At 40.5% G+C, this 121,896-nt stretch overlaps 15 protein-coding genes and 2 long non-coding RNA genes across 17 annotated transcripts; 10 read left to right on the forward strand and 7 right to left on the reverse strand.

The window, feature by feature from the left end:
* Positions 1–10,133: 10,133 nt before the first annotated feature.
* On the reverse strand, positions 10,134–12,983 carry LOC108021382 (ribosomal L1 domain-containing protein CG13096). The gene is made up of 2 exons (XM_017090080.4): positions 11,459–12,983; positions 10,134–11,038 (listed from the first exon to the last, which is right to left on the reverse strand). Exons 1-2 carry the CDS (start codon positions 12,881–12,883, stop codon positions 10,262–10,264), a joined length of 2,202 nt encoding a protein of 733 aa, XP_016945569.3. The 5' UTR covers positions 12,884–12,983; the 3' UTR covers positions 10,134–10,261.
* A 327-nt stretch (positions 12,984–13,310) lies between these two features.
* On the reverse strand, positions 13,311–16,045 carry LOC108005258 (U3 small nucleolar ribonucleoprotein protein MPP10). Its single transcript, XM_017068451.4, has 3 exons — positions 15,887–16,045; positions 14,078–15,818; positions 13,311–13,897 (listed from the first exon to the last, which is right to left on the reverse strand). The coding sequence occupies exons 1-3, from the start codon at positions 15,979–15,981 to the stop codon at positions 13,751–13,753; spliced, it is 1,983 nt and encodes a 660-aa protein (XP_016923940.3). The 5' UTR covers positions 15,982–16,045; the 3' UTR covers positions 13,311–13,750.
* A 680-nt stretch (positions 16,046–16,725) lies between these two features.
* On the forward strand, positions 16,726–18,415 carry PIG-U (phosphatidylinositol glycan anchor biosynthesis class U). The gene is made up of 4 exons (XM_017068872.4): positions 16,726–16,943; positions 17,009–17,633; positions 17,700–17,971; positions 18,035–18,415. Exons 1-4 carry the CDS (start codon positions 16,814–16,816, stop codon positions 18,286–18,288), a joined length of 1,281 nt encoding a protein of 426 aa, XP_016924361.3. The 5' UTR covers positions 16,726–16,813; the 3' UTR covers positions 18,289–18,415.
* Positions 18,382–19,034, reverse strand: mRpL51 (mitochondrial ribosomal protein L51). The gene has a single exon (XM_017068883.4). It carries the CDS (start codon positions 18,943–18,945, stop codon positions 18,421–18,423), a length of 525 nt encoding a protein of 174 aa, XP_016924372.3. The 5' UTR covers positions 18,946–19,034; the 3' UTR covers positions 18,382–18,420.
* Positions 19,035–20,933: 1,899 nt separating this feature from the next.
* dsf (nuclear receptor dissatisfaction) lies at positions 20,934–39,170 on the reverse strand. The gene is made up of 5 exons (XM_036822766.3): positions 39,161–39,170; positions 35,754–35,837; positions 35,535–35,696; positions 22,839–24,193; positions 20,934–21,914 (listed from the first exon to the last, which is right to left on the reverse strand). Exons 1-5 carry the CDS (start codon positions 39,168–39,170, stop codon positions 21,432–21,434), a joined length of 2,094 nt encoding a protein of 697 aa, XP_036678661.3. The 3' UTR covers positions 20,934–21,431.
* Positions 39,171–42,189: 3,019 nt separating this feature from the next.
* LOC108011006 (keratin-associated protein 17-1) lies at positions 42,190–42,909 on the forward strand. The gene is made up of 2 exons (XM_017076035.4): positions 42,190–42,336; positions 42,392–42,909. The coding sequence occupies exon 2, from the start codon at positions 42,397–42,399 to the stop codon at positions 42,652–42,654; it is 258 nt and encodes an 85-aa protein (XP_016931524.3). The 5' UTR covers positions 42,190–42,336; positions 42,392–42,396; the 3' UTR covers positions 42,655–42,909.
* Positions 42,910–43,658: 749 nt separating this feature from the next.
* LOC108012462 (leech-derived tryptase inhibitor C-like) lies at positions 43,659–43,986 on the forward strand. The gene has a single exon (XM_017077856.4). The coding sequence runs from the start codon at positions 43,698–43,700 to the stop codon at positions 43,887–43,889; it is 192 nt and encodes a 63-aa protein (XP_016933345.3). The 5' UTR covers positions 43,659–43,697; the 3' UTR covers positions 43,890–43,986.
* Positions 43,987–49,552: 5,566 nt separating this feature from the next.
* bchs (WD repeat and FYVE domain containing 3 bchs) lies at positions 49,553–66,198 on the reverse strand. Its single transcript, XM_017085842.4, has 18 exons — positions 66,040–66,198; positions 64,282–64,586; positions 63,982–64,227; positions 61,860–62,214; positions 61,582–61,768; positions 60,203–61,528; positions 59,105–60,120; positions 58,394–58,973; positions 57,135–58,327; positions 53,708–57,060; positions 53,552–53,655; positions 52,565–53,477; positions 52,333–52,507; positions 52,061–52,261; positions 51,905–52,006; positions 51,645–51,779; positions 51,459–51,573; positions 49,553–51,241 (listed from the first exon to the last, which is right to left on the reverse strand). Exons 2-18 carry the CDS (start codon positions 64,552–64,554, stop codon positions 51,076–51,078), a joined length of 10,440 nt encoding a protein of 3,479 aa, XP_016941331.3. The 5' UTR covers positions 64,555–64,586; positions 66,040–66,198; the 3' UTR covers positions 49,553–51,075.
* Positions 62,563–63,928, forward strand: LOC108018311 (uncharacterized). Its single transcript, XM_017085854.4, has one exon. The coding sequence runs from the start codon at positions 62,612–62,614 to the stop codon at positions 63,872–63,874; it is 1,263 nt and encodes a 420-aa protein (XP_016941343.3). The 5' UTR covers positions 62,563–62,611; the 3' UTR covers positions 63,875–63,928.
* A 3,316-nt stretch (positions 66,199–69,514) lies between the features above and the next one.
* LOC108012172 (uncharacterized) lies at positions 69,515–71,070 on the forward strand. Its single transcript, XM_017077469.4, has 2 exons — positions 69,515–69,597; positions 70,095–71,070. Exons 1-2 carry the CDS (start codon positions 69,517–69,519, stop codon positions 70,971–70,973), a joined length of 960 nt encoding a protein of 319 aa, XP_016932958.3. The 5' UTR covers positions 69,515–69,516; the 3' UTR covers positions 70,974–71,070.
* A 10,221-nt stretch (positions 71,071–81,291) lies between these two features.
* LOC108012341 (uncharacterized) lies at positions 81,292–82,043 on the forward strand. Its single transcript, XR_010655428.2, has 2 exons — positions 81,292–81,344; positions 81,411–82,043. It is a non-coding gene; the product is annotated as an uncharacterized lncRNA (long non-coding RNA).
* Positions 82,044–82,138: 95 nt separating this feature from the next.
* On the forward strand, positions 82,139–83,738 carry Acp26Aa (Accessory gland protein 26Aa). The gene is made up of 2 exons (XM_017072441.4): positions 82,139–82,247; positions 82,301–83,738. Exons 1-2 carry the CDS (start codon positions 82,214–82,216, stop codon positions 83,668–83,670), a joined length of 1,404 nt encoding a protein of 467 aa, XP_016927930.3. The 5' UTR covers positions 82,139–82,213; the 3' UTR covers positions 83,671–83,738.
* Positions 83,739–83,770: 32 nt separating this feature from the next.
* Acp26Ab (Accessory gland protein 26Ab) lies at positions 83,771–84,391 on the forward strand. Its single transcript, XM_017072453.4, has 2 exons — positions 83,771–83,902; positions 83,962–84,391. The coding sequence occupies exons 1-2, from the start codon at positions 83,872–83,874 to the stop codon at positions 84,210–84,212; spliced, it is 282 nt and encodes a 93-aa protein (XP_016927942.3). The 5' UTR covers positions 83,771–83,871; the 3' UTR covers positions 84,213–84,391.
* A 7,012-nt stretch (positions 84,392–91,403) lies between these two features.
* Positions 91,404–92,103, reverse strand: LOC108011320 (serine/threonine-protein kinase C). Its single transcript, XM_017076432.4, has 2 exons — positions 91,954–92,103; positions 91,404–91,888 (listed from the first exon to the last, which is right to left on the reverse strand). The coding sequence occupies exons 1-2, from the start codon at positions 91,985–91,987 to the stop codon at positions 91,575–91,577; spliced, it is 348 nt and encodes a 115-aa protein (XP_016931921.3). The 5' UTR covers positions 91,988–92,103; the 3' UTR covers positions 91,404–91,574.
* An 846-nt stretch (positions 92,104–92,949) lies between these two features.
* On the reverse strand, positions 92,950–93,540 carry LOC136117852 (uncharacterized). Its single transcript, XR_010655429.2, has 2 exons — positions 93,194–93,540; positions 92,950–93,128 (listed from the first exon to the last, which is right to left on the reverse strand). It is a non-coding gene; the product is annotated as an uncharacterized lncRNA (long non-coding RNA).
* A 162-nt stretch (positions 93,541–93,702) lies between these two features.
* Sfp26Ac (Seminal fluid protein 26Ac) lies at positions 93,703–94,269 on the forward strand. The gene is made up of 3 exons (XM_017069908.3): positions 93,703–93,821; positions 93,882–94,049; positions 94,117–94,269. Exons 1-3 carry the CDS (start codon positions 93,800–93,802, stop codon positions 94,176–94,178), a joined length of 252 nt encoding a protein of 83 aa, XP_016925397.1. The 5' UTR covers positions 93,703–93,799; the 3' UTR covers positions 94,179–94,269.
* A 5,914-nt stretch (positions 94,270–100,183) lies between these two features.
* On the forward strand, positions 100,184–121,197 carry rau (RA domain-containing protein rau). Its single transcript, XM_017069897.4, has 4 exons — positions 100,184–100,724; positions 119,333–119,515; positions 119,586–119,695; positions 119,766–121,197. The coding sequence occupies exons 2-4, from the start codon at positions 119,333–119,335 to the stop codon at positions 120,775–120,777; spliced, it is 1,305 nt and encodes a 434-aa protein (XP_016925386.3). The 5' UTR covers positions 100,184–100,724; the 3' UTR covers positions 120,778–121,197.
* The last annotated feature ends 699 nt before the right edge of the window (positions 121,198–121,896 follow it).

Raw genomic sequence — 121,896 nt, forward strand, 5'->3', positions numbered from 1 at the left:
TTAGATATTTTAAAATATTAAAAAAAATAACTAATAGTGGTTCTTAAGAAAAATGCTAAAGAAAAGCATTACAAAATATTTATAATTATTTTATGGGCCCTAATTCTATAATTTATACCCTTTCGACCACAGCAAATGCTATTAATCTTTAAACGATTAGATTGTTAAGCTGTTTATGACCACACTTATTAACAATTAAAATCTCAACAATAACTCTTCACAAATATTTTATTTATTGTTATTTATAGAGCAGTTTTCTCATTTTAAAATAATTAAAAACGAAATATAGTTGCTTCACAATGAAAATGCTGAGGCAAGCATTACAAAATATTGTGATATTTTTTCAGGGCTAAGTACCATGAGTTATACTCTTTTTCGACAGCAAAGGCACTAATCTATAACTGATTAGATTATTAAACTGGTTATGGCCACACTTAGTACCACTTAAAATCTCAACAATCACTCTTTAATAAGTTATATATGCTTTGTTATTTAAAAAGGCTTTTAGTTATTAAAAATTTTTTATTAGTGGTTATAAAGGAACTAAATCTCTAGGAGAAAGTATTAAATAATATTTGTATTTTTTCGGGCATCAAAGTGACTTATCCCTCGCCAATATTTCCCTAAAAGGTCACGTCAGAAACGACTAGTAATTATAATTGTATAAGCTATAATGGTTATGTACCATAAAAAAAAATCGAGCGAAGAAAACTTTCTCCAGTTCCTCATGGGAGACGAAGTTTCTGCGAAAGTTTTCCCTCTGCCTGTTTAAGGGACATGGAGCAGAGACAACCTCGGATAACCGAGCATTTCTCGGATGCCGAAAACAATGTAAAAATTGTTGACCCAACAAGGAGCTGGGGGAATTGGGAGAGCCTCCTCCTTTGCCACACATAAAGACAATGAGGTGGAAAAGGCGCTCGAAAGGTGGGAAAGCCCAAAGGTGAGGGGGCGGAGCATTTAACTTGCGGAGGCTAAAAGCATTGCCCACAACAACCGACAGGATAACATCCTCCTGGGAGTTGCCACGCGAGCTCCTCCTTGGGTTTCCTTCAAGACCGAGGTGGATGTGGATGTGGATGAGGCGGAATCTCTACCTTTGGGCCCGGCACTCTTTACATTTACTTAAAAATTCATTGCGGCCCAAGGAATTCTTTTATTTTTCTTCGTCCCAGCCCTGAATCTTTAAAGTTGATGAAAAATTATGCCGAAAATGTCGGCAACAGATTAAAATAATTGCACTCAACTAGAGTGAAGTTTCGAAGGGGTCTTGAGCTTTTTGGCTGGTCGGGTTGAATTTTGCGGTTGGCTAACACCGAACAGGCCGCAAATTATGCCGGCAACAGGTTTATGCCAAATGGGAATTTGGTGTTAGGCAAATGTTTTTATTCTTTTCTGTATTTCTGTATGCAAACTGTGGGAATTTGTGAATTAGCCTCCGGTGATTCGGAATTCTCGGTTTTGTTTCTCTTTGGTTTATGCTCGCCACAATTCAATACATTCTTTTATTCCTTGATGAGTTTTCGTTGTTTGGGTCAGCCATTGTTTTTAAATGCAGGATAAAATAAAGGAAGTCCCCGAGGCTTGAAGAGACCACTATTTCAAATGTTTTATGTTTGTCTCCCTGTCTCCCTAAAAAACATAAATTGTATAGGATAGGTCAACTGAAAAAAAGTGTAAATCTGATATCTATTATATATCTTCTCTGTTGTTCCAAATATTAGTCATTTTAAAATACAAATAAAATAAAAATTAAATAAAAAGTTTACTGAAACTTACTTGTAGCAGATTACATTTTAATTAGAACTAATTTTCTTGGAAATTACAAACTTTAGACAGTTTAAATTTAATCATTACATTGCATTTAAAAAATGTATGCACCTGCCTACAAAATGTATTAATCTCAGTAATTTATTAAATTATTTGTGCCTGTTATTTTAATAACAAATTTACTGCTCACTAAAAAACTATACACTTACTTAAAATAATAATAAAGATATGCTATCAGAGTAAAAAATATGCTTGCCTACTTTTAAGGGCAGTGAGCATAAACTTTTTATGGTGTTTTATTGGCAGCAAAAGGGGCAAAGAATGGCATGTAAATATATCTTAAAAAAGAGATGAACCCAGAGAAAAAGGGAAGTTGGAAAATACTTTTCGCACTTTGAAAAGTTACAGCATCTGAGGGCCACGCAGCTCATATGAGAAAAGAGCCAAAAGCCAAGTGCGTCACTAGAGTGGCAAAATATTCAAATGAAAACGAAGACCACCAACTATGCCGAGGGGAATCACCACAAAAAAAAACGTAAAATAAAATGCGGAATTGTGTGCTGAAAAAGGAAAACTTGTGGCAAAGTTTGGCTAAATACTTTGGCAGAGCCAGTTTGTTGTGCCAACACCAGTCGACCATCTCCACCATCTCACCAAAATCCAAATCCCCGGTGCCGTCATCATATGTGCACCAGTTTTCGACGACGACGACGACATATCGATGTCAGTGGCGTTGTTCCCGCTGCTCTGTCACTTTCGCTTGATTGCATTGTCAGGTCGGTAAGCCCCCTCTAAGACCCCCTTCATAAAGCCACTCCCCCATGTGTGGGTTATGCAACCCACAGCAGCCCACCCACTCCATTTGCTGCCTGATAAACTGCCAGTCGCAATGACGTTTGTTTGTTGGTCTGTTTGTTTATGTTTTATGAGCATTGTTGCCACAACTTTTGCTCAACACAAACAGAAACAGAAGGCCCCTTTCGCCCTTTTGAACCCCACTCGATTGCTCTTATTTTGCATTGAATTTCTGTTTGCCAGTTGCAAAATGTAAATGTTTCTTCTCGATAATACAGAGCTTACTTTGAGCCCGCCCTCCACACAATTTGGTATTTACCCTGGCAGTTCGCTCGGAGCTCAAGTGCCTTTAATTGCCTTTCGAATCGCACGATTGAACCTTTTGCTTCGTTTGAGAAATTTAAGTTTCATACTTGGCCCTTTGAACCGGAAAAGTAAACAACAGAATGCAGTAGTGGGGCATTGTTTTCATTGGGCTTATAAGTATTTTATACATTTCCTTATTAAAAAGAATATTTTTTTTTTTTACATTTTCAAGCCTGTTATAACGAAAACCATTAGTATAATGAACTTTATATCTTTCGCCGAGTCAAAGGTAAATTCCCACATATTTGTATCCGCAGAAAAGACATTTCCTTGGACCTCCTCGTTTAATGTTCGGCTTTTCTTTTTTTTTCTCACAGCCAGCTGAGCCGGCGAAGAGTATTTAATTTAAATGCCGACCATAAATGTTCAAATATTTTTTTAAAGCGAATTTATTACAAAATGCTAACTTTGTCATACAAACAATTCAGAGGAAGTCAGGGTAGTTCGAGGGGGAATGTCAACACTCTTCCAGGGAAGAAGCCCTCATAAAAACCAGCTTGTTTGAGGACAGAGTAGGAGATGGATGGGGTTTTTCAGGGGGGTTCGAATGCATGTCTTATCACCGAGGTATGGTATTTGGACTCAGGAGCCCGGAGAATGCTTATAGGAAAATGCAACATAAAATACTTTTTAAATGTGAATAAATATTTGGAAGCTGGCTGTTGGAATACCATCAAAGTGTGGCTCCAGGAGCAAGGACTGGGATTGGGATGGTGAAATTTATGGCGATGCAAATGGAAAAGAGGAGTGAAAATTTATATGTTAAGAGGTTAACATTTTGAATGAACAAATTTATCTCACATGAGGGAGAAAGCACCAATGATGAAGCAAATGGAGTGAAAAATCACCTGCAGCATTGAAACTCCAATATTGGTTGGTAAGTCGAAGATTAAATAGCTCAATCGACAAGCGAACAGTTAAATAAATTTATTAGATTAATGATACCTCAAGGTGCGTTAAACATTGTGGCATTTGAAGAGTTTGCAATACTCAAAGTTTAATAATTGGGCTAAACCCATTCATTTCATCCTGCTTTTTACTCAACTATGTACTCCCCTTTCAAAATACTCTGTAAAATTATAAAACAAACCAAATATGATACGAAAAATACTCTAAAATTAATAAGAACCACCTTCTCTAATAACTAACAACTTGATACGTTCAGCAGACCACAAAAACTCGGGAAAATAAAATACTTTATGCCCATTTTAAAACAAACTTTTTACAAATTGCTAAGTGTTTATTTGCTCTTGCACACTCAATCCCCACTCACTTTTACAGCCGTGGTATTTTGAGAGTTTATGAATTCATAAACTCGCCTAATTAGAGGCGTAAACATTTTCGGACTGAGAATCGTGTCCAATTAAATTCGTACCGAGTTTGTTTGGGGAAATATAAAACTGAAAAATTATGAACAAAGTGCTCCCCATAATAAGAATGCAATAAGTGGGGGAAATGGAGTCTGAATATAATCCTAATCTTTGAGTTTTACCAGTGAGCAAACAGGACATCCGAATTGTCCACAGTTTGTTTGCTTTGTCATTGCCAAGGGACGTGTTAATTTTCGAAGGGGATTCCCCGGACCTTCGGTGATTATCACATGCACATGTGAGACGGAGGGCCAATTCTCGAAAGTTTCCAGTAAACACTGGCTCAACAATTTAATTAATAAAAATATGCAAATTTAATTAGAGAACGAAGCTTGTTAAGAAACTTTTTGGACCAAAAGTACCCAAAGCTTCTCGTCTAGATTTAAGCCCATTTTTCGCCATGCTCAAGTGAATTTTTAAAGCCCTCGCTTAAGCATTTTTTAATTGAAGCCCAGTTGAGGTAAACTCCTTTATTTTTGTATGAATTAATAAAGTACACAAAGTTTTCGCATCAGAGTATTTTTACAGACCCAAGGATAAAGGAAAATGAGCGGCCACGGGAAGAAAATCCCAAGACCCAAATCATCGTCCCTCTTAAAGTGTGAGTTTCTTGTGTCTTTTTTGTGGCGTGTTATTCCCTTTTGGAAATTCAAAGAAAACAACAATTGTCCACAAATCGACACAGTCGAAAGCATTTCATAAACAACCCAGGGGCAGGGCATGGAAATAAGTAGTTTTCAACGCCTTCCATTTCATTCTAAGCACCTGAGCGAGAGAATTGAATTTCCCAGACATGGAGTTTTCCGCAAGAAAGTAGGCAACATAAAATGATCGAAAGGTCACAGAAGGTGTGGAAGGGACACTGTGGGTTGTAACATTACTTATAGCATTCCAATTATTACATTTGAAAAATTAAACTATATCAGAATATCATGTCATATAATATCATATTATATAAAATCATATCATAAAACATTATATCATATAATATCATATCATATAATATCATGTCATATAATATCTTAACATTTAGGTTTTTTTCCTAATCAAAGTTCATTTTGGAAAACTTGGAGCAACAGGGTTTGTTTTTCGACTGCTGTCGTTTATCTTAAGCATCTACTTCAATTAAGATTTTCCCATCTCTTACAAAGATCTTACTTCTTTGACCCATTTATTAACCAATAATATCAAATAAAACCCATAAAAACAAGCAGTTTTTATCTGTTTTAAATACAAAATCATAAGAAGTATAATATAACATTGAATGATAAATTTTAATCCAATTAAGCCCTTCAATAAACATTCTGGATTTTATTCTATAGCTCAGCCTACTTGAATATATCATTTTAAGCCTCCATAGAAAATATATCCACCCAAGCTTACTCTTAAAGCCCTAAGGTATAAATCTGTTAAAAAGCTGACCAAGCTTACTATAAGCAAGTAAATAAATAAATCCACCTGAATTCAAATAAATTCAAGCCAATTAAAAGTGTTAATAAAAATAAAAGCTCGTAGGAGATCACAAATGAAATTGTAATACAGCATAATCCGCTTTTTCACAATTTCTTTCGCAAAACTGAATATGCAATTTGAGCATTCTGGTAAAATGCATGTAAAAAGCATGTAAAAAGCAAAAGGATTAGAGCATTTAGCGTTGGACACTGTGCGAAAGCATCTCACGTCTAGTTTTACCGCGGCTAAGCGGCTTTTGCGATGCACCGCACTTAAATACATTTTTAATTGCATCATTTTTCAATTATTGTGTTATTTTATCTACCCGGTAAAATAGTCATCAACTTGATGTGAACATAATTTAAATTTAATTGCTCATTTATTATTCATTGCAATGAAAGTTATGTTCCCCTGAAGTTTTTAGGGGCATCAAGTCACTCGAATAACTGAGCATTTTCTGGGAAATCGAAATACCAACTGTTGTTGTTAATACAGCAAAATTAATTTCCATTGCCAAACTTTAAGATCTGAAGTTGGTTCTCAAACTCGCGCTAAAGTTTCAGCAATTTAAGTTAGGAACAGCTAAAAGCGAGTAGAGCCCTCCTCAAAATCATAAAACTATAAGGGTGCTCTAATATGGGAGCCAAGTAAAGCTTAAAATGATTGCGATAATCCAAAGGACTTACTTGGCCCGGGCCAAGAGGTAATAAAGCCAAGGGGCCAACTTCAATTTTGCAGCAAGAATATAAAGATTTTTCCCAGATACAAGGGGGCAAAAAGGTCGCCTAGGCTAAAAACCAAAGGCAGGACAAAGGGGAAGCAACAAATGTCCTGGGCTCAACACACATCATCGGTGGACCACTGGTCCTGGTCCTGTGCTCCTTGTTGACTTTATGGCTTAGGCCAGCTAAGAAGCAATTTCGAAAAGGCCGGGGCACTTGCTGAATTATAAACATATGAAATTTAGAGCCATAAAAGCATAATTAAGTGGACGTCGAAATGAAATGTTAAACACGAGCTTATGCAGGGACATTCCACTTTCTTTATATATCTTTGGTTTTCATTTTGCTTCCTCTAAATTTGTGCAACTGGGAAATAAAATTAAATACTTCCTTACAAACTGAATGATCAATTGTATAGATTAAGTTAGGAAATAAGTTGTTTAAGCAAAGCTTTATGCTACATTATTCTCTGCACGTTTCCATTCTTCCAAGAAATATATTTAAATATTACGATATACGAATCATTTCCTAAAGAATCTTTTGGAGTCTTGAAACTAATTTCGCCGTCGGCAAAAATCAAAAGTTGTCTGACTTTTTTGAACTTGAATAAAACTGAAATACTTAAGATGAAGTTTTTTTATTTTATTTATAAGGCCATGTAATATTTTAATATAAGATATAATTTCCAAAATGTTTAGCAGCCAAGAGCTGCTGTGAGAAATTTATTGGATAATATGGATAATAGTTAATAGGAATACTTGAGCTTTAACATATTCGGATATCATAAATTATTATTTTAATTGTTTATCGACTTTAAGATTTTAATTTTAAATTTAATTTTTATGTTTAGAACTGAAGCTTTTATTGATTTCCAGAAATATTTTTAAGGGGTTGCATTAAAAAAAACTAACTTATTGATATAACATTTAAAAATTTGCGTTTTTTTTTAGGTAAAGTAGAATTTTGTTTTTAATATCTAAATATCTGTTCTATTATTTGAAATCTGATTAAACTTGATGTAACCTTATTCTTTTTTTAAAACCCGATTCATATTAGTAAGTAAAATACACTTTTATAAAAAATTAAAAGAAAAAAATTGCTCACCTTTATTCACGAATGCACACAACACTATAAATTTCAATCAGATCAAAGTTCGAATACTTCCGATCGATACCACTGGAAAACACAAAATCAAAGTTCAAAAACGTTGTGAAGACTTTTTAGAGAATTTTGAAAACTTCTTGAATCGGGACTGGATATTAACCGTTACTGCTGCTGACTGCACCGCTTTGAGACTGAAACGCAAGTGAAATCGGGAGCCAAGGAGACCGCGATTTATACGAGGCGAGGATACGAAAGATTTCAACGCGTTCAGGTGGGAGCCGAGTGGAGAGTCCTAAGTTCGGGAAATCCGAAGTTGGCCGCCCACAATATCATGGTTGGTGCTTCTGGCCGATTTTGGGTGGGGATTGTGCGCACTCATGGGCCGTCGGTGGGTGCTGGCCAACTGGTCGTATACGCAACACGTGGCAAAGGGCAACCAGTGGGACTTGCTCTGTATCATTTTATTAATCATCTATTACGCACCATTATCGAAGCGTTTATCGAGCCATTGTCCATCGATCATGCTATATCAGCATCTGATTGTTTTCAATTAGTGGGCTAGCTAGGGCAGCCATCAGCCGTCAAATCCAATATAAATCCACCCAATATTTCAGATTATTAATAATTCTACGGGCATTATCTCATAATTGGCATTACATCACTTATCTAACATTTCTAGCGAACCGCTCTGACTAATAACCGAGATTACCATTCCAAATAATTCGGCTATTTTCGCATATTCACAATTAGTCGACCATAAATGGTGTATGGTAATTATGAAACTCCGAAATTGATAAGGAAGTTTTATGGTGGGATATAACGCTTATGACTGATGTAATTAAAAGGGTAGTGATGATATTTAAGTTATACTAGTAGCTTCTTTTTTTATTTCTTATAAGAAGTTAAGAAAAGGTCGAAGGATATTATGTTTTCTAGCATATTTTAATGAAAAGATCATTATAAAGAAAAATATATGTTGGTTCTTAAAATTATGTAATTATGAAATTCTGAAATTGATAAAGAAGTCATATTATGGGATATAACGCTTGTGACTGATGTAGTTCAAAGGGTACTGGTGATATTAAAATTATGTTTCCTTTCTTATTTCTTATCAAAATTTAAGAAAAGGTTAAAGGATTAAATGTTTTTTAGCATGTTTTAAAGAAAAGATCATTATAAAGAAAAATATATGTTGGATCTTAAAATGTATATCTTTTTTATATAATCTATATCTTTAAAATTATATTAAAATCAAAGACGACCATAGATTTACTTAGATTTTGGGTTTATAAAATGTAAACTACTATATCCAACAACTTCCAATAGAGTTTTCATACTTTAAAATCGTTCATATTCCGCCAATCCTTAGTTGACCCACATTTTTTCAATCCCTGACTGACGCAAAATTATGTATAATAAAATAATGGCCAACGGAAATGGGGAAATGTCAAATGCGTATGTAGGGAATCCTAAATGCCCATATCCACATGGAAGTATACATGTTTGTCTGCACATATACATATATGGATTTTATGGCAGCCGCAGAAAACGCGGCTAATGATGATTTGGACTGATAAAAGCTTTACAATGTTTTTGTTGCTCCCGACGACGTGTCCGGCTTGGTTTTTGGTTACTGTTTGTGCTTTATTTATTCGGCGGTTAGCCTGAACGTGATTCTAATCTCCAGAGCCGCGACCTTGCCCACATAAAAAAGCTCAATGGATCTCAAATGGAATTGTAATTGACAGCTGTGAACTTGAACATACAACTGTCAAAGTTCCAGGGAGCCAGGAGCAATCCATAAGCCTAATTAAGAGGAATTATGCAGGCGGAGGTCCACTTTTGGTCAACCCCAAAAAAACCCAACCCCTCTTCTATACATACATAATTCGTCGGGGACATCAAAGAAATTGCATTTTGCTGTACTCCCACCGGATAGTTTTGGGATCATACGAAAACATATAGAAAAGAACGCATGCATATAAATAAGTTCTTAAGAAAATTGAAATTGACTTTGTTGTGTACACGTTGCAGCTTCCCGCTGGGCAGAAAGTCCGGGGACATAATGCATATTTGGATTTTATGACCTCAAAGGATGCCACGAAGGGTTGTTGGCATCCACTTTGAGCTGCTATATATCAACAGGAATCTGAACCATTTTCCGCGAACAAGCAATCTGCAAAGGGCATTCAAAATCGCCGACCATAAGTTCATGCCTGATTTGAGGATATGCAGATATCGGTTTATTGTGAATATTCATTGCCATTACGCGCAAACCATTGGGCTTGCAATCATACATGATTTTTAAAACGTTATTGCTTTACAGATTTGCATACCACCGACAGGTACAGAAATGGGATTGCATTCAATTAATTTTGTGCAAGTTAATGGTTATTTTCAGGGTTATTTACAAATTTTAATAATGTAAAGTAACATATGCACTTTAATTCCTGAGACCAAACATATTTTACAGTAAGCCAATTTGGCATATGGATCAAGCGTTTTCTCACTGCCCTGTGCACATAGATTTTGTTGAATAAAAAGGTCAGTAATATTTCCATACTTAAAACATTCGTTTATTACTTAAAACTGTTGTAAAAATTGCAAACGGAATTATAGCAAAATGTGTTTGCATATATAGAAATAAACCTACAACTAACGAAGAGCAATGAGACTGGCTTTTTACTCATCATCGTCTTCATCATCATCATCCTCCTCGTCGTCATCTTCCTCATCGTCATCCTCGTCGTCGTCATCATCATCGTCATTTTCATCATCATCATCTCCATCAGTATCGTCGCCATCCTCGTCGCTTTCACCGGCGCTGTCCTCCGCCTCCTCGACCTCCTCATCCTCATCAGATTCTGCCTCGGCCTTGGCGCCCTCGCTGGACGAGTCCTTACGGGCCTTCTTTGTGGGCACAGCAGTGTCCTCGCCATCGTTGTCCTTGGGGGCAGCAGCAGCATCAGCGACCAGCAAAGCCGCCTTTTCTTCGCGCAGCTCCGCCTTGCGCTTGACCTGATCCCTGGTTAGCTTTATGAAGTCAGCATCCTTGGTCATGGCAAACTTGGACAGCACCTCGTTGGCCTGCTTCTTCAGCTTAAGCATGCGCTGCTCCCGTGGACCCACCACATAGGGCGTATCAGCCGGTGGTGCACACATGCTGACATACAGCGGTAGCGCCGAAGTGCCAGTAATGTCGATCCTGAGGTACATCGACCGGATGTTGGCCAGGCCACCGGGATAGACCTGCTGGAGCTGCTTGCTCACCAGCAGGATGTTTTCGGCCAGCTGCTCGGGGCTGTGCTCGTGGTTGCCCACCGGAATGGCCGACAGATCGCCCTTGGACAGCTGCCTGAATGCGGTGCGGGAAAGAGCACGAGTCACCTCCTGCGCCAGCTTGTCGTTGTCCTTGCTCAGACGGACGGGATGCAGCACGTTTCTGGGCTTCTGGGTTTTCTGCAAATGGAGGGAAAATAAGATATATGTGAATTTTTTATATTATATAGCTAATTTTCAACAGATGATTTTATACATCGTATCCTTAAAGTATAGACAGATATATAATTTTATTTTTTATTTTGATGGACGTTGATGCACTAAGTAATCATTATAGAAGAAAAGATAAGAGGTAATACTTAAAGTATGTCTTATATACGATTTTAGTCTAACAAAAATTATTTTGAGTAGGTCGTATTTGCAATCGCTCACTCTTTCCTGTTTTAAACCCGGATTGGGATAAATAATCCGAAGTGCATGAGTTTCTTTTTTGCTAAAAACCTTCTACGTGATCTACGTGACCCTCTGTTGGGATTATTTTATGACAGAAGATGATACTTGGGTTCCTGGAACACACTCATTAGCAGGCAGATCTCTTACCTTTCCCAAAAAGGCGGTGGCCTGACCCGAGAGGCGACCGTCGCACAGCAGGTAGTCGTAGCTGTTGAGGAACTTGCGCTTGGCCTCGAAGGAGCCCATCTCGTTGCGCAGCTGATTGAAAGGGACGATGGTGAAGCGCTGCTTCACGCCGGCCTCGCGCAGCAGATCCTCGTAATGCTGCTTGGTGGGGTCGGAGTCGAACTTGGCACCACGCTGCAGATCGGTGACAATGAGAGCCACATCGTCGTCGCTACCCACCAGCGAATGCTTCAGGTTCAACTTGACCATACGCTTGGGACAGCTGGGAATCTTGTAGCTGCACACTTGCAGAACGTAGCGGTAGTCGGTGAAGATCGAGGTAGTCTTCTTCTTGGCCACCTCTCCGGACACCAAAGTCTTTAGGGCCTGGCAGACTTTAGTCACATTATTCTCGCTGACAATCTCCTGGTACCTCTTCTCATCAAAGGACTTCAGTTCAAAGGTGAGTTCGACGGGCTTCTTTGCCTTGACGGGCTCTTTCTTGATGGCCTTGCTTTTGGCCTGACCGGGTTTTGACTTGTTGAATGGCTTCTTGGATTTGGGCGCCTTGGCCGGCTTGGAGAGCTTTTGCACTGGCTTAGTCTTCTTTTGGAGCTGGGCAGCGGGCTGAGCCTTGGCGGGCTTGTCTTGCGGTGCCTCCTTGGCTGGTTTTTGGCTCTTTTTTGGTGCTTCAGCAGCGGCCTTCTGGGATTTCTTGGCGGGAGCAGCAGCTGGAACTGATTTCTTGGCTGCAGGAGCAGCAGGAACCGATTTTTTGGCCGGAACAGCTGCCTGTGCTGCCTTTTTAGCTGGAGCAGCTGCCTCTACTGACTTCTTAGCTGGAGCAGCAGCCTGGGCTGACTTCTTAGCCGGAGCAGCAGCCTGGGCAGCCTTCTTAGCTGGAGCAGCAGCCTGTGCTGACTTCTTAACTGGCGCAGGCTCCTGGACAGGCTTCTTAGCTGGAGCGGATTCCTTCTTGCCTGCTACGGGAGCAGCCTTGGCTTTCTTCTCTTGTTTTTTGGGTGCCACTGGCGACTCGGGAGGCGCCAGGATCAAGGGCTTCTTCGCTGCACTCTTTTTGTCCACTGCAGCCGGCTTTCCCTTCGACTTTTTTTCCGCTGGAGGAGGGGCAGCCGGCGATTCCGGAGGAGCCAGAATCAGGGGCCTCTTAGCCGCCTTTGTTTTTGTCTGCTTCTCAGCCTCCTTTTTGGCCGCCTTTGGCTCTTTTTTGGCGGCATCTGGTTTTTTCACCACCGCGTTTTTCGTCTTTTTGCCGCTGGCCAAATCCAAAGTGGCTTCCACGGGCAGTTTTTTTGCCTTCTCCTGCTTTCCCTTCTTCTTGACCACGCCCTCGATGCTGTTGCTCTTGTTCAGCGACTTGGGCTGCGGTTTCTGTACTTTAACCATTTTAACTAGGCGTCTGATGCGTATTATCCCGGGCAAAAATATTTTTTAAATTAAAACAAAACTACACGTGCTATGCTGAAGTGTGGCCGCGGAGTTGTCTGTCAATTATACCGCACATATTTTTTTTTGTAATATTCCAAACGGTCACTCTGAAACTAATTCGGTGAAGGACTTTGATAGAAATGAACAAGTTCACCACTTGGTTTGAGTCCCAACTCAACCGGTAAGCTGTAACGGAAAACCAATTTTAAAAATCATTTTTTAAAGTTTTGAGCTGTGTTTCCAAGACGTGGTTTCGAGAAAAACGCGATTGAAATGCATAGCGTTAGGCTAAACGAGCTAAAGACTTAACTTATAACTCCTAGGACTCCTTTAGATATATTGTAATGGCTCAAACCACACAAAAATAATTCCAATCCAAGAAAAATACGAAAACATTTGAAGAAACCACTTTGCAGCTTCCTTTAATTAGGGTTCTATTTACATAGCAAACAGTTTATTTTAAGTAAATTCTAAAAATAATCATATTCCGCACACTACACGCGTGCCTAATCGCCACACCAGGCCACCGAATGTCCTTGACTCGCACACAGCCACACGCAAATCGCCCACACATCACATACGCATACGCAGGACACTCGCACATGGAACATTAAAAGTACAAGCGCATGGCAGCTCCCATGGAGCCCCAAATTGAGGACTCCCCAGACTCACAGGACACGCCAAAAGTTATTCTTGCAACCAGGAATCCTTTGTGGACATACATTTGTGTGTGTGCTTGTGCCCATTTTCTGGCACGTGACTGGAGACGAAGGAACTTGGCTGGCTGAGGGCAATTACCAGTTGGAGGAGTCTTAAAGTGTACATTTAAAGCTTCAGCTTTTTGGCATTCGCCTTGGAGGGATCCTTTTTCGGTCGCTTGTTGGATGCTGTGGCCGCCGTGGTGTCCTGCAGTTTGCTGAAGAACGCCTTGGAGGACTTCAGGGCACCCTGGTCGTTGCTGCTCGCGTTGATCTGCAAGAAAAATGTCGTATTTATTATCTATTACGTTTGGTATAGGCTTAAATTATAAATTGAGCAAACCATTGTGCGGAACCTATGTTCGTCACCTACTTAAAATACTTTTAAGCCAATGAATATGAAGATGTAGCCTATGAAAACAATGATACACTCAGCAGGAGCATTTGTATTTACCTTCTGAACATTGCGATTCTTGGTGATAGACTTCAGCAACTTGGCATCCGCCTCCTTCTTCGTGGGCGCCTTGCCCTCCTTGGCGCGCTGAAGATCGCGCTGCTCCAGAGCCGAGTTGATGGCCCGCTGCTTCTGCTTCTTCTTGCGGCGCTCGCGGTTCTTGTCCGTCCGGTCGCGCTCCGTCTTGCCAAGAGGAGCGTGCTTGGGTCCGCGGAACACTTCCTCGGGGGCCAGCAGCTTAGCATCGCTCACCGCCACCGGAGCCACCTCTTCCATGTGCACTGCCGGTGTGTTGGTCACAATCTTAATCTCTGGCGCCACCGGCTTGGGAGTAAAGTGGAAGTTGGACAGAGCGTCCAGTTTGAGGAATAGGGATCGCATTGCCTTCTTGATTTCTTGGTGTTCTTTGGGTTCCGGACCAGATTTGTCATCGGCATCGCGGTTAGGGTCGAGCTTTTCCATCTCCCGCTGGTACTGCGCCTCGTAGATCTGCGACAGGGACTGCTTCGACTTCTCCTGATCCAGGACAAGCTGCTTGCGATATTCCTGCGGTGTGTTCACCGGTCGCACGGTGCGCTCTACATCGTCCCAGGCTTTGTCGCGAATGCGCTGCTTGATAATGTCCTCGATGGAGCGATTATCCTCTTCCGTAATGGGCGCCGTGGGTCTGGTTGTGGAGTCAAAGTCGAGAATCTCCTCGAGCAGCGAGTTCTGTGGACGATTGGCCGCCTTGACCTCGCCCTTCAGCTGCCAGGGCTTCTCGCCCAGGACAACGTCTTCGTAGTCGCGGATGCGCTGGAACAAACGAGCCTCTCGCATCTCATTGGAGGACTGGGTGGGTTGCTCTGCTGGTTCCTCCTCTTCTTCCTCTTTGTCTTTCTCCGAGTCCGAGTCGGAATCGCTGGCCGGTTCAATGCCACTTTTTGCCACAAACTCCGATTCATCTATTTCGCTGGCTGCCTCTTCCCGATCCTCTCCAGCCTCGGCATTGTCATCTCCTTCTCCTTCTTCCTGATCTGACTCGGCTTCCTCGGGATTTTCATCGTCTTCCTGCTCACTCTGACTTTCGGTTTCATTGAAGAAATCTTTTTGTTTGCCTTTGCTAGTCTTAGCATGCTTTTCCAGTTCCTCGTCCATATCAAAGAAATCCGCAAAGTTGACATTGCCATCCTCTTCCTCTTCACCCACTCCAAAATCCTCTGCAAAGTGATCTATTTCGTCAGCCTGCTCCACGCGACGCTTGCTGTTCAGCCGACGCATCTCCTTGGCGTCCTCCTGCTCCAAGAACTCGTTCATCTCGTCCAGCTTGAAGAAGGTGTCGTCCACGATGGAGCTGCGCACTCTCTTGTTCTTTTTTTCCTTGATGGGTGATGTGGTCTTTTGTTTTCCTTTCCCTCCATCCTCGTCGCTGAAGCCGGATTCTTCATCTTCTTCCTCTTCAGCCGACTCTTGGGCTTCCTGATCCTCTTCCTCATCCTCATCCTCCTGCTCCTCGCCGTCGTCCAGCTCGATGCCCAGGTGCTGCTCCCGCATGGCCGTCAACTGGGCGGTCTGTTCCAGCAGCTGTTGAATCACCAGTTCGTTGCGCATCTCCAGCTGCTGCCAGATCTGCTCCTCATCCATCTGCTCTAGCACCAGTTCTGGCAGCAGGGCCTCCTTGTTGGCCACATCCCCGCTGATGCTCACGGCGTACGTCTGCTGGATTAGCTGCTCGATGGCCTCCAATTGTTCCGGCTGTGGCCTGAAATGGAAATTGTTTAGAATTCGTTTGAAAAAACACGTGCGCGCGGCAGTAGGAGGAAAACTAACTTGAGGAAACGCTCCGGATTCTTGGTCAGCTGCTCGAAGTTCTCGGCGATTTCCTTGAAGACATTCGCCTTCTTCGTTTTTTTACTCCCAATCATTTTTAATGGTGTTTAATGTGCTTAAATTAATTAAAATACAATAAACCTAAAGCAAGTGCGGTGAAGTAAAGTAGAAAACAACAACTCAGTGTTGCCAGATTGGTGAAACGGTTTCGGTCCCAAACGTTTTCGACCAGCCCTGGATTCCCGCTAAAAGATCCGCTATTCCCTCTAAATTTAAAATAGCTTATAATTTTAAACACTTAAAAACTTACGATCTCAAAAAACTTTGTAAAACTAATAACAACAATAAACAACGACTTTTAATCAGCTTACGTATAAGTACATATTTTCATTGACATATGCCTAATAACTCTTTTTCAGTTTTTTTTTTAAACTTTACTAGCCCAATTTGAATTATCGGCCACAAAATTCACTATATTGCTACGAAAACCGCATTATTTGACAATACTGAAACAACAAGGCGGTTAAAAATAGTTTGTTCAGACATAGGTGTTGTGTTTCTGCAACAGCGAACAACTACGCAACAGTGAATATTTCGTTCATATGAAAAGAGAAAAGGGTAAGAGTCGATCTAACTCGCTTAATAATAATTATATAAGAAACATAATATTTTAAAAAAGTATTGGTCATTTTGAAAATTTAAAGATTGGTTTTTAGTGTGTTTCACCGGCTTTTGCAACAGTGGCGGCCAATGTGAACAACTTTTGACAGTTGCAACTCAGCTGTCGGGAATCCCAGCACCGTGACACGAACATCGCAAACATATCGAAGCTTCTGCCACCACTAGGTCAGCTGTAGGCGGCTTTTTTCAGGCGGAGTCGAACCCGCAGACATTCCCCCCAAAGCTATGCCCATGCACCACTAGAAGATGGATTCCAAGTTCTTCAAACTGCTCCTCCTGGGCGGCGCCGTGCGCTTCTACTTCTGCCGCACACCGCTGGCACCGATGATTGGCAATCGGGTGGAGTTCGCGACGCCTTTGAATTCACACAAGCGCAGTGAGTAAACAAAGTACACATCACACACATATATGTACCTCAATGGAGCTTTGTTATCCCTGCAGTGCAAGAGGGCATCTTCCTGCTCCAGAGCGGCATCGATCCCTACCTGGGCGATCTGGTTCACGAGTCGCCTCTGATCCTAAGTGCACTCTCCGGCTTGTTTAAAAACTACCCGCAGTTCTTGGCCATGTTCTACATTATCCTGGATGTCCTCACCGCGGCGCTGCTTTATGCGATGAGCCACCGCTTTGTGCAGCAAAAGCAGGATCAGCAGAAGGTGGAGCGAAAGGAGTACGCGAAGGACACGGCGGAGTTGCAGTTCAACAGCCTGGACAAGTTGGACATTCCGGAACTGGTGATCGTGGCATATCTCTTCAATCCGCTGACCGTGATGAACTGCATCGGCATGACCTCCACGGTGTTAAGCAATCTGTTCCTGGCCTTCTTCTTCTACTGCCTTGTAAAAAGACTGCTTCTTCCGAGCCTTCTGGTCCTGGCCTTTGAGACCGTCCGCAGCTTCTATCCCATCGTGCTAATAGCTCCACTACTCCTGATTTTCTCACGAAACTCCATCAAAAGGGGTGTGGTCATATCGCTGCTTTTTGCAGTCTGTTGCCTGGGCGTGGCGGTGGCCAACTATTTTGTGCTTAACAGCTGGAACTTCTTGGATGGCACTCTGGGATTCATGTGAGTTTTATTATACATCCTTACCAGCTGTTCTGTACCTAATTCTAACCCTCAACTTATTTACAGATTTTACTTCCGCGATCTGCAGCCAAATATCGGACTGTTCTGGTACTTTTTCACCGAAATGTTCGAGCACTTCCGTACCATGTTCCTGATCACATTCCAACTGAATGCCACTGTGTTATACCTGGTACCACTAACTATTAAACTGCGCAAGGAGCCTCTTCTGCTGGCCACCGTCCTGGTGGCTCTCATGGCTGTTTTTCGAGCATATCCCAGCCTGGGCGATGTGGGTTTCTACTTGGCCTTGCTTCCCTTGTGGAAAAGATGCTGGAAATGTGAGTTTGCTAGTCTAACAGGAAACTCATCCCTGATTGTTCATTATTTGTTATTCTTCATAGTCATGTCCCACGGCTTTGTAGTCTTCACGTTCTTCCTGGTCACCCTTTCCATGATGGGCGCCCTTTGGCATTTGTGGATCTATGCAGGCTCGGCAAATGCCAATTTCTATTTTGGCGCCACACTGGCGTTCTCCACCGGCCAGATATTCCTCATCACCGATCTGCTGTTTGCTCACGTTAAACGCGAGTTCTGCCTATTCAATGGCCAGAAGATTTTGATCGATGGCGAGGAGGCGAGGATAGTGCTGAAGTAAGCAGAAACAGTATCAAAACGATAAGAAATAGAATGCAGGAACTTTGTACAGATGCAGAGGCATACTCTTAAGATAAGTGAACTCCAAACAATATCAGATTAAAACAAAACATTTTATTTGATCTTAATGGATCTACTGGTGTGAATAGCCCGTCTTGGTCTTGCGATTGAGGAACTTGTATAGATAGAGGATGCGCTTCTCCATTTCCCGCCACTTGGTGGGTCGGGCCACGGGATATTTGGACTTCTCGAGCAGCCTGCGCTTGCGCAGCAGCACCTGGTACTCATTGCCGGAGACGCCGCGTAGCCAGGAGGGCAGGGAGTAGAGGACCTTCACGGGATGCAGTCGATCGCTGCCCAGAATGTCGATGTAGTCGTTCTGGCCAAACAGAGCGCGCTTCTTGGCCCAGGCGTTCTTTGGCCGGTACACGGGCATGGGCAGCTTGTGGCCGTTGTCCACATGGGGCAGCAGTCCGCTCTTGAAGATTTTATCCTCGTAGCCATAGCGCCGCACAGTGGGACCGCGTGCTCTTCGCTCGGCATGGGATAACTGCCGCACCGTGGTGCTCGTAGATGCCACGGGAGCCAAGGGCTTTCCACCCACTACCAGGAGCGTAGCTTTGCCCAGCTTCTGAATCGCACTTCCCAGCCAGGACATGGTTTTATTTTAAATTACGATTAGATAATTGTAAACACAGTCTGGAAATGGGCGAAAAACAAGGCCGGCACAGCTGTTCGTGCTGAGATATCGATATGTGACAGTGGGATATCGAAATTGCGGGTATTCAGCACCAACCAAACAAATTATTTATTAAGGTACTACACGAAATTTTTATTTTTTTCATTTTTCCAGAAAAACGTTTGTACAAATTAAAAAGTTTATTTATAATTTTCTGATTTTTTGTTAATTTGATTTTTAAAATCAGAATGAACTTAAGTTTTATTTAACTAGGTCTCGTCACTTTTATGAAAACGGATGTATCATCTCTATCTAAATGTGACATATCGACATGACAATAGGTGTTTCTGCAATATATCAAAAAACAAAGCGCGTTTTAAATTCAAAAAATTTCTGGTAATTACATATATTTTGCACTTATAAAATATGAATTTTATAGATGTCTTTTATTTTTGTCTAGAAAGTCTATTAAAACTCAATTAAATTATTTTACCATAGTTATAATTCAATTATAATAAATTATATTTGTCCATAAAATTATGTATAAATTATTTTTAAATAATAAAATGGGTCCCAATTTTGATCTTTTTTATCGTTATCTAGACTTTATAGGCATGGTAAAGAAGAGTTTAAACGGAATCGGAGGAAAGGGCTAAGTGAAGGTGACAATGACACGTTGTTCAATTTTTTGCAGCATTTTAGAACTTGTATTTATTAAGTCGAATATAGTTTAATTTAATACACAAGTTGATACCACAACTTCAGTATATATCGTGTGTAGTCTTGTCTTACCCAATTTACCCGCGTTACCTCGTCGCCTGATTTTCATCAAGCCCAAGAGATGAGCCAAAAATGGTACAACACCATTAATTTAGGTAACAAACAAACCTGTTAAAACTAGTACTGAAAAACCTTGCATAACCTGGCTAAAAACATTTAAATTACCTTTTTTTTATATTATTCTTCATTTTCTGCATCCAAAGAAGGATAAATCAAAAAGCATTTATTTTAGTATATTCAATATATTTAGATTTGCCTTAGTTGGTTATTCATCCATCATCATTTTACATTTATTTATATTTATTTATGTGTGGTTTTCGCTATATCTATTTTCATATTCTTATCGCTTTACGAGTATGAATGTGAAAAAATCAATTATAAAGCATTCCGGCATGTCCAGATACATCGATAGATACAATTGTATATATTTTTGTGGGTATGCATTTGATAAAACTAACTGAAACATCAAGCCTGAGAGGCAACCAACGAGCCAACAGTAACAGTGAGGCATAACATGCAACATAAATTTTGGTCGCTTGACCTGCGGCAAAGTTGTTTTTTCATTTTCACGATTTCTAAACGCGATATTCGGAATGTTACCCCAAAAGAAATAACCTGAAACTGAGAAATAGCGGGTGGAAGGTATTGAAAAAAGTACGAGAATGAAGGCGAGTCATATAAAATCATAAATGTAACAGTGGGCGGGTTTTCAGAGATGATGGTTTTAAATACCCTGTGGTATAATAACAAAGTCGAAAAAATCTTAAGAAATATTTTAAGAAATGTGTCACTTATAATGACCTTGAAAGAGTTTTGGAATATGTATTGCATTTTTAAGAATTACATTTTAGAAGTACAAAATCTATGAGGTTATTGATCGCATTCCTGGAAAATATGTTAAGTAATCTTAAAATAGTATTCTGACTAAATTTCAGAAATTTTGATTCAATTCCGATTTGTTATATACATTAGATAGAAATTTTTTCTCAACTTTTAAATATACCGGTCTGATTCTAAGATACTTTTTTGAGTGTAATGTTTTTTTTTAGAAAACACGTTCTGTGTTTTAAGCCGTACCTATCATATTTGGAATATTAAAGGGTATTTTAAAGTCAAAGCGCGAGGTCAACAACGATTTCGGTCCAGCGGGATGGGGAGTGATTTGTAAGTTAGGGCATGGCGATGGGATGGCGAATGGAGGAGGAGGTCCTTGCCAGGTTGAAATAACATGGGGAATTTTTAGAAAAGCGACGACAAAACGTCGAATGAAAGATAAATAAAGCCGCCCAGGCAGTCAAAAAGAAAAATCCGTGAAAAAAGATGAAATGAAATGAGAATAAAAATGTTAGAAAATGAAGCGAAAGCAAAGGGAGCGCGACGCATTGCTGGCGATAAATCAAGGTGTGAGTAGCAGCGCCAATGGAGGAGCATGGCTGGTATGGTATATGGTGTACATACTGTATCTATTACATGGTGCCCTGCGAAATGTCGCATCTGCAGTTTCCGGCTGTCCAATTTACCTCCTAGCACCCCCATTTCCGTTTCCCCCCGCTATGAATCTGAATACTTTTCGGGTCGCATTGGAATACAAATATTTTTGCAGGTGGCAACGACTGATGCCGGGACTTAGATGCTATGGGAATCGATTTTGATTACATTTCGGGTTTTCGGGTGGCCAAACATATTCACTTGTCCACCTGGGCCGGCTCCATGGTGTACATGTCGCGCAGGAGCCTCGCAATCGGTACATTTCCAATCGTCTCCTTGAAAAACAAAGCCTCAATGGTGGACGCCCGGATGGTCCGCAGCGAGGGAAGGAGGAGCAGCAGCCTGCCGAAGCGGGTCGCCTGGCGGGGATAGCGCAGCCGCACGTGGTCGGAGAGGATGCACTGCGCCTGGTCCTGCAGCATCTCCACCGGCTGCACGTCGCATAGACCCGCCGTCTCCGGGGCGAACAGGGCGATGGCCTTCATGCAGCCCACCTCGCTGCCGTCGGGCGTGATCTGCCGGAAGCGGCACAGTATCTCCTGGATCGTCTTCATCTCCGTCTGCGTGGCCTCGTCCTGCAGCACCCGCTCCCGGATCAGGGGCGATTCCAGGATGGGCGTTAGGTCCAAGGGAATAGTCCACTGCGCGAGGTTCAGCAGGAAGAGCTCCTTCCAAGACTCCTAGAAAAATAAGGGTTAATTTTGTGAGACGTGCGTTTATAGGAATTTTTGTGGTGCCCCTGAAATCTCCGACGGTATTGGGGAAAAATACGTCGGTGCCACAGATCTTATTAGTTAAATTTGTGTGTAGATTGGGACACTTTTATACTCAGTTCCATTTATATTTATGAATACTGATGATTTTTATCAAATTTTAAAAAATTCATGAGTGGTAAAAGCTCATATTTAAGTTTAGCTTTTCACTATATTTCAAAATTAAAGGCACCAAAGATTAATAGATTTAAAAACAGTGTTTTGTGGTAAAAAATTTAGGAGAAAATCTAGTTTTCCAACTTATTCACCACTCCAACCTAAAGACCTCTTCCCTACAGTTTCTAGAAAACTAATTAACTAAATAAGTCAAAGTTGTACAGGAAACAATTTTATTCTCTTATATTGGTTATATTGATAAAAGTTAAATGAAATATATGTCATTACATAAATTGTTCTTTTTAGGATCTTCCCTATCTCGAAGTCTCTATGGTCAACCTAGTTTTAATGGAAATGGAGTGGATAAAAGCAACAGAATTGCATTCTGTTTATAAATTGAAGGTTTTATAACTCGATCTTGTTAATGATAGTAGATCGTAGTTCATTTTCTCGGTTTAGTAAGCTAAACTCAATACATATAAGGACTGTGGTTTTGGAAATTAGTAACGAATATATTGGTTGAGACACCTTAAAAACATTATTGTTTAAAAATGGTTTTCGTTTGAAACTCTTCTGCAGAATGGTTTGTTTTTAAAAAAATAATAATGTAATAATTATTAACTGTTCTACGTACATATTTATGAAATGTGCTTTTTAGCACATTTGGCATTTGGTAAGAGTCTAGGAAAATCGACTTAGTTCTAAAATGGGTTGCTAAAAATATATTATCCTCACCTGAAGCAGCAAATGCTGGTCATTCTTGGAGAGCGTCTGGAAGGGCATGAGGCACTTGACCCAGCGCACGGCCATGAAGAGCAGGCGTGCCGTCGTCTCCTGCAGCATCTCCCAGGAGAGGAGCCGCGAGTCCAGCAGCTGCTGCGGGAAGAGCAGCGTGTTGTGCTGCACCTGGTACTGGATGAGCTCCTGGCACTTGTCCGGGCTGAGCAGCAGCTCCAGGAAGCCGTTGGAGCTGGTGGCCGTGGGGCAGGAGTTGCCGCCACCACCTGGTCTCGGGGGAGGGGGCGTGGGCGTGGTGGGCGTGGGTGATCCGGATGTGAAACTGGCCTGCTTGTGCTCCCCATTGTTATTGTTATTATTGATATTGTTGTTGCTCATGCTGCTGGAGCGGATCATGAGGGAGGCGTGACTGGGTGGCGTGGTGGCATCACTTAGGCTGCGCAGGGATGTCTGGCGAGGCTGTGGAGATCCCGAGGAGGTGGTCAGCGTGGGAGCAGGCGAAATGCTGCCAGCACTCAGAGGAGGTGAAGCCGATGGCGATGGTGTCTCCGTTTCCACATTCACCCGCGGACTCTCGCTGCCCAGGCTGAGGCCCTCCTCTCCAGCCACACTCCTCGAGCCAATGCTCGAAATGGACTGTATGGAGTTGCTGGGCGAGGGCGAGGAGTAGTTGTGGTTGTGGTTGCTGCCGGGCGAGGAGGCCTGAGCCGCTGAAGCGTAGGGCGTGGTGGTGGAGGAGACGACAGCCGCCACGGCGGTGGCCGTAATCCCCGGCAGCTTGCTGGCCGCCTCGGCGATGAGGTTGTGGTGCAGCAGGTGCGATGGGAAGGTCAGCGAGGCACCAGAACCGCTGGCGTTTCCACTTGGAGTGCCTACCACTCCGCCATGTGGAGCGGGGAGGGCAGGGTGTCCCTGGTGACCCACTGGATGATGGAAGGCCGTGGCATGCTGATGACCTCCAGTTCCATGATGCAGGTGGCCAGCTGGTGGAGCTGCTGCTCCCTGCTGCTGGCCACTGGCTGCCAGGTGGAAGCCACTGGGTGGTGCCGCTCCACCAGGCGGATGGGTGGAGATGTGCTGCGTGTAGTTGAAGGAGGCCGAGACATTGGTGACCAGGGAGACGGGCAGGTGGCCACCGTGGTGGTGGTGGTGCAGACCCGCCGCTGCCGCTGCTGCAGCCGCCGCATGGTGGGCCGCCGCAGCGTGGGCGTGGGCGTGGTGGTGATGGTGATGGTGGTGGTGGGCGGCTGCCGCATGGTGGGCTGCTGCGGCGGCGGCTGCTGCATGGTGGTGGTGGTGGTGCAACTGCGGATGCAGCTTCGGTTTCCTTGGTCCACGCTCGTGTTGCACGGCTGGGGGATAAGAAGAAAGAGATTTGACTATGGAGAACAGTTAGAAAATAGTGGCTAGGAATCAAACATCGGATTATAATCAACAAAGTTTAGTAATCTTTCGTTTCTCAACAAACTTTGATTTAACATAAATATTTGTATTAAAGCCTTATCAAAACATGACATTTTAAGAAAGTTCGCATGTATTCGAATGTTAAGAATATACCCCAATGCATATAATCAAAACCAATTATAAACCCCTTTTTGAGAGACTTTAAAAGAAGCTCAGTGGTAAGAAAAATGTGGTTTAACTATGGACAAAATATAGAAAAGAGATAATTGAGAATTGGATATAATTAACAAGTTTTCTTCGATTTTAAAAAATGTTTAAAAGTTTGATAAAATCATTAACAAAACATGATATTTTGAAAAGTTCGCTTTGATTCTAATTTTAAGAATACTTTTTTTGCATAAAACCCAACTTTTAGTAATACTAAAAAACTGTTAAGGGTTAAATGAGACTTTTAAAACCTGATCGATTAAGGATATTCCAATAACAATATATGGAAAAGATACTATCAATATCAGTGGTGCAGCCAGGATATTGGTTAGAGAAGGTTTTAATAACCAATTTATGTATACTTTTTAAAACAATTTTATTCGTTGGACAGGCAGAATATATAACCCCCAAGAACTGATCAATATACTACACTGTCCTTAATGTTATTAATTTTGTTCATATATAAACCATGCATTTACGTTATAATCATTAGTTGATAATTATCAATTATGATTGGTGTTTTTTTAAGATTATGCTGTTAAAATTTAAAATTAAAAAGTCATTTAACAGGGGATATCATCACTGATTCCACAATAAAAGAGCCATATATTATATATGAGCTATGGCCTTTTTGTATTTTTAAATCATTTGTTTACCATTTGCATTTAAAGGACCAATCTGGTTTGCATAAAATCATTCCAAGTGTGTAATTGCGATAATCTGCCTCTAAGTAGTTAAATAAATAAAGTTAATTTCAAAGATACTCCCGCCTGGCTTTCTTCTCATTTTCCTTTTATTTTCCTTTTGAAACTTTTCGGGAAAGGTTTTGTGGTGCGGTCCCAAAGGTTGGGCTTTTCCCGATTTGGGTCAGAAGTGAGGGACAGGAGGGAAGAAATAATAAACCGATTATTTGAGATGCAAAGATACGAGTTATAAGAATACAGATACAGAGTTGCGGATACGATAGGATAGGATAGGACAGATGAACTGTCCTCGGGCGTGAGAACTGTTGCATATGCCTCAAGCTAAACCTGAGCGTAAAAATATATATGGGGGTTGAGGAGCTCATGTGTGTGTGGCTGTCATGACTTTTATTTGTTTGTAATTAAATGTATCTATAGCTGCGCTGCGAATCTTGTAGATTGCATGACATGGCGCAAAAGGGGTGACATTTTAATCCCCAGCTAATCGCACATGTGAGTGCGTCTCCCTGTAAAATGACTACAGTCACTTGAGGGCACTTGAGACCCCCAAACTTTAGCTTCCCCCAGCTTCGCGTTTAATAAAACTAGAAAAAAACGCTTGCCACCTAGAGCGGGAAAAAGTCTCAAAGCTTTTAAAAGATCACAAATTTCAATTAAAGAAAATGCCAAACTCATCAAATTTTTATGCTGCGGGTTTAACAAACTTTGGGTACCAATTTCCAGCGGGACTTAAAAATTGTGGTTCAGCAAAATGCGAAAGAAAAGTTGAAAATACCCCCTGCGGAACTCAAACTTCAAGTTAACCCTTTGGCTGTGACTCCGAAGCACTCCTTTTTTTTCTCCCTCGCCGTGTTCAAACATAGAAACGCGTGAAAAAGGCAACAAAATTAGCTGCCAAGGCGGGAAAACTTAAAATATTTGCTCTTATTCACATTTTTCTTGATTTTAGCATCTTGTTTTTTTCTTGAAGGAAACTTTTCTGGGAAGGCAACCGAAAGCAGAAGTAGAAAAGTAAGTAACGATTTACTTTCTGGAAAGTTATGAAGATGGAAAATGCACAAGTCGTGTCTGTCTTTGAATAGAAACAAATCCGGAAAATAACTGCGGGCGTTCTAAAAAGCCTACTTGATTTAGACTTATTCGGCTAATGAACAGTCCTAGGGGAAGTAAGTATATGCGTCCCTCATTGTGAGCTTTAAAAACATCTAAATGAAATGGTTCCTTTGAATATTTTTAGTGGTGAAAAATCTGAAAGAAGTTGTAATTCTTTGACTGTTTTTTCTTCTTTGAGGTTTCTCCAAACATTATCAGATATAAATATATATTATAATAAGTCTTGACATATAAATAACAAATACATTTCATTTCAAATTATTATTCTTAATTTTTAATGGGCGTACCAACGATTTTAAACTTTTATTTTCTATCCGTTTACTAGGTTTAAAAACTACTTCAAGATTTTTGTTTCGAAGAAATCTAAAAGATACTTTCGAAAAGTATCTAAAATATATTATCTAAAAGTATCTAAAAGATACTTTCTAAGTTAGTACAGATCGACGTTTTCCCTTTTACAATATTGCATTAACTAATTAAACCCATTACAATAAAATTGAAAATTATTTCAATTATTGTTAGTATCTTGCTGAAAAATAAAATCAGAATGACAGACATCCAGATTAAAAGATTTACAAAGCATTTCTCCTTTTCTTTGTTCAAAATTTGCTTATTTAAATACAGTGTTTCTACAAAGAAAATCATATAATTTTTCTGTGGTTGAATAATTAAATCAGCTCATTGTAAAGATCCCAATCAAACGCAACTTATTCATGAATATCAATCGCCTCACCGCAGCCAACTACTTGACAATTGCTCAATTCTCCTGCCATTGTTGGCCTGACAATTCCGTGGGTGACTGAGCACCCGAGCAGCCTGAGCCGACATAATGTGGCCATTATGGACTATTAAGCACTCCGCCACTAGTCCGTGCAACCCCCGACCGAATCGGAAAACCGGGGTCTACGCAAACAGCCCCTGCTCTCAGTATATCGCAGCACATCGAATCACTTCAAGTGTTTTCCTAATTTCACGGTTTATATATCTTTTTATTTTATTTTCGGTTTTTGGGCTGTCGCTCCCCCTCTTGCAATTTGCAAACGTTGCCTTATTTACTTTTAATTTGCCTGCCAAACAATCGCATTTTGATATATTCCTTTTAGGTGAATTTTGATTACGACATTATCTGCGGATGTGGATGTGGATTTGGAAGATCCCGCATGTAAAGCGTGGGCTCTCTGCTCATTACCGTTTACCGATTTATTTATTTCGATTTCTGGAGCACGCGTTGCGCTTTTCAGCTTATGGGCGGATGGGTATATCCGTATCCTTCGTCCTGGCTCTCGAGCCCGGTGATGATGACCATCATTTGGGATTTTGCGTGCGGTATCGTCGTGAAGTCGCCGTGGTCGTGGTCGTGTCGAGATGTGGGAACCAAACAGCTGCGTGGCAGCTCGCTTTTCCACTGCCACTTATCATTAATTTTTCCGCCGCGTTTTTCCTTGCCCATTCTGGCATCCGGACATTTTCGCCTTTGTCTGTCTTTGCCTTGGCCTGGTCCTTTTCCCCTTCTTTTCCAGGCCCAACACCCCATGACCCTATGACCCCATCCCCATGCATGTATTTTGACATAATTGTTTTTGCTTTCACGGAACTCCTGGTCTGCTTCCCTGTGCTCTCTACCCTAATTAATTGATTAACTTCAGCAAATCGGTCAATATGTTTGCTATGCTTCTCTTTTGTCCATTTGTTTCACTTTTCTGTGGGGGAGTTCGGGGTCCTGAGAGCAGGGATGCGATCCTCGTAATGAGTTGCTAATTAGATTTGTAGATTGTAATTTTTTTCCACTCACTCTTTCGCCAGCGGGCGTAACTTTGTGTACCACATTTCAGAAAAGCCTGGGAGATTTTCCAGGTGTTTATATGTGCGGTGTAGGAAGAGGTTGGGAGTTTTGGGGGGAGGCAGCAGGGAAACTCCTTGATTTCGGCAAGAGTTTATAAGTCAAGTGTTAATTAGATTTCATATTCATGAGATTTTAATACATTGCTAGCAAGTAAACAAATACGTTTAAGTATTAAATATTCAAGATTCTTGTGGGATTTATTTTTGTGCCATACTTACGCACTAAAAGCCTGCGAAAGCAGAAAAGGTACTTTTCCGATTTGAAACAATGTACTCTACGAGGCATTTAGACTAGGGGGATTTTCAACTAAACTTTAGAAACAAAATTCAGCAGAAATATCAATTCAAGTGCGAATATGTCGCCGCTTAAGTTATTTTACCAGGAGGTAATCGAAAAAAAAGGTCTGGATGTTCATCCTACTTTGTGAAGTTATTCTCTTCCTCGTTGATAGATATATAATAAATGGTATTGCGAATGCTTTATATAACTCTTGAAAAGAGATCCCTGACATCAAAACACACCATATCACACCTCCAAAATTAATTAAAAAGACACTGAAATCAAAGTTAAGACTAATTAATCCTAAGACCATGCAAGGAAAAAAGAATATTATAGTTTCCCATAAGAAAAATGTTGTGTCGGAATTTTCTGACGTTGAAAATTCAGTTGTCATAACAGATCTTCACTCTCAGTCTAGCATTTTGTTAAATATACCCGTTACTCGTAGAGTAAAAGGGTATACTAGATTCGTCGGAAAGTATGTAACAGGCAGAAGGAAGCGTTTCCAACCCCATAAAGTATATATATTCTTGATCAGGATCACTAGCTTAGTCGATCTAGCCATGTCCGTCTGTCCGTCTGTCCGTCTGTCTGTCCGGATGAACGCTGAGATCTCGGAAACTATAAGAGCTTGGCTATTGAGATTTCGGGTGCAGATTCCTGAGCTTCTTACGCAGCGCAAGTTTGTTTCAGCAATGTGCCACGCCCACTCTTACGCCCACCAACCGCCCAAAACTGTGGCTCCTACAGTTTTGATGCTAGAATAACTGAAATGTATTGTTCTCATCAATACCTATCGATTGACCCAAAAAAAAATTTGCCACGCCCATCCTAACGCCCATAACGCTTAAATCTGTCTACCGCCGGTAGGTGGCTCGTTTTAATCTCGCTTTGCTGCTTGCATATCTCCATTTCCCTTTGATCCCTTTAGCTGAGTAACGGGTATCTGATAGTCGAGGTACTCGACTATAGCGTTCTTCCTTGTTTTTTAGTCAAGACCTTGATATGCTAGGTGTAAAAGATTAAATATCTCGCCGGCTTGTAATAACGGTTTTCAAACATTCAGAGGTATTAATATTAACAATGTTAATCAACATTAAAGTGAAAGTAAAACCCATTAAAACTATTTTTGATAAAACCACAAAGGGCTAAAATTTTTATTAACAGGTAGAAATGATCCTTCTTTAGGGATTTAAGTTAGATAAGATAAGAACATCTGAAAACTTGGTCTAAGTAATGGATTTCTTTGGGCCCTATATCATTGCTATTCAATCATATATCGAGTTCAATAAAATTGTCTGGACTAAATACCACCTTTTCTAAGCTTTTATTTATTCTTGCTTGTACTGAAATCAGTACTTCGTTCGATCAGTAAAAGATAGATTATTTTTGTCGTCAAACTCTGTAGGCGCTTTACAAAAATGCACCCTCTGATGCATCCCTGTGGCCCTTTGGCCCTCCCTTTCGAGGCGGAAAGTGGCTCCGAACATGATGAGGCCAACGGCTTTTACGCCTCTGACTCTCACTCGAGTGGCGCTCGCCCAGTGGGTAAGTGATTTTAAATCCGCTTTTAATGTTGACACTGACACGTTTGACTCACTCACGCACACTGCAATGCAGGCAATCCTGCGTCTGTGTGTGTGTGTGTGGAAGGATGCGGATGTTGGGATGGGGGTATGGATGGTATGGTATGTGATATGTGATGGGTTTTCATGTCCATGACATGTGCAACAAGCCAGGCGCATTTACATGTCGCACAGTCCCTGGCGAAAGTGTGTGCACATATCGTAGTAGGCTATAATGTCAATTAAGTAAAACACCCGTCACATGTGTGCGTGCGAATTTGCATGTGTGGGCGTGTCTCTCAGCCATGGCTTTCTGTGCCCTGCAGCCATGTGTAAATGAAATTGCGTATACGTAATATGGTGGGGGTATTCAACGGTAACTGGGCGGCTTAAAAGCTACACAATAAATATCACAAGGATACATATTCCCACATATACGTATATATGGGCGTGTGTTCATATGTATTTGGCATGCACATCAGCAAAAATCAATACGTTAAAATGTGGTCATGAAATTAGCCGAGACTGCCTTTTGCGCCAGCGCCAAAAAGTCGTCTCTGGAATAGACATCAACAACAACAAAAATTTACATTGGCACCGTAGCGAACGGAAACGAGACTCTTGGGCCCCGAAAATAAAGCCAGGCTGGGGAACCACAGTCTGTTGACAAAAGGGCTTAAGAGCCCTGAAGTATGCAACAATATACTTGTACAATGTAAATTCCTAGGTGCGAGTCCAACGCCACACCAACAGAAACAGAAACTAAGAACACTTACACTTTGCAGTCCCTTTCGATGGGTTTACACTTGGCTGAATCTTGGAAAAGGTCTCTTCTCCGCTCGACCACTTGGATTCTATCTGCCGTTTGTCTCTGTTTGTACCGTCTTGCTTGTTTAATCCTTGACAGAAACGCCAGCGGAGGAAGTTGCCTTCGTTAAGCGCTTAAGTTAAGGTTAGTACACATCGACTCAAGCTGAGATGAATGGATTCGGCTGAACATTAAACTTCGTAATATAGATCAAAGGTCATTCGTAGATCAAACAAAAATATTGATGAAACTTCTTAAAAAAATTGAAAACTACTATTTCTTTAAATTTGAACACTGAGATCTCGAAAACTATAAAAGCTACAAAGGGATTTGGCTTGCAGTTTTGGTGCCTCGCCCACTCTAACGTCCACAAACGCTCATAACGCCATAGCCTGTCTAGCGCCCACATTTTTAAATCCATTTTATTCACGACTATGCCAAAAATTGTTTAAATCGGACCATTCATTAAAAAGTTATAAGCAAATAATGTGTGCAATCTCGGAAACAGACGATTTGCTGCATGCATATTTCCATGATTTTTTACTTGATACGTTTTCAATTACTTTTAGAAATATTTTTGAAGGAAAAAAAATTACAAATTGCAATTTTCATTATCTACTTTACATTTTCTTTATTTTTTTAATATTTTAGGCAGAGAATTTATATTAACATTACGAGTTGTTCACAAATTAAGGTTTTTATATTTCGCTGGGACTAAAATATAGTTAATGTTAGGAACATTATGTTAAGAAGGCAATCAAAAGAAGGCGACACAGAAAGCACATGCGACTTCGAAATTTTTATCATATAAAATACAATTAAACAAATGAATAAAAAAATGGCTTTCTTTAAATAAAAGTAAGGTAAATAATATCGTAGGTACAATGGAAAATTATGCTAAGGAAAGTACAATTTATTATATTTTTATTTTTCATTGTGTAATATCCCCCTATAGACTATTTACACATTTCGTCTTGGCCATTATAAGCATCATTACGTATCACTTTTCGGCTCATCACACACCCAGGGGAATAATGACCCCATCATTATCACACCCCCACTTGGCAGTTCTAAACTGAAAAGCGTCTTCTAAGAATGGGATTCGAGAAGCGACACAAATCACTCAAAATGAGAAATCCGCTTAAATCGCCGCGTAAATATTGGCAAAGAAAAAGAAAGTAAAAAACCGTCTGGGGGTTTATGAAAGTAGAAGGTATGCGTGTTGATGATGCTGACACTTTGGTGTATACAAATGCAAATACCATTAAATGTGACAAGTGGCAACATAATTTGTAAGAAGAGCTCTTGTCGTCTCCTTTTATTTTTTCCTCCGTCCTCCAATTCGTATCCTCCCCAGGATATTAGCATACAAAGTAGCCAACATTTGTAATTCTGTCATCGACATAGGATGTGGAAGGCAGTTTTGGGTTCAGAAAGCTTTGACAGCGAAATGTGCGACGACCGTCATATTTTCCCATAATAACTTATTTGTCAGCCCTAAAGTGCGGTGGCATGCTGATTGGTCAGCTCAAAACCGTCAATTTGACACTTGGTCGAAGGGGAATGAGGTGTACTTCAATCTGTTTTTTAAATAACCTTCCTGGAAGTTTAAAATATTTATTTATTGAGACGATTTCTACACCTAAAATAGGTCATAAACTAAGCATCAGCACCATAACGAAAAAGATGCCGAAATAAAGTGTTCGCATATTGAAGAAGAATTTCTTCTCACTTATTCAGGGAGAAACTTTCTTGATATCAAGGAAAAAGTTAATCCGAGGTTATTTTTAGAAAAAAATTGATTTTATATCACAGATTACATATATACGGTCTAAATACTTAGTTTTAATTTTGAGAACTAGAGATTGAATCGCTTTTAGAATTTTTGAGATCGAAAAACATGTTTCTAAAATCTATATTTATTATCTTAGTTCCTAATGGCTGTTTTAACAATTTTTTCACCCAAACTGCTCAAAAGTATTTTAATAAAATCCCTTTTACTAAATAAATAACTACTTAAAGAGCACAGAACTTTTATCACCTTTGCAATTACCTTTATTTGCCTTTGGAGTCGCAATCGAAAAATCACTTAAACGCTAAACGGAAACTAAGAAACTGAGAACGCCAAACCGCTGCCGGAACTCATTTCAATCACCACCACTGTCATCAGCTCCAGCGAACCCCCAACAACTTTACTACTCGCATGACCCCAGCCAACCCAAACTCACAAAAATGTTACACAAACGTGCCTTGAACGATTTTTGTGGCTTTTTTGCTTTCTGCTCTAAACAACAAAAGCATTTTGTCTGGGGATACTACAATGGCGTTAGGGCGGACCATTTTTCTGGGGGTTCATCTGTGTAGAATGGGATGGGATGGGAGCAGTGTGGTGTGAGGTTTGTGGAAGATGTGTGAATTGTTTGGCGTCCGTGTGTGTTTGTTATTTATTTACGGAACCAGCCAAGAAAAACCCCAAAAAGGCAGCCCAACATGAGGCTTTGTAGCGGCAAACTAAGAAAATATCGCAAGGAATGTGAGGAACATGGATGTACATATCGCAACATGCTCATATCCCTGCTATTGTTGTGATGTTTCTCAGCTTTCCGGAATTTTGTGGAAAACTTATGAAAAACTGGTTATTTTTGGCAGCAAAAAACATTTGAAAAACCGTCATGAAACGGAGAAACCTACACACAAGCCAAACATACGTCGACATTTTTTAGAATTATCATACTATTTTGACTTTAGATAAGCAAACTACTTTTCGGAACTGTTAAAAACCGTTTACTGTTTTAAGAAAATAAGATTTGGGATCGGCCTAAACATTTTTTCTATGTATTATTACAATATTGTGTAGCATTATTGTAAATATACTTGTTTTTGATGCTTAGAAATGAAAGATATTATGACAATATTTGTTATAAAGGTTTATGCATCCAAAATTTCTTGTAAGTTTAAGAATCCTATACCTTTTTAGAGTTTATGCTAACATTACCGATCTTAACTGCAATTTCCACGAACAATTGGTTAAGAGAATATCATCGTCGGTTATCGGTTTTCATCGGTATATAGTAGTTCCATTTGATTTGTACTTTTTACTCGTTGTGCTTTTTTTGTGGGGTGCTCTAGTTTTCAGTTGGGTGGTGGTTAGCTGGATACAGACCCTTCTCTACCAATCCCCACCCATCAGTTGAGTCCACAAGCCACCATCGCTGCGAAGGTCCTCGGGTTGACTGACGTCTAAGTTCGAGCTTTGGGCATCATCACTTGATTGTCAATACATTTTAGTCGCATTTTCAGCGAGCGGATAATGCGTGTAATCCGCTATTAAGTGCACATTGTCAATCGACCCTCACGCCCAGTCGGAGTTCCAGTACTCCACCCCAAAAAAGAGTGGCCCTTGCGTGCGAGAAAATCTGCAATGATTCTCACGCTGTTCCAGTCCCGTCTCTTCTGTGCAGTGAACCCATCAATGGTAGCTTCTGAATACTGAACACTGAACACTGAATACCGAATGCGAATCGGCATCCATGAGATGGGTTTGGCTCCTGGATAAAGTCCGCACCCATCCCAACGGTTGATACCAAGAATGTTCGTCGCTATTATGTGTTTTTATGCTACATTTAATGTTGGCTTAAGAGCTTTAAAGCTAGCATTGTTGCATTGAGCTGTGTATTCGGTTTGGTTATGGCTATCCGACTACCGATTACCGGCTGGAAGGGGGTTTAATGTTTCATATCCAAATGTGGCTATGTGGTTGCTAGGTTGTGGAATTGCTGCAATACAAATTACGTTTTAGGATACGTTTTGATACTTTGTGATTTTTGGTTTTTTAAGTAGACACAAAAGTATTTTAATATTTAAAGTGCTTTATGACCGTTTTTTAAATCTTGTTAACAAACGAACTATGAGTTCCTATTCCGAATTCTTTTCAATTCAAATGATTTTAAAATTCTGGGGCCACTCTTAATGTAATCCGCTAAAAAACTTCTGGAATCATTCACAGTCATCGTTGAATACTAAAATGTAATAAACACGGTATCGTAAATTTTTTTGGTTTTTCAGTTTCGAACATATATTAATTAATTTTCTTTTTTCAAAGCAAAATTGAAATGTACAGTTCAGGTTCCACCTTTACCTATAATGGCAGTCGCTAAATTAAATATTTTAATACGCTAGTTTAAAAACATTTTTAGTTACTTGTATAAGTTACAATAACCTTTGTATCTTAATAAGTTAAGATTTATAATAAGAGTATTCTTTATTATTTAAAGGGTAATATTTATCTTCCAACTATGTAGATATCTAAGCAGTATAATAAAGTCCATTAGTTTAACTATCTATTCACTTAAATTTTCGCAAGTTTTATAATTTATTCAAGTAATAACCTGTCTACCAATTTTCCCTTGGTGTAGCTTACAAAAATCAAATTCAACACTTTTCCCCCATTAAGTCCTTCGCCCCCGAGGCACGACCACAGGATTGGGGCTCGCATAATTTATAATCAGCTTAATGACAAATTCAGCCAAAATTCAAATGGCGTTTTTCAGAGTCTGGCCACAACTGTAGGAGAGGAGGATGCCGACGGCATTTCGGTTACCGAGTTTAATGTAATTTATGCCCAAAAACCTTGACGTAAACAGGCTTCTCGAGCTAATTTGCTGCATAATTAAGTGTATTTGGCAAGTAAAACAATACTTGTGGGTCGGGAAACAGAGTTTAGCGGTGTTTCGGGGAACAGAGTGATGATAATGACAGTGGCTTACTTACCATCCTTGTTCATGGCCGACTGAAAGCATTTGGCCAGGCGACACGCGCGACACTGGTTGCGATGGGTCTTGTCCACGGGACATCGACCCTTGAGATCGCCGGTGGCCTTACAGGTGTAAATCCGATTCCGATGGATGCTCCGCTTGAAGAAGCCCGAGCAGCCTGAAAGGAATTAGCAAAGCTTACACTGTTATTAATTCAATCGTCCCCAGGACTCACCATCGCAGCTGTAGATTCCATAGTGCTTCCCGGAGCTGCGATCGCCACACACTTTACAGGGAATATCCAACAGACGGTCGCCCGCTAAAAATTATATGGAAAATATCGAAACTTTGAAACGGATGGATTACGTGTTTCTTTCATTTTCACAGATTAAATTGGACCATTTTAAGAATCGGATAAAAATATGTTTTAGGTGCAGAAACTAAAAAAATTGTCTTTCCAAGAAAAAAGATCACTTTCTATGACTTTTTCGCCAGATAGGTATATACCCACATTATTTCGATGTATTACAACTTTAGAGGGATATAATCATTGGCGAAAACTTTTTTAAAAGAAAGCCTTTAATAGCAGTAAAGCGACATACCAAGTACTAATAAAAATTTAATAAAGTATAATTTAATGAAAATATAAGCTTTTACGATTGCCTCAAAGTTAATTTTAGAAAATTGGTGGTACACAGAGAATACTATCTAAGAACACTGTTCTTGAATTGAGAACATTAGTTCTTAAAAACCGTGTAAGTACATTTTGGTATCAATATAAGAACAAAATGGTGAGAAGAGAAAAATTATGCTGAGTTTATTTAACAACTTTTTGATAAGTATACACTAATGACTGAACTAATAGTTTATTTGTACATTAAATGTACTTAAATACCTCCAATTGAACTTGATTCGAGCAAAATAAAAACATTTTCAACTTAAAATGTCGTTCTATTTTTAAGAACATTTTCAACTCAGAATTTTCTCTGTGTAGTTATTAAAATAATTGACATTTTCTGGATTGTAGCGGTAGTGTGCCTATATATTGAATCAATCAGTAAAATATTTATATTTATATTTTTGCTTAAATAAATGTCTAATGTTTTTTCGGGACTTTAAAGATGTATCCAACGAAACTGATTCGGTTTTCAAAAATTATTTGTAAAATTGTACTATAAATTTGCTTGCTCTTAACTCAATTACTAAAAGGCTGAATTTTCTATTTCTCCTACCTACTGAAAATAATTAGTCTACAAAATATATCTAAAAACACCCAAAAGGATAATATGATAACTAATATATTTATTTTTTTCTGATTTATATTTCTAATCTTTTGAAAGGTGTTCGAAACAAATCGCCTTGTACCCGACAAAATGTTCGATTTTTCCTACCTATACCGAAGATTATTAAGCTGAAATATACAATGCCACATGACGAAACATTTGCCAACAAATGCACTTAATCATTGGCGTATTTAACTTTTATTAGGCGCTAAGCCCGCTTCCGCCGAGCTCTTTTTCGCCCCCGAGGAAAACCAGTGAGTCACGCCCAAAAGAAGTTGCCTACTTTGTGGCGCAGCTTCGAGTGTGTTTGTCGCGGATTAGCTTGTGAAAAAGGCCCGCACGTCCTCTCATCCTGCGAGTGTGTGTGTAAAAGGGAGGGCGGGCAAGGACATCCCTTTGACTGGCACGCTTCGCAAATTAAGTTCAACACTCGGCACTTGTCAAAATAAAACGCTCGCCCTTTGTTGTGGTCCTTTGTCCTGTGACATTTGACATATTGTCGCTGGTGGAGTTCCCTGGGTTTTGGTTTTTCGGTGCGAGTTTGGTTGGCGCGTGTTGCCAATTTTCACACCCTGCGGATCGGCAATTGTCCGCAGCGTGTTAACACCTCTCGAGTGGTCGTCCTTTTCTGGGGTTGCATCGGAATCGGAATCTGAAGGCCCATTGACACCTTCTGCCAGCGGACCTTTTCCAGCCCGTTGTTTTCTTTTTTAAATTTTGGTATTGTTGATTTTACATATTTCTGTTTATTTATGCCATCACTTGCTACTTTAGAGCCCCCTTTTTTTGGTGCTAGTTGCCAGTGAGTGGGTTATGTCTTTATATTAACCATATACAATATGCTTTCTCAATTTTTATGGAAATCTCGGACATGTTTAGATAGGCAAAAAGCCTGTAGAGTGTGGGAAAAACGTGAGAACTTTGCATTATCGGCGTGAGAGTTTTAAAATGGGTTTTTTTTTTATCAAAGTGGCCTTACCGAAAAGAAAGAACAAGAACCAGTGAAAAAACTGGGACAACATCGGAAGCGGAAGCAAAATACCTCCAGCTCTAACGATATTATCTTTTTAAAGTTTATGGAAAAAAAGATAGTTATGTTAATAGTTACTTAGTGTTTCTCGAAAAGTTTGTAACAGGTAGAATGATCAGGATCACTAGCCTAATCGAAGATCTCGGAAACTATAAAAGCTTGAAAGTTGGGATTGCCCTCCGTTAGGTGGCGATGAATTTTATTATAATTAAAATTTGAAATAGAGTAACGGGTATCTGATAGTCAATGCTGGACTTGTTTTATTACTAAATAAATTAATCTGCAATAAACGAGTCATTAAAAAAAACCAGGAAAAAACCATTTAATAAAGTGACACAAATATTGTTTTGAAGTTTTAAAAATAAAATTGTTGAGCTGTTTACGTTATGTAGCTTTTATCCCGAGTTGCATCGAATTAATTTAGCGGATGTATGGTTTGCTTGATCAATAGATCATTGGTATACAGATAAATATGATCTGATAACTATCTCCAGTGCTGGAATTCGGCAAGGATCAAAAATTGAAACTTAAAAGACTCGAAATATCTTTAAGCAATACCTCGAAAAATTATTTTATTTTTTGTAATACCCTTTTAAGCTTTACCATTTATTTTTTCCTATAGATAATATTATTATTATTTTGACTATTAATATTAGTACTATATGGGTCTTAAATTTGGACCTATTGATCCTACGGTATCTATAGGATATAAACAGAAATATATTTAAAGTTTTTTATCGTTCCTATGTGAAGGAGAAACATAACAATTCTGCACTTTGAATTCTCCAACCAACCAATTTCGGTCAAATTCACCGCAAGGATTTTCATTTTCCAATAAATTAAGAAATATTTTAGGTTGTAATACTTAAATTTTTCAATACTCCTAAAAATTACTGTCAGTTAACCAAAAGAATAAAATTGTAAGTAAAATGTTTCCTTCCATTTGTACGACTTTAGTTCCTAACAACAAGCATCTTCACTCCACACTAGCTGAACTACAAGACGATTTCACCCACACTTTTAAGTTTTAAGGGGTGAACTTAAGGATATTATTAATTAGTTTTTCAGTAACAGGAGAAGTTCTAAATAATTATTTATTGGTGGAAATATGTAGTGGAACACTGCAGAATTTATTGAACTAACGAACAAATTTTTTAAAGTGCAACCATGTGTAAGGTAACTTGATGAAAATAAAAAAATAATGATCATGGTCGCTTTTCGAATTCAATGATAAGTCTCAACCAGCTGTAGATTCCCAAAATGCATAATGCAAAGTGCCGTCGGTATCCCGAATGGCAGTAAATCGAAAATTCCGACGCATTCCTTTACCTGTGCCCATTTTCCGTTGGTGGAAATATTTGAACCCTAACGTATCCAGTTTGCTTAGATTTACGTTCCACACAGCGCACTTTAAATTGAGAATAGTGTTTGACTATTTGGCGATTTGTAGGTAATTTTCGTATCACCGAAGCACAATGTCACTTGGAAATTAGGGGGTAATGATTTTCAGATAGATGTTCAGATGCCGACGCGATTTGCTGCCGCTGGAATCGGAATTGTGAAACCTGCTGCGGACGCAAATGCGATTGCGATTGCGATTGCGAAAACGGATCGCCTGGGCTGACGGACCAACTGCGAATGAAACGGGAAGCTAAGGCTGGCAGAGCCAGCAGCGAACAGACCGCCAATTACGAAAGTGAAGCTGCCAAGGAGAGGTCCTTTTTTGCAGTCAATTTGACAGGAGGGCGGCGAGCCAAGCCAAAGGCAGTAACCAGCCAAAAACCCACCACCCACCGCCCACTTCAGGGGCGGGTGGGGGTACACCAAAGCCACAAACGGAAAAGCGAGCTGAGATGATGGAAAAATGAAAAGCAGAGAAAAGCGAGAACGGAAAAACCGAGAGCCGGGCAAAGCAAAACGAACAAAAACAAACAAAAAAAAAAAGTAGAAACCAAATGAAAGTCGAAAATTTACGAAAAGCTACCAAATGTTACATTTCATCCCTTGATGGTGGACCATGCATCCCACCCACTCTGCCCCTTCCTCTCCCGTAGAGTCCTGTGTCCTGGAAAAGAGAGAAAGAGAGAGAGAAAGGGAGGGAGGAGAGCGAGGAGGGGAGTGACGGGTAACCAACCGGAAAACGCCCTTTTTTCAGTGCCCCTGCGATGATGCGATTACAGCAAATGAGGGGACTTCCTGCCGTCCACCATTTTTGTTTTTTATTCGCAACCAGACCACCCACACACACACAGATACACCCACACAAGCGCAGTGGCGCTCCGCACGCACGCACACTGGCGCACATATCCTGTGGCTTTCGACAATTCACCACAAAATGTCAAGAATGACGAAAAGCTAGATGTGGAACGACTGCTACGTTGTATTGGTATGTGCTGCAAGCTGTCCCGCTCCCACAGCCTGCCTTCTCGCTCAACCCACCTCACCACCCCCCCCCTCCCCCTGGTTATCCTGCTTGGCAAATATCCTTCGTCGGCAGAGATGCTGAACTCTCCTGGCTTCTCTCGTTTTTTGCTACACCTTTTTTCTGCTCTTTGTTTGGTGGAATCCGGCGCTTGTAGGCTGTCGGATTATTAGTTCTAAAGTCAGGACCTCTTCCGACGAAAGGGCTCTGCACTCGGGGTACATTTAACCGTTCGAGTCATTTGAGCTTGATCTCGATTATGAAAGGAGTGAAGGGTTTTTGTCAATTACTTTGGGTAAAGTTGGGTCTTACGGATTAGTGAAAAAGCATTTTAAAGTGTATATTATAAAAATGTCCCTGTAAGGAAAGTTATTTAGGACACATAACCCGCATTTGGTACTACCCTGCTGCCTGTTTAATGTAGTCATTCGATTTTATTAATTAATAAAATTTTTTTATTATTTTATACCAATATAATTTTTTAAGATTTATCATAAATTCAAGAACTATTATAATAATAATATTCATTATAATATAATATTAATATAATAATTTTGTTAAAAAGGGCTTAGAAAATTTAACATTTTTTTAATAGTCTGATTAACTGACTAAAGCACTTAAATTATGAAATGTTGTTAAGGTGTTAACCGGTTTTCCCAAGATGGCCATGATTTATTTCACAGCAAGTGTCACAGGGCCATTACTATTTTAACCTTATATAGATATTTTTATTTATTTTTTTTTATTTATATACTAAGGCTTAACAAAGCTGAATAATATTTTGTAATTCCTAGCTTAAGGCCACAGTAGCTATAGCTGCAATAAAAAAAAGCATAGGTTATAGGTAATTTTTCAATTGCCTCTTAACCTTAGAATAAATAAATAAATAAATAAATAAATAAATAAATTTTGTAAATAATAAATAAATTAAATGTTAAAAAAAATAACAATTTTATTTTATGGTTAATATTTAGATAGAGTATAAAAGGGTAGGGTGACTCTTGAACCTTAAGACTATAGGAATGTAGTGCATCACTTTTGTGCAGTCAGAAGCTGGATAGATCGATACATATAGCCGAGAAACATTTCCCATGAGGCAAGGATATATAGCTTTCACACATCTATTCCTGCATATGGTTCGGTTTCGGGACATTCTGCAATGGCGTTTCCCCAGCTGGCACTGGCTGGAGTTACCGTGGCTATCGGAATCGCAATGGCAATCGCAATCGGAGCTCGGTCGGTTGTTGGTATGTTGATAGGGGTTGATTTACTGACTCTCATCCAAATTGAAGTGACTTTTGCGACAGTGTGAGCGGGGTGAGCTCACCCATACATACAGCCTCAACGTCTTTTGCACATGACACTCGGCTTAGAGGGTGGAGTCTTGTAAGTCGATTCGGATCGGCGAGGGGTTTAGGCTAAGCCCCGTGTCCATTACACAGCCCATTTGGCTGGCTGTGCTTACATGGACGGCCCACTATGTCGTATATAAGGCAGGCAGGTCCCGGCCCCCTCCCACGAAATTTCACCTTCCAAATACGATCCTGCGGTTATATTAACCAGTCAGAACGCAAAGTCATTTGCAGCAACGACGTGAACGTCGCCGTCGGTCGTATCCCAACCACCCACCCATCCAATCGACCCTGAACCACCCACGCCCCTTCACCGTCCCGCTCTCCACACACATGGCAAATTTGCGGCATCAAGAAGTCGCATTTTTCTATACCCCCACCCCTCTGGAATTCGCGTTCTCTTTCGCTCTGACAACCCTGGATGGTTCCGGTTTCCCAAATGACTAGGCCACGCCCCCGAGGCAGAGAAAACTCACCACTTTCCGGAAAACCTGCGCAGGCGCCCAAGCTCCATTTCGAACTTGAATTCGAAAAGCAAGTTTCGTTGAAAAAAGTAGGCTTTGGGCTTTCGGCTCTCTGCCTTTCGAGGTTGGGATTGCTTTTAGTTCATTCGATCTGGCCTTTTCAAACATATCGGAAGTCCATTACAAAAACACCAAAAAAAAGTTTTATAAAAATTTTATATAAAAAAACTGCGTTTTGATTTGTACGGCACCATTCTAAAGTTTTAGGTTAGGAAAAAAAATAATATAGAATAATACAAAGTTCCTTAAATATATTTTCCAGTAAACATGGACGGATTTTATAGTAACAACGGTTGCGGTTCCAACAACAGCGGCTACTCCCAGAGTCCAAGGAGTGGCAACTGTGGATCCTATTGTGGCAGTTGCCCCAATGGCCAGTGCCCCCGAATGGAGGCTGGTGGCAATGGGGCACAAGGCCAGAGCCGGCTGGGTTGTCCTGGCGGCAACTGTTGTCCCGGCGGATGCTGTCCGACCGGAAAGTCGCGCTTCAGTCGAGACTGGCAGAATGGCGGACGCCAGCATTAAAGAGCTGGCGCTTCCCTGCCGGACAAATCGAACCACCTACGGAATGGACTTCCATCCACACTTTACCCGAATAGCTTGGAACACCAGATACGGAGAACATCTACAAACAAGGCGAACACAGAAGGGAAAGAACGCTGACAGAACCCATAACAGAGACGAATGACCTGCACAATACATCATTGTACAGGGTGCGTTCGCCCTGCAGGCGCACTATTAATCAAATTGTTGATACAGAAATTCATTGTAGCACAAATATACGAATAACACATTATTATAAAAAAAATATTTTTCTTATGATTTTTCAATAGAACCAAAACCAAACCAAAATATTGAAACATCCAAGTTTTCTTTGTTTTGTCATTGGTTAATTTTGGGAGAACGTGTTTTTCAGGGTATTCTGGCACTTGCTATATTTTCGACTAACTTGATGGACTTATTAAAAAACAAGACAGAACGCTTTAGTAGATGTCTCGACTATCAGATACCCGTTACTCAGCTAAGGGGAGTGCGAGGGAGATGGTGATATGAAAGCAGCAAAGCGACAATATTGCACACCCAAAACAGCGCCATCTAGCGTCGACTTCTTTATTGATTATAACTTTTTAATGGATGCTCCGATTTGAATCATTTCCATTTACACTTTTATAAAATCTTATAAAAATCCGAGATCTCTGCGTTCATATTGAAAGACTGGCATGGCTAGATCGACTCGGCTAGTGATCCTGTTCAAGAATATAAATACTTTATAGGATCGAAAACGCTTTCTTCTACCAGATTTCGACGAATCTAATATACCCTTTTACTCTACGATAAAAAGTTTGAATAAATATATGGGATAGGAATTATTTAAGAGCACGCGCCGAAAAAATGGTTTGTGATTTATTTATTTTAGAACAACAAAACGAAGCATACCATTTAAGACTTTAACGTATTTTGAAATTGTAATTTACCGCTTTAAATAAATACGACTTCCTGGTGCATATATAAATGATTGATGGAACGTTCAGTCTTCAGTCTTGTCGGATTAGTATAAAACTTATACCATGCGTTGCCTCGTTCTGATGCCTTTCTGCGTGCTTGCACTTTTGGGCCTTTCTGCGGCCCAACTTTGTCCGTGTACTAGAGAACTTGACCCAGTCTGTGGATCGGATTCTAAGACCTACTCCAACCCTTGCCTTCTCGAGTGCGCAGCAAAAGGAAAAGGGATTACCTTGGTCAAACAAGGACGTTGCTAGTAACAGAAAAATAAAGATCTAACAATTCAATTATAAAGACACCTAAAATGGATAAATTTGTTAAATGAAAATCAAGAAAGAACGCTATAGTCAAGTACCTCGACTATCAGATACCCCTTACTCAGCTAAAGGGACTAATAGAAAAATGTTTAACTCTCTAGGTCTAACAATATGGACACCCGCGCTACTGTGTCCAATTATGCAATCCAAGCGGCGAAAATGAAATTAACAATTTTTTGATAAACTAAGCAAAATTTAATTTACATAATTACAAATCTTTAAAAATGTGAAGGCTATATAGACCGGTTAACAAACTTGAAATGCCAACTTTCTAGCTATTATAGTTTCCGAGATCGCAGCGTTCACATGGACAAACAGACAGATTTGGTCATATTGACTCGGCTAGTGATCCTGATCAAGAATATATATACTTTATAGGGTCGGAAACGCTTCCTTCGACGAATTCAATATACCCTCTAATCTACGAGTAATGGGTATCATTATACCCATACGCATTCATATGATGTTTAGCTGATTGGACTCAAGGCCAAACAAATTTACCTAACTTCAATTCAGTCACCGGATCCTTAAAAATCATGTTGTTGTTCAAGATATGATCACTTTTAAAAAAAACTAACATTTTATTTATATATTTTTTTTTAACCGTTTTTAACAGTGGTTGTTGTCAGCACTGTCGAGCAGCCTAATTAGATTACATGTAATTAACCGAGCTGCACTAACTCGTCAGTTAAAAAGTTTCGTAACATTTACTGTGTTCATGGTAGAATTGACCACGACTTTTGCTTGGGGAATGGTAACGGTGTTTTCGGTCAATTTGAACAATGGATTTTTTGTATTTAGTAGTATTAAAGGACGGATCTCTGGACATCGACGCATACGTACGTATCTATACCTACATAGATAGAAGGATGCACTCGAGTCGTCTGCGTGGCGTTGACCCATGCCATGCAGCGATGTTACGGGCTAATACCTTCATGTGAGCAGGACCACGTGCGCTCCTCCTCCTCCGTGTCCTCCTGCTCCTCCTCCACCTCCTTTTGGCGTGTCTAACGCTGCTCGTGATGAGGTGGCTCTCGATGTGGATGTGGTTGTGGATGGGTGGTGGCTGAGTGGTTTGGCGTGGCTGTGCTCGGGGTTGCTCTAATTCCACTGCCGCAATTCGAGGCATCCGAGGCTGTTCCTGGTTGTTGCTGCTGTGCACCCGTAAAATTGATTGCGGCGAAAGCTGGAAAGCTGCACGTTATGCTCGTGGCCTGACTTGGTATCTCTGGTCTGCTCAGTTCCGACGGATGCTGGGAAAGTCTGGGAAATGGAAATGGAAATGGCGTTCCCCCTTGGGACAGTGGGTGGGAGTGGAGTGGGTTGTATCCCCACTGGTTTTCATGGTAAAAGTGTGATTTTTTTGAGGAGTTTAAAATGCCACTTCCTCTTTTTTGTCCTCATTTATTTTTTTGTCACTCTTTAATTACTTACTATTAGCTAGCCAAATTAAAGGAGACCCAATAAGAGGTTTCTGTTAACATCAGGGCATTGCCTTTGTGTATCAGGAGATTCCTGTTGTTCACACAAGTTGGGGAAACAAGTATTTATCCTAATGAGTAATAGTAAGAAAAATGTATTGTTTTCAATAAAATAACTGTATGACCTTAATTCTTCATTGTTGTCGCAGATTAATAGGATAACACTTTACTTAACCAATTAGTCAGTGTGAAATTGAGAAATAATCGCCCTATGCTATACCTGATTACTTAAAAAGCTATATAAATGTTCCGCTGGCACACGCCACAATTCTTTCCTCATTTTGTGTTCCGTCATCACATATTATTCTGAAAGCCATTTCTCAACCTTGATTCACTCAAGACACCTAATACAAAAACAAGATAGATCGCTATAGTAGATTGCCTCGACTATCAGATACCTTAAGGGGAGCGTCGACTTATTTATTGCTTATAGCTTTTTAATGGATGGTCCGATTTAAAACCATTTAAATTTACACTTTTATAAAATCTTAGAAAACATGGCTAGATCGAATCGGCTAGTAATCCTGATCAAGAATATATATACTTTATAGGATCGAAATCGCTTTCTTCTACCAGATTTCGACGAATCTAATATACCCTGTTACTATACGATAAAAGGTTTGTATAAATATATCGGATTTGAATTATTTTAGAACCAGCCCCGAAAAAATGGTTTGTGCTTTACTTATTTTAGAACTTAAAAACTTAAAAATACCACTTTAAATGTTATAAAACACCTAGACTTGACAAAAAAACGTAACGTAACCGTTTAAGACTTGGACGTATTTTAAAATCGTAATTTACCGCTTAATATAAATACCACTTCCTGGTGCATATATAAATGATTGATAGAACTTTCAGTCTTCAGATTAGAACAAAACTTATACAATGCGTTGCCTCGTTCTGATGCCTTTCTGCATGCTTGCACTTTTGGCCCTTTCTGCGGCCCAACTTTGTGCGTGTACTCTGGAAAAAGCCCTAGTCTGTGGATCGGATTCTAAGACCTACTCTAACCCTTGCCTCCTCAAGTGCGCAGCTAAAGAAAAAGGCATTACCTTGGTCAATTACGGACGTTGCTAGTAACAGAAATATTAAGATCTAACAAAATGGATAAATTTGTTAAATAAAAAACAATCTCATTCATTTTCAGACCTGTTTTGATTTTTAGAATCCTAAAATTTGCATGTTTTATAGTAACTTGAATAACTTTTTGATAAATATTTTTATATTATCAAATTTTTTAATACATTAATGATAAATAAATATTTATTCTAAAGATAAATACCTTTATTTCGTCAAATAATAATATTTTGGAAAGTCGAATTCGACTACCATATTCGACAGTGAAAACTGGAACTGCATTTTATACTACCTTAACATCCAACGCTGTCAGTTTTCCATCCATTGTGTTTTAAAACTTGACCGTTCCGTTTAATCATCGATTCCTTTGGCTCATCCTTTTGTAGCTGTCATGGATTACAAGCCTATAAGTGGTATTCTCCTCGCACCCGCTAGGCGTATGCACAAACTCAAAATTAGCAAACAGCCATCAATCCTGTAGTATGCCATGCCGACCCACGCTCCAAATTGGATGGACAAGTGCCACAATTCACATCATCAAGATTGCGTGGATCTTGTACTCACACACTCGTGCTCAGCCCATATACCATAACCCATATCACATCACACATCGCATATCCCATATGCAGCCCACCTTTTTGGCCAAGGCTAATTCGCATGTCATGGTGACGATGAGGCACTCCTTGTTGTTGGTCATAGAGGCCTGGGTGCGGGGAATTAACCCTTTTGCTGAGCAATGTGTCTATAAAAAAACAATGATGGACATTGGGGACTTGGGCATAGAATAATAGTACATCAAAAATTTTACACCAACGAAATAAAATCATTTACGCAACATCGAGACCCAAAAATAAATGGCAAGAAAGGAGTAAAGAAAACGACAAATTCAATTTAGAAACTTTCTAGAGTGACAATTGAATGCTCTTTAGAGACTTGACTAAAAAATACAAATAGAGTGATTAAGCCAAGACATTTGTCTTAGTTTTGGTTCTTAAATTTAATAAAAAGGGTGCAGAAAAAAATATAGTGGTATATCTATATTTGATCTATGTAAAAACAAAGTTTAATCGTTACTAACATACAATAACATTTAAAATTTTTAAGATTTTATTTTCCACTTTCCAACTATCATTTAATTTGTAATGACTTCGAAATAGACATTAGGGTATGCCAGGACTAGAAGAAGACCACGCTAAGCGGATGTAGCACGCTTATCCTTTTACACACTCCCACACTCGCAGAAGGACATCTGGGCATTGGGTTTTATTTTTGCATTATTATTTTTACTTTATTTAAACCACACAAAATACTTAAGACGATTTTGTGTTTTGTGGCCCAAGATGTATTGCCCATGGCCGGCAGCAAAAAAGAAAAGTGTGAAAAGAACTGGGGGCGAGTGGCGAAAGTTTTTCCCCAAAGAGGTGGGCGGACTGAAAGGGTAATGTGCAACATGTCCGAGCGGTTTGTGCGGCTGTCCCTCCTCAATGGGTAGCCCCGGGCGTTTGCATATGCAAAATAAGACTTCTTTCTTCACCTTCTGCCAAAGACATTTGTCTCAGACAATTGAATCGGGCTCTTTGATGACAGTGGATGTTCAGAAACCGGGCATCAATAATAGACGCATGGCGCACATGTCCTTTGTAAAGACATTTGTACCCATTCGGAATCGGACTTGGATCCGAATCTGCTGACAGAATTTATGACAGCTCCACTCCTCTTTGGTGCCGGAGGACTCACTAGAACCCAACCCCTCCTTGGACCATGCTTAAGCATTGTGGAATATGCGACAGCATACAAATTGAGGATTTTTATTTTCATTACGCTTTTTATGATTTACATTTTTATTTGCCGCTCGCTTTGTCCTGCAAAATGTTTTCGGCACTTTTTTGATGCTATTTACTTATCATCTTTTTTTCGTAGCCCTCCTTTTTTACTCGCTTGTTACTGCTCTGCAAATAGTGTGGAAGCACTTAATTGTTTTAATTGTTTAAATTTGTTAATTTCTTCTCCCTTTTGTTTGGCATTACTTCCATTAACAGAATTTACTTTGGCTTACTAGGTTTTCATTTGGGTTCTTCAATTTGTTTAGTAACTGTAGACTTTACATATAATTTAACAGCCGCAGGTTTGGCTTCGAATTCTTAAAGAAACCAAACTAGCCTTGCTTTCCTTATTTGATTTAATATTAATTAATTTAATTTTTAATCCAACCAGTCCTTGTGCAGGTCGTGATCCTGCGAGTCTGCCCTTCTGCATAAAATAATAAACCAAAAAATTAACGGAGTGTTCTGATATCGACACAGATCTGATCTGTATTATGGACTAGGCCGTTTCTTGCAAAGCTAATATTCGAAGCCAAACTAATAACAGAAAAGTGGATCTATCTTAAAATATTTATTTCAGATAGAACCAACAAAACGTTTTTTAACTAATAATTTCCAAAACTTTTTTTATAAGTAACTAAGTTTAAAAGACTTCGCATGTGCCGGATAATTTAAAATAGTAAGAAATTTTGTTTTGAAATTGGTCAAAGGGTTATATAAGTATAAACATAATCTGAATTCCTAAGAAGATTATGGTCTCTCAATGGCTATATTTATTATATAACAGCATCTCTGAAGGCGCTGCATCATAAAATAAGAAAAACCAAGGGATTTTTAGTCTGTCCATATACATGTCGAGGTTTCTGGAAACTATAAGAACAAACAATTTCATTTTGGAATAGTTAAAAGTTGTTGATACCCGCTTAGTAAGGGAAGGTCACTAAAAGGAATGGGAGCCTATCAAACCTTTTAATGTAAAGCACATTTTATCCTTATAACAAAAACATTTAAGACAAAATATTTTAAAGAATCAATATTCAGAAAATAAGAAAATGATTAATGATAAAAAAAGACATATTAACGGTTTTTGCTTTGTTTTAAGAAAATCAACACAACAGGTGCTCAACCAGAGCCAAGTCTCCGAGTTTTTTATGGTAAGACACTCGACCACACCCTCTTCCTGGACTTCGTTTCAAATTAATCAGTAAAAATGCCGTAGTGTGATAACATAGCTCATTTTATTAAATTGTATTCTTTAAACTTCGCATGCCGTAATATTTATGCTTTCTATCTCACACACTAACAATAAATATATATTTGTATTTATATTATTCTTTTTAGAAATGTATGTAGGTTGTTATGGTAATACAGGATGTCCCGTGTTTGTTGTGGTGTTTTCTCGTATTGCACTAACTGGCTAGGTATTGTTCATATAACAATTCTCTTTCTGATTTACAATATAACACATTTGAAAACTTTGAGCTGTATAAGTTATTGAAACGTTTGTAGAGGATATAAAGTTACATTTTCTCTGTCTTTGGTGCTTCTTAAGTCTTTGGATAGAGTTCGGAAATTGTTATAACAGGCTAGAGAAGATGGAATTGCATTTGTTGCTCCTACCACAACATTAATTTACATATAAACAGCCACCCGTACATACATATGTAATATTTGTAAATTATTATCAATGCAACATGTAGATTCTCTACAAAATACGGAATGTCTTTCTACCACGGCTACCAATATATTTATCTAATTTATTTGTCTTATTATTATTATATATTTTCATTGTTATTTGACGTTTGTATTTACAATAATTTAGTGTTTAGGTGTTGTTGTCGTGATTTATGGAAGGAATTGAATGGTTTAAAGCTCGAAAATAAAGTGTCAAAATGCTAAAGTATTTTTAGAAAAATGACAGCACAGTTGCCTGACTTTTTTATACATTTACTTTTAATTTTGCAAGGCATGTTTAATTTGATTGCAATTCGAAATATTGCTTTTACAACTCGTGTCCCATTTATTACATTTTTTGCATTGTTTTTATTTTTTGCTCTTTTAAAAGTAGTGTTGAGAAAATCTACTTGCATTTAGTTTAGTGTGAGGTTGTATTGTTGTGTGCTAAAACGTGTTTTGTTCCCGCAAAAGGTGCGGGGATATCCTTAGTGATGTGTTTGGTTTTATTTGCTAGAAAAGTGTTTGAGTTAACTATTTAATTGATATAACTGGCGGTGCTTAGTTTGATTATTATTGATTTAGCGGTTGTGGGCTGACGGCCATCTGACCACCAATACGGGAAACATCAATCCTTGGGGAGACTTTCGAGTTTTGTGCGCTGGCCACATTTGTGGGCTGCTCATACTTGCTTCGAAGGTCTACACTATATACTCAATACTTATAGAATTTTACGTCTGTGTTACATAACTATAAATTGTCAATGCTTGCGATGTAAAAGCAACATTTATTATGGTTAAACTCGCTGTTTAATAAATAGGTATAAATAAGTGTATAAATTATATTGCAACTTGGATTGTGTACATAGAAAATTCGAATTAAGCTAGGTAAAATAAAATATAAAATCATATAACAGCCTTTGGTTAAAGTTAGATTAACTCGATTTGGATACAATTATTGGACCGAAACAAGAATAAATAAAAGCATTATAACTAACTACGTTTAACTTTTACCAATAAAGAGGGTAATATGGTTAGCAGTAATGTGTACGCATCCCATCTCATTTGTCTAATTGTCCAACGAATTGGTTCGCAGTTGACTGTAGCACGCCTGGCACACCCTAACTGGCTTTAGGATTCGAAGACGCGATATTTCCGACTCGAAGCGACTGCACTTGTTGCAGAACACTTGACCGCAATTGCGACAATGATGCTTCCTCTCGTAAAGTGTAAATCTGAAACGAATTGATAATAAGGTTAAAAATAATTTACAACAGATGGAGTCATGGAGTCTTTTGGGCAGCGATCGAAATATAACCTATTATAAAATTTAAAGGATAATGTAATAAAAGACTAAAACAGTTTGACAAGTAGAAATAGTAAAGTTTAAACATCTTTAACAATTTAAAGAAAGTAAAGAATTTTCAGTAATTTATATTTATAATAACTCACTTGACGTGGCATTTGACACACTGATCAGCTCCCTCATCTTTCAGCCAGTGATCGGCAACTCCTCGACCAGGCTGTTCCGTAACGCTCCACGAAAAGATACGACCTCGTGCATCCCCTTTAAATTATTGCCAATTTAATAAATGAATAAAATTTATTTATTTTGGTTCATTATAATTAAACACTTACCGACATATAAAATCTTGTGATCTTTGGATACCGTTAACGCTGTAATACTAGCAGGTTCAGCATTATCCTTGCGATCATAAGCCGTATGCATGGTTAGCTTAGATCGGAACATTAATTGACGTTGCCATCTGAAGCCTAAATACACATAGAAAAATATATAAATTATTCTCAGTTTAAAAATATTTTAAAGTACATTTAACTTTTAAAATAATGCTATCGCACGTAATATGGGAATATATGATATTTAAATATAAACTTACCTTTTCTTAGAATTTGGTCGCCTTTATGCCTGTCGTTGTCTATTAAAACGAATCCGTCAGTCAGGCTCGTATCTGATTTGCTTGGCCTTATAGAATATTCATCTAGGTAATCGTAAAAAGTTAGTTTAAGATACACAATCATGTGGACATTCTTACCTTCATTGGATTTGGGATCACAGCTGCTGCTCTCCCCTTCAACAGTGGCTGATTTCATTTCGTGCAGGGACTTTGCCCCCGAAATGGAGCTTTTTCTGGGCTCACCTTCCAGATCCGCTTTAGCACCTGCTGACTTACTCGACTCCAGGCTATGCTGTGAGGCCTCTGAAATGCTACTTTCCGAAGCGGATTTGACAATCTCTGCGGAATAAAAAGTACCAATTAGTACAGACAAAATCAAAAGGTAACGTAAGCAAATAGTCTCAACTAACCCAATTCTTCCTCTGACTGCGAAAGGCTTCTTATTGGCTTAATTAGGCTTATTTTGTCGTCCTTATTGTCTTTGCCTTCCAAAGAGACAGAGTCTGGTTTGTCTTGCGAGGACACCTCCGTGCCTCGCTTCAACTTGCGATCGATGGGCACCTGTGTGTGCTCCAGAGACCACATCTGTGTACAAAGAGATCTTAGATTATTTAATTTATTAAAAACGTTGTGCGTACTCACCCTCACCACACCGTCGGTTGAGCCCGTTATTACTACATTCTGCTGGTCCCACTCGCGGATCTGCGAGAAGGCCACACACAAGATCTGCTGCATGCGATCCGCACTGCCCACACATGTGTTGACCATAGCCAGGGCGTCGCCATTGATGGACCACACGTGGAGCCAGGTGGCCGAGCAGGTGGCAATATCTCCGGTAAGCTCATTAATGGCCACGGCAGCCACCACACCAGCATGTCCTCGCAGCTGGCGCACGAAGGTGAACCGCGTCATGTCCCAGACTATGGCCGTGCCGTCCCGCGATCCGGACACGATGACATTGTAGGCCGCACTGGCTGCTAGGCAGGTGACGGCGTCGGTGTGCCCGTGCAATGAGTGCTTCACAGCAAGGCTCTTTCGATTCGCATCGAACTTCCAGATAGTCACCACCGAACTGGTGCCGGCCGTGACAATCATCTTGGCATTGGGACAGGCGCAAGCCAGAATCTCGCTCGAGTTCTGGGCCGATGCTTCGGACACGAAGGATGCCCGGTCCGTGTCGTAGAGTCCTACGCGGAGTGAATGGTCGGCAAAGCCCCAGGCGATGTACTTCGTGTACGAAGGCGGCATCATCACCTTGTTCTGCTCCACAGCAAACACCGTTTTGTCTGGTTGCAATATTTGACCGACTGGACCTTTCAGCTCCTTGATGGGCTGCAGACTGGGCTTAAGGTTGTCCAGGTTATGGAAGAACAGCCGGTCGGTTTGAAGCACTGTGCTATTGCCCTGGATCAGTGAAGTAGGATCGATTAACGCCGAGTGACGAGAGCTGCCCATCTTTTTGGCAGGATGCGCCTTTTTGAACAGCTGCTTTGGAATCTGGCCAAAGTTGTTAATGAAGCCTATGGTGGCATTCTTTTTGAGTGGATCATCAATGCTGCAAAGTAATAAAGGAAATGTAGTTTGATTAATAACTCTTTCAACAATAATTAAATAGTTTTGTTTAATTACTTGTAGATATCCACGTTTCCTTCGTAGAAGAGATGGTGAAACACATTGACGGCATCAACGGCGGCTGGTCCCTGTTGCTTGCATCCAAAGATTAAGTCAATCCACTGCAAGTAAAAATGTTAAATGATGTCACGATGAAAATCAATCATCACTTACCAAATGCAAATGCTGGCTGACATAGTCACACTCCAGGGCGCTCCTGTGAAGTCGGATGAACTCCCTTGGATCGTGCTTGGCCCACGGCGGCAGGATAACGTGGTTGAGGGTCTCACCATTCTGCTTGGTACCCAGATCGAAGCTGTTGAAATTGCTGAGGAACTCGGGCAAGTAGAAGAACTCTGGGATGAGTTCCTTGACGTCGGCCATGTTCAACTTCGAGGCAGATAGCCAGGCCTCCTTAATGCTATGAAACATGCGGTCCGCAAGATCGAAGTGTCCGCCCTGCAGCTTAAGGAATGGCTGCGAAAAGGGCTCCAGCCTCACCAGGTACGAGCACACAATCATCGCTGAACTGTAATGGGTGCCGTAGTGGTATGGAGGGGTCTCGCCATGCGGATCGTCCCACTCCTTGAAGCGCTTCTGGAATTGTTCCAGCCGCTCCTCGGCTTGGGCTCCCATGGGTCGCGAAAAGTCTCGGAAGGTCTTCGGGTTGGTCAGATCCAACTCTTCGGAGTCGTAATCGGCCAGGATCCAGGGAAAGACGGGGTACTGCATCAGGTCGTTGTAGCTGCGCCCGGCCAGCGTGTTCAGGTGCATAAGGTACTGGAAGTTGGAGATCTCGCCGCGCACCCACCGCTGGGTCACCGAGGTCTCGCCGATCAGGCCGCTGAAGATGCCCGCCGTTTGCTCCACACTGGCCGTGCGCTTCTGTCCCGCCACGGACTGCTGGGCGTTGTCGTTCAGTGCAGTGGCCAGAGCCAGGAACCGCTGATTAACCTTGTTGCGCACCTTGCGCGGAAAGCTCAAAAGGTAATTGCGTCCGTCTTCGGAGAACACCTCCAAGGCAATGGGTTGGAGCAAGTAACGCCGCTTGTGCACCTCACGGATTTCCTCGTAAGCGAACTTAGAGCACTGCCTGAGCTTGTGGCTAACGGCGCGGGAAGTAGTCGAGCAGGTTCCTCCAGAGTTGGGAATGATCGGCTCATAAGCGCCTGGCGGTAGCGTGTCGATGTCCCGAATCTCACGGTTCTTCAACAACGTAAAGCCATCCACAATGTAACAGTGTTCCTTGCCGAACAATAAAAGTCCCTCAAAGGTGTCCAGTCCCTGGACCCTAGCACATCGAAACATAAAGCTGATCTTCTCCTGTTCTTCTAGTAGGCGCAAGAAGGTCTCATTATCGCTGGTCATCGAGGTGTCTTCTTCCTCCTCGTCATCCTCTGGGGCATTACCATCCACTGACTCCTGCGGTGCTGGTCCATGACCGACAAGCTTTGGTAGAGCAAGCGGTGGAGGTGTTGATGTTGAATTGCTGGTCTCCAAACGATGCGAATGTACCGCTTCCAGCGAACTCTGCTGTTGCATAGCATGGTGATCCGCTGCCTCGGCCAGGATGCGCGGCTGCTGCGGACCGTGCAGTGCGTACGTCTTGCTGTCCAGACTGGAGGCTACCTTGTATTTCAGCTGCCTGTTGTCGGCCAGTTCCAACTCCGGTCTGTATGGATAGTTCAGGTAAAAGACATCGTTGCGCATCGTCTTCTTGCGCATTCGGTGGGGACCCTCGGTGGTGTCCAAAATCCACTTATCCAGTGAACAGCTGCCGGTGGGACCCCACAGCCCCCGCTCACGGGTAAGCTCCATTTCCGACTGCACCCAGTCCTGGTAGACGTAGCGCTGGGTATGCTGCAGCATCTGCTGGTATTGCTTGGCGCGCAGGTCCAGAAGATCCTTAATAAGCTGCACATGGATGCCAGTAGACTCATAGGCAGCCTCGCGAGTTAGGGTCGATCTGGTTCGAACCAGCTCTTCCTTCTTGGCTTTAGTTCGACTGGTGAAGCGTGACAATCCGCCGGTGACCTTCAGGATTTTCGAATGTAACTGGGTGTGCAGTTCCCAGGGCACGCGGTAGGTGGCCTTGCGCTCCGCCTCCACATAGGTAAACCATTTAGTCGAGGCCAGCTCCATTACCTGCTCACGCGTGGTCTGCAGATCAGGTGCCTTGGAGTTCGGCGGTGGGGATGTGAGGGAGACTTTGAAAACCTCCTCGATAGCCGGCTTCTTGCAAACGTACAGCTCCTCCCAAACGCGAAAGGCAGCGCCAACGATCAGGTTCCGACCTTGCAACTGGTTGAGGTCTTCATCTTTGGGCTCTGACGTTTCCGTCTGCGGATTCACGTGCCAGGTGGTATTTCGGCTGGTGGCCGGCTCCAGAACAATTTTCATGTCGGCAGTTAGTTGCAGCAGGCAGTATGTGAGGCATCCAATGAATTCTAGCTCGTGGTTGCCCGCTCCAAAAATTAGCAGACGGTGCTGTATGATCTTGTGCAGCGCCTCCAGCACGCTCATTTGCTCGGCCCGCGAGTCGTCGGTGGGGCGGGAGAGCAGGAAGAGAATGCTGCGATTCAGTGAGTGGTGGAGTTGCTCCAGCGACAACGATGAAGATCGTCGCTTGGCCTGTACGATCAACTTTATAACAAAGTCGAAAATGTCGTGCGGATTGCGGGCGAGGCAGCCCTGCCACAGCTTGTCCACGATGCGGGTGGTTAGGTAGAATACGTTTGGTGCGACCTGCTGCATCTGGCTCTGTAAGAGAGGCACTAGAGGTAGGGCCGCCTGTTCGCCCACAAGCACGTCTGCGGCCAGTAGGTGATCCATTAGGGCGATGATGATCTGGGTCTGGTATTGAACCTGCAGCGGGAGTTCCGCCGTGTCCGGAGCTGCGTCCAGCACGAGATCAATTACCGCTGTAAGCTTTCCCTGCATATTCAGGCCGAGCGAGTCTACGACGATGACGCGCAGGAAGTCGATAATGCATTTGCACACCGGGTGAGTGGTTAACTTGGGCTGCGGGGCTCCATGCAGAGCTTCCGGTGGTGGCAAAGCAAAGCTGGTTCCCGTATCGTCTGTAGGGGTGGATGCTCCACTATTTGGCTCAGAGTCCGCTGAGCGAGATGTCAGTGGAAACAGCACGGCAACCAGCGAGGTGATCACATCGCCAGACATCATCACTGGGGCAAAGTCGGCGAGGTTTTGATACAGGCTGAATAGGAGCTGTATGATGGTTTCCGGATGGCTGTGTAGCCAGGGTGCGCACTCGCCACCGTGCACGATCCCTCGCACCATAGCCAGAAGAACGCACACACCTTCGGGACAAACATTGAGTTTAGGCAGCTGCGTGTTGGCGGAGACAGGAGCGCCCCAAAGGAACGACCAGACGCGGTCAAGATCAAACTTGGTATGTTCCGTAGCCAGCACCTTTACAGGCTGTCCCATAATCAGGGCGGTCATTAGGAAGTACAGTTCCGGTACGTCCAGGTGATGATTCATTAGCCATTCAAGAAGCTGGAAGCCTGAAATACATTTAAATAGTTAGGTATATTGCTTAACTGTTAGAATAATTGTTTTCAGACGGTTCTGTGCTCACCTGGAATATTCAATGCTGCTGCTCGTACCTCGCCGGCAATCTGTGTGGGTAGATGTTGTATTGTGTTCTGTGGAGTGGCTACAATGACGGTGCCAGTGCCATTCGTGGGACGCTGGTTAAGCTGTTGGGCTCCAAGGCCCATCATTTTCCGCTGTGACACCATCTCCGTGAATCGAAGATAGCCGCCATTGTGGGTGGCATCCCGAAAGCGCACAAGAAAACTTTCGTTGGCACAGATAACGACCAGGATGCGCACTGCAATGATGACAGTCGTAAAGTGGACGTGCGGTTGCATGAAGAGTAGCAGCCAATCCATTCCCAGAGTCTTGGAAATATCGTCGCAGATCACATAGTTCACGGTATTGCGTGGCGTGAATAGAAGTCCGTGGAGCAGAGACAGGCAGCGATTGCGCAGGTAGATGTTCTGGGCCACGCCCCCATCCTGATCTTCGGCAGGATTCTTCATGCTCGGTAGGAGCACGGCGCGTTCCAAGCCTCCGTTATGAGCCAGTGGTAGCTTGGCCGCCACATACTGACCAAAAAGCAGCAGGTCGGTGTGCCTCGGCTGACCGCCCAGCAGAGTCTCCAGCAGATTAAAGAGGATCTCTCGAGTTGAGTGGTCTTGGATCTGGGTGATGATGTGCAGCAATTTGACTAGTAGCTGGAGGTCTCGCATGATCTTTATGTTCTGCTTCTTGTCGCTAGATTCTACCACCAACTCCAGCAGATGCTCCAACAGGGATCGCAGAAGTCCGTTCGGTGCGTTATGCCAGATCTCTAGGTCGCACAAAAGGTCTTGGAATGCAGTCACATTTGGAATGGATGACATGTCCTGTCCGCTGTTCACAGTGCCGACTAAGCCAAAGGTCAGGTGCAGTATGTGTGAGTTTAGCAGATGCTTTTTCTTCTTGAAGAACATGCCCAGCGTCTGATAGCATCGCTTCCGGTCCATCTCTGCTTGGGCGGCACGATTGCTACGTACCACGCAGGTCAAAGCCTTGACTCCTGCATACAACGACTCCACGTCTTGCGCCATGGCTATGATGCCGAGCAGCACGTTGCAGCCGCCCACTGTGTCGATCATGGCTGAGACTGGATGCGGGCTGAAGACTCTTACTCCCAGATAACCGACGACCACGCCGCCAAGGGACCGTCCGGCCCCTGCGAGGTGTCCAGCGGAGTTGTGCAGAATTCTGGAAGACCGAATGATTATTAACCTGTTCTAGACTATTTGAGGGGCAACCACCACTTCTACTTACTTGATGGGCGTAGCATTCTCGTGAGAGTTCATATTCAGCTGCTTGGCAATGCTCTTGTTGTCCGCCCGGCTGTACACTTTGCGAATTTTGACCAGCGTCAGCTTGGACACTGCCTTAGCGTTAAGACCCAGAAGGACGCGATCCTCGGGCACTAGGGGCACCAACGACTCCGTCTGTTTACCAAGCTGAGGAGCTTGCAGCGAGCCCATATAGTGAGGTCCCAGTTGGTAGATGGTCTGCACCGTCTGCTGTGTAAGCACATCTTCGATCAGATGGCAGACGCCTTGCTTCCAACAGAGTCGCGAATATCGCCGCCATATTGGAGGCGTACCGATGTATCCAAAAATCTGTGTGGCCGACGTGAGACTGGCGTTGCCCGCTGCCGGATGCTGGGCGATGTAGTGCAGCTTCTGGGTATGCATGGGCACGCCGTCCAAGTAAAGGAACAAGCTGGAGTTCTTCAGAACAGCTCGGTTTAGCACAACGACCAGGTTATGCCATTGGCCCTCATGCAGAAGGTCGGGACACCATATGCGAGCGATGCCGTCGTCAGATCCTTCGGGCTCCCAATCACCAATACCTGGAAAATTGAAATATTTAGTTGCGGGCATCTGATTTAAATAAACTTAATGTAATGAATTGTCAAGGACTCTCAATCAGGATACTCCTTTTAACCATATTTTATTCAAAAAACCTGAAGGGCCAACTTACTTTTTCTGGGCGTGACCAAAGTCTCCTGGGTGGAGACGACTATCGCCTTATCCCGCGCCGAGAGTAAAATGGATAAGCATGCCAGGTTTTCTTCACGCGGATTGTGAATAGTCCTGACCAAGGTAAGAAGCCGGACACAGTGTGGATCCGTCTTCGGATCTGAGAACTTTTCTACACAGAACCAGGTGGAGTACGTAAGACCTGTCTGCGGGGGAAAGATGCGATCGCCTGCTCCGATGCCTCCAATGGTGTTCGCGTCAATGGTTCCACCGGCTGTGGCCGTCGCTTGGGGCGCCAGTGAGGGCAAGTACAGACAACCGAAACCCTCCGCTGACATGTCCAGCTCCACGAAGGGAGGCAGCGTGCTTGAGCCGTGGGCACGGAAGTCGCGCGGAGTTGTCATCGATACCAGAGTCTTGATTCGAGTCAGCGGAACGGGTCCGCCCAGCTTGTATGGCTGCTGAAGATCTATATCCGCACATGAGAGCGGTTCGCCTAAGCGCAGAAATTGGCGCAACTCGGTGGGCTGCAGCGCCTGGGCGGCAAGACGCTCCAAAATGTACTGCATTGGTACGTGCAGGGGATGAGACTCCTCCGCCAGCGCTCTCCGCGTCAGCTTGAGCAGCTTCTCTGCCAGTCCGTGGTCGCACATAATCTGCTGGTTGCGCTCGCTTCGCACCAAGGACTTGATGATTTCGCTGAGATATACTTGCAGTTGCACCGCCTTCAGAGGGGCTTCATCATTCTCCACGGCGGGTAGTAGCTGAAGCATACAAAGTACCACACCTGGGTGTACTATCCGCGGTTCGGGACTGGGTTGCGTGAGGTTCAGCTGGCTGGGATGCACTGGTGCCGCCAGCTCCTTGCTCGGAGATCGCAAAAGCGCCGGAGGATCGCTGAAGAGTGTGATGATGCCATTCAGGTTTGGCGACTCGAAGTTGTCTAGCGCAATACTGTAGAGTAGCCGGAATACGACGCACACGTAGGACAACGGGTAGGGAACGTCTTCAGAGAAACTAGGAAGATAAATGTATAAAGAATAAATGCTTATAGTGTAAATCATTTCTTAAGGTACTAAAAACAATCTGACAAACTTACTTGACGCCTAGAATGTCCCCGCTGAAAATCTCATGGTAATACTTGAGTAGCGACTGCTGCGGCTCATACACGCCTGTGAAGTCCTGTAGAGCAGACGATCCCCCAAAGCATCCTAGCAGGCGAAGAGTGTCGCACAAAGAGCTGCTGCTGATCTCCTGGTAGAAGAACTTTGCGTTGGCCGGCTCAAACCGCATGGCCGTGGCCAGGGTCTGGAAGACTATTTGCAGTAGCAGAATGAGATCCTGTTGTGGAATGTCCGGTTGCGGTCGTGCCATGCTGCCGTCCAGAGACACGAAAACACTGGTGACGTAAACAAATCCACCGACTTTGCGAAATACGGTACGTGTGCGGTGGGAGTCTTTTAGGCAGCCGAGCAGCATGTTTAGTATCTGGATCTTGAACTCAACCTGCGATGGGCTGACGCTGTGCATCAGCGAGAGTATGTGCAGCATGTCGTCGTCTCCACCTACGGACAGAATCAGTTCCCTGACGATGCCGAGAGCCTGCGGTCTACAGTGCTTGAACTTTACCAGCTCATGGACGCACTTGGCGCCACCGTATTCACGAAAGAGTTGGGCATTGTTACTGGCTCCACCGCCCAACAGCATGGTCAGAGCCTCCAGTACATGTTTTCCCATCGTGTCCAGCAGGTCTTCCTCCGCGTCACCTTCTGGCTCCACCACCATTGATTCATCGCCCTTGGTAATTTTCTGCACATGGGATGCGTATCGTATAAGGCAGCCCACGAAGATCTCCAGAATACCCACTTCACGGTAGACGTCTTTAAAGACAGCGTTGTGTCGCAAAATATTTAGCAATGTCTTCAGGCACAGAATGCTGCAGGGCGTCGACTGGTTGTGCTTCAGCAAAAGCGAAAGGCTGATCAGCTCCTTGCATGGCACAAAGTTCAGCTGGAAGACGATGAACTCCAGCATGTCGTAGAACTTCTCCTGAATCTGTGGACTTTTCAGATGTATGCGCTCCGCGAACGTACTGAGCGTGTGCTCCGATTCCAGGATGAAATAGTTGGCGTTCTCTGAGTGGTACACCCGCGAAATTGCGTCCAGGATGGTGCAGCATAGTGCGGGCGTCGTGGACTTAAGGAATACGTTCTGTAGCACCTGAAAGGCGTACACATTTCGCACACACGTCTCCCGTGAGGTGGCCTGCGGCAGCTGGAAGTTCTGCAGCTTGAAAGCCGTGTTGAACTGCGAAGCTGGCGGTCGCAGCTCGTAAAAGCCACACATGCACAACGAAGAGATCATCAGAACAAGATTACGTACGGCTGCTTGAATCTCCAGCGATTGGCTACGGTTGTTGTCAAACCTGAAAAGAATTAATATTTAAGATGTGCTTAAACTGGAAGTTATAAAGCTTACTTTAGCAGAAAATCACTGAGAAACACGTAACCCTGAGAGGCGCGAAAATCATCCATGAGTATCTGGGAAACCTGACTAGAGTCCTTGAGAAAGCAGAACACGGTGACGAACATCTCGACGATTTCCAAAGGATTCCCAAACGTCAGGCGTTGCATGTTGTCTACGCACAGCGCCATGCAGCCCTTGGCTAAAAAGATAAGGTTAGATTTAAAAGTATTCTGTATATTTATGCCGAATATCTTGATTCAAACGCAAGCTAACTTTAACTCTTTACTTACAATGTATGTAGCTAACCACAGCATCGGTCAGACCGTTTCTTGATATTCTGGTTAGGATTTCAGCTGCATTCTTGCGCCACACAATGTTGTGGATGGGACAGGGCGACGTGATGGCCGAAAATAGCAGCGTCAAGTCATCCATGCGGGCCAGTTCCTCGGCGGGATAAGGGTACGAGCAGAGCTTAACCAGCAGCTGCACAAACACCTTTTGCAGGAGGGTGCGCCTTTCGTGGGCGTTAAATTCACTGACTGCCCCTCCGTCGGCTGTTGGCTCATCGTCCTCTATTATTGGCAGGTCGAAGAACAAATACAGGCACTTCACCAGTGTCGAGGGAACCGCTGCGGCAGTCATCACCTGGAATGGTAGCAAGTGAAAGTATTAATGATTTTACAATACAATGAGGAAAGTATTAGGAATATTCTGATCTGAAGAAATCGTATTTTAGACCTTACCAAAGGCAAATGTATACACAAAGCGACAATTTTAAAAGGTCCTGAGGATATTTTAAGCTTTGGATTCAAGTGAAGTCGAACATTTCACAAGCAGAAAATGATGAAGAATTGAACGTTGGAATATATTCCAATATTAGCCTTCTGACGTGGATATTTTCATCAAGTTTAAAATAACAATTATATTCACAAGATCGGAAAAACCGATTTGGATAACATTTTTGATTCACTATCTTTTTAAACATATGCCAAAACTAAATCCCCAACTATTTTCGACTTGAATTTCACTGTACGACTGAGAAATGAACCAGGTTTGGGTGTTCTTTAAGTTTATTGAAGTGGTGCTGGGCAGTGTGTGCATGTTTTTCCACATGCGGGGCTCATCCTACTGGCCCGAGCGTATTCCGCACGTGATCCTATACTGCGCCACCTTCTCGTCCTTCACGATGCTGGCCGCACTGGGTGCATTCCGACTGATGCTGGCCCGGAGTTCGGTGCTCTCCTCGCAGCTGCTGCTCACACTGAGTGCGGTGATAGCTCACTACACCTGTGGTGTGCTTATAATGCGCACCGCCATGCTGGATCCTCATCTGGCTTCCATGAATTCCACCATCGAGTACCTGGAGCATCCGCACTTCGCTCACTGCAAACAGCAGAGCATCGCTGCGCTGATCACAGGAACCATGTACCTGATGCACATGTTCCACGTCTTCGACCTGCTGATGCGCATGGAGCCGGGCGACTGGCGGCTTCAGGCGACGGGAGGCGGCTTCTTCGAGCAGTCGGACATTGGAGCTGCCGGGCTCTTTGTGCTCTCCAAGCCGGTGGACGACTTCTTGTGCCGCTGCTGCAGCTGCTACTTCAAGCTGGCCCACTCACAGCCCCTGTACTTCCGGCCAAACGCGGAGCAGGAGCAACCGCACATTGTGGCTCGAATATGGCAGCTACTTGGCGAGATGCGAAGAAAGTTTTTTTCACTGCACCAAGTCCAGAGCGAAGAGAGTTTTATGTCCACGCCGACTATAACCACTAGTGAATCGGAAATCGCACCGGCTGTAACAGAGTACGAGGCTTCCATTGAGGAGGAGGCCAATAAACGACCCCGAACATCCCTGAACTGGCGTGGCACCAGCGATTCCTCCAGCCTTTGGGCCAAGATCGAGGACAGAAGCACTCTAAGTTCTAACAGTCAAAACAGCGAGGCCACAATGAGACCGGATCAGATGGATCGCAAATTGAGCCGGCGATCAACCCTTTTGGACAACGAAAAAAGAGAAAAGTCTGAGATCCTGCTGGTTGAACAGGGTTCGAGCTATGCTCGCCTAAGGTCCTTGAGCAATGCTGAAGTGCTAAATAAGCCGAGAGATGAAGGACAGATTGAGAATGCTGATGAAAAGTCACCCAAAGAGTCAAGAAAGTCAACCCAGGGAAAGGAAATAGAAGCTTTTCCTAAGTCTAGAGCTCATGTAAGAACAGATCCACGAGTTACTTCCGAAAGTGAGGATGAAAATACTCGGGGTACTTCAACAAAGCAAACAAAAAGAGAGTCGGCACTAGGCAAATGAAAACCAAATTGTTATTTTTAAACTTTAAATATTAAAATGCAAACCAGTTTCTTTGAATCTGAGTTATTAAAATGCAGACATTCAGAAAGCAATTAAATGCAGCATACCTGTATAAGAGAGACGTCTCCATTGGCCAGAAGGTTAAGGGTTGCCAGCAACATCCATCCGCTGCTGGTTTCCTCCGTGGTCTCCACCTCCAGAAACTTGACGATGGCAATAGATGCCGCCTCCGTGCTCTGGTTGGAGGCTCGCTTCCGGATTTCGCTGACCATGAGACGGGACACCTGCTGGCAAAAGGCGACCACGTCCCAGAACTTTTCGCTCATGTCGTTGGCCGGACAGCTGCTAAAGACCTGCAATGATGGGGAGTTATTGGCCATGTACTTTATAAGGATTGGTTCACTCACCTTGCAGAAGAGTGGCAGCATCTCGTACAGCTTGGCATCGCGCTCCTGCTCGCTCAGCGGTTCCCTCGGATGGGTGTATTCATTGAAGAGCTTCTTCAGCGTGTTGAGGCTGACCAGGACGCGGGCGTCCATCAGGGCCTCCTCGGTCGTTCGTCCATTGGCCGCGGGCACGGTTGGAGTCCTGTTTCCCTCAGGAGTGCTGTTGTTGGCCGTCGAAGAGCCACTAGTGCTACCTGCGCTAGCCGCTCCGCGCAGCTTTCGCATTACGTTCATCTTTGTGTTGATCTATTTGCGGCGTTATTAATCTGCAAGAGGGGAAAATCATTAAAATTTATACATAACTATTTTTAAATAAAAGGATTTATTATCCAGCGATGCGATCCTTAGATACACTCTGTAACCGTTGAACATCTTTTTGAAACATAGTGATATACATACATTTTCCTCTGAGCAACTAAAAACTAGCTAGTGCCCGTCTATAAGAAACAGCTCCTCACTGATTTTATTGTTACAATTGACTTATTCATTACTCATCAAAATTTAATGAATAATTTATAAATGTTACACTCGCCTGACTCGGTTTATATTTTATACTTCAAATCGAGGAATGCTTGTACTTCTATAAATAGCTGGGTGCTATTCGGTTTAGATGAATAAATAAATATGTAAATCGGTTTGGATAGTTAGCTGATAACCGTAAAGTTGTAGTGTCGGATAAAACTATGGACATTTCAATAGATTCGTATATCTGCGTGGATTTATAGATGACTATCCATAGTCGATTTTGATCATTTTCGTGCTGATAAACTCTACAATTTCTGAAAGTGGATATGATATCCGAACAGGATTAACTGAACATTCTCTGCTACTATATTATCTTTTCGACTGATAAGAGTTTGTTTTGGTGTTTATACTTAAATTGACATCACCATATTATTTCGGTTGTATAGTTCATTGCGGTCACATATGGAACTTTGCTGTTTTGTACATGAGTGTTAAATTTTTAAGATTTGTTTGCACCACACTGATACCATCACAAACACTTTCAATTCAGCAAATTAAGTGGTTCTCAAATCTCAACACCGCACATTGTAGTTGGCATTATTGCTTGTTTTCGCAGCTATTCTATTTCTGATGCCGCCGCTTTAATTAGCGGCCACTGGAAAGTGAATCATGCGATAAATGCCATCATTGTGGGCGATTCCATACGATTATAAGTATAAGTATGTATGTACTTTTATTTACTTTTTGGGAGTGAATGAACGTGCGAACGTTGCTTCTGCTTCCAGTTTTTGTTGTATCTGCTTTAGTGGCAATTGATATGCATACACAAAAGAATACCTGAAACTGCATATTATTTACATTGTCAGCAAATATTTATGTTTGAGCGAGACAGCTGTTCGAGGTTTACTTATTGCGCACTTGTTTGTTTGTTTGTTTACTCGCACTTCCTTTTCAAGTGCTGCTTTGCCATCGCTCTCTCTCTTTTCGGCCAACGCATTTGGGCCAGCTAACGGACGCTCTGTTGTCGTTGTTCTTGTTTTTCGGGCTCCACTTGGCCCTCTCATTCGTAGTCGCTCTTTGTTTTGCTCTGGTCAATCGCGCTTCACGACAGTTTTATTGATTTTTCTTCCTCTCTCACGTAGGCTACGCTCTCTCTCTCTCCGCCCACCACCCCTTTCGCCCACCAGCAGACAGGTCGAAGTTGAAAATTTTCACAGGCACTTTTACTGCTTATTCCGCGTATTCATCACTTACGATTACTATCCGTCGCTAGCATTGTGCTTCCCGTGTGAGTTTTCACTATTTTGGGCTATTATTGCACTCGATTTACATCTTGTTTTACGGCTGAAAAAGTGAAACAATTTTTCTCCAGCTTTTCGTCTGTACTCTCTTTTCCGTTCTACGTTTGAGTGTTGCGAAGCGCCGTTGGGCGATCAGCTGTTCGCAATTTGCAACCACCGTCGCCAGTGCTGATTAGGGAAACCAGCCAGGGCTGCATTTGGGTGAGTGATCGGCGGTCTGGTTTATGAATTCAAAAATCAACGGAACTGATAAGAGGGGTTTCCTATTTTATTAAATGAATTTAACTGTTAAAAAGTGAATACCTATGAAGATATGTAAAACAACTGGAGTGCGCACAGATTTAAGTTTTAAGGTATATCTAAGCATGGTTAAAAGTTGGGATAGATTGTTTAAGGAACTAGGATATGACCAACTTCTTTGAACTAAACATCCCTAAATAACAGTAAGGAATTAGAGTAAAACGTAAAACTCAATCAATATATTCCGCTATTAAACAAAATCTGCAATAAAGTAAGAGTCAATTAGTAATTCGGCATTAAAATGTAAAAACCGATAATATATATCCTCAATATATTAATATATCCTCCCCTTTTTTTGCTTCTAATTTAATAAAAGGTATTCGTTTTGAGTAGTTGTACCAAATTATTATTATCAGATAGAGCAATCCACTCTTAATGTTCTAAATGTTTGCATTGCAAGTTAAGTTGTCACTATAAAAATAATTTTATGAGTGTATTCCCATCTACCAAAAATAATTGGTTTTATTTTGCCAACAGCCATTTGATTTCAGATATTGTCTTGACCAATATACAATATATTTGCCAGAATCTTTGTTGATTCTGGCTAGGGGTTATTAATATTTGTGTTTGCACTTCCACTTGTTATAATTGTCAGAATCAACAGATATTAGTCAGATGTGACAACAAAATTATTTGCATATTGATTGAGCACTCCATGTGCCGATAATGATGCAATTTGTTGATTCATTTATGGCCAGATCCTGATGCGACTTTATTGGATTTGATTGGCAAGGCAATCAAATGCAGCGCACGTCCGTCTGTCCTAATTTCACTGGTGCCAATACCAATTCCGACCGCCTCCAAATTTAAATGCAGATTAAATTTTATTTTTGAATCAATTAGGGGTGCGAAAAGAAAAGGCGTGCCGTGCTAAATGCTAAATATTTACCCAGCTGTCTGGACGCGTTTGAGTATTATCCTGATGTCCGACGGTCTCGCTCCCCAAAAAATAGTTTGCTTTTGGGCGTTGGCCCCGCCACACCCTCCACACCCCTCCGTGACATGACCCCACTGACCCCTTGCGTGACTGCTCGAGTCCACCCGCTCCCACATTTCTCATTTTTCCAGCTAGCCACACAAGTTTAGCTCAGGATCCCTAATGCTTGTTTGTATGGCAAGGCATTGGGGATTGGGCACTCCCGATATAATATCTCCCCACCCAGACAGGTACTTTGCGTACTTTCCTGTCTGCCACCCCCGCAAACGAAAATTTTCTGGGCCAGGGTTTGGGGGTAAGAACTGCGTCTGCGGCAATATTCTAATGGATTTTTCGTTTCCAGCTATAAATAGGCGCCTAACAACTGACAGAAATTGAAACAATATTTCAGATGCTTGGAAGGGGTTTACCAGCAAACAGGCATTCGGCAAATTGATGGTGATACCCTGAACAAAAAGGTAGCAGCAGTACTTAATGGCCACGATTTAGAATAAAAAACATTTAACTAATAGATGACGGAGGGTCAAGGACCGATTTGGAATTACGATTTATTATTCAGCACAGTCAGTGCCGATTTACAGCTTTGCATAATTTGTTTGACGCTATCAATATAATATTTTCAGCTGAAAATAAGATCGAAAAACACTCAGAGGATTTGAAAAAAATTGTAAAGCTGACAGAAGCGACTTATCCAATAAAAATGTAAGAACCAAAATGTTTGCTATAATTAATGCAAATCTTGTCAGTACATTTTAATAGAAAAATCCCTAAGTGTTTTTGATTTTAAAATTTGGTAACAACTTAAGGCAAAAAAAAAAATGTTAGTATATTGTAAATAAATTAGAATTTTCTATTTGAAATGCTACCATAAAATTCCAAAAGGTTGCACCAGGAATTTTCTTTAGATTATTTTCTAAACATATACCCTCCTTTAAAACGTCAGCACCCTTCATAAACCAGCTCTTTTTCAAAGCCCAGATAATTCATAAGAGAAATACACACCTAGCATGGTTTTAGGAGGATTCCCTTGAGAAATGTACCCTTTTTGTATATTGTCGCGTGTTGCTTTTATACATGGGGCTTAGCTACCCTCCCATTGTGGAATTTTTTAGAACCTCCCTGCTTGAGCGGCTTTCGCAAAATTTAAAAGTGTAACCCCAAAATCATTTTTACGGCATTCATGAGGGACTCATTTAGGGGGGGTTCCCCCGTTTTTTTCAGAACGAATAACTTTTATTCTCGTTTCGACGTCTCTCCACTTCATCACAGTGCTGTTGTTGACAATGAGCGAAACATTTTCGTATCGAAATTGGCAAGAATCCAGGCGGGGGAAAAGGATATTGTGGCCTCCACTCCCGAAAGGCATGAATATTCATTCCTGAAGATGCTTCAGGTTGCCGAGGATTTGGGGATTAACATAAAATTTCATTTGATTGTGTTTTGGTGAAGATTTTTATGGGATATAAGGGATTTTATATGGCAACTAACTTGTTTGGGGATCCGATGCAAAGATGTCTACTGAAATCTCAATGGGCCATAAGATTGATGGGAATTGTTTATGTTATGGCCAAGGATGCCAGGATTTTATAGCGTTCGTTCGTGAATAAAATAAAATAATTATGTGTTAATTTTGATGAATAGTAAGTAAAATATTTTAACACTTTATTTAAGATCATTTTCATGTATGTATGTAAATATACAACTTAGTCTTATTATACATAGGAAAATTGGCATTTGCATAAATAAACTAGGAAGATAAATTGGCAGGGGTTCAATACAATACCTAAAAAGCATTTAGATTTTTTTATTGGCTGAAAATTATCTAACTCATCAAATGAAACTTATAACAAATGAGCTGGGAGGAAGTCGTAAAAATACAAAGCTCTTCACAAATCCACACAATAAAAAAACGGCGATTATCCCACTGCAAACTGTGTTTTACGATGCAATTCGGCCATGATGGTGGTACAATATAAAAGATTGATGAGCTTTCTTTGATGAGCCTCAGTCAAGGTCGTTCCACTTTTTTTGGGTGCCGTGTTCTTGTTGATTTTTTGCTCTGAATGCGAGTATTTGCCTGCGAAAATTTTCAAGCAAATATGAGTTGGGTAAACAGGCAGATAAAGTGCTTTGAGTGCTATAAAAGGAGAAATTAACGACGGAAAGAGGCACAGTTGCAGCATTGATTTCATCATGAATCGATTGGTGGCCATATTCAGTTTTTGCTTACTTTTGGTGGCAGGATATTCGGTGGAGGAACCGCAGGAGTCTCAGGTAGGATAAAAAAAAATATGTTAGTAAATGTATATTTATAAGTACAGGTTCGGTATCAAAAAAGAAATTTACTTAATAAAAAAAATTAAAATTAGAATAAATTTGATAACATTTTGTGATTTAATATAATAAGAGTACACAGATAAAATTGTGACGTTCTCATCTGAGTTGAAAATGTTCTTAAAAATAGAACGACATTTTTGAAGTCCAGTCAGTAGTGTATCCTTATCAAAAATTGGATCAGTAAAATCAACTTCACTTTTCTCTTCTCACCATTTTGTTCTAATATTGAGAACATTAATACCAAAATGTACCTACACGGCTTTTAAGAACGAATGTTATCAATTCAAGAACAATGTATTTGAATTTTTCCCTCTGTGTAGCTAACGACCTGTCATATATACTTATTGATAGACCATCCATAGAAATAGACATTTTATAATATTCATATTTATATGCAAATATTTTCTTTTCTGAATTCACATTCCTATTCCCAGGAGCTGCCTGATAGCACAACTCCTTGGATCGAAGAAGGCTTTCCGCCTGGATCTGTAGAGCTCACCGAGTTGGTTGTGCCCACAATCGAAGAGGAAATAACAGATGTCCACAAGATAAACTGGCTTCCGGTGTGGGAGGAACAGGAGCATCCAAGATTCGCCCGTGAAGTGGTCGAGAAGCCAGTTGGCACTACCCAGACTCCTGAGATCTCGACGCTCAAGGAGACGGTGGAGGATGTGCTGCTGCCCAAGGACAACAAGGAGTGCCCGAACAATGCCGAGCGGGGCTTAACCAATCTCGTCCGGGTGGCCCGTCCACTTCTACCAGTTCCTCGACTGAGGAACATCCTGGCGAATGCACTCGAGGATGCCCAGGTTCAGGATTTGGTCAAGTTGCTACGTAGCGATGGCCTCAAGGCACAAGTGCAGCGCCTGAGAGCTACGAAAGAGCACCAGGTGCTGCATGATTACATCTGCCGGAGGCTGAAACTGGATCCCTCCTACCATGTGGACTTTGTGAGGGTGTTCCTCGATGTCAACACCTTCGACCCGCCGACCAGTAAGCTGCCCAACCGCCGACCGGGAGTCCGGGGACTCCTCCTGGACATCCGCGATGCTCTGCCCCGCTCTGTTCTAAGGGATATGTACCTGCGACTCTACGCCTCCGACTCGGAGCTGGCTAGTGCAGTCCGTCTTATCCGTGGCTCCGAGTTCCGCCGAATTCTTCGGGATCTGCGCTCCGTGAAGGAGTACCGTTCCCTGACCGCCGAGCTTGAGAAGGCTGGTGTACCTCTGCGCCAACTAAATCAACTGGTGGCCAATGCTTTGGGTTGGACCACCGTGGACATGGGCTCCGAGACTGTCATTTGGAGTGTTTAGGTGGGATAGGTGGCTTCATCTGTGCCAAAATCTTTAACTTTCAGTTTCAAACAATCTACCTAAAAAACTATCCTTTCATCTATGTATTTTCATTGATTTCTTAAAAATAAATTGAGGTGTTTGGAAAACTTTGATATAATTAAAAATGTTCTTTACTTTTTTCTTTACTTTAACTTTCTTTTCCAAAACCTATTATTTTTATTAATTTAAATTTTATTTAAATGTTATTTTAGGATAACTTATGCAGTTAAACATAAAATTTTCTTTTTGAAGTCTTAAAAAATATATTTAAAATTGAGTGAGAAATGAAGTACAAGAATTTGAGAGTAGAGTCATTTTTTTAAAGCTTGTTCAATGCTATTCACCAGATATTACAACCAATTAACACAAAGCCGTTGCTTATTTAAGGCGATAATTATAAAAGCATCATTCTTGAACAACTGAAGAATTCGCGTTTTGTATTTCTGAAACGAAATAACTGAAGGTTATTATATTATCTTACTAATGTTTATATATATAAAATGATTAATTAATTATACAAAGACTGCAGAATAAAATGGTTTTATTTGTGGAGTTTTTTAATAAATTAGAAGTCACCCATCAGAAGAAGATGGGCTGCATCTCCCCGAAAGTCGGCAGCAACAACTGGGAAGATATACACATAACTCATTCGTCTTCCAGGGGCAGGCGACCGAAACCACTTCAAATTCGTTCAGGGTCAGAATCATTAGGGGAATATATGTGGCAGTCTATTGTGAGTTGCGATCTGTTCTGGGCCGCTGTCGCCGCATGTTGCCACCAATTGCCACGCGGCGGATAGACAACAAACAAACTCCGAAATTGCTGCCACACATGTCGACGTCTCCCAAGACTTAATCATCCGTGGTGCTGTCAACGCGGACTTCTAATCGAGGCAACAGTTGCCATAAACAAATTGCAGACAGATCGGACAGACAGTGGCCAACGGCAGTGGATGTATGTACTATAAATACGACTCTAAAAAGGGGCAAGTCGCAGCTATGTTTACGGAAATACGCGGGCGATTTTTTATTTGATTTACTCCGACAATCGGAGATGCAAGCTGAACGTGTCCAAATAAATAAACATTTTTTTGGAAATATAAAACGAGGTAGAGCCACCGCTCGATCGATAAGCCAGATGGGTTCTGATAGTGGTTCGGATTGCGACTCTAATATATATATATAAATTGCATTGCATCGCGCAGAAATTGAGACACTTTCGCCAGATTGCCAACTGCAAATGATAAGTCAGTGATGAAAGCGATGGACAGGGCCACAATTGGGTCAGTCTTGGCCAATAACTTCAGGTAGTTGCAGAGCTAATGAGCGGTATCTGTTATTGTTTGTTGTACATTAAAGTGTTAAATGTTACTCAGTTAAGTTTAGTTTTTTATTCATTGTCTTGGAAAAGAGCATGGTAGATAAGAAACATTTTCCTCAAGGTCAAGAAACTTAATCTTTCTTGATTTAGTTTGAAAAGCTAATTTCGTATTAAATTATTAAAAAAAACCTTATAACAGAATCTTGTATATTAAATAAAATTTACAGTCAGTTTTTAAGCCTTAGGTAGTTAAATTAGAAATAAGTATGGAGTTTTACTTTAGTTAAACATATATAATCAACTCTTTGTTAAAGTCGAGTTATTTCCTCTTTGTTTTTTGAAATCGTTTGTCTTTCATAAAAACTTTATTTTAAAGCCAAAACGCCATTTTAAAAATTATACTCTTAAAACAAATTTTTCACCAACATTTTCTGAGTAATGAAATAAGGAAACCACCTACAAAAGGCTTCATTAGCCTTGTGACTTAAGTTGGTTTTTGAGCTTTTCCCTGCTCCAAAGTTCAATTGTTCGCAGAGGAGTCGCCAGTTTTTCCATGGGTCAGTCTCCCTTTAAAAGCGTTTCTCAAAATTCCGACAATTGCTGTGCGGAATCACTGCAACGGCAACGTTTTTCTTTAAACCTTTTTCCTCAACCTTTTGTTGCAACATTTTCGTTCCGCCATTCAAACTCAATTAGGGGGAGTCGTTCACCTTCTTTGCCAGTCTGTTGTTGTTTGTCTTTTGTTGCTCAGGGCCCGTCCCTGAGGAGTGTACAAAAGTCGGGAACTTCCAGAAACCCACCCACACCTTGACTATATAAACTCCATAAACTCTAAAAAATAATCTCTATAAATATCACAACTTTTTATAAAACCATTTCTTTTAAAAATCATATCAGGCCAAGAAAGTTTCAAGAATTATCTGAAAATTTGTTGATAAACCCACACAGTTTTTAGGATATTTAGTGAATCTTATATCAAAGAATTAAAGTTTTTTCTTATAAAGTTTTCACTTAGACACCAATACTTCAGTGTTAAAAGTGAATTTGTGTAACTGTGATAAGTAGAACTTGGATTTTGCATATGATTATATCCTTAACATTTGTCACTAAGCTAACTTTGTTCAAAAATTGTATTATATATATTATTATATTCTACGAAAAAATCAGAATTAGATTTTAGCTTATGATATTATGATGATAGGATATGATGAACAAAAATATTATCTGACTACAGATCGCTAGGTTAGAATGGTTAAGCGAAATAAGTGGTCCAGTGATCAGTGATTTTGGTTATGCATATTTTAGAAGTACAGATGGATAGGGTGAACCTTGTTCTCAGTGTAGCGGTGTGCTCCACTCCACTTTCAACTTTACGCTTCGTGCTTTCGGGCTGTAGTTGTCGAAGTCGCTGGCAAATTTCCCCCTTTCTGATTTCTGGGCTGCAAATGCAATTGCAGTTGTTGGCAGAAGTTGGCAGAAGGCAAAAGGCGACCATCTGAACACGCTTGGCCGAGCCGCGCTAATCTCGCAACTGTTTACCCACGCCAACTGTCAGTCTGGCCAAGGCCAATAACCCCCTGTTCTCGAACTCGCACTCGTACTCCAAAATAATCCGCGGCAATCCAACGCATATTTACCCCACACAACTGACAATGCTCAGATCGGTTTTTCAGTTGGTTTTTTTTCCAGCTTTTTGGGGCCAAGAACTCTGTCCAGTTTTTGGCCATCGTGCGGCTTTTTACGTCATCGAAATGATTGGATGGCAACGTATCCAAAGCGGAGGGCCTGAAAAACTCGGGCCACGCCAACGGAAGCCATTAGAAGAGGCTGGCCAAGAACACGGAGCTTGGGTCCATAGACCACGGTTTTCTGGGAGGAGGCAGCAGGCATTCCAAGCAATTAATAATAATTTCCGCTGCCTCAAACAAAAAGCAACTTGGAAGCTTTTTCTCGTTCTTGTTGCCACCGCTCATGACTCTATTTTGCAGATGGGAAATGGGGAGTGGGGACATGGAAGGGGTGTGGTCCAAACTCAAGTTTATATTTCCCAAGAACCAGCTAAAAGTTTGTGTTGTTTGTCTCTGCAGCTAATTTGGACTATCTAAAGCTGTGAAGCCTCAGATCTCAGAAAAACTCACTAGCTTGAAACAATTACATAAAAAAACAACACATAACACATTCTTATTCTTTTTTGGATACTTATAATGTATAATTATTATACTTATTTAGCCATAATGTGATCTCAGAAATGTTAAATGTTAAAGATAGATGTGGCGATCGTCATGACCTCGCGGTTGATAGTATCAAATCTCATTTACTTGTATGTTATTTTACTATTTATCATCAAGTAGCGACATATTGTTTTTTGTCCACACTTGCTGCTTATACAATTACACTTGTATTATACGAATATTAGGTTATAAGGTCAATGCGATTCAAATAAAAATTATTTTCGTTATTAAATATCTTTTTATTAGAGGCTCAAGTTATTCTTCGACAACAAGCGCATTCCTAGGGCCAGTTCTTTGGACACTATAATTATTTAATATAGGATGTCGGACTTCTCGGCTAGCTTTTCTCGTTTTAACAGCAACCCCTATATTAACAACTTTGGACTGGGCGTTACGCATATCGACAATTCACGCCTAATGAATGGGGACCACATATACTCATAAATGTAAGGCAAACTGGTGCTTAAACACAAACCGAAAACGAAACCAAACTGAACCACAAATCAAATTAAAATTCCAAAAAAAAAATGATACATATGATATCGTAATGCCCGGCTGGGAGTCATTAATCTCAGTGGGCCGTTAGAACCTCTCTTCACATAGAGGAAAACGGAGAGGAACTGCAACTGCGTTGATCTCTCAACAATTCCGCCGTCATATAGACCAAACAATGTAAACTCTTTGGCTGCCACGCATGACTTGGCATTTGCTGGAGCGCTTAACCCAAATCGAAACAAGATTTTTGGGATGGCAAAAGGGAGTTGCAGGGTGAAGTTTGAATACCCTTCTTGGTTAAGTGTGGAAAATTATCATACGATGTCTATAAGTCTTGTAAAATACCCACATAAAAAGAAAGATCTAACTTTCAAATGATCTTACTTTTAAATCAGAAGTACATTTCTTTTATTTGATCGTTTAGATTTAACGTTTTTTAAATGTAATTATAGAAAACTTCACTTTTGTTAAGTATATTTTGTAATTTTAGTCCTGAATTTTATGGTTTTATTATTTTAATGGTTTTTTTTATCAACTAAAGTAAAGTAAATTTAGCTAAAGAAGAACTGCAAATTTTCAATGCGAATTTTTTTTTAGACTATAAATTTGTGTAATATCTTTTAAAGTATTTTAAATTATCCCAAACTATGCAACGTCTTGGGTAAATATAATTTGTATGTTTTTAATAGAACATCCAACTGTAAGGCATAATACGAACACCCGATCTAAGTGACCAAGGCAACGCACTTCGATGACAACAATACCCAGAATCGAAAGTGCATGTGGCGCTGGAGAGCCAAAGCCTCACGACTTGCTTTAATCAGCGCTTTTTTGATCTGGGAAAAACAATTGCCGGCCGGCACAATATGACCACGAAGGGCCCTCTTCATCAGTGGAGCCCCCGATTGCCCCCGAATCTACAACTTCTTTGCTGGCACACAAAAATTGTTTTGAAAACTTGCTGAGTTTTCAATTGGGCACAAAGAGCGCAACGGGGAGGCACTTGGTATGTGCTTTGGGTTGGTGGGCTCGATTTGTTTGGTCAGCTCGGGGTGCCCATGCCCAGTAGCGACTGCTGACTTTATTGTTTGCCGGTGGCTGTTGGAGTAATCAGTGGGTTAAGTGCACTTTATGGCCGATCGACATCGACTCAAAAGCGGGCCTAGTTTTCCCTCAAAGGGGTACAACATCAATACTTGCCCCAGGCTGCTGTGAAGTTTGGCTTACAAAGCTCCAGCTAATAATCTCCTTCGCTTTGGTGTCCAAACTTGGACCCAGCTCTATTGTAAACATCGAATGGGAGGCGTAGTGCGCAGTTTTATCTCCGATGATTGATGAAGCTGGCTATGAAATGTTTGTTTTGCTCCAAAAATGTCGCGAACAGAATTTCAATTGTTGTCTATTTGGGAGTGACTTGAAAGATAATTTATGACGCCTTTGTAAATTAGAGATATGTGTCTTTAAAATAGATGTTCTTATTTTTTAAAACTTGTAGTTATTAAAACACCAATATACATTTAAAATGTTTTAATTGGATTTTTAGGCCTTTATAACCTCTTTCCGGTCTGAGCAATATAATATGCAATTATGTAAGCCGCCAGCTCCATTCACAAACTATTTTATCAATGAAAACCAAATGGCTCAAGCCGACTTTACTGAATGAATTTTGATTTTCCTTGACCGACGAAGTCTTAACTTGTTTTCCAGCCAACGCTCGGTTTTTCAGGCCAACAGACCCACGCTGAAAATGCAGTAAGACTTGGATACACCTCGTACCATAAAAAATCATATCAACAAAAGTTACAACCAAACTTGCTAACAAAAAGATACACGAGCGTAGGAGTCAAAGGAAAAGTTGCCACGCGCCAACCTGTCGAGCTTCCCATTAATTACCCAAAATATTGGCTTGACATCAAGACGTTCCAAGAACTGGAGCTCTTTATGTGTGTTTCATGTATACGTAATGGGGTGTGAGACCGATGGAAAAACGGAAGTCTTATGAGGGGGCGGTTCCATAAAGACAAGAGATGATTTTTGTTATGCACCAACTTTTATGCCATACGCCATATGCCATCATGCCATAAACGGCACCAAATTGATAGCGCTACTTCGATAGACAATGACCTACATTATTATAATAGTTTTCCAGATGCTAGAGAGTAGGTGGTACTATGTAATAAAAATAATGCAAGATAAAAGGAACACCCACCTTAGAGCAAATGATTAGGTTTCAAGTTGATAAAGTGAGTGAATAGCTCAAATGCTAATCAAGAACAAAGGGTTAAATCTATAAAAATATAAGAAAGGGTTCTTTACCCAACAAATACATCATTATAATACAAACACAACCTGACCGTGTAAGTAAAGGCATGAGCCAAAACGAATTGAATTTCAGAGCAGTATCGAATGGAGACCGGACAAAGTTGATTGGTAGTCTCTCGGGGCGTGACGAGATGAGACGAGAAGCTTCCCACTTCATCGCATGCCTCTGCTGGGGACCATTGTGGCAATCGAAAACCAACTGCCGAGCTAGACAATCGCTGGCAACTGCTCAAGTATCTCACAGATATAGATACATATGTATATAGATGCACCAACGTCTCGTGCACTCACAATTGTGTCAACGCTGCACATTCTCGCTTTTTTCTCACATTACCAGTGTCTTTGAGTAACTGAATAATACGAGCGACTTGTTGCCTTGCTTTCTATCGCCTGGCTAATTTGCAACTTTCCACATGCCACCAAGTACTGCATATATATATATCTATGTACTGTATCTCATGGATTCGAGTAATGACAGTGGGTGTAGTCGTCATGGGGAGATGTGAAAATGTTGATGTTATGCTTGATTTTTTCAGCGATTTATGTGTCATTGTTTTGGCGTTTGAAATTACCCAGTCCCAGACTCACTCTCATTGGGGAAGATGGAGATGGAGATGGCTTATTGCTGATGCCGCGGTTCCAATGGTAATGTGATGTTGATAACTTTCCCTCCTCACAATTGTTTTCAAGTGCGTGTCGGGCGGAAGTTGGTTCCATGGCTTGATCTATGCAAGATGATGTAATGATAGTGGGTGCCGCTGCCTCTGATTAGCCGAATTAGTGCTGCATTCGAAATGGAAAGTTTTTCGCTTGAATAGCCACCGAAAATTTTCACGATTTTCGCTCACCTTTTTGGTTAAATTCAATTTGAATGTTATGAGGCAAATAACGATCGTAGACCCTTTTTTGTTAAATACTTTACCTTTTGTGTATAGTTTTTTTTTATATTTAAAACTGGAGGCGAAAAAAGAGAACCTATTCGCCTACATAACGACCACGTCTAGTGTTTTGATGATGAGTATCCCACGCGAGGTTAATATCGAAAACAAAGATCACAGAAGTCATAAAATATGCGATAGAGTCGAAAACAACTTAGATTAGTATTTATATCATTAGGTAAGTTCAGAGGTATTACTCCACAAATATATATTTCAAAAACCATTGAATGCACTTTAATTTTGTAAATTAAAGTGAATGGTAACGACTTCGATTATAATGGAATGCTGACTTGGGGATTGCTGCTCAATGGTGATGCGGATTGTTATAAAGTGTGTCAACTATTGGTATTGACAAATGCAAATGATCTACTTTCAAAGTCTGACTGTCGTTACCTGTCGCCATCTTTCAACTGCTCTTACAACATCATCTTTATCGACATGAAATGCCCCTATTGAGTTAGTTGACTCCTTTGTTTATTCAAAGCTGGCGGCTTGTTAGGCTTCCTGAGCTAGGACAACCCCAGTTATTATGTCATAGGATTCCCAATTTCGACCTATAATAGAACCATGGCACGCAGGCTGCCGAAAATGCCAGAAGTCAATTAAAAGTCCATTATCCACACCATGGATGCTGCCCAGACCAACAGAACTGCCTGTGGATTTGTTTAATAAACAATTTCCGCTTCGATTTGTAGAATGGCATGAGGGTGAGGGTGAGGTTGAGGCCGAGAATGAGGATGAGGCTTCCCCCGAATCGGAGCTAATTAACCTGACTGCTTCTGATGCCCCGGCAATTATGCCAGCTTGGAGTGTGAAGAGTCACCCGCTGGTGCAGAGTGGGTTTCTCGATGGGGAATGGGGTCTGATTGGGGCCCCAGGCTGAGGTGTTTTTACCTTGGCCCTGCGATAGGAAGTCGCAGCTTCCTTTTGTCGATGGACGCACTGTGCACCGCGTTCTTTGCGCTTCGATGCCCTCACATTTTTGCGTAAAATTAGCCAGCAATTCGCTTTGGCTTCCCTTCAGTTTATTGATTGTGGTTCGCTACCGATCGATCCACTATTTCCACAATTGGCAGTCGGCTTCACTTGGTATTTTTCCCTTTAATCAAAAGCCGACAAATGCAGCTTTGCTGGTGGAAAAAAGAACTGGAGTCATATAGCAAATCGATGTCACTCGAATCAATTAACCCTTTGTGTAGCCATGTGAGCACATTTTTTAGCTCGGACAGCGTTGATGGAAAATTTTACTTTGTTGTGTAATTGTGTATTATTTTAAAGTTTTTTAATATTTGTTTGTTACTTGTTATATATTTTATTTTCAAAATTCATAAATAGTAAGTATTAACATTTTTAATTAAGAAATGAATTTAACTAAGAGACTTTTTCTAAGAATTCGGATGGGATATGGCTGCTTCAAGACCTTATTACTGCATCATAGATTGTTGGAAAAATCAGAAAAATATAGGAAAGGGACTTCGACTTCCCCTATTGGACCGACCAGCTTCCACCGGAAAATATTTGCTTCCGTTCTCTGCCTGGCCCATTCTATGGACTGGAAAATAAATTACAATTAAATGCAACAAACATGCAACACAATTATTCACTGCGGAACGCGGCGGATGTTTATTATCAAGTGGATACGCAGCGACAACGTCATTAGCCCCAGTTCCCCCTGGTCAGTGCCCATCATCAATGGTTCTCTCCATCTCGAAAACCCCCGCCATAGCCCTTTTCCCGATCCGGCGACAGTAAAAGTGGCCCAGGCATGCTAATCCGGAAGTAGGTCATTTTCCGAACGCAAATGAAAGCGTGTGCTCGAGCCGAACTCCAGCTGAAAAGCGTTAAAAATCATGGCAAAACATATGGGATCCGCTGGCATGGGAAATTGAAACCGAAAACTTCAGTGAAAAGTGACTCAAATGAGAGTCGCAGACAGAGATATGATCATCATAATAATACGGCAATCAAAATGAGAAAAAAGGCAGCGTCTTTCTACGGGAAAGTACCTTAAAATAATGGAGATTCAGAGGTATGAATATGGACAGTAACATTAAGTATAATTACCAGATCTTAGAAACTATATTATTTATTAAAATTGTTTGGATTAATAAAAATACTTCAAATATAACTTTAACCGACCTTTCTTACAGCTTGCCTTTTGCATATAACACCATTGTGTGGGTGCTACTTAAAAAGCTTTAAAATGATCAGCAATGATTAGCTGGTAAATGTTGCCCTCTAATTGAAATTTAAATGCGCATTTAAATAATAGATTTTCGTTCCGATTGCCTTCTAAGGTGAATTCCAATATACTATCAATTCTACACCAAAATAGGCTTGGATTACAAGGCAGTAACGACTTTTGACCATTTGTGGGGCCGCGGCAATTTAAATAACTTGCCGCAGACACCACGCAAAATGCGAGCAACTTGCGCGTCAATAGCTATAATTTTGACAATTAGTAGTGGACACCCACCAAAATAGGGGGAATACTATTCACAGAGTGACCGCTCAACACCCACGATTTGGCCATGTCTCAGTTTTATGAATCCCACGTCCAATTTCGTTTTCAATTTGACGCGTGCGCAGGCGCAAGATTTAATTTACATATTCAAGATGTGGGCGAAATTTTAGTATGAGTTCTCATTTAACTCGCAGTGCGGATGTCGGAAATTTTGGGATTGCAGTTTCACTTTTGGCCCAAGACAATGGTGTGCTTTTCATATATCCGAGCATGCATTATTACATTAATTTGGCTTGGGAATTCTTTTTGGATTGTTTTCATTATTCCGATGATATGAAGAATATTACTTAGTTATATATTAAAAGTAATTTATTTTCTTGAGCTGATTAGCATTTTCATCGACCAGAAAAGTTGATCTGAGGGTCTGCCTTCAAGAAAGTCTTTACTTAACTTCACGGTATATTAAAACCTTACGATATTGATTTGTTCAGATTATTTGAATCTTGGAAATAAAAGTATATATTAATCTATGTTAAATACTTGAATATGGAAGGTATCTTTGAATGGTTGATTGCAGCTCGTAAGTTTTATATGAAAATATTTTAAAGATAGTTTTTCAAGATTTACTTTATATATCAAAATTTAGTTGTTTGCTGCTCTGTGACTGAGATAGGAGCGCAACATTTGAAATCAGAGTACGTGGAAGAATCTTCTAATGGAAACGATATACAGGAATTCCCAAAGGAGGTGATCTATAACCAAAGGGCATTGATGCAACTCAAGCGAATATTGAACGCCCAGTTAGCTATTAACTCAGATTTGAGATCGCAGGTGAACAAGCGTAATGCCTATTTACAATATATGGACCAACGTGCAATAGTAGCCAAGCTAAATTGGACTAACACAAGGAATGCAGTAATGAAAGCCCGTCAAGTATTGTCCCAGAAGAAAGTGAAACTCGATTATAGTTGGCTTTTAATGGAGCGATGCCAAAGCACCAAGTATCGGGAAGATAAGGTACGTCGACTTGCCGAAAGGCTGGCCGACAAAAAGTCCGAAGATTTCCATCCGATGGCCAGGAAGCAATTTCTATTGAAGTACCTAAGAATTCTGGAGAGCTTTGAAGACCAGATAGTTCAAGAAACCCGTGCTGGTATGGGGCTGTCCAAAAAAAGGAAAACAAAAATGGCCGATACGTCTAATTCTGCAGACATCGTTTAATTTGATGCTTTGTACGACTTGGTTGTCTTTTAAAATAAATAAAAGTAACTGGCATGTGTGGGTCTTACTATTTTATGGGACACATTTGGATAGTAAGTCAGTTTAGCTTAATAAAAGTCAAGCAGAACGAAACACCATCCGTTGCAATAGCCTTTTGTAACTAGAAATCTCTATATAAGCCAGATCTTCAGAGTTTTTCAAACTTTAAGTAGTAGCAGTTTCTTCGAGATGAGAGTGTTATTCCTTTGTTTTGCAGTTCTACGTAAGTTGGCTTATGCAACGTAAGACATTTATTAAAGAACATTTTTTTGTTAGTTTTGCTGGTTAACGATGCAGTAGCACAGCAACATGATCCACCTGTGAGCGGTTTTCCAAAAAGTGCTTTGACACCCCAGAATGTCACATCCAAGAGCGAATCTTTGCAAAAAGATTCTTCCAAGAAAGATACAATGAAGACCGATTCTTCTGTGCTTTTAAAAGAACCATCTAAAAAAGACTTGACGCACAATGAAAGTTATTCTCCTAGAAGTGATTGGAAATATTCACGTGTGAGAGACTTACCCCTAGAAGATGATCCGAATGCTGATTTGACACCCCAGAATGTTTTACCCAAGATTGAATCTCTGGAAAAAGAACCTCCCAAAAATGCTATAAGTAGCGATTCTTCTTTGCTTTTAAAAGAACCATCTAAGAAAATCTTGACGCAAAATGAATCTATATTCCCCAAGAACGATTCAACGAAAAGTAATTCATCTAAGAGTGATTCTTGGAAATATTCAAGTGTGAGCGATTTACCCCTAGAAGATGATCCGAATGTTGACTTGACACCCCAGAATGACTTACCCAAGAGCGAATCTCTGCAAAAAGATTCTTCCAAGAATGATATGATGGGGAGCGATTCTTCAGTGCCTTTGATAGAACCATCTAAGGAAGCCTTGACGCACAATGGTTTAATTTTCCCCAAGAACGATTCAACGATAAGTAATTCTCCTAAAAGTGGTTTGAAATATTCACGTGTGGACGATTTACCTTTAGAAGATAATCCGAATAGAGATTCCTTGCTGAATGGTACATCGGCAAATGGTTCTTTAAAAAAAGATCCTCCGTTGAACAAAAAAACCAAATCGGATTTCTTACTAGTAGTTCCAAGTGAAAGTAGTATAGAAAATGACCTGGACAATGATGTCCCTTTAACTGACCAACTTTTATCACCAACTTCTGAGACAATCAAGGCGTTCAAAATGAGGTTGCTGGAAGAGCACTCTAAAACGCAGCATTTACAGAATCAGTCAGGAAACTTACTAAAGGAAATTCTAGTTAGCAATTCTGTAGTCCTTAAAGTTCAAGAGCTAAGCCATAATTTGGTGGGAGAGATGAATGAAGTGAATCGCAAGCTGCTGGAGATTCATTTGCAGTTGGAAAATGTCCAAAAGCAGTTGAAGAGGTGCCAGGGAAGACTCACTGGTGATGTTCTACTCCAGATTGCCGATCACGAGTCCAATAGGTTGGTCAAGGAGGAGCGGGAGCCCATCATCAGGTATAGCCATCGGAATAGGTACCTAAAACTCCTAAGGGATCTGCGGCGAAAGGTCAAGGGCGAAATCCAGAAAATCACCCGACTAGTTGAGGATACAACCACAACCATGAAGCCCACTCCGGGGATGTTCCCAACTCTACCTTGGTGATAGTCATTGTAAAAACGTAGTTTTTATTCAAATACAAATGCAAAAAAAAAACAAACACATACCGATATTACTGATTCATAGGATAACCTTCAAATTGCGCGCTTCGTACAGATGATCACATTAGCTGGAATAATTCAGATTCTGAACGCTTAGGCTATAAGCTTTGAAAATGGTTTACAGTCTACAGAATAACTTTAAACAATGAACTACATCGCGCTTCTCTGCATTTTCAGTAAGTTTTTAAGGGATGTTAGAGATTTTTCAAGACTCCCATTTTTGTTCAATACACAGCGTACATTTGCCTTTGGCAATTTACTGAAGCTGCTCCATACATAAGCATTGAGTCTAGTTCAAGATCCAAGTCCGAGAAAATGGTGGGTGGCTTAATGAGAACTCTTTATGACTTGAATGTTCAGGACAAAGTGGATGATTTCACTGGGCAACTGGTTCACAGGCGGCAGGCAGACTTTAAATCGGATTTTATGAGCCCGGAAGCTTTGAACCAATTACATCGTAATTTAGGCATACATATAAATATATAAGCAAGTTTGTAATTTTTTAAGTACTGTTTTCGAGCATGTACTCGAAAATCAGTGTATACATGTTAATCTAATCACAATCGATAAAGATATGCATTAATTTATCTTATACAACTACAACATATGATCTAACCGTTTTTAATAAATTCTAATATTAAAATATAACACTTGTACGAGTAGGATACTGATATTTTGAAACTCTTAAAATTATAAAGTAAGACAAATAAAAACAGCCGAGAAAACAGAAGGAAACATTTATGAAATACATTTCAGAGGTCCACCTTAACTGTAAGTCATAAAGTATCCTCTAGATCAACTTTCTCAAATATGGTATCAGTAATAGGCTATAGTATGGCGCCTCTTTAAATATGGTTTGACCCTTTGGTCTGGTTCTAGTTCTTCTGATTTTGACCGACTTATACCTGTTTCTAGCTACCTGTTGTCTCCTTTGTGATCTTCTTCGTCTGCCCTAATTTACGCGATGACAATGCATTGGAATATTGCCCTTAACTGGAATTGAAAATAGTGTTGTGTTACATGCTTTTAAAATGCCCTTTCCCTGCTTGAGAACTATTCATTTGACAGATTTATGCATACTTTCAGTTTGAACATAGCACCCTTTCCTCAATTTCTTCGCTGCATGAGTTCCAAAGAGTTCCAAAATTTATGATATGGATTTTGTTAGCTAAAAATGAGTTCACTTTTATGGCTGTCTGTTGAAAATTATGTAAAATATATATTTCTCCGACCCAATAAAATATTACCAGACTGTCTGTTTCTATGCGACTTACAATTTCAGTGTTAAAACTGATCATTAAAGAGTTCTATGCTACTCAAGGAAAGGTAAAAATATAATTACTTGGGCTTATCGCAGTAAAATTTTGATATTTCCTTTCTTACCGCAGCCAAAAACTTGTTTCAACTTATTTACCTAATCCTTTTAAGGGTTCATCAACCAACAAACATCTAAGCCTCCAGTCTAACTCCGTCTTCTTTTTTTTACGAGTCGCTCTCAGTAAAAATGTCACGTAATCAAACATGAAAATATACGAAAATAAATTTCATATAAACACATACTTAAATGCAAGAATCTTATTATATTTAAGGCACATGACAATCCATTATAAACGTTAAAACAAAAAAAATTATATCCACATATTTACATACCAACACATTTTTCATATCATTTATATTCCTTGGCCACAAGACTGATGCCGCACACCAAAAATAATCGTCCGAAGAGGCAAAGCCGCTTTGTCATGTTGATGACAGCTTTAGCCAAGATGGAACGAGTTAAAAACTTTATTATTTTGGCAGAGAACAAACTTCTACATTTGGAGAATATGATTAGAATTTAAAGGATTCCAAAATTTATTACAGATCGATAGAAATTTTATTGTAATAAGATACAATTTTTCCTTTGTATGGTCTAGCAAATGAGGTTTAATACTCTTTTATTGAATTTTTTGGCAAGGAACAACTATTCGGGACCAAACAAACACATATTTTTTAGATTTAATTTTTATTAATAATATTTGTAATTAAAATATTTTGTCAACCCACCTTTAATAGATAAAATCATTACATAATTATTACTAGTAATTGATTGGTGATCGTATTAAGCATATAGAACATTATTAGATGATATTACCTACGTTTAATTAATTAAAATTAACAAATTGGTTAACACTCTTTGATTTCTACCTGAGTTGCGAGTCAAGTGAACACCTGGCCAAGGCCTAACTCCGAACACTTCACAGCCAAGTGTTTACTACTTAGCCGGCTCTCACACTGAGTTGGTTACTTTCCAAATGACTTTTGTATCGATCGCAGAAGGACAATAGAAATTAAATCGCATTCGTTGCGACGTGGGACAGGAAACGGAAACGAGAAACAACCGAAACATCGATTCGCATTCAGTGGAGACATCCTGCGGTGTCTTTGTGCCGCTTGAAGTGAATCCCGACTCTTGAATGAAACCAACAACTGCCTACAAGAAAATACATTTCCACTCATTGTCTATTCGAATACGTTTTATCTCAAGCTGGGAGGTTTTTCATCTGCCAGTCAGTTAGTTTCCCTGTTAGCCCAGTTTAAAAAGAAGGCAAAACTAAAAATTTCCTTTCATGAAAGTTAAGGTAATAAAATGAATTCTGGAATAGTAAATATATGTAGAAACTAAAAAAAATGTAATATTTTATAGTGTAAAACCTATCTCATCAATTCATAAAAAATCAAATAGCTCAAAATGTTTGTTTTTCTTCACTATCAGGAAGATATTTCTAAAGCCTTTTTAGCATAGTAAGCATAAAAAGCTGTTTGACATAAATGTTACCCAGGGTAGAAGGGAAATTTATGTCACCTATCAGAGCTTTATTATTTGCAAACTTAACAAACACAATGTGTTTACTTAGCTGCGCGCCGTCCGATTAAATTATGATAAGGTTTGATTGATGGCAGCCTATTTAGAGCGATTCCTCCCCCTCATCAACATCGCGTCCTCAGACAATTGCTATGAGCCAATTACAAATAAGTGCTTAAAATCATAAATAAATCTAAAGCCAACACAAAGGGGTTCATTTTGCGTCATTTGCCTCACGCAGATAAGACTTCACTTCCTGTGACAAGCAAGCCAAATGAATTTGACAGACAACTCGAGATAAATATTAATGTGTATGCTATTCCTTCTAAAGGATAGGATAACATTCAGAGTCTGAATTTTATAGTTTAGACTCCAAAAACGCTGATAAACAATGGGTTATGCTTTTTTAAAGGATAAATATTTAGTTTGGGATAATATAAACGAATATTTTTGACTTGTTTATTATCACAGCTGCCTGTAAAGGTCTGTGTTTGTTTGGCAATATTGCTTATTTCACATGTAGTGCAAAAAAATTAGGGGAAATCAACAACGGCAAATTGGAATTTATTTGTTTAAAAGAGATGAATCATTCGACAAAGTTTTCCTTCCTAGATAAGCTTCTCGTTATCCAAGTAATAACAAATATTAAAAAAAGGCAATTATAATTTATCGTAGTACCCACAACAAAGTCGAGGAGTAGACGGGTGTAATCAGGGTGTTTTTCGTTTTCTCTCCATTTATTTAGTAATAGGAAACGTTAATTCAAAAAATACTTAGCTAATTTAGAGCTAAGACAAATTTACTGTCCTAGCAAAGGCAATACTGTTTTTTAATCAAGATTTTTGTCTGATATTAATTCAATTTAGGCAAAAATCACCCTCTTATACTTAAAAGTGACCCTTGGGTGTAAAAGATAAAAATATATAATGGGGCTCCACAAAATCAGAAAGCCACTAAAGGTCGAATAAATCGCCACCACAGCTTACCCTTTCAAAAAGTACACTCAAAAAAGTAAGAAAAATATTTACAAAATATAAAAATTTTCACAGAGAAACAAATATTAGAAAACAGAAGATTTTTTTAATAAACTTTGATAATATTTTCATTACAAAACAATTGTTGTAAGATTTTTAATTTTGAGTGTACTTGTTCAATTGAACTGTTTGGAAAGAGTTTCTATCCAATTAATTAACCGTCCTCCTATTTTTCTTTTGGCGTATTAGCGCTTTTGTCCCCCCAAATGACAAAAGTACCGAAATGCCAAAATTGGGGGCTAATCAGTTAATTGCCTGAGTCGAGTTTGCCGGTAAAGTAACAGAGTGCCGGAATTGTGCGTGGGTTTCCGCCAGAGTAGACCCAAGGAATCTTTAATTGTCTAAACAATGGCAAATCACACAACTCACGCGACCGTGAAATTCCGATAAGACGTGAGTTCTGAGTCCTGGAAGAGTTCAGAGCTTGGTTTATTTTAATCTGTTTGGGGAAATTGATTAACTGCTCAATCGATTGCCAATTTTCCGATTCTCTAACTCGACTCCCACGTCTGTCTCCTGCAGGCTGGTGTTTCTTTTATGGCTCTTTGCGGTTTCTGATTCACGATTTGCTAATTTCTCCAAATTCATTTTCTTGTCTCGCTGTTTTTGCCATTTTCTACGGCATGGGGTTTCCCACACGCCCCTCTTTGGTTTCAATCAATTAGATTGAAAGTGAAAACCTGAAAGTGTGAGTGAAAATTATTTTCAATCAAACCACTTTGATTAGAGCATTCATTTTGATTAGCTCTAATGAGGCGGGCGATTGTCGGCCGGAGTATGTACATAAATGTCGATATCTGTAATTGCCAAGTTGGTTTATGCAATTCTCCATTCCTCTCCATGAGGCAAGTTGGCCCATTCGCGTATATTGGAGCACCCGCACAGTAGGAAAATTAATTTCAAATTTGTTTCTGCCCGAAAATAATAATCAAAAAAGTCAGCAGACCACAAAATTAATTTGGGCTTCTGTATCTGTTCCTCAGATGTGCACCACATGAGTCGATGAGATGAGATGCGGTTATACACTTTTTAAGAAGATGTTATAACTCTTAGAATCAGCACAATAAACCGGATATTTTCAAATGTTATGATGAATACTTCATAACTACATTTTGTTTTATTATTTTAATACATAATAATAATAGTTTGTTTAATCATATTTTATTATTTCAGCTGAGGTATCCATTATTTTGAACTTATACATTTTCCGGTAAATGTATCTTCTCGATTGTTATTTCTGGGCTTTCAAGCGGCACTTGTTCTGATTAACCCTTTGCTGGAAGCCCAAATAATTATAAATTAATGTGTAGCCAGCTGCCGGTTATTCCCCTCCCCTCCTCTTTTATTTACATTGTTTTTCCCTTTTCTCCTTCTGTTAATATAATTATATGGGGTTTGTATTGGTTTTAATTGTGCCGCTTTTGATGTTGCGTTTGGCACATATTTTGTTGCTAAACCAGAGTTTTTCGTTTGCGCAAAATATTTGTGAGTCAAAGAATATATTTCTGCAAGACAAAAAATTGTAGTTAAGATTCTCGCTGCCACATACATATAAATTGTTATTTTATAGATGTGTTTTAATTTATACCTTGAAGAATATCGAATCAGCAAATAAGATTAGCCATATCCGATTTGCTTCCTAATAACTGATAAGAATTAACTATTAATAAGTTTTTCCTGGTGAATCAGGATGAGGGTCTTACAACTAATAAGTATTGGCATATATTCGGGTTTAAATATTTCTCGTTAATATAAACGTTTTTTTATATTTTCATACCCATTGTTAGCTATTCTTGGATTATCTTTATTGGTCGCCGCTAAAGGGAAGCCGAAATGGTACAATTTGCATAAAGGCATTCCATATCCCATATTAGGACCGACCATTTAATATTAAACATAGCAATAAAGTTTCTACGTAATGTGAACTTCGTTGAGAATCGTTGAGTTATTGATGTGTGGTTAGCGCTAAGCTGAGAATTGCTTACTGCATTCAAATAGCAATGGGCAACAATGGAAAAAGGGTTGCTGCCTTATTTCGATATAATATCAAAACAGGCATCCACTTTAATTTAATATTACGATAAGTAAGTGACTTAGTCTTGAATTTCTTAGAAAATTATTTGTGATAAGAAATAAAAAAAAAGGGACAAAGTGAAATATAAACAACATTCAGCTTGCATGTTGATTCATAATAGGTCTGGCATTGAGACTGATTTGCATGGTCAGCTTATCTGTATGAGTTTCTCGGCGGCCAATTGTATACTGCACGTGCGACAGCAGAGCTCAGGCAAAGAAAAAATCGTATCCCACGGGAAAAAGTCCAATGCCTTTGAACACTGGCTTTAATGCAGAATATGTTCGATTTAGCATCAGCAGAAATTCGAAAACACATCAATAATAAATGTTTTATTTCTAAGATATGGATTAAAATTATTATTCTAATTCTTTGTTTCACACAAAAAAGCCTACCTTTTGCAGAATCTTCTCATGTTTGTCAAAAGCCGCACCTTTCCACCTTTTATTAGTTATCAATGACTTTTAATACTCTTGGAATTCATTCATAGCCAGGCATTGACAATTTGTCAGTCATCCGCTCATTCAAAGTCTTAAGATGTGTTAACATGTAAATTGATATCTCAAAATTGTTCATTGCCTTAATGACTGAGAACGAACGCAACGCAAAGATAAAATTTACGATCGTCGGAAGAGGCAAAAGGAACATGCAAATAAACCTATTTACATACCATATATGCGATGAATAAACTTGGTAATGATGCCCTACAAATGGATTAACCGACGATGCCCCGATCAATGGAGCTTTCGTGTGGTTTTATTTTTATGCCGTCCAATGCCGATTCGCACCCCAGACATTGTCTCTGCGGTTGGATTGCCGGTGTGCGTTTTGTCGTCAACCTTACACCGACTTCATTGATAAAACTTGTTAGAGCTGTCGCTTCCTCTTTGTAAGTGATTTTTTACTCCCAGTCTCGGTGGCTCTTTCGAGGCGCTTTTTTTTTCAACGCAAATCTGGTCGGCCGGATCTGGTCGGTTGGTCGATTGGTCTTTTGGTCAGTCGGTCTCTCCCTGGCCGGTGTCGATGTCATGTGACTGCCTTGGCCAGTGGACTCCTCGGCGGAAGTTGATATGGGAAACGGATTTGAGTAGCAAATACTTCGTCGTCACTTCCCAAAAGTGTGTAAAGCTTTTCTTAAATTAGCTGCGGGAGATGACTTTAATTAATCAAATAATATGATACGATTTATGCTACCTGTATTAGCATAGAGTTGATTATTTCGATAGGTTGAAATTTGTGAAAAACAAAAGCATAAGATGATGTAAAAACTTAATGATCGCTATATTCGACGGCCTTGACCGAAGGTAGTGCGAGGGAGATGGGGCTATGCATGCAGCAAATCGGCTGTTTCCGAAATGGCACACTTTATTTGCTAATAACTTTTCAATGGTCCGATTTAAACAACTTTTGGCTTGCAAACGGGTATGAATAATCTGAACAAAATACCATCTACACTTTAACAAAATATTAAGAAATGTGCGATCTGGATCGTGTTCTTGCGCTGCGCAAGATTCTCATGAATTTGTAGTTGCATTTATTCGGACGGACGATCAGACGGACATGGCTAGATAGCTTCCTGTTACATACTTTCCGACCAATCTAGTATACCCCTGTACTCTTCAGGTAACGGCTATAAAAATAAATGTTTTTATTTATTTTTAAATTTTTCTTTCTTCCCATAAAAGTATCCTTCCACCACTCTCCCCTAAAATACTTCCTGGGAATCACATTTTTTTTTGCAATTTTATTAATGCCCATGCTGGATGTTGGAATACATAAGTGCATATATTAAATACCGGAGATTATTATATGTGTGTGTCTTCCTTGTGTGTGGCTGTGCAGGCTTCAGATAGATTAGCTGCTGCTGTGCTCCTCAATAATGGGGCATCCCCCGACTAGGCCTGGGCCTCGTCCACTTTCGGGGCTGCAGCTTCTGGGGCCGGAATCATGGGCTCCGCATTGGCTGATAGGGCCACGAAGTTGGCATCACCTCCGGCGGCCCGGGGTCCCAATGATTCCAAATAAGGCAAGTTTGATTTTGGCGGAGAAGCTGCTGGCAAGGGATTGGGATTCGCCTCTGCCTTGGGATTCGGACCTGGGCTGGGTACGGGTTTGCCAATGCGACTCACATCGGACGTTGGACTGGGATCAGGAACGGGCTCCGGCAGGGGAGACCCGTAGGCGCTGTGGAGCACCACAAACGTTGCCACTAACAGAATGACGGCGGCTACTTTTAGTTTATCAAACGTTGGTCGTATCAAGGGGACTACTTACCACAGGCGAATGCGAATACCGTCAGGAATTTCATGGTCCTCGGACTGAACTGATGGCTGCTGGGATGGGGCCAGCTTTTATAGGTGGCCTGGCACTTGGGTCCAGTAAGGCAGTCAAACAGCGACGAGAATCAATTGGATTCAATGCTCGCCATGCCCACTGATATGTGGTTTTCTTTGCCTTGCTTTGATAGTAATTAATCAATTTCGATGCACTTTTAGTAGTTGAAAATGAATCGCTGCTCTTTCTGAGAGTTGACGAAGTGAAAAATGGAAAATGGAAAGGGGGTCTATGTTCTAGGTACACTCTGCTGAATATTTAAATAATAATGATATTCCATGCACCATTCTGAGTATAAAAAAATTTACGAAATCGGAATCGAATCGTTAAGATCTAAGATCTTAAGTTCTTTTCAAAACCTAATTCCGCAAACGTAATTACTTAGTAAGGAAATACTCTAAATGAATGTCTGTTATAAAAGCATACGTCCCTCAGCTCTATTAAAAAAGTTGTAACATCGGGAGTTAATCTGATCATATTTTGTGATTCCAATCCATTCTTATCGGTTATTTGAAAGCTAGTAAAACGCATTAATTGGTGGTTGCTTAACGACTAAGTTTATTTCCATCGTTAGAATAGGTTCCTTTGCCTTTATGTGCGGTGTAGAACATAGATTTTTCTTTATGTTATAGTAATTTAAAAAGCAAACTATAGTATGTATCAAAGTTTTAAATAATGTATAATGTATAAATAACGATCGCTTACGACCTTGGCTCTCTTTTGGTCTCAAAAGCATTGTATTTAAAGCTATGTGGCTATGTAAATTATTTTTTAAGAAATAAATTATTTAGAAACTATTAAAAACAATTGTACTATCTATTACAAATCTGTAAAATGACAAAATTTTTGATTCAAAGAAAGAAGTTTTTTTGTAAGTCGTTGTAAAGCCCCAATATATAGAATTAATAGTGAACACATATTTTATACTTCATAACATTTATTTAAACGTCCAATTTTATTCCATATTTAAATGTTGTTTGTTCAAATATCCCCAGATATTTTATATGGTGTGTTGTGCGTTGAAGTCTTCGGAGTCCATGGATATTTGATGCTAGATTGCTCTTCTGAGCCGTAAATTCTTTTTCCATAGTGGCTTGTTATGGCGAGTAAAAATACTAAAATAAAGTAATTTATTAAAAAGCTTAGTATTAATTATGATAAATGGAATTTGTGTGCTAACTCATCCCGACAAGAAGTTGCGTCAAGTGCATTGTAAATGCTTTGCAGTAATGTGCTCAACTTCATTGGGTGGCAATTTATAAGGCACCTTTAAAACCTCCAAAGGGCCAATGTAGTGGCCATAAAATCAATTTAAAACACATCACAGTTTCCAAGATCGTAAAAAATATATTGATTGTTTTGATTTCAGATCGATGTCTTGTATGTTATTTGAGAGAACTTTAAAAGCTTTCCCTGTATGTGGGGATAAGGAGCTTTCTTTGGACATTAAGAAACACTTTACAATTATTGCAAGATTTAACTTCGGTTAACTACAAAACTCGCTTTCTAGAAAATTGTCATGTTAGACTTCGCCTTACCCATCTTTTGTTTGGTTTGACAAATTACGAAAAAAAAATATTGGTATAATTTTTCTTTTAAGTATCTTGTGGATATAAACAGAATTACCGTATCGTAACAAAAAAGTAAACAGAATTTTTAAGTCTGTTCTTTAATTGAAATGTGAACTGTTGCAAATGGAAAATGTTTCAGCATTTAAATTTGCAATTTTCTTTATTTGTTTAACAGATTAAAATTTTTCAACGTAGTTAGAAAATTAAACGTCGGTATGAAGATACATCTCATAGTTGGTACGCCTTTAGTTTTTATTTATTTATTTCATAAGATTAATATTTTCCCTAAATTTGAAGTCTCTATTATATTAGGGATAAGCTTTGCAGAAGACGAGTGCATTGTTTGTGATTGGAAAAATGATGTTCATTGTGGAAAATCCGCTAATGATGCTTGCGTGTTCACTGCTCTAAATAAGTGCCAAGTTGAACGTATTTCATGCCGTCGAGAGCAAAAAGGATTGCCAGGTAAGAAGGAGAAAAACATATTTGAAGTTATTGGGTGATAAAGTAATTTTACGTAATCAATTTTCAGTTTTCACCCAAATTATTAAAGGAAGGTGTCCAACGGACAAGCCAAAATGCAAAAAGCCTTAAGATGGCCCTCCCAACATGTCTTCGGTAGAGAACTTATTGATACTTAAAATATTAAATAAAGTAAAAGGTATCCAGGTATTTCACAAATAAATATTCGTTGTATTTTTTTTTAATGTTTCTTTTACAAATTTTACATAATGGACAGTACGCCCTTTTTATAAAATGTAGGGGCTTAATTTATCCACTTTGCAATAATGCTTTTTCTATTTCGATTTTGGAATTGCTCTTTCCACTATACAACTTATAGGCTTTTAGCTCGGTCTTAGCTTTCTTGTAATTCCCAATAAGCCTGCGAACTTTATGTCTGAGGTTGCTGCATTCTTCAATTTGTTTTAAGTGCTGGGATTGCAACTTTAGAACCACCTGTTCCTGTAGCATAATAATCTTCTTGTAGCGGTTCGCCTTTTCAAAGCTTTTCATACAAAATTCCTTTGAAGTGATGTTTGATTCGCTGACTGGTACGGTTGTGTCTGAGTATTAATTAGGTTTTAAGTATTTAAGCGGTAATAAAAAGTTGGCATACATACCAGAAAGACTTTTAAAAATCCTCAAAAGTGATTGAGAGTCGAGACTTTCTGGTATTACCTCACCGGAGGTTAACTTAACGCAAATTGTCGCTATATAGATTGTAAATTAGTTATTAAAATATGCTTTATTAATGTTTAACTCACCCCAAAGATATATTACAATACAGTTTTTATATTTATTCATCTCGGTGGAAAAATTCATGTGGACAATTTGAGAAATGTCGTTTCGGTATACTATTAGCAATGCATTTAATCTTTTAAAATGTCTTTTTTCGGTACACTTGCCTAAAATAATATTAATACCCTTTCTTCGAGTATTGTAATATGTATAAATAAAGTAAATTCAAATTTTTTCATCCTCGTAGAATATCGCGTTGCTATTTACAATAACATAAAATTTCTAAATATGAAGGTAATTTATTTTACTATATCGTTTTTATCTGTCATTTCCGTCGCTATAAAAATCTACGCATAACAAGTCACTTAAAAAAGCGACATTCTTTTCCGTCATTTTATGGGTACTAATGTGACTCGAAAAGTTATAGTTTTCCCCTAGGCACTTTACATAATAAGACACTTATGAGTTTGGTTCTTGCCCCAAGCTGCTCTCCTCCGTCAAAACAAATAACTTTTCGAATATTTGAAAAGTTTTTACCGCTTTTCATAGGGCGTGTGGAGTTGCAGTTATGCATTGCATATTCAAGTTTATTAAAGAATCTCATTCCCATAATTTTCTCCGCCTCCCCAATAATTCTATGTAAAATACTTGGAACCTGTAGTCATTATTTGTCTATTTGTAATATATACATCGGGCTGTCTCGTTTGATTAGTAAATATTATGTGTTTTCAGTGGAAATTCCGGGGGAAATTCAATGGAGTGTAAATTATTTCAAAATGGAACTGTTAATTAGCACTGTAAACACTGAGGTTTTCAGTATATATGTGTGTACAACCTGCAATCATAAATCGATAATATCTACTTAAAAGAAACTTAAAATTATTACAAATATCGAGGTGAATAAAAACTAGACTAATTGACAATAAATTAGGCTCGAAGATTGGGTAAGCGATTCAAATGGGCTAGAGATCGAAAGTTAATGTGTTGTTTTCAACTGAGTGTTGAACGTGAAAACACTGTGATGAACATTTGTTGTCTCTGCCAATTTTAAAACGCATTATTATAAATGTTCTTGGCCCACACCAAGACCCCAGACTATGCGAATAATTATTAACTGGCCAAAAATAAAGAAAATGTTTCGCATTATTAATCATCAATAATTAATATACAATTTTAATTACGCAACTGCAAGCAGACAGCAAATAAGAAAACGAAAATTAATCAGACCGAAAATGGAAACCAATAATTTTGTAGTTAAGGGGGTTGGTAAGTAATGTCCATAAGCCAAAAGAAGAGGTTTTATAATAAGTATTATTGTCTGTTTGGTTAACTTAAATTTCAATTTAAACACAAATGACCTACTTGTTTAAGATTTTTGTAATGCTTGAAAGACTTCTGAATATTTAGAGTCTAATTTCTATGAAATAGCTCATCTTACCCAATTTTTAATATCAACCATGATACTAATCAGCAATAAATACGTTTTGCTTAAATGAGTTATGATGGCAACGCGATCTATGTCCTTATGAGGGATACGTTGACGCCTTTTCGCTTGATCTGGCCAAGAAGAGGCCACCTGGCGACGAAATGGCCAGGACGTCGGCGGAAGTCCCCCTTCCCTCTCCCAAGGACCCCAAGGTCCTGTTCTCGTCTCCGAACCAACTGCCGATGCCACCTGCTTGGGTCTTCAAGCTGTCGCCCTTTGAAAGTTTCGTTTTTTATTTGGTTTTGGCTTTAATAAGATACTTTTAAGCCGCTCGTGGCACTTGCCACTTGAGCAGACGCCGCAATCGGAAGTTCTTGTTTATGATATGGATATCGATGCCATCGGGCAGCCGATATCAGCTGCCACACCACTGGAGCTTGATTTACGACCACCAATTGTTGTGATCTCGATTAGGTTAAATGATGTTTAGCCCATAAATAGAGATACCACTTTGCTCCGATTCAAATTTCGATTAATCCAATCCAATCAAATCCAATCATTTCGGTATATCTAAAGCGGCAGTAACAGGCCTCCACTTAGTGGCAAACCATCTAAACAAATCATTTGAGCGCAGAATTCTATCTGGATGTGCCTGCAACTTGATAGATGGCATGAATTGTAGCTCTAGTCTTACGCCTCTGCCGCATTTCGTTTTTATTTATGGTTTACAGCTACTATTTATAGGAAATGTGCGCAACACGCAAAAAGTGGCTACCCAAGGGGGAAGTGGGAATGGGAATCGTAACCCACTTGACAGACTTCGCTGCCATCCGGCGCAGATGGAGATTCAGTTGCAGATTCAGATGCAGTTGCAGATTGGGATGAAGATGGAGATGGGGATGGGGACCAACACCAGAGCACCTCGAGCTCCAGCATTTTTGTTTACAATTGGAGCACGTCTGTTTTGGCTGCGGCAGCTGCTGACCATTGGCCATTAACTTGCAGCCGGCCAAGCTGAGTCTGCAATTACAACCTTATGAGCGTACAGACCGGATTACTAGGGCAGAACCCCAAAAACTTGGGTTTCTTTTATGTATATTTAAAAAAAAATATTATAAATATTTTTCTTAAGTTATCTTATGGTTTTAAAATGGTATTAGCTTTGAATTTCTAGAACATTTGATAGGGAGAGTATGCAAAAAAACTTAACCCTTAATATTGCTCGTTTTCGGTAGCAAAAAGACTAAAGCAAACGTTAAAACTAAAACCAAATTTGTATGAATTTATAAAATGTTTTTACATGGTTTTTCCATCTAAAACTTTTGCTCGTTTGCTCTGTGTAAAAAGAGTTGAGTATGTTCCATTGTGCTTTTTCAGTGGCCCGTCATGCACAGTTTTGTAGGATCCACTGTATTTGTGCTGGACAAACACTCTGGGCACCGACTTCTGTAACTGGAGCATACCTTCGCAGCGTCTCCGTCTTCATCTCGAGACTGCGTTTTCCATTCCCCATGTGTCAAAGACCCGGCCATCGAGAATACCTCCCCCAACTGGGAAGGTACTTTTGTATACTTTTCACACGGTTGTGTGAAAAGCGTGCTATGATACCTTTTTCTTGTCCACACCGTGCTTCACAAATATTTAACCGTTGGCCTGAGGAATGCCATTTAGCTACAAGATGTAATTTTTCTACCCAGGGGCTTGCATACCCTTTAAAATTTCCCAGGGAAAAGAACGTAGATTTTAATAAAATTGGAGCTAACTAATTTGATTAAATTTCATTGCAACATCCTCTGATAGATATTAATCGTCGAGGCTATCTTCAATCTATCCACTTGTTAAACGGCGACCTCTAATTAGGGTCTGATTCATGAATTCTTAATTGCCGCCCCGGGTCAGTTGCATAAGTTTGCCGTGCTCCAGCTAATTAAATCACTCTCAATGGACAAACAAATAAAATTGGTTCCGCATTTTTCGCTCAAGTTTTTCACAACTCTGCGAATCCATCACCGAACTTCCACTCATCAACTTAATCTATCAAAATCTAATGAATTTAACTTTGCTCGTCAGTTCTTTTTGCTTCCTTTTCATCCGCAAATTATCGAACAAACAAAAGTCATCTGTGTGAAATTTGTTCAAAATTTGTTTTTGGTTCGTTGATGATAATTTCACTTTCATTAATAATATTTGAACTTTTTGACTTTGTCATAATTAATTTTTCAACTTTTGCCTTTTATCGTTGTTTCTGTTAGGGTAACAAAAAATAAATCATGGTAAAAAACCAAACCAAAGCAATCTAAGACATTGTCGGAATTGAATATTTCGTTTGACGTTTGAACTTTCTTTTTAATCGTTTGGATTTGCGTCTGGTCAAAGTTCGGGACCCATTACATTATATGAGTTTGAGGTTATACAGCGTTTGATTGGCCCTTGTTGAATCAGTCTTAAATATACTGGTATGGTCTATGGAAAATGTAGAATAATAAAATAAGTCTATAATTATGGAATTATTATATAATGTAAATACACATTGTGAAGAATTATGTAGAAACCATATTTTTTCACGAAATAAGACGTGCCTTTTTTATGTGGGTCCATCAACCATATATGTATGTATTTATTTTAAATGTGATTATTGAGATAGAGGCGCAGCACCGTTTTTTTTAATGAGTCTGAAGTCTTTAGAACTAAATCAAATAAATAAGTTAGGTCTTTGTATAGCGTTATGATCTGTTGGGCTACACAAATCTTCTTTCAACCAAACTCCAACCGAAAGTTCCAGAAATTTCGTTGGGTATCCAAAAAACTTTCAAATGTTTTTAGAGATAAGAACTATAACTTTTTCTCTTTATTAAAATTTCAATTTCATCAAAAATATAAAAAAGTATGCTATACAAGTAGGATCAAAATGTTCCACAATGTAGTTATTATTAGTTGAGGCCTCATGTTTTAAGAACATCTTGATTTATTACATGCTTTCAGGTCTATAGACTCTTTGCCGTGCCTCGCCCTTCAACTTTGGTCATTTATGTAGCTCTGCCCAAGCCCATCCGGCGTCGCTCGACCGCAACTTTTCCCCTTGCTGGTTACCCATCCCCAAAGTAGATTTCCACGAGGAAACCCACATGCCGGCAATGTCTGATTGGAAACCAGTTTTCCTCTCTCTTGCAAGAGAGCGAACTAGTTCGCCCGCTCACTCGCCCACATCGCGGCGGAACAACCCACACTGGCTCTCTATAGACCATTGCCTTTTCCCAAAATCAGTTTACCCTAACATTTTCAGAGTATAATTCTCCTTAGATCATATCAAGGTTTTGGTATGGTTGAGTGGTTTTAACTCTTTTTAACACTTTCCATACATGATCAAAATATTTCTGGCTACTGACTTTATAATGAGCTACGTACAATATACAACCTTAAAACATTCTCACGATTTATTAATTGTGATCAAAATTAAGATGACGAACTAATGTTAAAGTATATAAGACGTAAAAAAATCTTCATAAATAACATATGTACCTAATGTAAAAATCTTCATAAATAACATATGTACCTAATGTTATTTATGAAGATTTGTTTTTGGTATACCTGAAAATGTAAGTCCAAAATTCCAAAGACTGAAATAAAAAAATTATAAAACTCCCCGTTTTCAAAAATACAAATAAGAATCAAAAACCTTTTAAATTTGAAATAATTAAAATTGTGAAAATACTTTTAAAAGAATCAGCTAAGCAACGTTTTCTTTTTGTTAAAAAGTACTGATTTTTTTGAGTGCAGAGAGGGCGGGAGAGTAAGCAGACACACACTTCATGTATGAGAAACGTGTTCCAGAGATCCGTTCGCCCGTTAGCCGCTCTGTTCCTCTCTCGGCTGAATGCGACTCTCTTTGGGTTAGACCTCGCAGACACTAGCGTGCGGCTTCATTGCGTCTGTAAACATTGCCGAGTGCGGTCTATCTCGCTGCTCCACTATAATTCCCAACTCTGAATTCTGATGAACTGAATTACGGAAGCGCGTCTATCTGAACGAAAGTGAATGTGCGCCCATCTCAGGTCGAAAATAAAATAGGACCGCGAGCCAAATAATTTAGTGAACAAATTAAGAAAAAAAGAGATTGAAAGTGCAACGCTAAATAAAAATCACTGCACCTGCTTCCTGAGTGCACCTGTTTCCCCAGTGGCGTAGCCCTTCGCTGGGAACACGTACGCATACGCACCTTTGGATACGCGTAGAAATGCGCCGTGCATGTGAAGTATCTACAGTGAAGTGCTTGATAACTTAATGCCAGCCAAAGGGCCGTAAAAAAACAAACGAGGCAGAAATAAGAAACAAAACCAAAAACAGTGCGACCTTGTCTTGTCTTCGCCGGACTTCTTGTTTCACCATCCCATCCATCAAAGTCGGGGACTGTTAAGTCTTGGGATTGCGATTACACGCTAAACACATTTGGGTACAACATCTCCATAAGCTCTAAGGTAAGCCCCAGATCAATGGATCAGCAGTAGCCCAGTTTTCGCTGCGGCCCAATAATTCACCGACTTCCTCTAGAAAGTTTGATTGGTAGACGAGATCTAGTTCGGTCGATTGGTTTTCATCTCGTTTTGGCGAAAGTCCAGACCAGAATTTTCTCAGCCCACTCTCCTTTTACTCAATTATCGAATTGCGATATGATCTCGAGACATTTTCACCGCTCAGAGTTGATTGAACCCTCTCGAACGGTAACCAAATTGTTGGCCAGTCATTTCCTAGGTCATCTGGGGGATTATAATGCAAATGCCGGTTTTCTAAACATCATTGTCCGGTTCTTGGCCCCCGTAAAACTGCACATCCGTAAATATGCAAGCTAACAATTTGCTCAGCATTTTTATGCAAATATTTCAAATTTCCATTAGGGGCCACACAGGCGGACAAAAGACCTTCCCCAGCTATTTTGAAAATGCATAAACATTTCATGTAAATTCCTCGGTCGAGTGACTCCCTTAATTAGTCAAAGTTGGTCTGTTGGCCGATTATAAATGACACAAACTTTGGCTCCCGACTAAACATTTGATTTGATGTGTATCTTGCAGATTTCTTTGAGAAAATCCGTCTCTATTGTTTCGAATGAAGATGAATTATATCACTCAGTTCGGCAATGGAGCTGATTTGGGTATTTGGATTAATCCGATATGTATGGTTTCGTTTGGCTTAGGTGTTTTGTTTCTATTTCTATTTCCTTGGAAGTCGAGTTGCTAATTTAGGAAATTTCATTGGAATAGAAGCATTTGAATTGATTTTGTCTCATCCATCAGAAGCCAAGTTGGGGTAACCAAAGTTAACTGACCATGGTTATAAGTGGGGAAAATCCCGATGTCCAAAAGCGGTTTATTATCTCGATTATAAAATTTTCAACCTGAGGTTGGTTTCAACATCACTTTCTCGCAATTTTCAACATAACCGCAGACAGAAATTGATATTGAATTAATTTCCTGTCCTCTGGGTACATTTTCTTTACATTGAGGAGCAAAATAATTCAAATACCAAGCACGTATAGAGGATGCACTTTGTCTGTCCTGTTGTTTCCTTTGTAAGGTTATATTTGGCTAATTAAAAATCAGGAAATGCACGAGAACAATGCGTCTATGAGGGTTCAGACTGCTACGATCCCATCCAGAATTTTAGGAGGCTACGTGAGAGGGCTTGATTTTTGGGTCTACCTGCTCGTGTGCTACTGTCAAGTGCGGTTTCCTTCGGTTTAGCGCCTTTTTTCCGTTATTGATAGAACAGGTAGAACTCTTAAATCCGTGCTTTATAGAAATATCCTCTATTTAGTTCTTGATACGTGAGCCATGAAAGGATATTCGCCTCATTTAGTTTTCATATTGCACCCACGTACTTACCAGGGGCGTTTTAAAAGGAAGTATCTCACTGAGATTCGTTGATTAATGGATGGGTGAAGTTGATGGTGGTCTGCTCAGAGGGTTATTTATCTTTCACTGGAGATCTTGGCACTCGTACTTAACAGATGTATCAATTTGTTTTTAGCATTCTTTGTATCTGTTAGATTTCTTTTCAGTTTTTATAGATCTCTCCAACTTTTGTGACTTCTATTTAATAGTCCATTTGGATAATTCCTTCTGTAATTTATGCTAGCTTTTATGGCTTGAGGAAGTTGCCTGGCTTCCATATACAGTTATGTACACTAAAGTCTATTGTTTCTCCATTGAACCCAAGACACACCCGCGCAAGTAGTAAAAAGACAAAAGCGTTTGTCAATTGAGCAAGAGCTGTACAAAAATCGCCATAAAATTGCGCAACCCGGATTTTTGTTGACATGTACTTGCTTTCTGAGTTGTACTTCGAGCTACGCCCATAATCAGAATAAATCACTTAAATAAGCATTATTATTTAAATTTAAGGCCTATGAAATTATTTGTCTTCCGTTTAAAAACACCATAGAAAATAGTTCTTTCGTCACCCGTTTTACTTTATCATTTACAGTGATTTGCATTTCATTGAGTCGTTGGCAACACGATTTGGTGGAGCTAAGCATTTCAAATTATTCAAAATTCAATTGAATTGAATACTGGCCCGAATCGGGTTTTTTCTGTAGTCTGTTATGCATTGCAACCTCGTTTAACGATTCGCGCTAACTTGACAAAATAACAGCGAAAATCATATTGAGTCAGCGCCTTTAAAAAAATGGTAAATTCAATAAACAAGTTCAGCAGCGAAATGAAAAAATAATATACGACTTCTTTATTTTAAATTATGGCACAAAGTCAGCAAAAAATGGGAGTTGGCGCTACTACTTGTGGTTTTTTCTGGCTACCGCTCTCTGTTGATATTTTTGTTGACCCTTCGTTTTGTTAACAATTAATTAACAAAAAAAATCCAAGGTACACAAAGCCCGTTAACTGTTTGTTTGCGTTCGGCAAACCTGTGAAATGAAGTGGCAGTGCCGTAAAACAATTATAACGCCTTATGGTATATGGTTTTCTCTAAAAACACATAGCGTAATGCGGAACGATTAGGCATTGGGGAATTGGTGTTAAGTGATTCCGCATTGATTTCGCTTCTTGTGAAACTAGTATTAGTCATGAGTAGAATATTTGAATTTTAGATGAATTACAAAGAAAAGAGCGAGAAGATTTGATGATGGGTCTAAGAAGAAAGCTTCCTCAATTCTTCTTGAAATAAGTTTCCAAATTTCCCTAGACTGCAATCTTAATTTTTCCTTTATTGGCTTATATAAGTGCAAGTGTCTTTGCAGATCTTCCATGCCATTTTAATGACCGTAGAAATGTTTGTCTCGAACTTTCTTCTGTCAAAGTGTGGTCTCTGCCCTTCGCTTTTCTCACTTTTTCCAGTAGATCGGATGATCCATTAGGGTCAGTTGGCTGCAGAAGTCTGGGGTAACCTTTCATTTTGAGCTTAGGCCTCGTAAAACTTTCATTCGACCGTAAATCCAGCTGAGAAATGTATCTCACAGTTACCATCTTATCGGGTGGGAAATCGTTCTCGTGATCGACTTTCCACTGCCGGATGGGAACACGTGCCTCCTCGGGATGAAACGCCCACCTGAAGAAGCGACAAATTCTCACGCCAAAATAAGAAAGAAACAACTTTTTAGTCCGCATTTGTTGCTGTTTATAGTAGGTTGGCCCAAACCGCAAAATGCAACCGCAAGTGATTTTCTTGCTGTTGATTTTGCAGTAGTTGCTAGCTGCTTTTGCTGTTGTGCTTCCCAGGTCCTATCCTGGGACAGGAATTTGCTGCCTTGGTAGCTGGCTTAATGCACTGTGGGAATACGGAATGATGGGACTTCAACTTGATTGACTCACTCCTTTGGCCCCTCTGGTAGCTGCAGAGTGGACAAGTTGGGATTCATTAACTGCCCCCCCTGCAAATGCAACTTTTACTCGCCTTTAAATCGCTCGTAGCCCCTTTTCGATTCCCAGCTGGTTTCGACTACCTGGTAATCAATATGCGTGTATTACCCATTTGGTTGGGGGCAAAAAGAGCTAAAGGCCGGAAATTCACCGGCTTAAAGCAAGTGAGGATTATACATGAAAAAAAAATCTGAACTAAACTGAGGGAAAGAAAGAAGTGCAAAAACCAAAACTTTTGCCCACTTGGTAGCTCTATTTGAGCGTTATTAATTTCTGTACATCAGTCAGTGCCATGGCGGCCAAATGCAAGCACTTGGCACAAAAATCCCGGGCCCAAAAACCCGAGTGGGTATAAAAAACTATACTCACTCGACGCAATTGCATTTTTTGCGCCCCGTTCCTACGGCCATGATAAATTAACCAAGTTTAAGGCCGGCGAATGACAAGTTGACGTCTTTGTTGGCACATCATACGTTCCGAAGGGGAAGCTCCAAAGGGACCTCTCCCAGGCGACTTAATTGTGCGTTTGCAAATTTGTGTGAGAATCGGTTTGGGTAGCAGTTTTGACCCCAACCCTTTTTTTGTTTTTTGCTGCTCCTCTTTTTGACCAACGTTTTGGGGCCCACTGGAAATTGGCAGTTCGCAGTTTGTAGTTTGAAGTTTTCTGTGATTGGTTGTACAGGCCGTTTGATTTGTGCTCTCTGGGTAGAAACGCTGGCACTTTAGCGATATCAAATCCAGTGCCTTGAACCTCACCGAATCGAGCTTCAAAGGCTGCCCCATAAATGGAAGTGAATAATAAGCACATGTGGATATATATGGTTTATATACATGGTTGCTCTTATCATCCATCGGCTGTTTTTTTCGAATAGGAACAAGGCCCTCCACAGATCCATCTCGCAGTTGCTTTCCCCGTAAGATAAACCATATATCACAGAGGGCTCTTAATATAGAAAGGGGCTGCTTAATATTAAAACAACTTAATCGACACTTCAATAAACAAAAAGAGGGGAGAATGCGGCTCGGAAGAGAGTGCCGAGTAAAGAACAGAAGAAATATGGAAAATATTAATTGTCGGCGCTTAAGTGGAAGCCTCCACCAGCTTTCAGCATATTTATATTTATGGAATATGCTAGAAAGAGTGGCATCAAAAATAAATATCGCAGCCCCCTCAGTTGAGCAGTCTGTTCATAACTTCATTAGGGCGAGGCATTCTTCAGGGAATTTCGGTTTCTTTCAATGCTCTTTTTTTAGAGTATGCAACTCAGTTGCATCAGGGGAGTTCATCGAGTGGGTTTTTTAAGGCCAGAGCATTTATTTAATGATTAGTTTTGACTGGGAAGGCATTAGTGGGGAAACGCTTCAAGTGTGGGACTTTAAATTGTGTAGTATTTTTAGCTGATTTATCCGAAACAAATGTGCAATTTGTATGGGGAAGAATTCACTTTTGTGTGTCTCTCAGCGAAGACAATAAACGACCTTGCCTTGGATCACAACAACCAAATTTCTACTGGGAAAATTGCCTTTGTCTAGAATTTAAATCGGTTTGCAATTCTATAGAAAAGCGTATAAATACAACCTTCAAATTATCTAAAATAAATAGCAAAAAGCGTTTTACCTTTTAATCCATGTTGGAATAATTTATTGACAACCGCAAAAAACTGTAATACAATACCTGGGATGGCTTTCATGGAAAACTGAAATCGAAATATCGTTTGCTTTTTGTAATTGTGTAAATCAGCCAAAGCGGAATGGAAAAGAACCGCGCACTTTTCCTCTGAATTTATAATTTCCGTCCAGAGCCGAAAGCTTTATGCTTTTTAGAGTTTACCCGCCCCGGCTTTTTGGTTTTATTTTGGTATATTTTAAATTTATGAGGTGGCAAGCGTTTGAAGGGCGGGAAAGTCAGTGAAATATTACAGGATTGTAACAGATTTATGAACTGATTTTTTTTTCTGCATAAAGCAGTGAACGAAAAAATGTGGTGAAGTATTTAAAAGAGCATACTGGGTTAATTCAGTTGATCATTCGTGAATGCACAATTTTGAAGCATTTTAATTAATTTTAAGCATATGCGATGACAAGCAGAACGATTTTTTTGCAGTTTAAAAGCATGAAAGGAAGATAGTGGTGACACATAAATACTCTTCTAATGTGCTAAAATATAAATAAATAATTAACAAACATCTCTTAGCGAATAGTCCCAAATGTATTCTTTATAATCCTCTTCCACTTTTATTAACTTGCAATATTCATTCAAGTACCGAATAATTCTGTTCTGCAGTAAAATAAAACACATTAATGCGCAATATGAAAAATGCATAATTGATTAATTAATTGAACAACAATTGAGTTTAATTGATTGTCATATCGAGATTTCCCCCCCAACGTTTTTATTGTGGTTTTCCCCTGAATAGCGCGTTGTTTTAAATTATACGTGCTCGAGAGTGGGTACTTGTGTTGTATGGTATTGTATTGGCTTCCGACATGGCCAGGAAGATGTCAGGGGCAGGCCGCATTAACGGTTAATACATCACCGACTAAAAGCCAGCGTGCTTGCACTAAATACCGGAGTTGCAACTTTTTGCCTTAGTGCCATCAACTCGGATGCTGCCAAGTCATTTTCCATGGGGTAATAGCAACTAAATTGCCGGGGCCAATCACCTTCTGCAACGTGTCCCAGCAGCAGCAGCTGCAACTACCACTTCCACTTCCAGTACTAACTTGGCCGATACGATGGACGCGGAAAGGCCCAGGGAAGAGTCGAGTCAAAGACCGCCAGTAAATGCGCAAACCTGTGCTCATGTGACTAAGATCTGTCGTCGAATGCGGCTCGTGCTTCTGCGGCTACGTCAAAGCGTGACAAATAGATGGATGGAGATGTTTACTTGAAACCCCCCCTCCCCTGGAATCTGAACTTAGTCAGAGGTTTACTTAGTCAGAGGTCTAGAGGTGCTGGCGTGCCTTATCGAATGTATAGAGGTGTATCTTTTAAGATATATATAATAGTTATTTTTAATAAATTGTGGCTTAAGTCAAAGCTTTATGAAAAAAATATAATCATCTAAAATCTATTTAACACTTTAAAATTGAAGGCTACCTTTTTAGAATGCTGTAGCAGTACTAGTCTGGGATGGATATTGATATCTTGATTATTATTTAGAGTTATATGTATACTTAAAAAGATAACGTACTGTAAAATACTTGGGTAGTATTTTTTTTATTCGGTTTTATTTTTGTGATGATAAATTAGTTTCCAAATTTGTATTAAAGCTTACATCACCTCTACAGCCCTCTTAAGATCCCTAATTGAAGACCATATTTCAAGCTAACTTGTTGCCCAGGCGGTATTATCTAAACAGCTACCAAACAAAAGTTCTAAGATAATCAGCAAATGAGGCAACAAATCAGGGCAAGTGGCCAAAATGTTTATATTGTTTGAATAGTAGCGCAATTTGGACGGAATCCATTAACAGACCAAGTTAAACCTAATTTACCCCAAAGCCCAAACACATTTCATGCTTAATTTCATTAGTACTTAGCCAGCTAGAATGTGGATGGCTGTTAATATTCCTTTTTGGAATTCGGAAAACCGAAAACCAGTTTAGTTTAGTTTGCAGTTCCCCCGAAAGTCAGACACACATGGAAGATGGCGAAAAGGCTAACAGCAAAAAGCTTATGACCGGAGCTCATTAAAATACTAGAAAACTCACTATTTGCCAGCTTGGCCCGAGGGCCAGACCCGACTTTCAGTAATTTATGGCCATATGAATAGAATAGTTACACAAAAACACATTTTCTAGGGACCAGACACAATCAGCTTCCTGTACAGCGTGGCCCACAATAAATGGAATGTCTGCGACACAGACTCGAATACAAAGGAATCTGTCCACTCATGCCGACAAATTGTCCAGTTGACAAAATATCGCTTACCAAACATTTTGTGAACGGTTCATAAATTTCACTCGATTTGCCAGTGGGAAAAAGGGAATAAAACCCATTGGTGGATTTTTTCTATGACCACGGCAGGAAGTGCCCCCCTAAATGAATCAAGTGTTAGAGCGACTAATTGATAACTGAAAAAGGAACAAACGAAAGGGAAAATGGAAAACTGATGGGTCACAATCCCTTGAAGTCAGGCAGTGTAAACAAACTAAATGGGAAATAAAAGACCATTTATAAAAAGACTTATATTATGGAGCTCGGGTGATGACAGTAACATTTTGACATGATGGGATCAGTGTAATATGAGGGAATATTAATATTTCAACAGGCTGGCAGACAACGTGTTGAATTGTTTAAGACTTGTTGATAAAGCTTAGGAGCTCGAAAATATTTAAAGTAGCATTAATATAAAGGGAACAACTGTTGAAGATCATATAATAAATTTTCTTACTTTCAACCTTATATAATTATTTTTTTTACCTATTCAGCGAAAGAAGTCAGCAGTTCTGAGACCTTATAGCGCCGTCTGTCAGTCCGATCGACCCACACTCTTATCGTGGGCGATGCATCAAACCTTAGGCTCTGACAACTAAGACCCTTTACCCAGAAAGATAAGCACACCTCTTTTCACACCTTTCGTTCGGCTTCGTTTGTCTTCCAATTGTGGGCGTGAACCCAAAACAAAGGTCGCACAATGCGGGCTAAACGAATCTTGTTAGCAGCATATGACCTCTGAACTGTGTCATCCCAAGGATCCCAGAAGAAAACACAGTGGGGCTGTGCCACAACCACCACCGGAAACGGAATTGTGATCCAAATATACCCAAAATCTGGATCTATAAAGAACGCATTTAAATACGACATCCATTTAAATGGCTCCACAATCAAAGTGGCCGCCGATTTCCTTAAACCTGAACCGGATTTTGGATTGCTAAGGGAAAACCTCATCGAAACTTCCACATTTCCCTGCCACATTTCCCTGCCACATTTTCCGAGTCCCCGATTTTCCACATGTTGTGCACATGCACACAGCTACCTGCTACGGCTACCTCAAGAGATCTCGGGGCCTCAACAAAGGCAGCTGGGACTTGTCTCATTTTCTCATAGCGAAATTCCCACACTGCATCAGAATCGCTATCTATGGATGTGGATATGGATGTGGATGCTGCGAAGGACTGCAAGTCAGCTGCCGGCTCAGCTTCCATTCGCCGTATCAAGTGAATCTCATGGATGCGAGTTGGCGTGGCCAAAGCATATGTGCGTGGCGAGATTGTTTTGCTGATGTGGCTCAGAAGTGAAGAGCATTCCCTGCGCTACACGCTGTTTTTATATATATGTATATACTTTTTGTTTTGTTGCTGATTTTCCCATATGGTTTTTCATAATGCGCATCCAGTGGCAGCTGTCGCGTGGCCCTGGGAAACTGGCCAAGGAAACAGTTGCAGGTTGCACTTTGCATGGCGGACAGCCGTCTGATTGATTAATGGTGTGGGAAATGCTTGAGTTTTGTATCTGCAGAACTATTAAAAGATGTCTTTACTCGATTACGGCATACCAAGTTTAGTGCAATAGAACGAGAAGATTTTTATATGAAAATTTAAGATACATCTATATCTGCAAGAACTTCTTAGTGAGTTTCTGTCCTTAAGAAACTCTAGGCGACTCTTGTGATTATAATCTCCAAGCTATATACATTCCATTTTCCCTTCAGGCGCCCAGAGTATTTCAGCCATTAAATTACAAGCGAAAGGCAATTGGACTGTTTTATTTACCATTCCATTTCCTAATAAGAGTCTTTCCAACGAATATCAGTATTTCAGCCATTAAATTACATTTCCTAATAAGAGTCTTTCCAACGCAAAATTATATCTTAAAACACTGTGTAATAAGAATCTCTATATTTATTTAGTTAAGTAGTAGCGAATCTTTAATAGGCTTTAAAAGCTTAAAAACTGCTCCGATTTATCCAACGATTTACTAACTAAGTGTATTTCTCTTAATTTCCTTTTCGTTGCAGGTAAATACAGCAGACAGCCACTTTTATAAGGCGGGAAAACTATTTATAAGGTAATTCGAAACTGCGCTCAGCTTGGCAACAGGCAACTTGGAGGAATGGAATGCTTGAAATGACAAGACAAATAAAAATTAATAGCTGAGATGGCAGAGAGACGAGTTCGAATCCCCTTGCCCCAAGCCCTTAACGCTCATTCTTTTTTTTTGCCCCAGATTTCGCCCTAACTCGGGTTTTGCGGGCTCCTTTGGCGGCTTGTTTACCTTTCTGGCGAGGCTTTTTCCCTTGTGTTGGGTTCTTTGTTGGTTTTTTGTTCGCGGGGCAGGCCAAAAATTATATGCAAACCCCTGCACATCTGTATGTATTTCCAAAACATCCTCTGTATATATAGCCACGATTTGCGTAATGCGACAGCGGCTGAAAGCGTTGCCCTCCTTTTAATAGTCTTAAATTCCTGAGCAAATAATTTGACAGCAAATAGTGCCCGATGCCAATGGCCAGGCACAAAATGAAATGTGTCCCGGTATGAGGAGGTCCGAAAAGGGAATCAGAGTGCCAAGTGACAGTGGGGACAAGGGCATTTCAAGTATTTGTCTTTTAAAGATTTTTGTTGGGTCCCTCTTTACGGCAAAGTAATAAAATTAAATACCTTGAACTTGTATTAGATAACCTGAATAGGTTGTGGCCTGAGCTGCTTACACTAAAATCAAATGGGAAATGTGCGGAAAATGTGGTCTAGTGGCTGGCAAATGACACATTTAACCTGAACTCAATTTGAGGTCTCGAGTTGTGAAGACATGCCTCTTATTCACTTTTCTAACAGACCACGTTGCAGCAGGTTCCGCATTCCCTAATGGAAAAACTTACAGTTAAACATATATTCTCATTGCCATCTAATTGAATTTCCGTACTTCACTCGGCACTATTAATGTTTACATTTCCTGTTTTCCACACGCACGAAACCTACCAAAAAACATCGAGTAGGAAGCAGGGGAAAATTAATGTGGGCCTCCATTTCCCTGATTTGAACAGAACCCTAGTTTGATTTCAACTGAGCGTGACTAAAAAAAACTGGGGATCTGGGAACAGGAAAGAAACTGAGAACAGAAAAATATTAATAAAGGTATATTTGGGTGTTCTTAGGATGTTTAAAACTCAGGAAGCGCCTTTAAGTTTCCATTTTCGACCTATAAAATCAATGCAAAATCCCAAATGTAATGTATTTCACTTTGGTGATATATTTTTGCTTAGCTAGGAAAAAGTACCAGGAGAAATGTGGGATTTTGAGGGTGTGGTTACTGTGAGGTTGCATCCACATCCACCCTTACTCCAAAGCCAATTGGTGGTACGTGCAGAGAGACATGTCAATTTGAGGAATTTTCACATTCAGCAGAAAGTCGAAGGATGGGTGACAATATGGGATGTCTACAGCAGAAGTGCCTGCTCCGAGGAGTCCAATTATACCGCCTCTGATTGCTCTGCCAAATGTACAATCAAATCATCAGCATGCCTGCCTCCCAGTTCATTCCACACCCAAGTAAATGTGGACCACAAGACAACAATTTAAATAAATCCAACATTATTTAGCATAACGATGGAATTTTCTGTTTTTCCTCGCCGGCTACCGGATGTCAAATGCATTTCGAACCAGTTTCCAACATGGGGCGATGCAAAAAACCATCAGAGCGGCTATAAATCATATCGAAAAGAATTTATGCGGCAGGCAAATTCCTTGGCCTGGAACACGTTTCCACTCAACAGGTTGCCAGCATCCAGCGGAAGTGACTGGAAAACACTTGGAGCCGCGCCTCCTATCCGCTCCTGTTCTGTGCCCCGACTTCTGGTGGCCGCTTAATGATTGGGAAGTGTTTCTTCCAGTTCCACTTCCTGTTTGTTTTGTCTAGGATGCACTCTAGTGCGATCAAGTAGTTTCCTCGTCGAAAGAATCCAAAACAAGTATCGGTTGAGTGAGTATTACACTATCTGTAGAGATTGGGTGTAGAATTATCTGCCATTAATATGATATGGTCGTTATAAAGTGTCGCTTTTAATTATTTTTCGCCCATCAAAAAAGAAATTTTTTTTATTATTTCCCGTATTAAAACGACGTTTCCTATAATTTTTCAATTACTTCTGACTTTGAGAGAAACACAATCCAGAAGGCCATCACAAACGAACTGAAATTACGGAAAAAGGTGTCTAAAAGTATGCAACAATAAATTTCGAATGCAGAATTCTCATAGATTCCTCATTTAGGTAGTGCATATTGTTTAATATCCCTGAAAACGGCATAACTTATCCCAAAAAAAACAAATGCAATTATTAGTGGAGCCCTAAATCTTCAGTACTACGCCCACTTCCATATATACATCCCATCCCATATGCTGCGGAGTGCGATCTGAATTTATGATAGCCCGAAAAGTTTGCGCTCTAAAGTATGCAACGGCGTACGGGGCATGCCTCCTTTAATGTGTGTGTGTGTGTGTGTGTGTGTGTGGTAGTACATCTGTGTTTTAGAGCAGGAGTATGTGTGGGGTGGCCCAAACTCTACATGTTTCTGTGGGCGTGTGCCAATGCCCGGCTGCATTCGATTCAATTTCATAGTTGATTCTCTCACCTACGCAAAATTTACGACACTTTTAAAATGTGCAATTTATGAACGGCAGGAAGGAAGGGCTGGCATGTGTGTGCTGGCTTTTCCAACTCCCCTCCCGTTTCCCATCTAAAAAATAAGGAAAATTGCTGTGCTGAAATTGTAATTCGTGCATTGTATAAGTTACCTTTCGGTTTCATTCTAAAATGATTTACAAAGGCATGACTAACGAACTTTGCCTAGCAAACACAATGGAGCTACTGTGAAGCATAGTTAGAACGGAAAACAAAGTATTAATTCAGCAGCTTAACTAGAGAATCACGTGCTTAAATAGAACTCAGAGCTTTTCCACCGAACCGTTTAGTTTCTAACTTTTGGCCCATTACCAGAGAACTTTAATTTAGCCTACACCCAAAGAAAAGTTCTGGAATACGAAGCTTCATAGGGGAAATTGTTTAAGTGCCACTGAAGGTGTTAATGGTTTTTGGTTATCAATTAATCAACAATTTCATGGAAATCGGAATTCGGGCAGTAAAAGGTTCGGATGTTTGGCAAGGGAATACCCATATAATTATCGATCTGACTATGAATTCCATTTGAAATGCCGCAATGTATGCAAATGATGAGGTGACAAAAACGCATCCATAGCACCAGCATGTTGTCATTGGTGTTAGTTGACCGCAAATTTTAAACACTTTCGCTGACTGCAACATGGCACGCGGGTAATGGAAAATTGGATGCCCAAAAGTATGCTCTAAATAATTGGAAATTATTTTCGCTGTCATTGCTGACATGTGAAGCCGCCATTTCCCCTTCCACACACTCTCACACGCACTTCCATTTCCGCCCGTTGTTGCGTGTGTGTGTGTAAGCTTGACACGGTGACAACATCTACGCATCCCTATTCCTGAGTCCTTGAACAGATGCTTTCCCCGCTGGGCACTGCAGTTTACCTCTCACTTTATGCTTACATAATTTCCAAAACATAATTTCCCCGTACGGTTATGGAGGGGCCTGCTGGCATGTTAATCTACCCGCTCTTGTTTTGCATAATAACTGGGCGGGTAGTTAGGAACCTGCGTTCTCCAAAGGGCGCCGCATAAATATGCTAAAAGTGGCGCCCCTAGCTGAGAGTGCTGATGCCAGAAAAGACGGAAAATGATGAAACAAGTTGGAAAGAGTCAGCGGGGAAAAATGCGCAACAAACACGAATTTGATAATAGAATAATGCACTTGGATTTAAAGAAGCCAGATACTAAATAATATTAAAATACAAATAGTTTTTATAGTTGTCAGAAATGTTACATATTTATTGTATCCGGAATACTTAGAATACCAATTATCCCAATGTTTGGGTTCTACAAATATTTTTTTGGCATTAAAAAATAAATGTAATTTTTCTTTCACTTCTTCCCGGAAAAAGTGACTGCAATATTTTCGAAAAAAAAAGACAATATTAATTAATATCACTTTTTTTGATATAGGAGCTGTCACACAAATCAATAATGTTCATAAATCACTGCTATATGTAATCCTAGGTGTCTAAAAGTATGCATTGAATAAAGGATATCTAAGTTTAAAATCTATTTTTAAGACACCTAAAGTGACTTTTAAAAATGATTTCAAAGCCTAGTGGTTTGTGTGACACTCCAGGTAAAAAATTAATTTTTTTTTGTGTGTAAGGTTTTTTTTTAAATATTTCAGAAATACAAATTATTCTTTTAGATTTTTTCGCATAGTGTAGACCTCTATGAAAGATGTTTAATTCGCTGCGCCGCGTTAACTTGGAGCCGCAACTGGTCTTTGTTGCTGGCGCTACTCTTAATTTCGCTTCATGCTCCACTGAAGCTCTTTTTGCACTTTTGACTCTATTTTGAGCCACAGCCTTGGTCTTAGAAACCCAAACAGCATCCTGCATTCTAAAACCTGCATTCCGAGTCCTGCTTTCTGCTTTTCGCCCTCTGTATTCCGCATTTAGCATCTCTTGAAGTCCAAGCCAGTTCCAAGTTTTAATGAGGAGCACCACCTCGCCTAATGCAATGCGTTTTAAAGGCTTTATTATATTTATAAGGAAGCAAAAGAAGCTGCAGCATGGGTAAAACAAAAAAACAACCAATTACCAGCTTAAAGGAATCGCTTCTGGAAAATAACCTTCTTGCACTGAAAATGCGGTCGAAGCGGCGAAAAGTTGATTAAAAGTGAAATTTAATTTTGATGTTGTTGTTGGTTGACTTTTTGCACTACCGCGGCCCTGGCGCCTTTTACTATGCAACACTTTTTAATGGCCAGAAAAAATGGTCGGCTAAGCGGCTTACAAAAGCGGGCAGCTGGCAATAAAAAATGGTTAAGGAGGGGGCTCAAAGCCACCGAAGATAAATAAATAGCCCGCTTAAGCAATGCATTATAAATGTTAGTGAGACAGAGAGAGTTTTTCAACTAATTTGTTCAGGCCACTTTTTGCGGCTTTTATTTTATGGCAGCATTACGAAAATAGTTTACACAATTTTTTCATTTTCCTTGTTTGTATTAATTTGCACGCCCGGTGGAGTACGAAACATATTTCATGTTTATGGGTGGTTTTTCATATATATATTATTTTCGTTGACGGCTTTTCCTTATGTGGCTTAAAAGATATATACCTTAAATTAGAATTCTCAAATTTCACCATTTAATTTTTGCTACTTAGCGGTTTTCCATAAAGCTATTAACCCACAACCGCCTCCAATGCTAAAAATACACAGACCAAGTCTGTAATAAAAAATCCAAGCAGGCTGCGCATAAATTAACCGTAAAGCGAAACACCAAAAATCACTCAACTAAGAATAAAAAAGAACGCTTCGCTGGGCATCGAGGCAAAATAGGCTAGAACAAAGTGGCCAAAAGAGGGCCCAATCAAAGGGGCCTCTCTCGGTAAACAGTTTGCCATTAAAACAGTTAACCTAATTGACTTTTACAAGTCAATTTAATCAATTAAATAGAAGAAAAAACGCAAATGCGATTTAATATCCAGCCGAGAGTATCTTTTTTATGCGAATTTTCCCACCATGTGGCAGGTGCATTAAATATGCCGATAAAGCACACAATCTGCAAAGGCATCATATGATTCGCAACTATAGCCAGAAGTCTATTTAAATATTGACTTCTGTCAGTTTCCATCACAGTCAAACAATTTTACAGGTACTGTCACATTTATTTACCGGTTCGATTTTATTTTATTTTCGTTTCATCAACCAATTTATTTGCATATGAATGTCGGAGCTTGTAAATTTCCATAGAATTGCCAACCGATTTAAATGAAACACTGCTATAATTAACAGACGAAAATGTGAATCTATTAAATTTGTATAATATAGCACATGCACCCTATATTTTCAGTTAAAGTGACTCATTTGTTGGGGTTACAAATTATCTGTCCCGTTGACTTTTTCCCTTTAGCGATTGTTTCGTCTGCCATTTTTCATCTTGCTGGCAATTTTTGGTCCTCGCCAGCCTGACAATGGAAATAATGGCCCCGGCGACGATGGCCACATTTGGCAAAAGCTCTGAGGTTGTCGTCGTCTGTTAGGACTCCATCCATTTCCATCCGACCTCTCGGCTCCTGTCTTTGATTAATAAAGAAAACGTAACATGGCATTCAAATCTTATCAGACACGTCAGCCGAGTTATTCCGACAGCCCCCCAGATACCACGTTAAGTGTGCCTTTTCGCACTTAAAGTATCTTTCCTTGTTCTTTAACAAAAAAAAAAAGAAAGTATATTCCTTAGACCCTTTGATGGACTTCAGTTTTGGTCCCTTTTTCTAGTCTGCTGGCCATGAAAGTATTTTCTGGTGCCTTTCGCTGCCAAGGGTAATTCAATCAATAATCCTTTTGGTCGTTTGCCTCTCGAATGTGTGAAATTGATAAAGGATGCAGCCGTACGGCCCCTCTTCTGATAAACTTTTAAATATATACCGGTGGCCATAAAGTTTTCGCTGTTCAGCAACAAGTTCAAGGACATTTATTTCCTGACATTGAAAGTCAGGGGCGCACACATTACATGACTCTTGAAGCTGCGACATGTGACAGTTGGATGTGGATGCGTGAGTTGTATAAGTCTGAGGGAATGATATGATTTCTAATAAATATACGTATAATACATGTCTTTTTAAATATATTTTTTTAATAATCAAGGAGTTAAAATCAATTTGTTAAGATGCAAAAACATTTTTGTTATCCCGAAACTAGAGAACTTTTCAGCCGTGAGTGAGGCTGTCATCTCCTCGGGAGGAAACGTTTACGATTTCCTCGCCGAGAAGTTGAAATTAAAACATTCCTCGCAAGTTCTGAGCATCTTTCAGCTTCCTACTCCCCCCGTCAGCTGCTTTTTATTGCCTCTTTTGTTTCCTGCCAGTTGTAAGTTCCATAAGGTCTGTCTGTCTGTCTGGCAGTTACTTACTGCTCCGTCTCGCTCTGTATCTTCTGTGTCTCCCGTATTGCCCCATGGAATTTATGCGACTTCTCCAGCACTTTAAGGACCCGGGGGCCAACGGCTGATATCAATGGCATAATTGGAAAAGTTTGGGCACACAGTATCTCTGTTAAAACTAGGGCTAAGCAACTCAATGAGAGGTCAAAGCTAGTTGTATCACGATGAGACCCATAAATCTTTAACTAATATCCACTTAACTGACTTCTTCCCTGTCCCTTTGACACCTCAAACGAGAATCCGATTAACATTTTTCCGTGCCTTTCAACTTTTTTTTTACCGTGTCCAGGGTGTCCCAGCATTTTTATGCGAATTTGTAATTCAATTTCGCATTAAATATATTTTCTTGATTTCCTTCTGCCACTTTTTCTCATCTTCAATTTCCAAATTTTATTGGATTTATGTTTATATTTCGAGTTGGGAATTCATTTAGTTGATTCGCAATTGGAGGCACCATAAATTCGTTTATTGCTCAAAGACTTTCCTGTAAGCTCTCCATCCAAAGGGATTTTGTTGAAGTTAAGAGACAAAGTCTGCCAGTAATGAAAAATGTACTATATCAAAACTGTTATTGTCGACTCTTCTAAACAGTAAAAAATACTTGCAACAAATGTATTTAGTTTCTGTGGGATTTTCCCAGTATTTGCGATTAAAATGAAGTAGGCGAGCTTCGCGAGTTCAATTTCGCAGTGACCCGGGCTCCAACTTGGCGTGAAACTCTGCAACATTAGCCGCTAATTGCGGGAACAGCAGACGTCAGCACTTAACCAGCCCCCCGATCCTCATCTGCAATACCATGCCCATTCCCATTCCCCATCCTCAATCCAAGTCCCATACCATGACAGTCGCAATTCGCAGTTTGCATTGCTCCAGCGACCGTTGAAATTTTATGCTGGTTCGCTGCGGTTCACTTGCTCCAGAGACTGCCACTTGGAATCCAGTTCTAATTAATGGTGTGAGGGGCCCGCAATCATCGCTGCCATTTTTCCAAACTTTTTACATTTCAATTAAATATGACGAGGTTCCAGATTAAAGCAATTGCAAATGATTAAGGGGGGAGCATATATTTGCCATATGCCATACGCCCACCCAGGCCGTTATATATATACTATATATACCCATGCATATATAGGAATGGGGATTGCATAACCGGATGTTGAGCCGCATCTATCCCACCAACTTCCGCTTGCAATCGCCTCACAATGCGGCACGCCCCGAATAAATCTCAATGCCTGGTTGGTTCCGTTCGGGATCTCTGGGCATAAGGGGAAATCGTGGGTATTTAGTGGGTTCGGGGGGTCGGGGGTCTGTAGGTAGGGCTTTCAATCAAATGTCAGGCGGCGATTTCCCCGATGCTCGGCCCATTTCGCCCATTCATGGCTCATTGTCACCGCCATCAAGAGCACAGCGACACTGGGAACCCTTTATTAATTTCAATACATCATACCCCTACGGCCCCTTCCATGGGCTCTTCGAGAGATGCTTCGGATGAGGACACTTCTCCTCAATATCTTCCCCTTCATTTACATGCTTCAATGAGCGTTGGCTGCTGCCTGAAAGTGGCTGCATTCATCAGGGAAATACGAAAACTCAGGGGGCACAGCAAGGGGAGGTTCACTGTACACAGTTGCACAACAGAGCCCCCATATCTGCTTACACAGAGAATAATAAATAGCAATTTTATATTATCTACTTTAATTTCTTGGGGTCTAAAGTTAAGTCTCCGCACAAATACTTCAGTAAAATTAAAGTATATTAAATTTAATCAGATTAATTGTATAATTCAGAGTGTGTTAGGACCCTAATGTTAATAATATATACCCATTTATTCCATATGTTTTGAAATGGTTTTAGACTGGTTTATACCCTTCATAAAAAATCGGCCTAATCGAGATATATACATCCTATACTTCAAAATAGGATTTTACAATGGTCTATATACTTAAAGGAAAATCGCCTTAATCAGCCGTAAAGGTTGCCTTATTAATATGATTTTACATATATTACATGATATTATATTTTTTCTCTCTGTGCACCCCTTGTTGAAAAACAAACCGGATGTGGCAACTTCATTTAGAGTAGCAAGTGCTCTTGGAGTTTTCCAGGAAGCATTCATAATGAATAAGCCTCAAGTTTGGGGTATCCGTAAGCGTAAACCATATGTCTAACCCGCATTCCCTTTTCCTGTTTTTCCAGATGCTGAAGCACGTGCAGATCTCGCCTCTGAGGAACCGCTCCGATTCGGTGTCCCTACGCTCCTCCAGCCACGCCTCCTCGTGCGCCAGCTCCATGTGCGGCAGTCCAGAGCCGCCGACGGATCTGCAGAGGACTCCCTCGAGGGCCTCCAGCTACTCCAGTCTCAACGAGCAGCTGCCACAGGTGAGAAACTAAAAATGGGAAATATCCTATCGAACCACTTACTCATGCCCATCCAATTTCCCACCCATAGACCACAATAAAGGTGTACACCAACTGCCTGAAGATCGACATCGAGTACAAGACCCTTGGAATTCAGTGGGACACGACCAGCAAGGAGGTGATTGGCCAGTTGCTAAGACGGTAAGCAGATTGTTTTATTGCTTGTATACAGCAGGGAATTAATTCGATTTAAATTTAAATTCGATTTCAGCCTGAAGATGCGCCATCGCGACCCCAAGCTGTTCTACCTCTCCATGGAGGTGGCTGTGCGCCGGGCGGGGGTGAAGACCCTCCTGGTGCTGGACGACGACACCCGGCCGGCCATCATGCAGGCCTGTCATCCCAAGGGCGAGTCCCGCTTCTGCCTCCAGCTGAAGCCAGGTGGCCTGATCCGTGTCCACACCTCCGCCCTGCAGCCCAGTTCCCAGTACAAGTCGCTGGTCATCAGCGAGGAGACGACCAGTGATGAGCTGTTGCACCTGCTACTCGGCTGCTACAGCTCACCGGAGCCCGTGGAGTGCTTCTCACTGTACGAGGTGTGTCCGGGCCAGGAGTGCCAGAGGAAACTGCATCCGGATGACTTGCCCCTGCGCACCCAAATGGAGCGGATGAAGCGGGGCGAGAGCTGCCACTTCCTGGTGCGAAGGACACCCAACTATGCCAGGCGTCGCCAGCTGTTGGCCAATCTGAACGAGGCCATTGACCAGGCTGCCAAGGAGGCGGCCGAGGATGCCACTAGTCTGCTGGAGCTATCCCTGGAATCGGACCTATCCCTGTCCGAGGATCTGCGGAGCTGCAGCAGTAGCGAGGATGCCGAGGATGAGGATGAGTGTGCCAGCAGTTCCGGCTCCTCGGATAATTCCACCGAATGTGCTCTGCGAAGGGACTTTTACACAGCTCCTGCTCCGGCTGCAGCTCCTACTGCCCCCCAGGTGGCCGTATCCATCTCACCTGCTCGAGCCTACAGCCCGGTGTACAACATCCGTGAGATACGCACCTCATCGCACTCGTTCTCCTCGCTGGGAAAGGATAAGAAGCTGTTGGATATCCACATGAATGCCCGTTTTGCATCTGCAGGAGTCTACGGAAGATTGATGCCCGTGGCGGAAACGGAGACCACGACCCATGACCTGAATGGCAATCCCAATGCCAGTACCAAACTCACAGCAGAGGCAGTAAACAACAACCCGGCCAAGGGATTGGGGCACTTTGTCTACCTGTAGCCAATTCAGGATTAGTCAGGATGTCATCTGTACATAGGAAGGAGTAAGCCCCCAGGATCCTCACATAAGCCCCAAAAATACGAAGAAAGTAGAAAACGTGTACCGTTTGGACCAAAGATGCATTTGTAGCTTAAGCTTTTAGAGTGGGAAATGTAAATAGAAAGTACCCAATGTTTTCTAAGATTATTTTTAACCATTAGTCTAGTTTTTCTTACGCTACGAAACATTTTGTATCCCTAGTGTAATGCAAAGAAACCATCTGCTAACAATCCCAAATCACAGGAGTCTATAGCTTAAGGCTTTAGTCCCGAAACTAAAGCTTCAATAAGAGTAAGGATCTGAAGAGCATGTGGCTAACATTCGTGTATAAACCAAAAGATATTTTAATAATAAGGGCTAATTATGTAAAACCGAAAAGGATTTTGTGTGTTGTATTCAATGGGAGATGCGAAAAAATCTTTAAGGATGTGGCCGTTAACGGGATTAAGTCGAGTGTGTGTGTGTGTGGGGGGTGTTCTGCTGTGCATTTTAATTGTATTTAAATCAGGTTAAACACGTGAAACGGCCATATAAATAGGCCGCAATTAATGCGGCCAGCCAGGCAATTTGTGTTGCGCCGAAACCGAAACAGCCGTATCCGGATTTTCGCCCTCCGGCTCCGTTCCATTACGTTCCGGGTGGCGGCTTACGGTGAATGATTTATGCGGCGTATGCGTAATTTCCACAGGAGCCATAAGCTTTTCTCTTTTTAAATGAGCTTACTTTACATAATGATCGAGGGGGATTTTAACATGGCATGACTTTTCGGTAGGCGTCGTCTGGCCGGAACACCCACTTTTACTAATTTATTAAGAATGGGCCGGGTCAAATTAAAAATCAACAAATTTCCCAATCAAATCCATTTGGCTGCATCCTAAAACAATAGGCTGTGTGCCCTGGCTCGAAAAGATCCGTTTAGCAGGCATATAAATAAGAAAAGGGTTGCTCTAGATGCCCAGATTTGAGGACCCCGAGACTTTGTTTTGTTTTCTTCGCATGCTCATTTAGCTGAACTTTAAATCTGAGACTCGACTCGAGTATCTAAATTGAATTGCGAAACTCATGAAAAATGCAAACTGA

The sequence above is a fragment of the Drosophila suzukii genome, chromosome 2L (assembly GCF_043229965.1).
Source record: "Drosophila suzukii chromosome 2L, CBGP_Dsuzu_IsoJpt1.0, whole genome shotgun sequence".
NCBI lineage: Eukaryota > Metazoa > Arthropoda > Insecta > Diptera > Drosophilidae > Drosophila > Drosophila suzukii.

Excerpts from the sequence above, each read along its gene's own strand:
- Acp26Aa (XM_017072441.4), top strand. The coding sequence starts at position 82,214 with ATGAGAGTGTTATTCCTTTGTTTTGCAGTTCTAC. Across the intron at positions 82,248-82,300 it reads CCTTTGTTTTGCAGTTCTAC|TTTTGCTGGTTAACGATGCA; the intron begins GTAAGTTGGCTT and ends TTTTTTTGTTAG.
- bchs (XM_017085842.4), bottom strand. The coding sequence starts at position 64,554 with ATGAACGTAATGCGAAAGCTGCGCGGAGCGGCTAGCGCAGGTAGCACT. Across the intron at positions 52,262-52,332 it reads GCAGTCAGAGGAAGAATTGG|AGATTGTCAAATCCGCTTCG; the intron begins GTTAGTTGAGAC and ends TTTATTCCGCAG. Across the intron at positions 51,574-51,644 it reads TCACAAGATTTTATATGTCG|GGGATGCACGAGGTCGTATC; the intron begins GTAAGTGTTTAA and ends AATAATTTAAAG.
- PIG-U (XM_017068872.4), top strand. The coding sequence starts at position 16,814 with ATGGATTCCAAGTTCTTCAAACTGCTCCTCCTGGGCGGCGCCGTGCGC. Across the intron at positions 16,944-17,008 it reads TTTGAATTCACACAAGCGCA|TGCAAGAGGGCATCTTCCTG; the intron begins GTGAGTAAACAA and ends TTATCCCTGCAG. Across the intron at positions 17,634-17,699 it reads GATGGCACTCTGGGATTCAT|ATTTTACTTCCGCGATCTGC; the intron begins GTGAGTTTTATT and ends ACTTATTTACAG.
- LOC108012172 (XM_017077469.4), top strand. The coding sequence starts at position 69,517 with ATGAATCGATTGGTGGCCATATTCAGTTTTTGCTTACTTTTGGTGGCA. Across the intron at positions 69,598-70,094 it reads AGGAACCGCAGGAGTCTCAG|GAGCTGCCTGATAGCACAAC; the intron begins GTAGGATAAAAA and ends TCCTATTCCCAG.
- LOC108005258 (XM_017068451.4), bottom strand. The coding sequence starts at position 15,981 with ATGATTGGGAGTAAAAAAACGAAGAAGGCGAATGTCTTCAAGGAAATC. Across the intron at positions 15,819-15,886 it reads AATCCGGAGCGTTTCCTCAA|GCCACAGCCGGAACAATTGG; the intron begins GTTAGTTTTCCT and ends TTTCCATTTCAG. Across the intron at positions 13,898-14,077 it reads AGAATCGCAATGTTCAGAAG|ATCAACGCGAGCAGCAACGA; the intron begins GTAAATACAAAT and ends TTTTTCTTGCAG.
- dsf (XM_036822766.3), bottom strand. Across the intron at positions 35,697-35,753 it reads TGGAATCTACAGCTGCGATG|GCTGCTCGGGCTTCTTCAAG; the intron begins GTGAGTCCTGGG and ends AATTCCTTTCAG. Across the intron at positions 21,915-22,838 it reads ACCAGCATTTGCTGCTTCAG|GAGTCTTGGAAGGAGCTCTT; the intron begins GTGAGGATAATA and ends TTATTTTTCTAG.
- LOC108021382 (XM_017090080.4), bottom strand. The coding sequence starts at position 12,883 with ATGGTTAAAGTACAGAAACCGCAGCCCAAGTCGCTGAACAAGAGCAAC. Across the intron at positions 11,039-11,458 it reads CCACCGCCTTTTTGGGAAAG|AAAACCCAGAAGCCCAGAAA; the intron begins GTAAGAGATCTG and ends CTCCATTTGCAG.
- rau (XM_017069897.4), top strand. The coding sequence starts at position 119,333 with ATGCTGAAGCACGTGCAGATCTCGCCTCTGAGGAACCGCTCCGATTCG. Across the intron at positions 119,516-119,585 it reads TCAACGAGCAGCTGCCACAG|ACCACAATAAAGGTGTACAC; the intron begins GTGAGAAACTAA and ends TCCCACCCATAG. Across the intron at positions 119,696-119,765 it reads ATTGGCCAGTTGCTAAGACG|CCTGAAGATGCGCCATCGCG; the intron begins GTAAGCAGATTG and ends ATTCGATTTCAG.
- LOC108012462 (XM_017077856.4), top strand. The coding sequence starts at position 43,698 with ATGCGTTGCCTCGTTCTGATGCCTTTCTGCGTGCTTGCACTTTTGGGC.
- Acp26Ab (XM_017072453.4), top strand. The coding sequence starts at position 83,872 with ATGAACTACATCGCGCTTCTCTGCATTTTCA. Across the intron at positions 83,903-83,961 it reads CGCGCTTCTCTGCATTTTCA|CGTACATTTGCCTTTGGCAA; the intron begins GTAAGTTTTTAA and ends TTCAATACACAG.
- LOC108011320 (XM_017076432.4), bottom strand. The coding sequence starts at position 91,987 with ATGAAATTCCTGACGGTATTCGCATTCGCCTGTG. Across the intron at positions 91,889-91,953 it reads GGTATTCGCATTCGCCTGTG|TGGCAACGTTTGTGGTGCTC; the intron begins GTAAGTAGTCCC and ends TCATTCTGTTAG.
- mRpL51 (XM_017068883.4), bottom strand. The coding sequence starts at position 18,945 with ATGTCCTGGCTGGGAAGTGCGATTCAGAAGCTGGGCAAAGCTACGCTC.
- LOC108018311 (XM_017085854.4), top strand. The coding sequence starts at position 62,612 with ATGAACCAGGTTTGGGTGTTCTTTAAGTTTATTGAAGTGGTGCTGGGC.
- Sfp26Ac (XM_017069908.3), top strand. The coding sequence starts at position 93,800 with ATGAAGATACATCTCATAGTTG. Across the intron at positions 93,822-93,881 it reads GAAGATACATCTCATAGTTG|TCTCTATTATATTAGGGATA; the intron begins GTACGCCTTTAG and ends CTAAATTTGAAG. Across the intron at positions 94,050-94,116 it reads AGAGCAAAAAGGATTGCCAG|TTTTCACCCAAATTATTAAA; the intron begins GTAAGAAGGAGA and ends ATCAATTTTCAG.
- LOC108011006 (XM_017076035.4), top strand. The coding sequence starts at position 42,397 with ATGGACGGATTTTATAGTAACAACGGTTGCGGTTCCAACAACAGCGGC.